Raw genomic sequence first — 135,654 nt, 5'->3', positions numbered from 1 at the left:
TGTTACTCTAAGAATGGTCCCCTATCCTTGACTGTATTGGTCTTATTAACTAAACTGTGTACTGATGGTATCCCCTGGCCCGTACTGTTTCTGACTGTGGAGATGACAACGCTATAACTTATGTAGAGGAAGTGTCGTCAGAAAGTCAAGCAAACCCCTCCTCCTCTGACTGGAAATATCTTTCTCTGTCAGTGACCTCATTACTCATCTCTTCTGCAAAATTCATTAGATCAAATTCATCAGTTCTTTGCAATGTTAATGTACAACAGATGTGAATAATCATATAATGGAGCTCTTCCTCAACGGAAGGGGAAATAATTTAATGTTTTTAATTTTCTCAATTGATTTTGTCAGATTTTTCTGAAAACTTCAGTCTTCTGCCGCTAGTGAGCACTGACAGGTAATCAGGTACATGAACAAGAGCAAGCGAGTGTTAGTGAAAGCACAGACAGTTCCGACACCAACCGGCTTGCTTTTTTTTTCAGAAGTGTATGTGCTTGTGATTATAATTTTTGATTGCATGACTTTTCTCCTGGAAAAGTTCATAGTTTGCAAGATGGGATTCCATTTAGCAATCACCTGGTATTCTTTAGAGAGAGCCAGGACTTTCAAGTGCTCTGCTTGCCAAAATTGGGAACTGAAATGGCAGAGGGCTTTACCAACAGGGTTGGAGACAACACAGGGGCCAGCTGAGGGGAGAACAGAATAGGCTTAAGGATGCAGATGTGGGCAGCATGCTGCCAGCAGGGCATCCCTCAGCTGAGGAATTTGTGAGCTGGACCCCTGATAAGAGGGATGTCCACATTTGATTTTACAAACTGTCAAGATGGACACTCTGTAGTCAATGCATTTTCTTCCATCATAAAAAAAAGAAAAAAAAAAGTAGAAAAAATATAGCAAGAATTGGGAAAAAAAGTCTTTATCTATGGAAGCTCTGCCATTTTCCTTCTTTCCAGTAAATATAAGAGCTAAAACATCCAGACCTTGGCATGAATGGATCTTACATGAAATTCTCAACTTTACATCCAGAGGGAAGAGGTATGTTAACTTCTGCACACATATTCATTAGAGCTGTAAGGGGCCTAGAAAAGTCTTGTCACTGTAATCATATACCCTATACATACATACATAGTCTCCCGTATTGGGATAAAAGGCAGTGTCTCACATAATGGCACTTTGCATACTACTTACTGTAACTGTGAAGTGGGATTAGAGCACCATCTCGTGGCCAAATCCTATATAAAAAGAGCTAATATGCTAATTAGACCTGATGGCAGATGGACCTTCCGACCAGTGGGCTGGCCCGTGGCAGCAGCAGGGGTTGCAAGGGCCAAGGCAGCCAGGGCTGCAAGGGCTGAGCTCCTTGCATGAATTTTGTGCATCGGCCTCTAGTATATATACAACATGCTGAACACAATAAACAGCCCCTATTTCATTCTTGGGAGTTTGTTTTTAGTAATATACTTAGTTCACTTTCTCATGATCACATAAATCATTTTGAAATAATATTCCCTATTTTATATATACAGATAATAAGAGCACATGTACTAAAAAGAATAAGGCTTATGTAAGTGAGTCTGTAGACATCAATCTTACATTTTTGGCTAAGTAACTTTTTTTTGGTTTTGGCGCCATTATGTTTTGGGCTTATGGAGTGGAGTGCAAAGAGGTGAGAAAGGGTGTCAGAATTTCAAAGTAAATAACTCTAATGTCTTTCTCCTATGTATCAGTACTTTTATATCCCCACCAATTTCCTATGGTCATAGCAATTATCTTCGCAACACGGATTAGATAATCAAAAACCTAGTCCTCCAAATGGTCACCGAATGCTCTGTTACACACCCATTTTGACATCCTTGTAACCCACACATTCCTCTTGCCCACACATCAAACTCATGCAGGATATATCCTGTTAGAGCAAATTATTGTCCAGATTGGTTCCAAGTTATTTCATATAGAACTGCAAGAGTATGTTAATAATTTGTTTTCTACTTTACAGCCCATCATATGTTCATGGGTGCTTTTAAAAAGTACTACTTAATTCAGGTTCAAAGGAGACTTAACTTAGAAATATATTGAACTCACAATCTCCATAAGGAATTTGGATCTCTTTGCTTGCAGAATAGTTTTTACGAACCAGAACTAGCTTTGCTCCGTATGTAAACTTAAAAGCATTCAAGGTTTCAAAGCTTGAAAGCCTAAGGGTGAGGATACTTCCCCTCCGGCCTTGTAGGTTAAGGTCCTGCTGCAAACTGCCCTGAACAGGAGAATTTTGGGATCCCATTATCAGCACTGCTAATGGAGCGGGGGGGGGGGGGGGGGGGGGGGGGGGGGGGGCGGGCGGGAGGGGGGGGGAATTACTGAGTTTGCAACTAAATTCTTTTAAAAACATTCACCTAATATAAAATTCGAACACTCAGCTAGAACCTGAAGTTTTGCATATGATGGATAAGTGGCTGGAGGACATTTATCACATTTTGCTTCCCAGAAACCTTCTGTAATCTCTCTTCACCTTTGGTGTCACTGAGCTGCTTGTCAAATCATGTTTGCTTATTGTGGGTGACACACTTAAGTGCAGCATTTTACTACTGAGTTTGGTCCTCTGTCCCTGTGTTCAATTATTAGGAGTTAACTCTCAAAAGAAAGGTGAAATAATTTACACCAATTCAACGAACTACGTAATTCTCAAACCTTCCATTCCAGTCTCTGTGTTAGCTGTGATATCTATAAACCCTCATACATGTGACATTAAGTTCCACTTTCCTAACCAGTTTCAGGAACGTGTCAGAAGTCCTTTATCTTCCCTTATAAAAAAGATTTCATGGCAACAGTCCTATCCGTTTAAACATTTTACCTTTTCTATTCCTGACTCCCCATTCCTACTTTTCTTGTTAACCTCTGGGAGTGACTACTGGCAAACTGAAACTGAAAATTATTACTGCTGCCAAAAAGTTAAAGAGAAATAAATCAAAGGGAGTTTGCAGGTGGATTACGGAACTGAACACAAAGGATTAAAGAGCCAGAGGACACTCTTAAGATTTGTCCCCTACCAAATTAAATGTTACAGTAAAATACAAAGAGAACAGTGCTTGGCATATAGTAAATATGATTATTATTATGAAATATTAAATTGATAAATACATACTTTATTTTTCCATTAGCATTGGCATCAATACTTTGAGCTGCTTTTTGATCTTCGTGTTTTCTTTTAAAAACATAAAATGTATCTTTTCTTCCATTTATATTATAGAAACGGAATAGCTATGAAATGCGTTACTATACAGATTTTTAAACCTAGATAGAATCTAGAGATCATGTAAACACCTAATTGCTGTAATATGCACCCTACATTTCTAAAGGTTAAGTAATAACATTACTATTTTAGCTAAAATTATATTAGAGAGGCAAAGTTCACTCACCTGGGTATATCAAATTAAACTACAATGAAACAATTAGAGAAAGAGTACCTTTTTTTATTGGTATTACAGCAAAGTTCACATAAAACAAAGACAAAAAATACATTCAAATTATACCTCAAAGCTAGAAGGGAATAAAATACACCTAATTGTACAAGTTATATACAATAATAAAACCAAGGACCTAGAAAAAATTTATTGGGAAAACATCAAAAATGATAATGAAACAAAAATTATTTAAAAAATCAAAAAACACAAAACCTGTCCCTGATGAATACTTGTTTACTTTTAGAAACTCGGTACAAGGAATAAAACATATTTCTTTACAATTTGAAAAATGTAAAGGTTTGGACATCTGACTCCTGTCTCAGTGTTTTGCTTACAACGTTCAGGTTCCCACATCTTTGGCTGGCTAGCTGGCCGTGATGGTCTTTACTGCTCTGAAATTCCTTTTGGGTTTGGAATAGTCCCAAGGCCGTCTGTTCTCAGTGAATCCGTAGAGTTTCCTCAGTGCCACTCTAGCAGCTTCTTCTTCTGCAACCAGGACTGTCTCCCCAGGTCCTTCTGCAAGCAACTTTTTATCGCTAGAGTAAAAACAACAGCAGTCCGAAATCATCTGGTGCATCACAAAGCACAGCCCACAAGTCAGTTTTGCCTTGTAAATCTTATTTTGGCAATATCATCCACCAGAAGGAATAGAAATATTGTACCATTTTTTCTTTCTACCAGCAATAGTATATGCACTGCTGATAAAGGATGTGTTCAAGGGTTGCCGATATGAGAAGTAAAGGAGTATCTTACATTTTGCTTTACACTTTAATTAAAACTAAAGGTGAAACTTTCTATCACCACCCATTTTCTCCTCTGTAATGCCCTCCGTTGCTTTTATAGCTAAAAAGCCCTACATCATATACGATTAGAAAAATATTTACCTAACTTCTTAGTAATCTTAATATTCACTGTTTACTTTTAATACTCAAATCCACCTGAAATCAATTTGGGGCAGGTCACTGTTCCCTAAGGAAACTAAAAAGTTCTGAACATGAGTCGATTTATACATTTTGATAGACAACTAAACATTTCTTATTTCAGTTCTTGGCTCAGCTAAAGCTGTTACAAGTGTGGTTTACTGTTAAATCTGCAAAACTTGAATCAAAACTTTTTTCTACAGAAATATTTATATTAACATATATTCCATGAAATGTTATAGTAATAGTTGGTTATCAAAAGCTACTATCAGCATGAAAAAGGTGAAGGGATTAAGAAGTGCCAACTGGAAGTTACAAAATAGTCATGGGATGTAAACACAGGATAGCCCAGGCAGTGTGGCTCAGCAGTTGAGCATCGGCCTATGAACCAGGAGGTCACAGCTGGGGCACATGCCTGGGTTGAGGGCTCAATCCCCAGTGTGAGGCATGCAGGAGGCAGCCAATCAATGATTCTCTGTCATCATTGATGTTTCTCTCTCTCTCTCCCCATCTCCCTTCCTCTCTGAAGTCAAAAACAATATATTAAAAATAATAATAATAAAGTACAGCATAGTGAATCCTTACTAATAAAAGCCTAAGTGGTCATCATGCCATGATACCCTCATGCCGTCACAAGATGACTGTGTGAACAGCAGGCACACACAGGTGGGTGGGGGCTGGGCTTGAGGATGCATGAGCACAGAGCCTGCCTGGGAGTCCCACCTCCTCCCAGCTCTGCATGCGGACCGGGGAGGAGGCGGGTCCCCCGGCTCCACACAGCGAGGACTGCCTGGGGGTCCTGGCTCCATGCGGCAAGGCCTGCCTGGGGGTCCCGCCTCCTCCCGGCTTCACGCGGTGAGGCCTGCCTGAGGGTCTGGCAAGGCCTGCCTGGGGGTCCCCCTGGCTCCACGGGGCGAGGCCTGCCTGGGGGACCTGGCTCCCCACAGCACGGAGGTGGGACCCCCGGCTCTGGCCTACCTCTTTGGGGCAATCCATCGAGGAGCCCGGGATGGGTGGGTGGGGCCTACCTCTTTGGGGCAATCGATCGGTGGGCTCCCGCACTGTGAGAGGACACAGGCCAGGCTGGAGGACCCCTCCACCCCCCAAGTGCACAAATTTCATGTACCGGGCCTCTAGTATAGTCAATAATATTGTAATGACTATGCATGGTGCCAAATGGGTACTGGAAATATAGGAAGATCACATTGTAAGTTATATAACTGTCGAACCACTATGCTGTACACCTGAAAATAGTATAAAATAATACTGAATGTCAACAGTAATTGAAAGATAAAATTAAAATTAAAAAAAGAGCCTGGCCTATGTGGCTCAGTGTTGAGCAGCAACCTATGAACCAGGAGGTCTAGGTTTGATCCCTGGTTGGGGCACATGCCTGGGTTGAGGGCTTGATCCCCAGTAGGAGGCATGCAGGAGGCAGCCAATGAATGATTCTCTCTCATCACTGATATTTTTCTCTCTCTCGCTCTCTCCCCCCCTTCCTCTCTGAAATTAGTAAAAATATATTTAAAAAAGAGAAAGAAAACCCAGGGTGGAAAGAATGATACTATTAGCAATCCACAGATGACTTACCTTTCCCTAAGTAGTACATAATCACAGGAATGAGATTTTAAATAATTTCTTAATACAATTAGAGGTTATACTAAGGAACTATGAAAGTCATTTTTTAAGGCTTTCAATCAATGTAATGAAATTAAGATTAAAATGTTACTAACCAGTATAAGCCAACAAAATACAGAGGCACAGCTGTGGTGCTTCCAGACTGCCTGGTAAGTCTCGGTTCAGGAGCTGAAATATTCCTTTTCTTCAATTCTTCCACCAGTAGCCCCATGGGATTGACGACCTTCCAAATCTCAAAGAGTTCTTTCCCAGTCAGTTGAGTAATTAAGAAGTCCTGCATATAAAAATAGAATTTATACATTTAAATTAGTGTAAAGAAAATAAGGACCATAATTCAAAGTACAATTTTAAAACCTGAATTAAAAACTGAATGGGAAATGGAAAAAAAAGTACTATTCCTTTACATTTGCATGTAGTTTTCTCATATAAATTTTATTACAAAATCATGGTTGAAGATAAAATCCTGTCTCATAATTTAGAAATATATTATCAGTAAGAAAAATAGTTTTACAAAGAGTTTAATTAATGAATAAACTAGTAACTTCTGACAGAAACTCTTATAAAAAGGCACTAGAGGTCTTCTGGATAGCAGCACTTCTTTGTCTAAGTTCATGATTTTAAAAAATCATTTAAATAATGATTTCAGGATTCCGGCAACTGTGAAGTTGGGAGATCATGGCCAGGCTGAGGACATGGGATCTCACTGTCCTCCCAGCCCTCGAACCTCCCCTGAACGCCCTCAGTAAAATGCTTTGATTTACCTCCCTCAACATATAATTTCACATTAACTGCCTTCTAAGTGTTTATGACTTACATACTTTCAGTTTATAAAACTAAAAAAAAAAAAAAATGAGGAATAAATTCTGATAATTCAAAGCACAAGAGAATTTTTTGGCAATAAATTATATTGTATGGAATTATAAAAATAAACATTTTCATAATACACTGCTATCAACTTGTGTGAACATTGCGTAATAGGAGGGATAAATGGGGACAAGTGGGAGAAAAAAAAGATTCCTCAGTTCACGAAATAGAGTCAATTTCATTACAACACTTCCCCAAGCTCTAGACCTCTATTTCAGCTTCATTGATAAAAAATATTTCTAAGTTCATTCTCAGTTGGGGATTTTGAATATCGTAATGTACAGAGATGCCTTATAAGACAAACATGGTTATTCACTATTTACCATCAGTAATTCTCTGTCATCATTGATGTTTCTCTTTCTCTCTCCTGTCCTCTCTAAAATTAATTATATATATTTTAAAGACATATTTTTAAAAAAAGGAAATTTTTCTTTCTGTCCACCTCAGTATGTCCCAGTATGTGCAATTAATAATGACCTACCCTGATGAAAAGTGCAGTCCTCCCAGGTCCGCTGCTCTGTAGCAGGGCTCCAATTACGGCAAAGAAAGTCTGCTGTAATACAGTCGGGGGCACTGGAAATTCTGCACTCAGCGTTAACTGCTCCACAGCCAAGTTTCTAGCCACATGACACACGACTTCCTCACCAGTGAGAAAGTCAACAAGACTCTGAACGCCTTCAATGGGCAAGTCTGGGAATTCGTTCTCAAGAAACTGTGTGAGGCAAGCTTTTGAAAAAGATGACCCCTGTTCAAATAGTTCTTGATTATCTTTAATATTCAGAAGAATAGCTTCTTTCTCTACTCCAAGTTTTTGGCGTTTGGCCTCCTCACTTTTAATATAGCAGCTATTAACAAATGCAGTTTTGAGAAGATCTAAGGAAAAGGTTTCCTGTAACCGATGTCCAAATGCCTGTATTTCAGCATGGTAATCCCAGTTGGGCTTCTCTGAACTGAAAATGTAAAACAGAAGACAGTAGTAACACATGGTAAAAAGAAGGACAAATCCCACTTCTAGGACTATATCCCAAGAAACTAGAAACACCAATCAGAAAGGATATATGCACCCCTATGTTCATAGCAGCACAATTCACCATAGCTAAGATTTGGAAACAGCCTAAGTGCCCATCAGCAGATGAGTGGATTAAAAAACTGTGGTACATCTACACAATGGAATACTATGCTGCAGTAAAAAAGAAAGCGTTCTTACCATTTGCAACAGCATGAGTGGCATTATGCTAAGTGAAATAAGCCAGTCCGAGAAAGATAAATATCACATGATCTCATTCATTTATGGAATATAATAAATAACATAAACTGATGAACAAAAACAGATCCAGAGACAGAGAAGCATCGATCAGACTGTCAAACCTCAGAGGGAAGGTAGGGGAGGGTGGGGATAAGGGGGAGAGATCAACCAAAGGACTTGTATGTATGCATATGAGCCTAACCAATGGGCACAGACAACAGGGGGGTGAGGGCATGAGTGGGGGAGTTGGGGGGGGGGGGTTAATGGAGAGATATAAGGACACATATGTAATACCTTAATCAATAAAGAAATTTAAAAAAAGAGAGAGGACAAGATGTTGCTATCGTGCAAAAATTTTTCATTGTGTTGCAATTTTGTTAATTATATAAAGGAAAATTTAAAAGATTTTCATTTTTAATGCCAGACTTTGATTTCCTAAAAGTTAAAATTCAAGTCAGATAATGACTTGTTCTTTGCTAGCTACACTGCTGGATTAATTTTCCCTTTGAGCCAATTGCTACATTAAAGTGCTCTAACCATAGAACTACACTTAATATCTGGGTGTGAAATACAAATTATAATTTCACAGATTCAAGCCATAAACAATAAGTACATTGTATTTGTCTTATATTTTATTGATTTAAGTTTTGAAAACATCCATTTAAATTAGCAATTAAGTAATTTAGTACCATTATAAGTAGGTTAAAAGTTCATACCCAAGAATGACAAAAAGCTATTTTTTTAAAGACAATGAACCCAACATAAAACTTTTAAATAAAAGAGGGCAGCAAAGTATAAAGATCTGGGTTGTAAATAATAAAATGTATATATAACCCTTAAGTTTCTTCCAACTATAAAAGCCTAAGATGACTAACTACATAATAACAAAGAAATGTGAATTAAAAATGCTATATATTTTTTTGCCTATTAGAAAAAGAACTTAATATTTGTGTTCAAAGAGTATAGGAATATGAACATGTATATTCCTACTGGTAGGTATATAGGCTGGATTAGGTATTTTTTTTTTGGGGGGGGGAGGGCAAATTAAAGTAGCTATCAAAATCCCATATTAAATCTTCACAGGAGTAATAGTTAAAAGCTATTCACTGTTACTTCGGTTGTAACAGCAATAACATGGAACTTAAATACACATAAATGGAGCCATAAAAGAGTGAAGAGCATCTATTTGTACTGGCACGACGACGTCAGGCACATTATTAAAGAGAAAAGGATGCAAAATCTGTGTGCAGTCGGATCCGATTTGGACCTGTAAAGATCTTCGTCCCTTTCCACGGACCTTCTATTACCGGAGCAAGAACCCAAAGCTAAAATGTTTCTCTTTTACGCTGGACAGTGGGTTGTGGTGGAATACACTTAATTTTTTTCTTCCTCTGAATCGCAACGCCCTGGAGTGTTTTCTCCCCTCTTGTCCGCACCCAGACACCGCAGACATTACAAAGCAGGGGCCCGGTCACCCAAGGCCACCGGAAGGTCGCCCTGCAGCCGGCTCACTTCCCACGACCCGCGGACCGGCGTCTAACGGGGAGTTCCCACGCGTCGGCCAGCCCCGCGCTGCACGCGCGGCCAAATCCCACTTCCTCTGGCTCAGTCCACGCGTCTCCATCGCAAACCTCCCAGGCTCGAACCAGGCGCGCAGGAGCGACCACCTACCCTCCTCGCCGCGAGGCCGAAGCCCTGCGGGAGGCCCCGGGTCCTCGACCGCCACCCTGACCCTTCCCTAGGCGGCTCCTACCGGCGCACGGGCGGCGGCGGGTTCCGGAGCAGGCGCCGCCGCTCCAGCTCCTTTTGGAAGCGGACGGCGGCACGGAAGGTCTTCAATCCCCGAACCGGCGGGGCGAGAGCGGGGGCGACCGGGGCCAGGAGGCAGCGAGGCCCCTGCAGCAGCAGCCTTCCCAGCCCGGAAGCCATGGCAGGGGAGAAGGCCACGGAGGGCGGAAGGAAAAGCGGCGGGTCAGTGTCGCGGTAACACGGTCCCCCCGGAATCCGAGCGCTGAGCCGAGCCGGGCCGGGCCGGGGCCAGCACGCGGTGGGAGGGGCGGCTGTGTTTTCTTCCACAAATAATTGCTGGGTGACAAAGAGGGAGGGAGGACCTATAGACAAACAGGGTCTTAGACACACCATATATGGACCTAGTTAGGACCCTGGTTGGAACAAATCAACTGAAAAAAATGAGATGTGCGTTATTTGAATACTGAGAAGTTTTTTAATAATATCAGATAATTATGTGTGTGTGTGGGGGGGGGGGGGGAGCCCTCAATGGTAGTATTTTAGTTTTTTCTTTAAATCTTTAAGTCTTACAGATTTACACTGAAATATTTACTTGTGGAAAAGAAGGTATCAGATTTTCAAAATAATCAGGGTGGCAGTAGGTGAGGTTATTCTTACAATAAGCATGGCCCTGAGTTGCTATCAGAAATAAAGTAAAGCCCTCACCAGGTAGCTCAGTTGGTTAGAGCATCGTCCTGATACACCAAGGTCCCAGGTTTGATCCCTGGTCACCGCACATACAAGAAGCAACCGATGAATGCATAAATAAATGGGGCAACATACGGATGTTTCTTTCTCTCTCTGCCCCCTTCCTCTCTCTGTCTCTCAAATTAGTAAATAAAAATTTAAAAATAAATAAGGCTGTTCCTTAAAAAAAAAAAGTAAAATAAAATAAAATTGAAGGCAGATTAAGCCAGTCGTCTGTTTAAACCCTCCAATGGTTTTCCATCTCACTTAAAGTCTAAGTCCTTACCATTCCCCAGGGCTCAATATGGTCTGTTTGGTGACCCTTCTGTCCTCATCTCCTTCTGCACTCCTCACTCACTCTGCTCCAGCCGCCTTGTGTCTCACCAATCCTAGAAAACCCTAGGCATGTTCGCACCTCAGGGCCTTTGCACTTGCTCTTCCCTTTCCCAGGACAGCACTTGTCCCTTATTTCCGCACAGCTACTCCCTTCTCTCCTTTTTTGCTCAAATGTCACCTTCTCCATGAAGCCTTCCCTGGCCATTGTCTCAGGTTGCATTCTCTGCAAGCAGATGCTGACACGGAGGTTGGCGCACAGAGTGTTTATTAGGATCCATAGCCGTGAAGGAAGGGAGGTGTAACAGGAGTAGGCAGATAAAGGTCAGCTGCAATGCAGGCCTGGCAAAGCCTCATCCAACCCAGAAGAGAGTTCTGGAGCCAGTGTTGCCCATCCGAGTGTCCTGGGTCTGGTTGAAATGGCCAGGCCTTTATCTTCATGTCTCATTTAGTTACCGAATTCAGGCTGCCTGTGGAGGGCATGGCTGAGCCACCGTGGCTCTCTGCAGCTCAGGCAGACTCCGAAAGAGAGGAAAGCTAGAGACTACCTGCTAACCACCCTCCTTCCAAGAAGTCCCACGTGTGGAGTGTATCTCCGGATCTACCACACGATCCTATGTAAAATTGCAACACCTCCTAGAGTCCCTATCCCCCTGCCAGTGTTATTTTCTCCACAGCTTTGGGCACCTGTTAATATACTGGATGATTTAGTTATTTATTTTATTATCTGGTTCTTTCACTGGAATGTAAGTTCTAATGATAGAGCGATTTTTGTCTCACTTAAGCACAGCTGTATTTAGAGCGGTGCCAGGCTCTCAGCCCACATTCAATAATAAATACCTATTTGTTGTTGGGGGGGGGGGAGTTGTTGATTAGCCTGTTTAGCCATTATACTGTACAAGCCTTACAAGAACCACATCTTATTCATCTCGTCAGTGCCTGGCACATAGTAGGTATACAATTCATTAAGATCTCTGAAATGAAGATGCCTTCCAAATAATGGCTTTTTAGAATGAATGCAATGTAGTAGTATCATTTTCTGGTTTGGGGGACAATTCCTCTTCCCTGCCAACTGCTCAATCCATTCTTGTATAAAGGACTTAACTGTTTGTGGACAAAACAAAGGGGCCACATAATAAACCTGACAAGCTCAGGGGAGGCCTGTATGTCAGGCCTTACAAACTCAGAGATCGAAAGTAACCACCTAGGATCGTTGAACATAAAAATTCCTAACTAAAAGTGACTCTTGGTGGGTAGTCCCACAAAGGTCAATCGTTACCTTCAGTGAGCTTGTCTATTGTCTTTTTGCATCTAAATAATAGACTTTTGAAATGTCAGAGTAAGCTCCTTTTCCAGATCCCACTGGGCACGAGACATTATCTTATTTGCCCCCAATACCATCTCTATGTGCTGTAAATGTTAACAATGCTGTACCCACCAATGTAAAAGACGTATGTATATGCCTCTCGGTTTTACTTTTTATCTTATCCTAGAGATTTCCCTACATTGCTTTCTTCTGCCGCCTTAATCTACCACCAATGGATTTCTTGTAACCCTCTTTGTGTTTCCTCCTTTTATTCTAATGTGTAAAATAAGATACAAAACTGCCATTCTTTGGAATGTTTTCTCAGTCTGTTGAGATTTTGCTTTCCGGAAACTGTCCTCAGTTGGGCTTAAATAAACCCCTATAATACTTTTCTTTAGGCTGGACTTTCTTTCCTCTACCTTTTCAACCTTTACAACTTTCCCTCCTTCCGGGCGGGCATTCCCCTGTGGCTCTCCCCGGCCTGGTACATGTGGCTGCGCTGCTTCCCCAGGCAATACGGCGCCATCGCGCAGCACTCGGGAGCTTACGGTAGCGCGGCGCCCACGCGGCCGGGAGCCCCAGCGAAACCGGCGGGTCTGGCCGCCCCGCCCGCCGCGGTCAGCTGATGGGCCGCCCTCCCCGAGCCCGCCGCCGCCGCCGCGCGAACATGGCGGCCGAGATCCACTCCAGGCCGCAGAGCAGCCGCCCGGTGCTGCTGAGCAAGATCGAGGGGCACCAGGACGCCGTCACCGCCGCGCTGCTCATCCCCAAGGAGGACGGCGTGATCACCGCCAGCGAGGACAGGTCTGGCGGCGCGGGGCCGAGGGGCGCCGGGGCGGCCCGTTCTCCCGCGGGCGACGGGGTGCTGGGGCGGTGGGGTCCGGGGGCCCGTCCCCTCTGCGCGCGGGGGCGGCCCCGTTCCCAGGACGCGCGGCCCGCTGCGCCCCTGTCCGCCGGGACTCCCGGTTCCCACCCGCACGCCCTCCAGTTCCCATCCCCGCCGCTCGGTCCCGGACCCAGGTCCCTGCCACGCCCCTCCACTCCGGGACCCTGACTCCCGGCGCCCCTCCCGCCCGGCACCCCCGTTTTCGGTCCCACTCCGCCCCTCCCGCCCGGCACCCCCCGTTCCTGGTCCCACTGCGCCCCTCCAGCCCGGGATCCCCATCCCATGCGCCCAAGACTCGCGTTCCCGCCGCGCCTCTCCAGTCTGGGACCCCCGCCGACCCTCTCCCCGTACCCCGCCCCTCCACCCCGGACCCCAGTTCCGCCTCTCCTTCATGGGAATTTGTCTGACCTGAGGGGGCTTTCTTTGCCCGCTCTGGTCAGCTCCAAGCCTCCTGCTGTGGGAGCCAACGGGAGGGGGGGTGGGTAGGGACAGGCGGCCGGTCCCGCGGGCCCTGGTGTCTGGGATTCCCTGAGGGCGAGGAGCCTCCAGGGCTTCCACTCTCTTCCTTCTGCTTCACTGGGCTTCGCGGGTCTCTTTCCGCGGCACCCAGGTCCCTAGAGCATTTATTTTTGCACAACTGCAAGAACCACCTGAACTCTTTTTTACTAAATAGTGTGTGTTTTTCCTAAAAGGGACTTCTTTTTATTAAGTCTTAGATGTTTTTATTTTCAAGGAAATTTTACATTCGCACCGTTCATGGAAAACCAGCATCACTTGTAAAGAATTAAACTAATAGCTAAAACATGTTAATCTGTGTGCACCTAAAGTCAGTTCTTTCTTGTATTAAGACGTCTTGCACTGAATGCCCACTGTTCTTTGGGAAACACTGATCCGATCAGATTTTCTCATTTTACCCAAGAAGAAACTGAGGCCCATGAAGAGACACCGAAATACTGAGATATTGGTGAAGCCAGAAATGCACCCCGGCACTCCCCACTCCATCCATCTCTCTGGTCTTCCCAGGGCTGTGTGATTGATTGGAGAAATATATGTTAGAACTTGAGCGTTTAGAAACCCTCAACATTTGAAGGGTTACTGCTTTACTGTGGGAATTTGGAGGAAATGACATGTTTATTGCGTTGAACTGTTTCCCTGGTACAATGAGTGATATTCCAAAAGTTAAAAGGCTTTCTTTGGAAGACAGAGGTACTGCTGTTCTCTGAGAGGCCGAAGGGCATAGTGTCCAGCCTTTTGTAATCATATGTTGGGAGTAACTAACATTGAGAGCTGTCCAGAACTGGAAGCTCCCAGCGCCTCTTTGACCTCTGTATTTTGCTTTTGAGTGAGTTTATTGTGAGCAGGTAGTGGCCTCTTCCTGCCAGCTTACAAGTCACTGACCTCAAACAAAGTGGGGAGTGATTGGTAGGACCCGGGTGTGGGAGAGAGAGGGGTGCATGAGTCCTAAGGAGAAAAAGGGAATGTAAAAAAAGGTAAAGGACCGAATATATTTGCATGATGTGAATGTAGGTGGATGCACTCCATAAAAGTTAGCTGTTTTTATTCAGTAAAATATTTATGACTCATGCAAGTTGGGTAAATTGCTGAAAGTTGAGATTATTGGGCAGGAACAGTGCTGATAAATGTTTTATGGGAAGTGATTACATAGCTGCCCTGGGACAGCAATGTTCTGGGGGATCCTTAGGTCAGCTCACTTTTCCACTCAGGCTCTGTGGGGCCCTGGTAGATGACTGGACCAGGTGAGGGTTGACGCTTTGAGATTCTGATTTGTGTTTCAGGCCCATGGAACTTCCCTGGAGGTAGGGCAGCCTTTTTAGCCAGTGCCACATTTTATGAGATTTAATGAAAACACATGCTATGGGTTTGTGTTTTGTTGTTGTTGGTCATTTGTTTTAACATTGTCATAAATATGTATCACACTCTTCAATCATTCACCCATTCACTCATTCATATATTTAGAAAAGCTGTGCTTATTGAGTACCAGGCCCCCGGGACACAACAGCGATCAAAAACCTTCCCTCGCCCTAACTGGTTTAGCTCAGTGGATAGAGCGTCGATCCTGCAGACTGAAGGGTCCCAGGTTCGATTCCAGTCAAGGGCATGTACCTTGGTTGCGGGCACATCCCCAGGAGTGGTGTGCAGGAGGCAGCTGATCGATGTTTCTCTCTCATCGATGTTTCTAACTCTCTATCCCTCTCTCTTCCTCTCCGTAAAAAATCAATAAAATATATTTAAAAAAAAAAAAACAAAAAACCTGCCCTCATGTAACCTCTGATTGATTGATTTTTATGGCCCCTTGACCTTATGGAACCAACATATTGAGGAAACGGACTGCTGACCATCCTTATTCATTGAACAAGCATTTATTGAACACTTACTGTGTACGGACCTTTGGGATAAAAGATATCTGCCTCCAAAATTGCTGTTTCCAAAGGGCTGGACAGTGCTCTCAGTTTCTAGCGTGCTGGGAAGACAGAGGGAGGAGTGTCATTAGGCGAGGGCCAAGGTTCACGGAGAGCCTCCTAGGGGAGATGTCATTGGATAGAGGAGAGGTCGGTGTGAAGGAAGGAGGTTGGATATCTACCTTCCAGGCCGAGGGAAAGAACAGGAGGGAATAAAGAACCAGTTATTTCTACGTGACCAAAGCAAAAGGTGTATTGGTGGCCATGGCAGGAGAGAGTAATGACAGTCGGAACGTCCCGTGTCCAGTTTTGGAAAGGACTTCGTTGTGGGCCACTCCTCGGAATTTGGACTTTATTTTGTAGGTAGTGAGGAACCACCAGAATTCAAAGCAAGCAGGTGACATGGTCAGAACTTGCAGTTTCGCAGTAACAATAGCTAGCTAACCTTTTAAAAGTCCCTTCTCTGTGTCAGTACAGAATTGGACCTTATGTATGTTACCACGTCCAATCCTCACATCTCCCCAGGGAGTGGGAGCAGTCACCTGCCCTTACCAGCAGTTCCAAGACCCAGTACATTCTCAAAAGGTAAAAGTGTGGGGTTTTTTGGTTTTTTTTTTTTTTTTTTTAAATTGGGCCTGAAAACTCATTGGTGCTAAAACTTGACCTGAATAGGTGAGTCTATTTGTAATCTTTATCCCATGCAACATGAACATATGTTTTACTGCAGAAAAAGCAATGCATTTAATTGCAGGGTCTGTCCCAGGCCCCATGGGAGTGGATACGCATCCTATTGCAATGGACCTTTGACAGTTTAGAAACTTAGGTACAAAAGACATTGAAATAACTGCCTAAGGTCACATGGCTAGTAAATAATAGGACTGAGATTTGAAACTAGGTCTGACTTTGAGGCTCTAGTTCTTTCTGCTATGCATCCAGTTTTTCTACACATTTGGAGAAACAGAGTCCAGGCAATATCAGTCAGTAAGTGACTACTCTGGCAGGAAGTGTAAAATATTAGGATTGTACCTTTTGCTATGAATCAATTATCCTTTCTTTATAGTAGTTTTCAGGGTTTAAAAACATTGGCTCACACCTTTTCTCTACAACTTCTGCTTTAATGCTCAGAAAAGTAACATAACTTTTAACCATTGAAGTAGGGCCAGCTGAAGTTAATTCATTTATAAAGTTAAAAGCAGTGAGGCCCAGCTGGCATGGCTCAGTGGTTGAGTGTCGACCTATGAACCAGGAGGTCACAGTTTGATACCTGGCCAGGGCACATGCTCCGGTTGTGGTATAGGGCATGCAGGAGGTAGCCGATCAATGGTTCTTTCTCTTCATTGATGTTTCTATCTCTCCCTCCCTCTCCCTTCCTCTCTGAAATCAATTATATATATATAATGTATATAGAAAAGCAGTGAGAATGGCTGATAGCATTTGGAGAGGAAAAGTGGAAGATGTAAGGGTTATCTTTCTAGTCAGGAAACTGTAAAATAAAATAACCACAGCATTAAGTTGAAGAATTTCAACTGTAGCTGTCATTTTCATGGTGGGGAAACAGAAAGAGACTTTGCTTTCAGAACTGAACCGAATATGGTGAGGCGGCAGGAACCGACTCCCTCGACAGAGACTCGTTTGCCTTTTGAACTTCTTTCCTGCGGAATGCACCAAAAATTTAAACGTCAGTTGGTTGAAGGATAGAATTTTTTAAAGGTAAAGCTTTATTATAAAGCAGCATAAATAAGGCTGTAGACTGGTTGTCTTCATGTTTGAAAATAGAGTTTTGATATGAGTGTCCTTCGGGGACAAGACTGATTTGCAGAAATCTTGCGGAAGAAACTCAGTTTTTCCTGCCCTAAGTCAAACATAGACAGACCTCGTGTTTGTTAAAATATTTTAGGATATTACACTTAGACTGATAAGATTACAGAAAAACAATTTTTAAAGCTATCCAGGTAGCATCTTTTCTCTTGTTATACCAGCGATTTAACTTCAAGCGATTTACCCCTTAGACATTGCTAATGATTTGGAGACAGCTTGAGGGAAAAGTTTTATATTTACTAACTGTTCACATGGAAACAATCTTAAATAAACAATTTGATTGTTAAGTGTTATGCTCAGAAGGAAACTGGGAGTTGCTAGTTTGTACAAAAGAAACCAGGCTGCTAAGTGCTGTATTTATGTCATCTCCAGTGCGGAAAAGTAGACCCCTAAATTTGTGTTATAAAGTAAAGGAAAAAAGTGAGAAGTCAGGCAGCCTGGGTGGGAATGCCCTTATTCCTCTGTTGTGAGAGGGGCCCCATATTGTTCATTCATTTTATTTTTATTGCATGGTTAAAAAAAATATATTCTGGATCCAGGATGCCCGAGTTTGAATCCCATGAGACACTGGGCTGGTAACTTATAGTTTTCTCATTTGCAAAATGGAGATAATAATAGGACCTACTCATAGGGATTTGATATACTATGTAAAGCACATAGAACAGTGCCTAGCACAGAGAAAGCACTGATGTTTTGACTATTATTATTTTCATTCCCACCTATTTTACATTTAATTACTGGTGTTTCATCACAAATAAAAATTTTCCTTCTGATGAATAGGACAGTACCATTTTGGGGGTCACTTACAGACCTGAGTTATAACTGAGTCATGCCTTTTCATCATTTCCATATTTGTTCGCTTACAAGTCACATCAGTCATGTTTTCCCTTGTGGAACCTTTGCCCTGATGCGCTAGGGCCGTGGTTGGCAAACTGCGGCTCGCGAGCCACATGCGGCTCTTTGGCCCTTGAGTGTGGCTCTTCCACAAAATACCACGGCCTGAGCGAGTCTATTTTGAAGAAGTGGCGTTAGAAGTTTAAGTTTAAAAAATGTGGCTCTCAAAAGAAATTTCAATCGTTGTACTGTTGATATATGGCTCTGTTGACTAATGAGTTTGCCGACCACTGGGCTACGGGAAGGTATGGGTGAAGTCCAGAGGAAACCAGGCGGGAGCTTCCAGGAGTCCTCACCCCATGCAGTCACACGGCAGGGGCTTCTTTCCTCCAGGATGGAGTTCTGACCACATGGGTGAGAAACTCTCCCAGGAAGCTCATGAGATTGTCAGGATCCAGGGTGTAGTCGGGGCTGGTCACATAGACACCCTCCGCTAGCACCGGCGGAACTCCAGACTTTCCTAGGACAGCGGTGTTCAGCGGTCTCTCAGATGTTAACTCTGAACCAGCCAGCATACCTGTAGGAGTAAGGAAGCATGGAAGGTGGGAGTTTAAAACAGGCTCCTCTTCCTTTCTGCCTCAAGCGGTCTCTTTTGGCTGGTTTAACCTTGTGTTTCAAGACTTCTAGCTAGACTAGGGATAGAGTTGGAACTTTGTTTTTTTGTTTTGTTTTGTTTTGATTGCTAGTTAAGAAACCTTGTTTCCTGGACCGCACACTGACTCGGTCCTATCTGGATGGCTCCTGCTTTTCAGAGACGGAGATGGTTTTTAGCCTTCCTGGTGGCACAGAGCTCACAGGAAATCACTTTGTTGCTAAGTGAAAAGGTAACAGCAGGATTTGTTTCTCCAGTGAAAAAGAACAAATCTGTCTCCAGGTAATAACCAGCCATCTGGCTTTAGGAGAGGAGTTACTAGTTTAGGTTCTGGTGCAGATGACACAAAAGTGGTCCCCACCACCTTCACCCCCATAAACATCTGAGAGCCAGGAAGTCCACGGAGTGTCATCATTGCCAGGGGCCCTCCAAGCTGCCCGGGATTCCTTCCCCAGACTGTGGAAGGAATGGGAATTCTAATTTTTCATCGCCAATCTAATTCTCTATAAAAGGAGGCTAGTTTCCCTCTGCCTTTCCATTTAGATAATTGATTCAATAAAAATGTTGTGCTTCCCCTATTTGTTGCCAAAGGAGAAAGCCTTCTTTCTGCGTCAGGAATGCAGAGGGCAGAGTTCGGGAGACTTGGCTGAAGGAAATTGCTGTTTATTTGATAAAAGCAGACTGTGCCGATGACCCTGTCTGTTCCTCTCCCTTTCAGGCCAACATCCTGATGTTATAGGATCCGCCCAGGCTGCCAGAATTACACCTCTTTGTCAGACTAGGAAAAAATGTCCTTTTCAGTAGGTAACAGAAGGGTTTGGAGATTTACCAAGATACGAAATAGTAGCAGCAGCCCTAAGAGTGACTGGAAAATACATTTTCCTCAAACTTACTATTTTTGTTCAGAGTTTAAAGAAATCAGGCCTTGGGCTCAATTTGTAACATATATTCTACTCTGTATTCTCTTTTTAATTAAATAATCCCTCTATCAGTTTATAATTTAAATATGGTTAAATTGCTTTAATTTAGCTGTTTGGAGGTGATTAGGATTTTTTTTGAGGAATTTTTAAAATATCTGATTTTAGAAATGCTGATTCCTCAGGCGTGGTACAACTTGGCCTTGTAATTTTACAGACAAACTTGTGTACTTATTGGAGTCTGTCTACTCAGGTGTAGGCACGATTTTCACCGTAATCATACTGGAAAGTAACACGTACTGAACCCAAATGTATGTTCTTATGGAGTTATAGGTTTAAACATGATATTGAGCATGACACCCACAGATGCCTCCTGGCTTGAGAGACAGTGCTTTTCAGAAGAAAATTCATCCTTTAAATCTGTCATTGCTCCCACTGTGTTTAGCTTAAGTAGATGAAGCTTTTTAGATGTGGTGATTCCCTAAAGTACTGTATTTTTAACTTCCTTTTAGTCAGCTCTTTGAGGGAGTGAAACAACGGGGCTGGAAGAAATTTAAAGGAGCCTCTGTACCTAGTCTGACCCTCAGGCATATCTCTGAGCAGATCAAAGATTAATCTTCCTGGAATAAATACTTTATTCTTAATCAGAACTGGGGGTTTTAGTCTACTTTTTATATATCTACTGCAGTGAGGTAAAAGAACATACAGAATTATTACCCTTGGTAGAGAGGGTGAAAAATATTGAACAACATTTGAGTGATTAACTTCATTTATGCTTTTACAGAAATTTCTTCAGTTTCTTAGGGTTCAAGTTAGTATCTGTGCAAAGTGAGGATCCTGTATTTCAATTAAAAGTGAAAGTGGAGTTGTTTGTTTATTAAGTACTTTGGAATCCTTAGCACTCAGTTAATAGCAAAGGCTATTTTTCATTTCAATATCAGATTCCCAAGTATTCTTAAAGGGATACTATTTGGAACAGATGACATTGTATCAGTTAGCTATTGCTATGTAACAAACCACCTCTCAATTCGGTGACTTAAAACAGCAATTATGATCAATGTTCATGAGCTGGTGGGTCACCTGGATAGCCCTTCTGGTCACACAGCCAGGCTCACTCACGTGTGTGTCTGCCCTGCGGGTCTCAGCGGGTCCTTTCCCCTCTGAGGGGTTAGCTACTGTGAGCTGGTGGAGGATGGCTTCAGCTGGCTCCTCCGCAGGTGTTGAATTGTCTTGTAGTGCTTCCTGAGGGGGGGCTGGGGACCTGCTCTTTCCCCCCTTTTCAGCTCAGCTTCAAGTCTTTCCTCTGGGGGTCCCCACAAGGAGCCAAAGTCATTGTCTGCCTCTCAGGTATGTTACCTTCTGTCCTACCTGCCCCTACTCAGCCTGCTCACCTGCCCTGTACAGCCTGACTCATTGTAGGTATGGAATTTAGTTATATCATTTTATAGTATGCTTTTTTTAAAAAATAATGTTTCATAAACTTTTTTCATGGTCTTCATAACTAATTTTAATGACTTTATAAGCTACTGAATTAATATGTCATTGACCTATCATTATTTAACATTTTTCCCAATTTTTATTCCTTCAATGATGCTTATCCCTACACAATAATACATTTTTAAAACATTTAAGCCTAAAATATTTAAAATAAAGAACTGCAATCTAACTTTGGGATTTCATTTATCTAGAAAATAAGTGGTTATCTCCCATGCTGAACATCAGTAGAAAAGTAAGGGATGGTAGTGGTGTGTGTACATTGTAGTTATCCTATGTAATAAAAGGCTAATATGCAAATCTACCGAACACTGTACTGACCACCAGGGGGCAGACGCTCAATGCAGGAGCTGCCCCCTGGTGGTCAGTGTGCTCTCACAGGGGGAGCACTGCTCAGCCAGAAGCCGGACTCATGGCTGGTGAGCAGAGCGGCAGTGGCGGGATGTCCCCTGAGGGGTCGCCGACTGTGAGGGCATAGGCTGGGCTGAGGGGCACCCCTCTCCCGCCCCCCAGTGCACGAATTTTCGTGCAGCGGGCCTCTAGTGTATACATAACATTACATAGAGATGCCTTTCCTTGTCTACCCATGGAAGATACTGCAGCTACATGTGAGTCTGTCCTTCTCTGACTAGAGGGCAAGGAGGTTGGTGGTAGAGTTCTTTACAGGAATATTAACAGCATGGGGAAGTTGGGAAAACATTTATGTAGGCCCTGAAAGAAATGACACATTTCCTTTCTAAGTGCCTTTTGGAAACATATCAGACTATTGTTTTAAAATAACTTAAAAATAGAGCTGGGCACAGAATGACCATGTTCCTCAGGTTTTGGTTTAAGAGAAGACTTTTTTTTTCAGAGAGACACGGTCTTGGAATATCAAAGAAAATCTATCCACTAGAAATATGGATAGAATAAGCAGCAAGAAAAACATAAAATGAGTTTAGGTGAGTGGGTGTAAAGTTGTCAGAATATTAAAGGAAAAGTTAAGCTGTTTTATCTTAGTAGAGAGAGTGGCTTAGATATCCATCAAGGTGGAATATATTGTGTGGTTTTTTTTTTTTTTTAAACGAAGCCATCTGATCTTAACCCTTTAGTGATTATATAGTTTATTAATATCATCCTAGAGTTTTTAATAGTTTGCTCCTGTAAAATGTTACTAGACTGTATTATTGTGTTGCTTTCAATTTTTTAAATAGATTTTGCTTCCAATTTACTGAATAGTAATTTTTTTTGTGTCTGTGAAATTTGTTAACTTTTTAATAAGCAGCCAAACTTAAGCCTGTTTTTACAACCATTTATTAAACCAGTGAAACATAGTGTGAAGAAAACACAAAACAAATTTCTATATTACTTAGTAGTAATTACACAACTTCATTAGGTTCTTGGGAGTGCTAGAGTGTTAGGGGTCAAATTTAACATTGTTTTTACTTAATCTTGGAAGTGGGAGATTTTAATGCATTGTCTAAGGAAGGGAAAGATTATGGCTTGAAAAACTGAAGGAAGGGAATTCCAGGTAGAAGGTGTGAATACAGAGGTAGAGCTGACTGTCAAGGTCGAGTGCCCAATTTGGAACCTGATTCCTAAGCAAGGTTGGTCTTCTCTCAGCCTGGATGTGATTAACAGTTTTTAAATGAAACACCCCAAGAAATAATTTAAGTCTTGCTAATTTCCTAGTGTATTAGCTGGATACAGACTAAGTTGTAGTACTGATGCTTGTCCCAAGGGATATAATAATATTTCAGAAATGCTGGGGTCTAGGCAGGTTCCACTTTGACTTTGGGCTAGTTTAAATATTCTAATGCTGCATGAAATTAAAATTTGACTTTTCTAAGTTAGATGATTGGTTGGAGCAGACAACCTTTAAGGCTTCCAGCTCACAGCAGACTCCTTTATTGTCTGAATCAGCTCTTCTCTCAAGGGGACACAGGGAAGAGCATGTGACCTCTATTGAGTCCTCTATCTCTATTGAGTCCTCTGTTGAGCTCCCTGCGAATTCATGATCCACACTTTGGGGTTGATTTGAAGGATGTTACAATGCGCCAGCATTCTGTTCTTTACACACTTAAATAAACCTAACAGATAGGTAACTAACAGGCTGAACCCCTTTGTGATCCTGTGTGAGTGAAGGCCAGTGAACTTGATGAGGCGCTGCGTGACGCCCTGACCTTCAAGTGCCTTGGTTGGCCTTTCCGTCTCTGGAAATGGAGCAGAGTTCTTGATCAAAGTTAATGTTTCAAGGGAAATTGGCCTTTCATTTACTGCAACTCCCTTGGCTGCATCCCCTATGTTGAACGTAAGTAATAAAATGTATCCATAAGCGTTCTATGTGAAGTGACATAGAATATAGTCAACAAAGTGTGATATAGTGTTGGTAGTTCAGGCCTAGGGATCATCCTTGTGAGCTTCTACTGCATTATTTTTGATGAGGGAGTCGTCCTGCAGTGGTACCCAACCTGCGCTGTGCCCAGATACAGGAGAGGAAAGTTCTTGGTGGGCAAGGACGGCTTAGAAATATAACCTGAGCTCCTCCTATTGGGCCACTTGAGGATCACATCTCCCTGGGATGCAGGGTCTGGGTCGGTTGGACCCCTGATTTGAGACGGCCAACCCCTGGTGGGCTCTGAGCACAGGGCAGTGGGATGCACAGCTCCTTGGGAGATGCAGCTGCTAGTTGTCATGTCCAAGGTGGACCAGGCAACCCGAGAGGAAGCTGCACTGTGTTGGGCATGCTGAGAACAAGGGCCAGCGTCTTATTTAGGAATTACTGCTTCTTAAAAAACAAACAAGCACAAATCGGCAACACCTTATCACACCTAAAGCACAGTACCTTTTAAAAAATGAAACACATAGTCAGTGTTTATATTTTCATTTGTTTCATAATGACATATGTGTACCTAACAGTTTGATTGACTCAGAATCCAAATAAGCCTGTGCGTTGTGGTTGCTTGATATGCCTCTTAAACCTCTTTAATCACAGGCTGGTCTTCCATCTCTTTTTTTTCCTCCCTGGCAAATTATTTGCAGAAAAAAACTGGGTCATTTATCCATAGACTTTCCTGCAATCTCGATTTTTGCTAAATGCACCCCTGTGTTAGTGTTTATTATGTTTCTCTGTATTTCCTATAAAGTGGTAGTTGGATCTAGGTTTGGTCAGATTGCATTTTAAAATAAAGTTGTTATACTGCATTTATCAGTTTTCTTTCACTTAACATCGTGTTGTGAATATTTTCCCATGCCATTAAAAATATTTCGTAACTTGGTTTAAATGATTCCGAACTGGAAAGAGGCATATTATGAAAAAGTTATAATCTTTTAGATTTGTGAAACAAGAAAGCCAAGTAGTCATGAACAGTAACCAAGAACTGACAAGTAACAAGAGTGGTTTAAACGTTACCTCAAAGAGGGATACATTTTGAATGAAGATGCTGAATTACAAACTGTAAAAATCAAAGGTCTGTTCATACATGCTTTAGTCTGATTGCCCTCTCTCTGTCTTTTAATTTTGGATGCGAACGTGGACTTTCTAGAACATCCTGTTACAATATAGGTACCTCAGAAAAAGCCTGCCTGACTATCTTACCTTGTTAAATGGTATTTGAATGAAGAGGCTGTATTTGGGATTTTTCTTGGTGTCTCATGCAAAGTATATTAGTACGTGCAAACAACAGAAATAATGCAGGCTGGGTTAAGCCACTGGGGGTGTTTATGGTAAGGATGTTGGGGGTCATAGCTTGGCCTCAGGAGCAGTCGGCGTGATGGATTTTCCACCTCAACTCTCTTCAGCTCTTTCCTGCTTCTCTCTATAGGTCAGCTTCGTTCTTTCTCCTTTCTTGATATACACAATCCTCCAGTCCCAGTTGCAAAACATATGACCACAAACAGCCATTTCAAGTACTGGAGACACGCTGATCTTTTCTCTCCTGGTTTTCAATTTCCCAGGGAAGGAACCGATTTATCCACCTGGGATTAGACGTCCATTTCTGGTCTAACCTGTTGTGATTAGGGTTGGGATATAAAGAAAAATTCTGAGCCATTCAGCTTGTCAAAGGTCCTGTTGTGACCAAGGCGTGCTGTGCAAATGCCTGCTCCTACAGGAAGTCCGTATGCACTTCACATACAAAACAGCGTCATGCCCACCGTGCTGCTGGGTCATCTGATTTATCATCTGATTTATTTTGATGACTGAAGGTCAACATCTAGTCTTTGTTTTCTTTTATTACAGCCTAATCCTATGCAGTAATCTATATAGCTCCTCAGTGTGATTGGACCAGTTCTGACTAATGCAGGCACCCATGTACCCATCTCCCCACAGCTTGCCATTCATCATCCTAGCAAGTTCCCTCATACTTCTTTGCATTCTGTCCTCCCCCGGGAGCAAACATTGTATCCTCCTGGACCAGTTTTACTTGTCTTAAACTTCAATCAGAACAGACACACACAGTGTCAACTTTAGTCTTAATGTATTTTAGTTCAAGGTTTTGAACAGTGATCCAGTGCTGGCTGGGTGCCGGGATCTGTGTTGCTGTTAGGGATGCAGGGATGATGGTGGCAGCGCTGACAGCAAGGGACATAAGACAGGAGTCATGCAGAGACAGAGCATGGCTGCGCTGGGGGGCAGCGGGAGGCCTCGGGTTCAGGAGAGGAAGAGGCCCAGAGCTGTGAGGCGGTTCTGCGGAGGGTCGAGCCAGGGTGCCAGGGTCACAGTATTCCCTGTTGTTCTTGAGGCGATAAGCCGAAATATTTAACTTGGGCGATTTGTCATTTTCCTGCCTTATGCACCGGATTTCCTGGTCTTCCTGTGTGTTCTCTGATGAAAGCGGGGCCCCGAGGCCTGGGGTGGAATGGCTTCCTCCCAGGGATGGAGACTGGGAGTTCCGCTGAGCCAGCCCGGCCTGGGCTCTGCTTTGTCCGCACATCTGCTTCTCTAGGAACTTCCCCTTCCACGCAGATCTACGGCTCCCCTCACTGGCTCAGGTGTCAGGCGACCAAGTTCACCCTCAGTTTTACTAAGAAAAGCAAGTTAATGCTCAGTTTTCTTTATATGTTGATCATTATATCATGAGTATTTTTCATACGTTGAAGTTATTTCAAACCTGAGTCCCAACTACTACATAACTTACTACATATGGTCATACTATATGTAACCATATTTACTATGTATGTATATATACACGTATATATGTAGTTATGTACTATATGTAGAAACGTACTATATACTGGGTGAATGTGTGTGTGTACAGGAGTGGACAAAAGTAGGTTTACAGTTGGTATGGAAAAAGACATGCAGGTTCTGATTAATATAATAACTATTAACTCTGACTTGCATACTCAAAACTGTAAACCTACCTTTACCCACCCCTGTATGTGTTTAAGGTCAGCTGGGACATAGTATTAAAAATAAGAACAGGAGCATAAAGAAGATAAAATTACTGTGTGCTTTTTCTTTCCTCCACAGAACCATCCGAGTATGGCTGAAGAGAGACAGCGGCCAGTACTGGCCCAGCATTTACCACACAATGGCCTGTAAGTAGGGGACTGTTTTACTCGATGAACATGCCTGTAATGTCTTTGGTGATTTAAATTTCAAAATGTCTATTAAAAAGTGCTGCTAGATTTCAGAATGAGCTTCTCAGTTGTCTAATCCCTCCCACTGGCGGTGCCTAACTGCAGGAAAACTGCTTTTTTTTTTTGCAAAGGAAGTTGGGTCTACTGGCTTAACTGAAGCAACCTTGAGCAAAACTGGGAGCGGTGGAGCGGGCCGGGGGGGGGGGGGGGGGGGGAGGGGAGGAGAGAGGACATACCCCTCCCAACCCCAGTTTTCCTTAATTTTTGCCAACTTAAACTAGTAGTAACTTAGTAATAGCTGATACTGACATTCTGTGCCCTCATAACCAGCCTTGTGCCCAACCTTTTCACAAACCTCTGGGTTCCAGTGCGAGATTTGGTCCAAAGTACTGCGCATTCTAAAAAGAGAATTTTCTCAGTAGCTAAATGTGTTCTAAAAATAAATCTAGATCAGTCTTTTGCATTGAGGTTTTTAAGACAGCCCTGAGCTAAAGTGCCATAAAATTACATTTAAGTTCCAGCCCGTCATGCAGATCTCAGCGGCATCACCCTCCTCTCCCACTTCCTTTCTCCATCCTTTCTGCAAAAGAGAGCCCTGTGGAGGACGCCTGGACCCACCAGGCCCAGCTGGGGTTGAGCCCTGCTGTCCCAAATGGCCACACAGAAGCATCCAGAGCTGCTCATTTCCTTGTGGTTTGGTCCTGAATAAGGGATTTTCCTCAGTTAAGTGTTCCAATGTTTAGAGGGCCCCCTGGGAAAAGAAGAAAAAAAGAAAGGCTGTGGGGCATGCTTGATGGTTTTACTTCTGAAGACCATTATGAAGTTCTCCTAAAAAGACCTCTTGCCAGTTGTTCCAGACACTGGTGACAACTTTCTTGAGAGTTGTCGCAGAGGCAGTGGAGTTGTTGTACACACAGAGTAGCCAGTTATTCAGCACATTCCCACGGTCAGCGTGCGCCACCCTCCCAGGCACCTGCACTTTTATTCCCGTGAACATGCATTGTCCAGGCCCTGTGGTCGGTTACTACAAAACACGAGTGGTTTGTCAGGATTTTCATTTGTTCTGTCTTCCCCTTGCAGCTTGGGCAGCCTCCTTAGCTTCTCTGTCTTGGTAATCATTCAGTGAAAATGAAGTAGACTTTTTGGACTATTGCTATAGAGATAACTATTATGAAAGGCACCATAAAGCTTTATAATATGGAATGCACTAGAAGAAAACCCAATCACATTGATGGGAGCAAGCAGTAGTATCTCCTGTTTCCGTATGCTGTGGCTGCATAACCTTGGTCACTCCTCTGAAATACGAAGGACCAATGTCTTAATAAAGGTGCTCATGGACCCATTTGATAAATTCACTTTGGGATTTTGTTGGGAGCAGGGATCAGAGGTGGGTGGGACATCTTGGGCCTCTGAGCCCACCTTCTACCCATCCAAAAAAGGGGTTTCTTTTAGACTTCCGGTGGCAGTAGAAGTGAGTACTCTTCCGTGTCTCTGAGGTCTTGGGCATGTGGCTTTGGCCATCCCTTGCCAACTTGGCTTAATGGTACCTTCTGGAAGTAGCTCCCAGAACATTGTGGCTGCAGAGACCAGTAAAAACTGGAACAAACAGGCCCAGCATCTCTGCTGTTGGTGGCCGACCCCCGCATGTTTATGTCTACAGATATTTGGCTTGTTGCTTCTGGAAGCTTCTTTATTGCATCCATCTGGAGATGTATCTGCTGATAAAACTGCAGAACATTGCCAGAAGAAAACAATGAATGAATTATGAGAAATAATTGCTTGTCTATTTTAGGATGACTTTCATTTTAAAAATAAATTCAAAATATGAGAAGCAAAGTGCCATGTTGGCTCTTAAAACTCTCTGTAGATTACCCAATTTAGGACATTTTAGTGGTCAGCCACCAATTTAGACTTTTTCCTGTGACCTGACTGTGATCAACGAGCTGGACCTTAGCATATTGCTCTGTGTGGTCCGATTATGTTTCAGAAAGTTTCCTCCCATAACAGATAACTTTCAGAATCTGCTTTAGCTGAAGAGAAATGGTAACTCTTAGTTCCTGTATCTACTGTGTGCCTCATGGCTTTATAAAAAATAACATCACTTTATGAATAATCACAGCAACTTGGGAAGGTAGATGATATTTTCACCATCAGTAGATGAGGAAACTGAGGCCAGAGGGGTTACATTGGTTGCTTGTGGTTGGAATTCCAATCCATGCCTGTCTGACTCCAAAACTATGCTCCCCACCACAGGTATGGGGTGTATCCATGAGCTTTTCCTGAAAGGGCCAGACAGTAAATATTTAGACTTTATAGGCCAAACAGTCTCCGTGGCAACTCTTCAACCTTCTGCCCTTGGAACATGAAAGTGGCCATAAACAATGCTAAAAGGAGGAGCCTGGCTGTGTTGCAGAAAAACAAAGAAACAAAAACTTTATTTACAAAACTAGACTTAAAGCATACTATTTGGGACGGCAGTGATGCCTTTTTAAAAGGCCACAGATTTGTATTTTGTTTATAAAACTATGTGAGTATCCAAACTTTAAAAAAAAAATCGTATTGCTTATCTCACTAGAAGCTTGTCTTCTAGGGAAAAGAGCCAGGACATCTTTATATACAAAACAAATAAACTAGGAAAGCTTTCTGTTTAAACTTCAGAATTCTATAGCCTCATAAAATAACTCAGCCCTTGTAATTTTTGCATTCCTACATATTTATGGGCAGTTTGTTAGAGGGTTAGGCATAAAAAGAATTGAAAAGTTTTAAAGCATTAAGATTTAGTACCAACTGAAAAGTAAAAATGATGACAATGAATCTTTGTAATGATCAAAGTATGATTTGATTTGTCAGTGATAATTTTATGCATGGTTATTAAAGAGCACTGTGTATGAAGATACATATATCTTTGTGGTTATAATTCTTAAACATGATCATTCTTTGCAGTTTCAACAGCAATATGGGGCTAAGGGGGTACAGGCTTCTTGCCACTTCTCATTGTTCTGTTTACAGGCAAAGGCAGTACCTGCCTTTCCGCTAGATGGTTCTTTGCCGCTCAAACAGTTTCTTTCCATCAGCTGGTCACGCAAGTAGCTGTGTTCTTGCCTTTGAGTGCAATCCAGTACTGTATTATAGTTTATTCTCTACCTTTGGAGGAGAATACCAGCCCATTGTAGATAGAGAACTTCAAATTAAATTAAACAATTTTCAAATGGTGACTCCACGTATAAGTTTTTTTTTTCCTTACTTTTTCATAAGAAGTTTTATTTCAAAGCAAACTCAAGTTTGTTGTTTTTTTTCCTGGCACACATTTATTTCCTTGTTATGGTTCCTTCCTGGGCAATTACAATTCTTAGGATGAAATGAACCCACACATTGTTTTTACAAATGCTCCCTCTTCTAAATCACATTAATTCTGATTTGTAGCAGAAGGAGACAAGGTGGAGTTACTCCTTTCTGAAACTCATTCTCTGGCCCTTGCTGTCTAGAAGGGTAGCCAGAACCTGGAGGGAAGCAGGTGCTACCCAGTCATATGATACTGCTGTGGACAAAGAAAAGTATGCACACAACTTCATGGACTACACACTGGGGTTGGATGTCATTGCACAAGGGAACATTGTTTGGCCATTGAGGGGAAAAAAGTAATTCCAAAGTGGCTTTTTCAGCCTTCTCACATATGCCTTGGAATGGGAATTCTTGTGCCGGGAACCCCTCTCCACAGATCGAAGCTACTTTTACCTGTGATAGGGAAGGGGGGCGGGGGCAGGATGACTCGTTGAGTTTGGAGTACAGATCACCCACTGTAAGCACTGGTCCCCAAACCTTTCCAGAAACAGGTAGGAGTTTCAGTCAGATGAAACTTCAGGCTGGATCGCTTGACCCAAAGTTTTAAAAATAATCTTGTGTAAGAATTTTAAACTAAAATAACAGAACTTTATTAGCATTTTCAATTTACATCATTATTTTTTATAAAACCTTTTTACCCTCTTTTTTTTTTTTAACCTCAGTCATATAGCTCTTTTTTAATAATGAATTTTGCACAATGACACAATGCTTAGCTTTGCTGTAATGTGGTCTTTGTCTTTCTGGTAGCACCTTGCTCAGCTATGACTTACCATCATGATAGCAGGCGGATATTTGTGGGCCAGGATAACGGAGCCGTCATGGTAGGTACTTTCCAGAATGTATGTATTATATCAACCTCCCCATGTTCATGTCTGTTGGACAGTTTAAATAAAGTTAGCAATAAATGCCTGATTGGCATAAAAGTTTTTGAATTCAGTATAGGTGTTAGACCTAAAAATGGATTAATTTTATTATTTTTTTAAAATATATTTTTATTGATTTCAGAGAGGGAGAGAGAGATAGAAACATCAATGATGAGAGAGAATCATTGATTGGCTGCCTCCTGCACACCCCCAACTGGGGATCGAGCCCGCAACCCGGGCATGTGCCCTTGACCGGAATCAAACCCAGGACCCTTCACAGGCTGATGCTCTATCTACTGAGCCAAACCAGCCAGGGCAGAATGGATTAATTTTAACGAGTGCTTAATTTTAAACCAGTTTTGTGGAACTCAGAATGCTGTCATGATGGATGGTTGGGTGCACAGGCTAGCCACAAGGCACAGTCTCCATGCAGCCCCTATCCCTGAACCACAGAGAAGGCCAGGACAAGGAGGGTGCGATGGAGAGCCTGTGTGTGTGTGTGTGTGTGTGTGTGTGTGTGTGTGTGTGTGTGTGTGTGAGTGTGCGCGCGCACGCGCGCGCACACATGCATGCGTGTACTACCTATAACAGAGGAAGGGGAAGGAGAACCAAGTTAGGGACTAGCCATTCAACCAACAACTTGTATAGCTCTTTAGGGCAGTGTTTCATAAGGTATCTTTGGTGAAGGATCACGTATTTACATTTTTAATTTATTGTAGGTATTTTTGTAGGTCAGATTGTGTGTGTGTATATGTATATACACATTTTTTCTTAGAGACATAATTCATATACCATAGAGTTCACCATTTTAAAGTGTGCAATTCTGTGGTTTTGTGGTATGTTCATAAGATTATGCAACCATTAACACTCTCTAATTTCAGAACATTTTCATCACACCCCCTCCCCCAAGGAAACCCCAGCCCATTAGCAGTCATTCCCCACTCTCCCCCACCAGGGTCCCCCCTCCCCCAGCTCCTGGCAATCACTAACCTACTTTCTGAGTCCAGAGATTTGTCTGTTCTGACATTTTATGTGAGTAGAATCATATAATACATGTTGCCTTTTATGTCTGGCTTCTTTGACCTAGAGTAATATATTAAGGTTCATTGCATTGTAGTTTGAATTAGTACTTTTTTTTTGTTTATTATGTAGATAGACCACACTTTGTTTATCCACTCATCAGTTGATGGACATTTGGTTGTTGCCACTTTTTTTTATTGTGAATAATGCTGCTATGAACATTCGTGTGCAAGTTTGTGTGTGAACCTAAGTTTTTCATTCCATTGGGTCTATATACCTAGGAGTGGAATTGCTGGGTCATATGGTAAATCTATTTTTAACTCGTTGAGGAACCCCCAAGCTGTTTTTCAAAGTGGCTGTACCATTATACACTCCCACCACCAACGTGTAAGGTTCTAGTTTGTCTACATCATTGCCAGCACTTGTTATTTTCTGTTTTTTTTTTTGTTTTGTTTTTACTATGGCCATCCTAGAAGGTGTGAAATGGTATCTCATTATGATTTTTGTTGGCATTTGCCTAATGACTAATGATGTCAAGTATTTCAGTTGCTTGTTGATGATTTGTATATCTTCTTTGGAAAAATACCTATTCAAGTCCTTTGCCCGTTCGTGTGTGTGTGTGTGTGTGTGTGTGTGTGTGTTTAATTGTTGAGGAGTAAGAGACTCAGACTTGCAGCTTGGAAGAAGTTACCAGAGAAACCACCTGATGTCCTGGGTTTTTCATTGTGGCAAGTTTTTGGGACTATTAATTTAATCTCTTCACTTGTTACAGATTTTCTATTTCTTCCTCAGTTCATGTTTATTGTTTATGGTCTTTCTGGGCCGAGAAGGGAAGAGCCAGTACAAAGATAGGTTCTCTGCCTAAACAGTCCATCCAGCAGGAGGCAGGTGGTAAGGACTTGGGGGCTACAGAGTTAAGGTTTGATGAGTTCTATGCCCTATGAAGTTGGGGCTGCTGTAAATACATTATGTAGTAGTTAAAGCCAACATTCTCACTCTTCTTTTTCTGAAAATATTATAGGAATATAATGGTGATGTGCATATACAAATATAACAGGGAGCCATGAACTGCAAGCCTCAAATAGTTTCTCCAGTGGTGGCAATGGTTGAGCATTTCTTTTTTTAGGGACCCTTCTTGTGGCTCCTGGTTCAAGGACATCAGTAATAGGATAGCCTACAGAAACCTTTATAGCTCTTCAGTGGAAAGGGGCAATGTAAATCCAACTTATCATTCGTTAGCTATTGATCTATTGATCTCCCACCCAATACAGATTAGTATCCTTAAGACGCTAAGACATATTTGTAGTTTGCAAAACCAGGATGGAGAACAAGGAATTTATATATATATATTTTCAGTCTGAGTAGTCAACAATTTATAAAGTCCATGTTACCTAGAGCCTTAAAAACTTATCAATTTAGCATTGGTCAATAGAATTTTTTATTAGGGCTTTTTTTTTTTTAAAAGAGGTTCATCTTCTTGGTTTTGTGTTGAAGCTCATTTTTTTCATTAAGCGTATACTTTTAACTATTTCCTAGTTATAAACTATTACACAGTCTGTAACAATTTAGAAAATGCAAGAGTATAAGAAGAAACCCACCTACAACCTCTTAATGTCCTTTTTTTGTGTATTTGTATATTAAATATGTATAATTTTCCCCTTACATTACTTGGAATACCCTATGTTTTATTTTCACTATAGTTGAGAGCTCTGATAGTAATGGGTTTTTATACTTTCACTTTATATATATCATCTGAGGAATTTTTGATGTAGCCCAGAGAGAAAAAATGAGCAAGTTGCCTCCTTTGCAGTTAGAAGCATAGGGACTTCAAAGCTTTCACTGCGGAAGAACTGGATAGAAATGCTGTGCTGGTCAGCGGCTCTGTTCCATCTGGTCCCCAAAACAAAGGGTGGCCTGAGGACAGGTCCGCATTATTGTTCTGTAGCTGATCTCAGTCCCAGGTCTGGTGATAGCTATTTTTGGATTTCACTTAGTTTTGAAAGTTAAATTCCTGTTGTTTTTAAAACCATGACTATTTTCTTATTGCATGTGTTTGCTTTTAGGAATTTCATGTTTCTGAAGATTTTAATAAAATGAACTTTATCAAGACTTACCCAGGTAATTATAATACACACACACATACACACATTTGCTTACATAATACATGTAGATCTGCATACACAAAACTAGGACACCATCTCATATGATCAAAAGTAGGTTTGGTGAAGTCCTGGGGAGGGGGGCAGGGACGGGCTAAAAGGGGTCAATGCGGGAAACAGAGGGACATATGTACCGTATTTTCCGGCGTATAAGACGACTGGGTGTATAGAAGATTTTCCTGGGTTAAAAAGTCGTCTTATACGCTGGAAAATACGGTAATACTTTCAGCAATAAAGATTTTAAAAATAAATAAAGTTATAAAATAAAATAAAAATGTAGGTGTTCATATTAACTTTTTAGTTTTGTTACCTCAATTAAATAAGAGACTATTAGTTCTTTGAAGTTACTTACCATTCTTTTCCTGCTTATTAATATTTAAATTTTTGTATACGATTCCATTTGGGTGAAAGTATCAGATTAAATTTAACTATTGCCCTATTTTTGAACATGAGTACTGCTGCTTTTTGATATCGCCCACTCACTAACATACATGATAGTGTATGTGGATGTACTAGTATGTGTATATATATCTGTGAATGTATGTATTTCATATCTATGTATATACGTGTGTGTGTGTGTCCTTTACTGTTACTATGACTCTAATTACTTCTATTTAAGACAAATTCATAAAAGTAGAGTAACTGGGGCAGACATTAAAATGTTTTTTAATGCTCTAGATTTATTTGCAAACCTCTTCCAGCAATTGTGCAAATTTTGCAATCCTGTGAATGGTGGTTGAGAGCGCCTGCTCTTTAAATGTTTACAGCATTACTCTTTATAAATGCTTTTTGCCAGTTTGATAGTCAAAATAGTTCTCAAGTTAAAAATTATTTAAGCTGTATTTAATGTTAACCCTTTTCATCTTTTATGCATGTCTGTTTCATGCTTTGCCCATATTCCCAGAGTCATTTTCTAATTAATTTATAAGAAAGAGAGTTCCTCAGTGCTCCTGAAGCAGCCTGTACAGCTGAGAGCAAGTTAGAAGTTTCTCTGTCTAGCCTCAGACTTCATTCATCTGCCTGGGCATTTACTAAGCCCCTGCTACATGCAAGGTGCTGTATCAGATGAAGTAGACAGGTCACTGCCCTAGTGGCTTACAGTTAATCTGCAAACACAGATATTTCACAAGTTAGGTCACAGACAGAACACTTTCCTCATTCTCTGCTCTTACTTTGGTATTTTGGAATATAGAACTTCACAATATTTTGTCTTTATAAATAGTAAAAAGTTACACACAAATTGCTTACACTACTTTTTAATTACAGAAAACTATAGTTGCTCTTGTTTACAAAGTCTTTTCTAAAGGGTCAAAACACTGAAATTATGGACAATAAAAAAAATTTCTCTTTTAAGAAGACTCTTGCTTTCCATATGGAACTCAATGGTAGGTAGGGTTTTTTAGAGCAAAGTACAAGTCTGTTCTCTAATCTATTATTGGAATCCCTCTTGAGCATTACTCTTTAACGATTGGTAGCTTCTGACTGTCTGCCATGTAGGCAGGCAGAGAGCTGGGCCCTGGGAAGCCGGTGATAGGGAGTCAGGGAAGGGCAGATTATCTGACATCCGCTCACAGTCGGGCATTCCCATGATGGGATGTTGTGCCTCCCCAGGCCAGCCAGGTTGAGACCGTCAGCCTCAGTTCTCACCCCATGAGATTAAATTCTGAAGGTCACATTTCTTCCTGAAGGGCGCAGACTTTCCGTTTCTGTTCCTACAGCTCATCAGAACCGGGTGTCTGCGATTATCTTCAGCTTGGCCACGGAGTGGGTGGTCAGTACCGGTCACGACAAGTGTGTCAGCTGGATGTGCACCCGGACCGGGGACATGCTCGGGAGGCACCTCTTCCCCTCCTGGGCTTCGTGTTTGCAGTATCCTTTGAAGGGCTAGGCCTTCGCCTCCTTGTCTCAATGATTAATTTCTATTCTGATCATAAATTGTTGATTGACAAAAACATCCAAAAAGTAGAATAAAAAATATGAAAAACAAAACAAAGAAAAAAATGTGAAAAAGAAAGAAAAAAAATAAGATAAAAAAGGAATAAATTGTTAATTGAGATCCAAAGACTGAATGATCCCTGATATTTTACACAAGATCTAAAATTTGCTGTATTTACCTTTATCAGTATAAAATTGGTTTATTAAAAATAATTGTGTGACTTACCATTCCCTGCTGGGAAGTGCTGTACGTTTAATACAAAATCTTGGAAAACCCAACCCTCATTAATGCAAAGTCCCCTCATTCCTTTACATTTCAAAGTGAAAGAAAAGACTTTTTGTATAAAGATAAAAAAGGAATTGATCTTCTAGTAATTGGTTATTTACAGACCCTGCAATCCTATATAATAAAAGGGTAATATGTAAGTTGACCGAACAGTGGAATGACCGGAACGCCTGCAGCCCCTCCCCTGCAGCTGGATCCCACCAGTGCATGAATTTGTGCACTGGGCCTCTAGTAGAATATAAATGCAGTAAGGCTTATGACTCGAGTTTATAAATGGGCTATAAGTTTTATAGTTGTTGTTTTTTTGTGTATAGAGAGGGTTCATAATTCTTATAATACTCTCAAAGGTGCCTCAGCATCCCTAGAATTCCTGCTTTAAAATGTTTTCACTGGTAAATGGAACCTTTCACGTGGAGTTAGCCCTTGCTTAAGGCTAGCAGTGGTAGCTGTGTATTGTAGTACCGGCAAGATCAAGACTGTCAGCATCAGTAGTTCTCTTGCAGAGTTGGACATCTGGCCTACTAAAATTCCTTTTTTCAATTGAAAGCCTTCATAGAAAATGTTTGCTACAAATGAATGTACATAGAACATGAGATATTTAAAATAAGCATATAAATTAGTACCATACACTTTAGAATCAAACCAAGGAAAATATTCAGACACGTTATGTGCTAATTAAGTGTTTCTGTTCCGAGTTAGGCTTTTCATATGGATTGGAAGAAATTGGCACAGAACCACAGTCATGACCTAGCCCACAGTTGTCCTTCTGACCTTCAAATAGTAGTATCCTACTGTGTGTCTAGCTACCAATTTGCCACAAATTTACATGACCATAATGTCACTGAGAAAGTGATAAGTTAATATAGTTTTAAAATTTAAATTTACTATTGCCCAAAATAACTGCCTTTTGGTTGAATGAACTCTCCACAGCAATTTAAAGTGAACCACCCTCTTCACTTAAAGCTAAATCTTCTAGGCCAAAGGAAAGATGGGTCATGTCCATATTGGCTGTCAGTTTTACATTATTTCCAGAGATATTTCACAAATAGCCATTTTCTTCCAGTTCTTTCTTGCTTTTTTCATTACTGAGTAGTTCACCTTTTTTTGCGTTTTATTATCATTTGATTATAACTACTTGCTCTCATGTCTGTCTTCTCTGTTAGCTGTTACCTTTTTTATTGCCAAGTTCCAAATATTGCTTAGAGTAATGACAGATATTCAATGAATTCTTGTTGAATGATTAAATATTAATTTTCTCCATGAGTCCAGCTTAAAACTATTTTCTTCTTGCATGATTTTCAGTCGGCGATTTCCTTTCTCAGAGTTTTGGGCTTGTGCTTATTCTCTTTAAAGAGAACATTTTCTGCTTTACAACTTTGAGATAGATTGTGTTGGAGATCTTTGACTGTTTCCCCACAGATACGATTTTGATACCCAGTATGCTTTTGTTGGCGATTATTCTGGACAGATCACCCTGCTGAAGCTGGAACAGGACACCTGCTCAGTTATCACAACCCTCAAAGGACATGAAGGTAGTCTGCGTCCTCACCCACAGCTTTCCCACCTAATTTGGGCATACGAATTTAGTTCTCAGCCCTGTGGTTTCATGAATGATCACCTCCCTATGATCTGTCAGATTTCAATTTGATTGGCCAGACAGGGGATTCAGATCTCAAAAGAGTGAAGGCTAAGTGAAGGTAGCCTTTGTTTACCGTTTTCAATGAAATTATTTTCAGAAGACCTTTTAAAATTTTTTTAAATGGTAAAACCTTTCCAAGAATGTTATTATTTTTAAATTTCCAGTTTCTAGGACACTGAACAGGACTAGTGGATCAATACAATGAAAAGAAATGTATGGGCTGGGTCAGCCTCTACTTGGGAAACCTCCCCTGGGTAGGGACTGAGGAAAAAGGTCAGGTGGAATTTCATTATTTCTACAGTGCAGTGAGTTGGCAAGACTCCAAGAAAGTGTTTTAAAACGCACTTGGCTGTATTGGGTAACAAATTAGAAGCTTTGAGGCCATATGGTTTAGATTGAAGAATTGGGGATTGTTAAAAAGAATTAATGATGGACTTTTGTGAAAATAGTGTCTTAAGTCTAACAAATTAAATGTTCTCCACGCTGCCTAAGTAATCTGTTTAGGTGAAATCAAGTCTGTCAGACAGGGACCTTGAAGAGGAAAAAGGAGAAAGAACAGTAGGTTAGAGTAGACGTGGGCAGGAAAGCACAGCCCCTGAGGACACCTCTTTCCGTTTATGACTAAGAGTCTCATGACTCCAGCCTCATAAGTGTTCTCCAGGTTGCTAGGTTAGAGTGGGTTCTGGAAACTGCTTAGTCGTGTCTGTATAGAAAGATCCTGTTTGTCTGCTATTAGGCCTCTAGCTAAAATGTGTGGGGCATCGGTTTAAACAGGGTAAGGGTTTATACAAAATTATGCCTGAAGCCAGTTTTGCAGAATAATTCCCCCCCACACACACTTTTGTTAAGTTTCTGTGGGAAACCACTTGTGTTGTTTGCTTTGAATATGGCGTCATTCATTTTCTATATACCCACAAAAAATATTATGAGCTTTATGACTGGTTCAGTTTTATTAAGTTTATTAATCATTTTCTTCTAGGTAAGCAGCAGTCACTGGAATAATGATGAATTCTGTTGAAAGAGAAATCTGTAGAAAGAAAGATTTTCTCAAGAGTTACATAATTTGATAAGTTTAGCCAATTTGAATTTTTTACCTAAATTTCTGAAATACCTGCAAACCTTTCCTTCGAGACACTTAATTTTTTCAAACATCAGCATCTCGGGCTGTAAACCGCTTGCCAGGTCCCAGAGATCTGCAGTAGTCTAGCTTTCTAGCTTCTATAAGATGACCACAGTAACCCTAACGGCCTGTTCTCAATAAATGTCAATGGCTATATTTTTCAAAAGTTTTTTTTTTTTAATGTATTTCTTTATTGATTTCAGAGAGTAAGGGAGAAGGAGAGAGAGATAGAAACATCAATGATGAGAGGGAATCATTGACTGGCTGCCTCCTGCATGCCCCCCACTGGGGATGGAGCCCGCAACCCAGGCATGTGCCCTTGGCCGGAATCGAACCTGGGACCCTTCAGTCCGCAGGCTGACACTCTATCCACTGAGCCAAGCCGGCTAGGGCCAAAAGTTTTTTATAATCTTTTCAACAGCTGTTTTGTAATTTTGTGGTACGGAACAAGGAAATGTTTATTGGAACATCTTTGCCCTTTTGTACATCTTTTATGTACAACTGAAGGTTTTAGTCTTATGACCAGGAGAGTGGATGTACTGTGTCTTCTCATGACTCGTGATGAAGTGTTGAATGGCCCTTTGTACAGTGAAGATACACGTTTCCTGAAAGACTCAGCTGTGCTGGTTGGGTCTTCAGCTGTCAAATGTGTGTGCCCTGACATGGAGTTATATTTAACCAATCCTCTCTCTCTCCCTGCCCCTCCTACTCTCTCCCCCCCTCCCTCCTCTTCTCCCTCCCTCCCTTGCCCCCAGGTAGTATCGCCTGCCTCTGGTGGGACCCCATCCAGCGGTTACTCTTCTCTGGAGCCTCTGACAACAGCATCATCATGTGGGACATCGGAGGAAGGAAGGGCCGCACGCTCCTGCTCCAGGGCCACCAGTGCGTGACTGTTCTTGGGGTGGGAGAGAACCAGAGTTTAGGGAAAGCAGGGGAAACATTAGTGTTTAAAAAACGACCATTTGATAGGGCTGACGGGGTCCACTTTTAACTGCTTTTCTGATAGTCCTGAGTGTCTGGTGTTCTGTAGCCAAAAGGGAAATAAAGAGCACAGGATTTTTTTTCCTCCTTGGCCCAAAGGGCACTCCCCACATGTCTCTCCCAGTGAGTCACCCTATTGAAATAAGCTGCTGAGGCCTGGAGCTCAGGCACGGACTTTGACCATGGAAGAGTGTGTGTAATGTGATACTAAGCTAAGCTATTCTCCAATCGGATGCCTAACTCATTTTCTTAAATTATAAAATGTATTTAATTAAGAAGGAACATGTGGTTTGATGTAGTCGTATGGCCATTGCTATGACAGTGTAATACTCAGGCTCTTGCCGTCTAGTCTTGAAAGGAAAAGGAACCCTTTTCCCTTTGTTGGCTAGTTTGTCGCCGTTTACCATAACCAGAGTCAAGCCGAAAAGTAGCCAAGGAAACATTCTTCATACAAGCCTACAGGCCAGGAGATTGTTTCCCAGAGCCTCCACGGTATCTGCTTGTGCACATGTGTGTGTGCACATGTGTGTGTGTGCACGTATGGGCATGTGTGAGCAAATGTGTGTGGGGGCACTGTGAGCATGTGCGAATATGTATATGAACTGTGAGCTTGTGTGTGTGTGCACATGTGAGCATGTATGTACCAGTAATCTCTGTGGTGTGTGACCACTTGTTATGGTTGGGTTCAGGCAAGGCAGTTACACCTCCTTTGTTCTTTGTGTCTGAACAAGGAGGTAAATCTTGTGCACCTGACAAGGGAATCATGGTGATTGGTCCAGAAAACTGTAGTCATCATCTCATCTCTGACCTGCAGTTCTTAATGACTAACTTGAAAGTAGTGTTTGTTTTGTAGAAACTTATTATTCTTATAGTAAGTTACAGAATGCCAGGTAGTTTACACCAGAATCCATGTTCCCATACCAGAGTCAGTGATAAATGCCAAGGGCTGATTCTAACAGGGGAGGGAGTTGCGCCTCCATGAAGACTGTTTCCCACACTGAGACCAGTGCTGGTGTGTATCATCTACAGTGACCGGGTGCAGTCGCTGTGTTACCTTCAGCTCACGAGGCAGCTCGTCTCCTGTTCCTCGGATGGTGGGATTGCTGTGTGGAACATGGATGTTAGCAGAGAAGAGGTAAGAGGAGGAGCAGGCAAGGCTGGGGGACGGGGGATGGAAAATCTGTCTGACCTGGTGCCTAGCCAGAGGGACTCCCCTGTTAGGCACCTTGTGGTCCCACCATGTGCCTCAAGTGGTTGTTTGCCAGATTCTGTAAAAAGGGGTTTTTGCTCAACTGGTTGAATAATTTCAAACAAATTTGGCATTACAAAAGAAATACACAAAGACAACTCTAAGAGTTCAAATGAGAATTGAATAACTTCCTCTTATCTATAGGTTGAAAATTGAGCAATCCTGTAAACATTACTAAAATGATAATGATTACTCAGAACACAGACATAGCAGTGGATATGGCAATAGCTATAAAATACTGAGGAATTTTTTAAAATGCGAACTCAATTATGTTTAGAACTGTCGTATGGATTTCTGAAAAGTCAGTGTGAACATGCGGCCGCGCTGACGTTGGCTCTTTCTCTCTCCGCCCAGGCTCCTCAGTGGTTAGAAAGTGATTCATGCCAGAAATGTGAACAGCCCTTTTTCTGGAACATAAAGCAGATGTGGGACACAAAGACACTGGGGTTGAGGCAGGTACGTAGCCAACTTTGAGTCACCACCGGGTTAATCATGCATTCTGTCATTTGTGTAATTCTACCTTGTTTGGAATCACACTTCTCCAGAAGTGCTGTTAATTCATACTTTTTTTGATATGACCATCACTATTAACCTTTTGCACTTGGATGTCGAGTGTGACTCGACACGGTTAGCATTAGAATAAAGGAATCGAGAAGAAAGCAAGCGAGTGCCAAGGGTTAATAATGAACAAGACCTTTCCTGGGCCAGTGATACTGTCCCCTAACTGTCCATGGCTGGTCCTGCACTGGAGACTGTCCCCTAACTGTCCCAGGGCTGGTCCTGCACTGGAGACTGTCCCCTAACTGTCCATGGCTGGTCCTGCACTGGACACTGTCCCCTAACTGTCCATGGCTGGTCCTGCACTAGACACTGTCCCCTAACTGTCCATGGCTGGTCCTGCACTGGACACTATTCCCTAACTGTCCATGGCTGGTCCTGCACTGAAGACTGTTCCCTACCAGTCCCATGGCTGGTGCTGCACTGGAAGAGTAGGATGCATAGAAAACCCAAGCCTGCTGGTAAATAGATACAGATCTTTCACTTTGGGACTGTTGTTAAGGTCACTGTTTCATACTAGCCGAGCACCAAATTAGAATGAATTAGAGCATACAAGCCTCATGTTTTCACAAACTGATAAAAAGTAACAATTTAGTCCTCACTGGAATACTGTGGCTCTAATAATTTTAGATTATTCCTAAATTGTTCCACATAAATTTACCTGGAATATTTTTAGTAAGCATGTGTAATATTTTTAAGCATGTTTCAAATACAATTTTTGTTTTTTAAATTAAAAATAGCCTATAGATTTCAAAGATGTTCTTCTCACTAGGTATGCACATATACTAAAGTTCTACAAATATATATATACTAGAGGCCCAGTGCACGAAATTCATGCACGGAGCGGGAGTGTCCCTCAGCCCAGCCTGCACCCTCTCCAATCTGGGACCCCTCAAGGAATGTCCGACTGCCCCTTTCGGCCCTATCCCACCAGGATTGGGCCAAAATGGGCAGTCGGACATCCCTCTCACAATCCAGGACTGCTGGCTCCCAAATGCTCGCCTGCCTGCCTTCCTGATTGCCCCTAACCGTTTCTGCCTGCCAGCCTGATCACCCCCTAACCACTCCCCTGCCAGCCTGTTTGCCCCTAACTGCCATCCCCTGCAGGCCTGGTCCCCCCCAACTGCTCTCCCCTGTAGGCCTGGGTCCCCCCCGCAACTGCCCTTCCCTGCAGGCCCAGTCACCCCCAACTTCCCTCCTCTGCTGGCCTCGTCACCCCTAACTGCCCTCCCCTGCAGGCTTGATCACCCCCAACTGCCCTCCCTTGCAGGCCTGGGTCCCCCCCCCCCAACTGCCCTTCCCTGTAGGCCCAGTCACCCCCAACTTCCCTCCTCTGCTGGCCTCGTCACCCCTAACTGCCCTCCCCTGCAGGCTTGATCACCCCCAACTGCCCTCCCTTGCAGGCCTGGTCCCTCCAAACTGCCCTCCCCTGCTGGCCATCTTGTGGTGGCCATCTTGTGTCCACATGGGGGCAGCCATCTTTGACCACATGGGGGCAGCCATCTTGTGTGTTTGGAGTAACGGTCAATCTGCATATTACTCTTTTATTAGATAGGATATATACCAGAGGCCTGGCACATGAAATTCGTGCGCGGGTATGGTCCCTAGGCCTGGCCTGTGATCAAGGCCATCTTCCCCAGCTGCCGGCAGCCAGTCCCGCCCCCCGCCACCCCTCGCTTCCCCATCAGAGCCTGCCAGCCAGGGGGAGGGACCAAGAGGTCGGCCATTCCCACCCACTTGCCAGCCCCGCCCCTGCCACGGGTCTCCCACTGTGTGTGGAGCGACCAGCAGGGCAGGGGCCTTGGCCTGGCACTGCCCACATCCCCTGCCACCCACCCTCGGTTCTCCATTTGCCATTGGGTGATGGGAGCTTGCCGGACAGGGGAAGGGACCAAGAAGTGGTCAGTGTGCCTCATAGTGACTGGCTGAGCGGTCGTTCTGGTTGTTCCGTCATTAGGGTCAATTTGCATATTACCCTTTTATTATATAGGATTTTTATAGCAGACTTGAAGGTAACCAGTCACTCAGATTTAATAAGAATTTGTGCAAGTAAGTAAAAAGGAATGCTGATTTTATTCATTTTACTACTGGTTACACCTCTATGAAGGATTGGCCTAAAGTTTGTGTGTGGTAATAAACTTTGATTTTACTTATAAAATTGTTATCCTGCAAGGTTTAATATGAGACTGTCAGGCAATGCAGGAATTATTTTAGCACTTAAAACTTTCTAATGCTCTGAAAATGGCACCTGAATTGTTTCGTTAGCTAGTTCTAACAATGTGTGTCTGGTGGAAACTAGTGCAATGTAATTGATGGGTGAAGAAGTCCTTACTTCTAAAGGAAACACGAAAAGATTAATTTTACTTTTATGATTAACAGCTAATAGCAGAGGAAATGTATAGTTCTTTCAGTATAAAAGAGTATGTCCAAATCAGTAATAATAACTGGGCTATTTTGGAATGTTCTTGAAGCTTATTTCCAGAGTCACAATTGAAAGACTAAAAGAGATAGTAAAACATCTGATTATGGGTGTTGGTTTCTTAATGAGGGCATATTACATTTAAAACTTTATTTCTTCACTTTCCTTTGACATAGGAATAGATTTTTCCTTCCTGAACTCTCTAGTCAGTTGGGCTCTTAAGTGAACTTGAACTTTGTTTTTATATTTTTTCACATCGAGACACAAGATGAATGAACAAAAAGCAGTATCTGACCAATATAGTAAGGTCAGAAATCCTTGTCAAATACTGCAATTGCCCACTTTTGTGCATTAAAGCAAAAGTGAAACTCCTCCTTTTCCCCCGGAAGCACCACTGCAGGAAGTGCGGGCAGGCCGTCTGCGGGAAGTGCAGCAGCAAGCGCTCCAGCTACCCCGTCATGGGCTTTGAGTTCCAGGTCCGCATGTGTGACTCCTGCTACGACTCCATCAAGGATGAGGAGTGAGTGTTTGCGTGTCTCAGTCTTACTATGCGCCTGAAATAGGAAGTGACATGGATATACTTCTGCCCACGTGTTTGTGTCTCCCAGTTTCGTAGACGATGTCTAAAGAGAGGATCCTATTCTAGCTTTACAACATAAGACAGATTTCTCCCCAAAACTGCGAGGAATGATGTTGGTAGGACCAGCCCAGACTTGAGCCCCCAGCACTCAGGGTGCTGTGCGGGGTCAAGGCCATGTGCACACTGACACAGTGGCTAGCTGGTTCTCTCCAAAAGCATTGAATGCTCTCATCTTTGCTCACCTGTGCGTGGAAATTTAATTACTGGGAAAATTCTAGACACCAATGGTTTTTTCCCCCACCAAGATCTGACCTAGCAATCAGTTCTTAACTATTTGTGTTCAGACATTTCTGTCTGTTCCCCATTCTGTCCTGACTCAGGCAGTTCCACTAGGGCAGAACCATCATTTTCGTTCCCTTCCCATTGAGTCATCTTTGAAAGTAGTAGACGGGCAAACCTTGGCAGAGGCCCAAGTTGGAAAGCCAGTGGGCACCATTGGTGTTGGTCGGTGAGTGCTGCTCCCTGGGCACCAGAGAGGTCTGGGAGCCTGCAGCCGTCTCGTGCCCACACTGTGTGATCTCAAGCAGGCAGTTTCTCTTCTAAATGAAAGGCTCTATAAGTACAGTTGACCCTTGAACAATGTGGGGATTTGAGGTGCTGAACCCCTGGCAATTAAAAACCCACAAATAACTTTTGACTCCCTCAAAAACCTAACTACTAGTAGCTTACTGCTGACCAGAAGCCTTACTAATAACATAAAGAGTTGTTTAACACATATTTGTAAGTTATATGTATTATATACTGTATTCTTAAAACAAAGTAAGCTAGAGAAAAGAAAATGCTATTAAGAAAATTATAGGGAAGAAAAAATACATTATAGTACTGTACGTATTTATTGAAAAAAATTTGCATATTAGTGGGCCTGTGCATCATACCCATGTTGTTCAAGAGCAGCTGTATTTCCTTTCTGTTGCTAAGAAAATGTCCCTCAGCTCTAGGTACAGTCAGGTGACTTCTAAATGGTCCCTCTTCTCTTTGTTAGTCGGACTTCTCTAGCAACCTTTCATGAAGGAAAACATAACATCTCCCATATGTCCATGGATGTTGCCAGGGGACTGATGGTGACCTGTGGGACCGATCGCGTTGTAAAGGTAACCTGCATAATTGTCCCAATTAGATCTCAGCGTAGATTGCTCCCTCATCATGCTACGAGTGAGCATGACATTTCTAGTCCAGCCTCACTTTCTGATTGGCAACCTCATCTTCCCTTTTCATAAGCAACCGATAGCCATTTGAAGATCCGCAGTAACAAACTGCATGCCTGTGAGTTTCCACGCCCTTGGCCTTGGCGCTTCCCAAGGCATTTCCCTTTGCCTGGCACCCCCGTCGCCATCTGGCTGAGTGAGCCCAGGGTTTCCCCTCCCCAGCTGATCCCATGGCTGACCCTTTGCTGGAGCCATTCCTTCCCGTGCTAGTTTCCTTCCATCCTGGGCAGAAGGCTTCTAGTTGTAAGAAACAACCATACTTTTTTTTTTTTTTCATGAATTCCCACTAACACAGAAACTGAAAGTAAGTGTTTTATACTTAGTACCACTCTTGAGTTGTGAAACTCTGACATATATTATTTCATAATAAGGTATAGTAGAACATCATGATGATGTAATTTTCAGGTGTCTAGATACTACTGAAAAGCTTCCATCACGTTTAGTGTTTTATCACTGTTGGGGTCAGGAGGCGGTTTTGCACTGAAAGAGGAGAATGAGCTCCTCTGGCCCTTTCCCAGTTCCACGCCTGTTTGTCAGCGTTGGCTCTCACGGGCAGACCAGGTGACCAGTGCCGCCTCCCGGCACCTTCTCTCTTGCAGATATGGGACATGACGCCCGTGGTGGGCTGCAGCCTGGCGACCGGCTTCTCTCCACACTGACCCGGGTCTGCACCTTCCCAGCGGCAGCCTGTACAAGCACCACCCTTCCCTGTGGTGCCACAGTCACCGTCACGTGGACGGACAGTAGCCTCTTAAACACAGATCAACACTTTTCAAAGGAAAAAAATGTAAAGATGTGTTTTGGGGCATTTGTGGACCTATCTGTGGTTCCCGAGGAACGGAATCCCTCCAGCCAAACTTCCTCACGAACAGTGAGCTGATGTGTACAAGATTAATCTAAAAAATAGAGTTTTAGAGAAAAAAATATTGACCTAAAGAGTTGATGCCTAGAACGTTCTTACAACAGCTTCAAAGACACACACACTCCCCTTGACCTGCTGGGCCTCCGGGCCCGGTGGCTGCTGTGGGAGCAGGAGTGGGGCAGGGAGGGCGCTCTCTTGAGGGGACACAGGAGGAGCTTAAGATCCCAGAGACTCCTCGTGTGCTGGCAGGATGTGCACCTGCTTTACACTTAGTTATTGACAAACGCATTAGAGACATCTGTTCTCTTCAGTGCCACCTGCACCTAGTATTTGGCTCACTTCACTTGTTTGTCCTGCGGGACAATAAGCCAGGGGCGAACCTCACGGTTGTTGTGAGTGGCTTGTGAAATTCCTCTATTAACCAAGGCAGTCCAAGTTCTTCCCTCCCCTCACACATGCTCTGAGGACAAAATGTTTTGGTGTTGCCATTACCATGGGAGTCTCACAACCGCCCGACTGTTTGTCATTGCAGTTAGTCACGACTGCTGGAAAACCCGGCTACCAGCCTGTGTGCGGTGGGAATGATCATTCTGTTCCATGGAACAGCCCAGTCCTCCTAACAGACACTTTCTATTTCTAGTTCTAGAGCCCCATGATATTGTGGCAATTAATATACACCTCAGACAAGAACTGCAAAACTTTTTAAACAATGATGACTTGTAGTCATTGTAACTTATATGAAATATTCCATAGAAGGAAGCTGGGAACCCAGAGCAGTAATTGTTAACCAGGTCCTTTGCAGCAATTCCCACCTTGTAAATTGCTTTCGCAACAACTTGCAAAATCTGTTGTATCAAATGGTGTTTGAAAGGGTTTTGGCCACTTAGTACCAGAAGGGGGAAGAGGTGGGAGAAGGGGCACCTACTTTTAAAATTCAGATATTTATTGTTTATTTTTAGCAATAACACATGTATCTATTACTTTACGGCTATGAAAGTGAATGGAGAGAGTCCTACTTTTTTTAAGGATAAATTTAAAAATAGCACAATATTTTTGTTAGTCTGACTGATGGATATTGATAAAGGCTTACTACTGTGTAACTCTGTTGGGTTCGTATGAAGACCACATGTTATTCTACATGATACAAGTAAGAGACTCACCCTGTTTCTAACAGCAGCTAAGAGGAACTATAACATTTGACAGGCAGTTAAACTGAAATGTCAAATGGTGAAGGGACACAAATGCTAAGGGAAAGGGATGGGGTCAGGCACATCCTGTTTTAGAATAATCTGCAATGAAAGTTGACTTGGCTTCAGAAATAAGACTGAAGAGTGTGTTGCTCCTTGTAATTTTTGTATTATATCACCTTAAAAAGATGTTTTCTCTAAAAAATTTCCCTAGGCTTTCTGCAAAATGTACATTACTAATATAATCTGGAAGGAAAATCGAGTGATGCTAACTTCTAAATGGCATCATTGACTGTTGACTTGTGTTCAGTTAGGGTTCAGCCCCACAAAGGTGCTATCCTGGGGATTTTCTGAAGTCCTAAAAGGAAAATAGAATGTGATCAATTCTTTTCCACAATGAAGAGCACTGAACTGTGGTTCTGTTTTTCTTTATTCTGTAAAATGTGACTTTAAATGTCTATGGTAGACTGAGGAGAACATCACAGTTGCTGAGAATATGCCATAGCTTTCAAACTTCTTTTTATTTTATAAAAAATTTTTAATGAAGAACCCCAATGCTCCATGGAGACTAAGATTGTGATAGTGCCTCCTAAGGGGTTAAGCTAATAATATAAATCCAGGAGGAAATGCATATTTAAGGAAGAATAAGAGTGTGGTATCGGGAAAGGGAAGGAGATGTTTCCATATTGTTTTCTCTCTACCTGAGCCTGTTACCTTTTTTCTGTATGAAAACACACATGGTAGCCTTGTCTTGTCTCTGTCACAAACTAGCAAATGAGGGCATATTTTCTATAGAGGTGGGCAAAAATTATTTTCCCAATTTTACTGACTGGGCACATAAGGATAGCTAGGCTTATAGTTATTGCCTTACTTTGACTGTGTTCATCTTAAACGGGTCACTTAAGATAGTTCTTCAAGTAATGTTTACTGGTTTTTCCATTCCTGGATACTCACGCTCATTTATACAAACAGGGGTTAAGAAGTACAGAATGTTAGAGAAGATCCTTATGCTTAGCCCTAGTATGTAGAGGACATGAAAATGCCAATTCTTCATTTTAAACATGTTTTTAAATTGCCCTTTATTAGTGCAGGTGATGGAATATCCCTATAGCAGTAGGTGGAAACATTATTCATTTCATTGTAAATCTCTGTTTGCCATGTCCTAGTCCTGTCCTGCTCCTGGTGGATATAAACAAACATATTGCTCTAGAAGGTGTCACTTTGTCCTCTCTGTACAGAATTCAGTTTGTTCGTGTCCACATTTTTAAGTTGAAACTGGCCCAAGGTATGTAATAAACTCAATAGTGGCTCACACCCAAGGAGCTATTTTCTAAGATCAGTTTTTTAAAATTAGTTTCTACTTCCATTACTGGATTTGGTGTTCCTTAAAATGTAAGAAACCAGTTACTATTAATGATAAACCATCTGCTCATTATAAATGTGAGGCTTAACAAATAAGTAAGACATGCTATATTTATTCATTGTGAGCAGATTACTGAATGCCTACTCTATTTTCTGCAGTTTATTATACAGTAACTCCTTGAGTAAGTTGAAGTTTAATTGTGCGACAAATTTGCATTAGAATATACCATTTAAAGTGTTTTTCTCTATAGCCTTTTTGACTGGGGAGGCAGGGCAATGTTGATTAGTACATTTTGTCCCCGTACTAGCTATGTTTCTACAAGATACGGTGCCCTACGGATCCCAGAGAGCTAGAAAACTTTGTCCTTTGCTCCTATTTGTGGGTTCTGTTTTTGTGGGTTTTTTTGAGAAAATGTGTACAATAAAATATTCCTTGCTTGTTACTCTCTTGCTTAATTTAGCTTTTGTTGTTTGATCTGGACACAGGGCAATAATAGTAGCTGCCACGTGGTTAGCACCCTCAGTGTGCTGCGTGCTCCGCTGACTTTATGTTATTCAATCCTGGCAACACTTCAGCCAGTCATTATTGTCCCCATTCACAGATAAGAAAACCAAGAAGGTCCTGTCTGTCTGTCTGTTTGTCTGTGTGACTTGAAGCACTCACCTTCTTCTTACCACCTGCCTTACTGTGCTAGTGTGTATGTGTTACGTAAGGGAGGCAGGCGGCGGTGTCTCTTTTGGAGTTAGTGAAGCCCTGGGGTCAGGTGGCTCAGCAGCCCAGGCTCTCAGCCTGCACGGAGCTATGAAGAGATGCCAGATCTGTGCCCCTGTCTCCCCCTCACAGCTGTTTTGTCAATAAACACGGTGATTCTGACCTAGAAGAAGTGATTCTTGGCTTACCTGATAACAGGTTGATTTGGAAACCAGAATGGCCGTTTACTATGCTATTAAAGAGATAAGCTTTATTTTTTCTCATCCTCAAAATAATATGTTTACTATAATCAAAAGAAACTGAAAATAAATAAAAAATACAAAAAAAATATGAAAAAGATTTTTTTAAAACCTGGTGGCACTGATAGGTGGCTTTTGTGATGACATAACTCCAATCATTTTGTTTCCCATGCATTCTAAAGAGCAGTGAGCCTTAATCTGTATTTTACGACACTATTTTAAGTCACTTTATAACTGTTACAAAATTTCTTTTAGAAAGTAAATTTTTTATCTGAATTAGATTAACATTAATGCGCAGAAAAGAATGTAGAGTCATCCCAAAATCAAGCTAATTATTTGAAATAACTTAAGAAATCACTCTTCTAAAGTATGCCTATTAAACTTGTAACATTCTAACTGGTAAGAAACTATTACCTAAATCTAACTTCATAACAGGGATTGTCATCTATTCCTATAATATTAAAGAATAGCCAATAAATAGCCTGTAGACTCTACCATGAAAATCAAATCCAACTAATAAAGTGACAAAACAGTCACATGATTTTAATATTTCAGAATTACAGATATCATTCCCTTATTAAATAAATGTGATATTAAGTTTTGGTAAGAGAATGAAAAACAATCAGATATTTCCATAGCTGTGAATTATCTTAGTTAATTCTGTTATGACAAGATTTGCCTGATTGCAGTTTGTTGAATTCAAGATAAGCCATAGACAGAAAAATTGAATTTGAACAATTGCAAGTTTATGTAAACCATTCTTCTGAACCCACTACTGTGATTTGACTCATCATGAGACATGACAGGTGCATGGTAACGACCTGCTAACCATCTCTGGTTCCAGCCTGAAGCTCTGTAAGGCAGGGACCAACCTCTATGTCTATATCCTCAATGCCTTCACACAAGACCTGCTCAATCCTTAGCCCTTTGATTCTCTAAATCTTTTCTGTGTTTCATTTATTGATTCAACAGATTGGAGAGCACACCTAGGTATGTTCTTCCCATCCTTTGACAATTCACATAAGGCTGAATATGCAAAAATGTGTTATGTGCACTTCATTGAGCTGTTACCTGGAGTTAGAGGAACTCATTGGGGAGCAACTTCTATAAATAAGTAGGAACATCTGTACTAAAAAGAGGAAGAATAGGAGAGGTAAAAGCATATGGCCAAACCGAAATTTGTTCACTTCTGGATTTACTTGTATAAAAATAATTCTTTACACAAGTAATGTGGGGCTTTATTTCCAAGTTATTAATGTACTTTTGCATTTCTTGTATTTTAAGGTCAGATATGCCCTCTTACATCTCTTGCCTCAGTAGTCACATCTGTTAATCTATCAAATGAATCCCAAGTTGCAAGCTGAAAACATGAGCAAACTTGCAGGCACAAGCCTTGGCACAAGCCTACCTTCAAATGTATTCCAGAACACTTGTCACCATTCGACTAATGTTAACCGAGGCCCAGTCCTTCCACCGTCAACCGGATCGTTCTAGTAGCCTCCTAACCAGTCTTCCTGAGCCTGCCTCTGCCCTACCAGCTGGATCTCAACACACAACTCAGATCATGCCATTTCTGTACACAACCCTCACGGTTCCCATCCCAGTGGAAGCCCAAGTTTTAGAATGGTGCCTTACCTCCCTGACATCTATGATGCTCTCCTTGCTTGCTCCTGTCTAACCACACTTCTTGTTTTCCTCCCATCGTTGGCACTAAACAAATAATGATGCTTGTATGTGTATAGTTTGGCTGCTATGTGCCTAAATGAAAAGGAACTCCTGTGAACTTTCTTAGGGAATGAAACAGTTTGTCGTGGCTGTTCCCTTCCCCTGTCATTTCTACCCATCTTATTCCACCTGACTAACTACCACTACAGTTTCCAGAGACACTTTATAGAGGATAAATACACGAGGGACATGATGAGAGGTTTCTTGCTTTTCTAAAACATCAACTGCTAGTTCTGAGTGTCCAATCACCGTAAGACTTAACTTTAAGACGACTCCACTTGAGTGGGTATGTTGGTTTTGAAGTGTTTCTGCAAATTCTTATACTGTGTTATTGAGTGTTTTCTTCCCTTGAGTCTGGGCCAATCTTGGTGACTCACTAATAGAATGTGGCAGGATGAGAAGTGGCACTGTGCGACCTTGGAGGTTAGATCAGAAAGAAAATGCTGTGCAGCTTCCACCCGCTTGTCCACGGGGAACCAGCTCCCTCTGAGACCACAGGAGTCCTGCTGAAGCGGAGATGGGACCTGCTTCGGAGAAGTGGATGGAGAAGATGAGAGTGCTGTGTGGACATGCTGCTTGAGGCAAAGCTCACTTTTGGGTGGAGAGTTGAGGTATGTTGTCTAGCCCATCATGAGTTCCTGGTTCACGGGCTAAGAAGAACATAGAGGTTTTCACAAAAGGTCGATACTGGACAGTACCACACAAGGTCCACTGGCCCAGACCCTAGGGCACTTGTTACCAGTTAAAGAAGGAGCTGGTGAAGTCTGAATGAGCAGGGTTGAGGCTGTGGGTGAGACTCACTCTTCAAGAGTGGCCAATAGTGCTCTGTAGACACGGAGGGGAAAAACCCCCAGGGCCTGGCCGAGAATCACTTAGGATTCAGAAAAAAAAGGGAAGGTGCTAGAGGAGTCTGGAGCCCAGGGCTGTTCCTCAGTGGGGTCTGAAGTGAGTTTTATTTTTACTCATTAAAACATTTATACAACATTGATTCATTCAACATGTATGCACTGAGCACATACTCTGCAGCAGCTGTGGTGTGGGGGGCATTGGAGGGCGGCCAAGAGCCCAGGCTGCAGAGCTGGCCACCTGGACTGGAATCCCTTTTAGGAGCTGTGTGGTCTCAGACCAGCTATTACTCTCCCTACCTTACAGACACTAATTATAAGGAAATCCAATGCCAGATTTCTTTAAGTGCAAGGTAGGGAGAATAATTGCCTCCAGGGAGTGTTGTAATGAAGATTAAAGGAGTTAATGCATATAAAGTGTTTTAAACACTGCCTGCCATATACTCAATACCCAGTAAATGTGAGATATTTTGATGTGCCAGAGTGGGCCAGGAGATCAGAAATTCAAAGACTAATAAGTCTCAAGGACTTCAAGGTACTCAGAGGCCCCTCATCCCCACAGGTAAAGCCTGTGTATCCTCATCAAGGCAAAGATAGTGTCAGACCTGGTTCCCAGTCCTGCTGGATGAGGTGGTGTCTGAAAGCCCAAGTTGCACCCGTGATTTCATGTCTGAATCTTTCTTCTCTGGTTTCTGATTGGCCCTTGTCACTCATGCCCTATCTTTTGGGGACAGAACCCACCGTGCAATGAAAGCTGCACCTGCCTAAGAGTCACGCGTGGGGCTCCAGCGACTTAGATAAGTTGCAATGGTGACTCTGTCGAGCCTGTGAAGTTGGGTGAAAATTTCGAAAGTTACATGTTTAAAGTACCTAAAAAGTGACTAAGAGAACACTGAATCCAATCCTTCACCTCTTCCATGACCTTGAGACCTAGTGAAGGTCAGTGACTGGATCACCAAAGTCAAAGGCGAGACTAGAACCCAGATCCCCAATTCTCATCACAGGCTCCTGGGATTTTAGAATTGAAAAGAAACCGGGCAGTACACAGTCCAAACTTCTATTTTTACCAATGAGAGCACCAAGGCTCGGTGGTTGAAAGACAGTTCATTGCTGGTGCTACTTCTCAGGTCCACTGAATTGAACTGACATTCTTTTTTATTAAGTCGTACTTGGGAAGGTGGAGCCCAATTATAGGAAAAATAAAGTTCCTCAGAATGGACCGAGTGCATAAAGGATGTTTTCCCACTTATCTTTAATTTTCTTTATAGGGAGAAAAAAGGTTCATACTGGTAGCTGTTACTGCAAATGAACACAGGGTGTCACCATGGTCATGCCTTATTCTGAAATTAGTTCAGTCTTCTGGTCTTTGAAAGCCTTACTACAGACTCTCAAGACTGTTAGCATCTAGTCCTTCAGTCCGGCAAGGAGAGACAAGGCCATTTACTGCTCCGAGAGCTTCATTTTACCAGAAATCAAACTCTAAACTAACATGCAGGCTCTCATTTTGCCTGGAGATGTAGATTTGATGCAAGAGGACTAGCCAAGCAAATGTCCAATGGTTACAAAATGGGAAATGAAATGAGAAATGGGGAACATTTCCAATAACCACATCCAAGAAAAATAATTTTCTGTGTTGCATAGAGGGGCTCAGGTAAGCGAATACCTCACCTCCACTGCCAAGGCCCGAGATAGGTGATGTCATTTAAAAAGGGATTCAGAGAGGGGAGAGGGGGTTGTGGAATAAGCATTCTGTTCATGATTCTTTAATCGTGGGGCCAGTAAGATGTGGGTGCCATTTTGCACAGAAGGCTAAAAGCAGTTCTTTTTTAAAAAAAATTTAATAAATCTTTATTGTTCAGATTATTAGAGTTGTTCCTCTTTTTTCCCCCCATAGCTCCCCTCCACCCGGTTCCCACCCCACCCTCTGCCCTTACCTCCCCCACATTGTCCTCATCCATAGGTGTATGATTTTTGTCCAGTCTCTTCCCACACTCCCTACACCCCTTTCCCCTGAGAATTGTCAGTCCACTCCCTTTCTATGCCCCTGTTTCTATTATATTCACCAGTTTATTCTGTTCATTAGATTTTTAATTCACTTGATTTTTAGATTCACTTGTTGATAGATATGTATTTGTTGTTCATAATTTTTATCTTTACCTTTTTCTTTAAAAGCAGTTCTTTAAAAAAAAAAATCCCAGGTTTTTAGCAGAGCCCACAAAGCCTGCCTCACTTGGGACGAGATCTTGGATTGTTCTGCTCCCTCCTGTGCTCCAGCCCCACCTGCCTTCCTTAGTGCCTCCAAGCACTCACCCGTCCTCTCCCATCCCCTTCACCTGGCTGCTTTCCTTTCAGCCTTCGGGTTAGGTGTCCCTTCTTCAGAGTTTTGCCCTTTATTCCCCTTTGGTATAAGCTTCCCATTGTTCTCTATCACTGATCCCTGGTTCAGCCGTCATAGAACTCATCACAATTTCCAAGTATACTGTTTTTGTTGATGTACTGATCTACTGTACACTAAGTTACCGTATTTTCTGGCGTATAAGACGACTTTGCGTATAGAAGATTTTCCTGGGTTAAAAAGTCATCTTATACGCCGGAAAATACGGTATACACTCACGTAGGGCAGGGTACTATGCACCCAGAACAGTGCCCAGCACATAGTAGGTACTTAATACAGAATTGCCAAATATGTGGTACTTGTGAATAAGAAAGTGTCTCTGGAGTCTTCATAAACTGTGGGTTCTCCAGTCATTTATGTTAAAAACCGGGGGATAGGTGCCCTGGCTTTGGGGTTCTCTAGCTAAGTAGCCCTGAGGGGGAGCTTCTTAGTAGGCAGCTTTGGGACTGAACCAAATTGAAAATTAACTGACTGGGGCCTGTGGAGAGTGCGTGGTTGCCAGGGGCAGAGAGGGAGAACTCAGAATTTGAACTCTTCTACTTTTCTTGAGGAGGACGCTGTCCGAACAAGAGCTTTGATTTGTAGCAGTATAGGAAATATTCGCTCACCCATCTGAGAACGAGGCTCACAAACTGTAGTATCAAAGGATGGTTGACCTCTATTAAGAGCATACTATGTACCAGGAACCATGTGAAACACTTTGCAGGTATTACAATTGTGGTTAATTCTCACACAGAAAAACTACGAATTGCATAGTAATATTATCTCCACTTAAAAATGAGGAAACTGAGGCACAGAGTCATTACACAATCAGTCCCAGGTTGCAGAGCTAAGCAGTGGCGAGGCCAGGACTAAAATTGAAGCCTTGTGGGAGAATCTGAGCACACAGCTACCTCGCTATCAGCATTTCTCTGGGCAGGGCTGGGCTCAGTATCTTGAGCCTGTTCCCTCCGTGATTCTGTGCACACCAAAGTCTGAAGTCCACTGGCTCCAGTGAGAGGGGCCAGAGTTCTCATGGCCTCCTATGGCCTCAGCAGGACTCTCCTCACGGATGTTTGAGTTCTCCCATCAATCAATGGGGCCCTGACTGTGTCCAGGGTAGTGACTCATCATGCTAGAGCTGGAAGTATGAATGCTGAGTGCAAGACAAGGAACCTGTCAGACTCTTGCTCACAATGCTGAAAGGCTTGGCTAGAATAATACAGCCAAGTGCTTGGGGAATGAAGAGGACAAGAATAAAGGAAAGTTCAAAGTCTGGGTAAAGCATGCTGGTGGCTGAAAGATAACTGTAGTGAAAAGATAATGGACTTCGGAGCCAAGGTCTGAATCCCAGCTCTGCATTTTACTGACAAGTTGTTTAACTATTCTGAGTCTCGGTTTCCTCATCTACAACAGAGGGATGATAACTTACAAGAACATCTGGAGCAATCTCAGTGCTTTCTCAAAGGTGGGAGTGGGGAGAAAACAAGTGTGAAGCAAGTGTGGCAGGAGAGGAAACAAGTGACTAGAAAGGAAAAGACGGTGGTTTAAGAAAATAGTCAATTGTAATCACTATGCGTGGTGTTAGATATGTACTAGACTTATTGGGGCGATCACTTCGGAAGGTATATAAATATGTAATCACTACGTTATTTGTACACCTGAAACTAATATAATATTGTATGTCAACTGTAACTGAAGATTTAAAAATTACAAATATATATACTAAGCCACGTAATTATAGGGGGAAAAAGAGAAAAAAAAGAAAGTAGACAAGAGAAAGGAGGATGAGCCTGCACAGAAAACCTCTACTGCTACATGAATTCCTGGCAATTTATGCCCTCACCCAACTCTTAAAATACTAGATCAAAATATCAGAATGTGTGTTTTAAAGTTAAGATTAGCAGCCAGTATTTATTACCTTAACACTTTTTAGAATACTGATCCATTCTAGGAAAAAAGCCAGCATGTAACAGGGTATTTATGATGGTATAATGTCACAAGGTCAGAAAGTATAAGGCAAAGGACCTGTTCTCCTTCAACAGAAGAAGGGGAAATATTTGCTCACATAAATCTCTCTGTGTAGGGGACTGCTTGCTGATATTTCCTCAGGTGACAATAAATCTCTGTGTGCAGATTACTATGCTGCTTGTTTCTTTTTATATACACTGAGTGGCCAGATTATTATGCTCTCTGAACGCATAATAATCTGGCCACTCAGTTTATATCCTATATAATAAAAGGCTAATATGCAAATTGTCCCCTCGACCAGGAGTTCGACCAGCATGCAGGCCGGCCAACGCCGATGTCCCCTCCCCCTGGCCAGGCTGGCCAGACCCCACCCATGCATGAATTCATGCACCGGGCCTCTAGTGTGTGTGGGGATCCAGCTGAAACCGGCAGTGACATCCCTGAGGGGTCCCGGAGTGGGAGAGGGCACTCTGCAAAGTTGCTGTCACTCGGCAGCTCCTGCATTGAGCATCTGCCTCCTGGTGGTCAGTGCGTGTCATACCTACTGGCCAGTCGGCTAGTTGGTTGGTTGGCCTGTTGCTTAGCCTTATATATATATAGATATATTTTTATTGATTTCAGAGAGGAAGGAAGAGGGAGAAGGAGAGAGAGAAACATCAATGACGAGAGAGAATCATTGATTGGCTACCTCCTGCACATCCAGATCAAGCCCGCAACCCAGGCATGTGCCCTGACTGGGAATTGAACCAGGTTCACAAGTTGATGCCCAACCGCTGAGCCATGCCAGCCAGGCAATCTCCTTGTTTCTTGAGCTTCGTGTGCAGCTTGCACTGCTGGAGAATAGCTTGCTGGAGCCATGAAGCTACCATGCCAACCTGCTCAGCTCTCCCCATTGCTTTGAAACAATGCAGGACTTTTAAGAGGCACATTTTAACATGTTTTGGAAAAGGTATTTTGGTCAGTGCGTATACAAGTTATTTAACTATTCTGAGTCTCGGGCTCCTCATCTACAACAGATGAGGAAATAGCTTTTTTAATAGCTTTTTAAAAATTATTATTCATTCCAATATTTATTGAGCAGCTAAGGAGATACAAAGGTGATTAAAACATGGTCCAAGAAATGAGGCAAACACACGGGAAAGCAGAAAACAAAGTATCGGTTCCCTGAGTCACAGCGTCAAAAGAAAATGCTGTAAGCTTTTTTAAAAAGTTAATACAAATTAAAATTTATTACTAGTAGTAATAACAGCAACAATTATTAGTTGACCTTTTAATCCCGCCAGTGTCTTTAGGACGTGTGGATGAAAAAGAGGTTCTATGGAGAGCAGCCTGACAGGATGAGCTGATCATAAATTCCTAACTGGGCACGTCAGGGTGGGTAGTCACTCCCCAGGCCTATAACTTTTTAGTGGAAGGTTTATATTTGCCTTAAGTAAGCCCTGTCCATTGTTTCTGTGCATCTAGGTTAGCAAACTTCTGAAACGCCTCTTTTTCAGACCCCTCCTCTAAAGCATGACCACCCTTAAGAGAACACAGAATCTTAATCCTATCTCTGCCTTGCTCTCTCCCACCTTCACATAATCATTTTTAGGTTCCTCCCTCATTCCAAATGCTTAAAGAAGCTGTAAACTGTCACATTAATCTACTGAGATAAACACCTCTCCTTCTGTAAGACAATCCCAGCACTCAGCACGGGTCCATGGAGCCACATTACCAGGGCAGGGGTTAGCTCTCAACCCTTCCCCTGCCTCAACTCACTGGAGGGCTAGATGGTTCTGATTGTTCTCTATCGCCCTCCCCACTCCCTGCCCAGATTTTTTATCACTGGTCTTGAGGTTCAGTCCCTTCCCCAACACATACATTTATCAATTGACTCTATACTTATACTCAGCCTATACATGGCCATGGGATTACATGAGGAGTGCAGTGGAGAACTACAAAACTAAAGGTGGATGCTTATCAGGAGCACCAAGGCTAATGATTCTCTAGCTGATGTTGAAATTTAAAAACCAACCAAGGTGTTTCATAGAGAACTAACAGTGTTTGATACCAACGTGGCATCCAGCTTCGGACCAAACTGAAGGCCTCTCATGTAGGAAGTTGTCTCTTTCTCCCCAGCTAGAAGTCTGGCCCCCAAACATCACATCTACGTCTTGGGAGATTCATCCGCATCCCCACTGACCATGTTGAGCAGCCACAAGACCTTCCTGGAGGGTGGCGATAGTCTGAGCACTCAGCATTCCAAAGTTCAGTGGACGTAAGGAGTGAGGAAGTGGTAGCAAAAGTCAGACAAAAGTGGATGCAGTTTTGTTTTTTTATTTTATGCTAGGACCATGCTGTTTTGATTACTGTGGCCTGTAATGTAGTTTGATATCAGTGGGATGCACTTTTAAAAGGAATGATGCCAATCCTTGTAAACCAAGACCCAGAGTGGGGAAGGCAAGTCTCCAAACACTGACTGGAGGATCAAGTGAAGGGCCGGTCCTCATATGTGAAAATGTTTTGATTGTTTCAAAGTCTCTCAATCTTTATTTAAAATGGAAAAATTATTAAATTTATTATTTTTGGTTTAAGTATAGTTTCTGTAAAATATAATATTAGTTATATTAGTTTCAGGTGTACAATATAGTGATTGGACTTTTGTATACCTTACAATACGATCAGCCCACTAATTCCAGTAATCACCTGTTATTGTATAAACTTATTACAGTAGGGCAACCATCCCTCTGGTCTCTGTTTCTGAGTCTGTTTTTATTTTGTTTTGTTTGTTTGATTACACAGCAGTAAAAAAAAAAATGAAATCTTGCCATTTGCAACAATATAGATGGACCCAGCGGGTATTATGCTGAGACATAAGTCATACAGAGAAAGACAAATACTGTGTGGTTTCACTTATACGTGGAATCTAAAAACCAAAGACTTTCAGTTTTACTCGACACCCATTACACTGACATCTACTGCATTTTTAGTGGTGATTGTAGCTGCCAGACCAACAAGGTGTATCTGCATTCTATTTTCTTTATTTCTTATTGGTATAGCAGTGATAGCCATCAGCCCACTTTGCTGACGTGTCTTGTATTTAACAAGACTAACAAAATGAGAAACCCAGGAGTTCCTCCTCCCCGTTCCATTTATCTTCAGTTTAGTTAACATTTAACCAGATTACCATTATGATTGGAAAGAAAGACTTCCTGACAAACCTTCTTTTCTTCCTTTATTGTTTTAAACTCACAGCTTGATCTCTCTTAATTTCTAGAAAATTAACATTTTCTAGAATGGCATCATTTTACTGTTATCATGTGCCTAATTTCTTCTTCTCCCAGTGGACTCCAGGGTGGCCTTTACTGCATGCTCTATAGCTTCTGTTACCATGCGACTACGGAGTGATTTGAGAGGTGAAACTCATAAATCAAGATGACCTGTACTACCAGGGCATTGTGTTGTGAGTCAGTACACACACACAAGAATTGCGTGCACCGGCTCAGGGATGACCTAATCTGAAACACGCAACACACTGTGCACCCTGGCTTCTGCCAGTTGTGAGAAATAACATAAATGGAGCCACTTTAAAATCAAAGCTGCATCCCCCAGGAGCTGCCTTGCACATCTTACTCCTCAAACCTTTGGAATATTAAAACTGGGCAAAGCCACCTTGGGACTGGGCCTAAGCCGCACTGTATCCCAAACAACTGTTAGTTATAACGAGAACTGAAAATTAAAGACATTCTTTAGAACGAGCGTCACAATTTAGCTTATCTGCACCTTCTATTTCTTCCTCCTATTCATGTCATTGTTCCCCTTCCCTTTCTCATAACTATCCCCTGCATTCACTTCCTTAATGGGGACACTATTTGGCTTTCTACCTGAATCAGTGCTTCCTGCAAAGCTATTCTTTTGGATCGCAAATAAATGCTTATTGCCTTTCACTTTGGTCCTGTAGTTTTAGGCTGACGCGAAGACAGCAGATTTTGAATCTAAAGGCCCTGTCAGGCTTAGGCCAGGGAAGCCCTCTTCACAGTGAGACATCTTGAGTTATAGGGCCTCTGGGGCCTCGATGGGGTTGGCCTCCTTGCTGACCTCATGTAGAGCCTGGAGTTTGAAAGGGAGCAAAGATGAGATAGGGAAGTCAAGACTCAAAAATTCAAGTTATCCCACAGAGACAGTGAATGTTCCGAAGAAACATTGCTGACACCACTGCTGCATCCTGAGCGGGTCTGCCAGGAGTGAGGCTCCGGAGGGAATTGGCTTGAGCCTGGGTCCCTCAATGCCAGGCTCAGCCCTGCCTCTGGTTGCTGTCTGTGCCTGCTTTGGCCTCACTGCCTCTGAGTCTCAGGCTCTGAGCTGTACAATGTTGAAAACATTAACAAAATAAAAAGGCAACCTATAAAATGGGAGAACGTATCTGCAAAACCATGTATTGAATTACAGGTTGTCTTGAAGGCCAGGTAAGATAACCTATGTGAAGTGTCCCGCCCTGAGAGCGATTTGGGGTGTGATTTGAGAATCTGGAGGTAAGAACATTTGGGGGAGAAGCCCAGGATAGCACCCATGGCCTATCTCAGCAAGGTCATGAGGGAAGGCAAGGGATGGCAATAGTTTTTAAATTAAATTCCCCTCATTCTCTAATCAAACTTTCCCTAACATGAACCACACAGGGAACTCTGTCCTGCTTTAATCTTTTACTCAATGATCAGAGATTTTACCAGCTTTAAGACTCACCTTTAGTCTTCCCATCTCTTTCCACTAGCAAGAAACCCTTAAATCGAAGACTGTAGGTGTTTTCCATAGATCAGTCAGCAAGGTGTGTGCGATAGGGCTGAGCCCTGCTTTGAAATCAGATAGAAAGAGAAGATCCAGGTACCAGGAGGCAACAGGTCCAAGATAGAGAGAAAACGGACCCTGGCCTGAGAATTAGAAGTTTGGAAAGCAGCTCTCCTGAATTCACAGTAACTCTGGACCATCTGTCTGGAGGCAAACTCGCTGCATCACCTGGGGTTTAATTGTTAAATAATCCTCTTTCAGAGCCCTCTGGCAGATGCAGGACTGGAAGCCCTCAGGCATGTAGCAACAGAAAGCCGGGATATGGAGGCACTGAGATTTTTGTGAACTTTGAGGTTGGAGGCTGTTGCTGTCTTGCGGGCTTTTCGTGTATATGATGCCCTAATGTAGGAAATTTTGCCTTCTGGCTCCTGCTCACCTCTTGAACCTCCTCTCTCTTAGCTCCAACCACAGAGGCCTTGTTTGGGGTCTATTGAAAAGGACAGCTAACTCTTTTTTTTCTGCCCGGCTGCATAGGAGGCGCGCAGGTGAATTGTCACCTGAGGCCGCCAGCGCGGCGCTGGGCGGGGCGAGGGGCGGGGGAGGAGGAAGAGGAGGGGAGGAGGGGTGACTGGGGGAGCGGCAGGGGAGCCGGCGGGGAGGAGGAGTCTGCAAACTTTCAGTTCGAGGGCATTGTGGGAAGCAGCCATGGTCTGAGGCAGATGCCTCACCTGTCAGCCGCGCGGGCTCCTGCACTTGGCTCTCGCCACTCGGCAGTCGTCCGGCTGGGGCGGAGGCGGCCGGGTCACCATGGTGAGTGCCCGAGATCGGGGCGGCGCTGACCCGCGAGGGAGCGCTCTGGCTCTCGGGAGGCACCTGCGGAGCCTGTCCGTGAGGGCGGCTGCCGGGTCCCGCCGGCGTCCCCCGGCCCGTCGGTGCCTGTGGCCCAGCCGCCGGGGCGCCCGGGACACCAGCCCGGGACTCTCGCGGCCACCTGGCGCCGCTGCTTCATTCATTCAACCAACGTTTGCTGAGCACGTAGGCTCTGCCAGGCGTGGTGCCAGGCGCTGGGGATATCGCGGAGGATCGGTGGAGACCTGGCTATCTGGGGCTCAAGTTCTAGGAGGGAGGTGTGGCTGGAGGGAGACTTGTAACACATGAGTAACATAGAGAGAGTAAGTGCTCTGTCTTCTCAAACACAGGGAGACGGAGGGGTGGAGAGGCAAGTCTGCAGGGAGGGCGTGCGGGAAGGGCCCCTTGGAGGAGGCGGTGACGTCCGAGGTCCTGGAGGAGCCCTGCGGTGGTGGGAGCAGGCGGAGGAAAGGCCATGGAGAAGAAGCCTGGCCACAGGAGGCCCGGCCTTAAAGCCAAGTTAAGGAGTTTGGTTTTTACTCCATCTGAGTGGGGGATCCTTGGGAGCATGTTAGCCGGAAAACTGACCTTATCTCTTCTATATATTTATTTTATTGATTGATTAAGGTATTCCATATGTGTCCTTATCTCCCCATGCCCCACTCCCCAACCCGGCTCATGCCCTCACCCCCCTGGTGTCTGTGTCCATTGGTTAGGCTTATATACATGCATACAAGTCCTTTGGTTGATCTCTCCCCGGTACCCCCACCCTCCCCTACTTTCCCTCTGAGGAGGTTTGACAGTCTGATCGGTGCTTCTCTGTCTCTGGATCTGTTTTTGTTCATCAGTTTATGTTGTTCATCATATTCATATTTCTAAAAGATCTTTTTGGCGGCTGGTGGAGGTTAGACGTGTGTGTGTGTGTGTGTGTGTGTGTGTGTGTGTGTGTATGTGTGTGTGTGTGTGTGTGTGTGTAGGAGTATCACAGTGAAAACAGGGAGACCAGTTGCAGTGCTGCAGGGGACAGGTCGGTGGATGCACTTGGGTGGAAGCGACAGCTTCAGGCACCTCTTGCTCTTGCCTTCTGTCCACGTAGCATTTTGAGAGCGCTGTGGCCTGAGCTGCACCAGACCCACTTCATCAGGTGACCTCACTCCCCAAACCCCGGGAAAAGTGACCTGCTAGCCCCTGGTGCTCTCTGTCAGGTGGCCCACTGCAGGCAGGTCAGGAGGACATGTGGGTTCAGACAGTTGGTGGACAAGGAGAGCAGCGGAGAGCAGAGCTCCTGGACAGGAAGGCCCAGGTGCCAGTTCCTAGGAGGGCTTTGGCTGCACAGACTAGAGCAGTGGTCGGCAAACTCATTTGTCAACAGAGCCAAATATCAACAGTACAACGATTGAAATTTCTTTATTTTATTTTATTTTATTTTATTTTAAAAAAAATATATTTTATTGATTTTTTACAGAGAGGAAGGGAGAGGGATAGAGAGTTAGAAACATCGATGAGAGAGAAACATCGATCAGCTGCCTCTTGCACACCCCCTACTGGGAATGTGCCCGCAACCAAGGTACATGCCCTTGACCGGAATCGAACCTGGGACCCTTGAGTCTGCAGGCCGACGCTCTATCCACTGAGCGAAACCGGTTTCGGCTTGAAATTTCTTTTGAGAGCCAAATTTTTTAAACATCTTCTAACGCCACTTCTTCAAAATAGACTCGCCCAGGCCATGGTATTTTGTGGAAGAGCCACACCCAAGGGGCCAAAGAGCCGCATGTGGCTCGCGAGCCGCGGTTTGCCGACCACGGGACTAGAGGCATGTAGAGGCACCGTTGCTTGTTTGCTGAGGGTTCCTGGTAAATATAGTGTGCTGCAAAAAGGAGGCTGTAAATAATGGAGCAGCTCTCTTGGCTTGCTCAGGTTTCCCAAGGAACAAGGTGACCGTGAGCAGCGCAGCCCGCCTGCATCATTCGCCTGATGGAGGGTGGAATGAGGCTGTGGAGTTCCTGAGTAGCTGAAGACAGCTTCCAGCCCAGGGGCTGCGGCAGGGTCCATGCTCTAGCACCTGCTGTGGAGATTTAATTTTCTTGCTGGTGAAATTTGTGGTCAGTTGATCAGAAATGTGCAAAGTTTCCCTGGTTTTCCACTAGATCTTGCCCAACAGGAAATATTAATGTCTTGGGCACTTGTGACAGGACAAGTGGCATGCACAACCCTTGCATGTATGATCTCGATCCTTGCAACAACCAGATGAAAGGAACTGCTATGCTCTTTGCCTTTTCCCTGTTCTAGCAGCGCGTCCTTGGATAAGCATTTGACCTCTCTATGCTAGTTTGCTCATGGAAATAATATTTGTTCTAAATTTGTAAGGCAGGGGTCCTGAGGAGTCCCTAAGACTTTTCAGAGGGCCACAAGGCCAAACTGTTTTCATGATAACACATGATATTATCTGCCCTGTTCATGTTCATTCCCATGTGACTGCACATGGAATTCTATTGAGGCGAATATAACAGTACTAGAGGCCCAGTGCATGACTGAATCATGCACGTGTAGGGTCCCCTACACGCTTTCCCTTTCGATCACGGGGAGCTGGGTGCCTGTCCACTGGTGCCGGAGGCTTCTGAAAAGCCTGGTGCCTGAGCGGAAAGGCATCCAGCTCCAACGCTTTTGCTTTCGATCCTGGTGCCTGAGTGGACAGGCACCCAGCTCCCATGCTTTCCTTTCGATCGCTGGTGCACCAGGCCTTTCAGAAGCCTCTGGCGTGGCGGAGGCTTCTGAAAGGCCTGCTGCCTGAGTGGACAGGCACCCAGCTCCCACGCTTTTGCTTTTGATCGTGGGGAGCTGGGTCCCTGTCCGCTGGTGCACCAGGCCTTTCAGAAGCCTCCGGCGCAGTGGAGGCTTCTGAAAGGCCTGGTGCCTGAGTGGACAGGCACCCAGCTCCCACGCTTTCCTTTCGATCGCTGGTGCACCAGGCCTTTCAGAAGCCTCCAGCGTGGCGGAGGCTTCTGAAAGGCCTGCTGCCTGAGCAGACAGGCACTCAGCTCCCCCGCTTTTGATGGTCCGCGCGCGGCGGGACGTCAGCTCGCTGCCCCAGAGGCCCCTTCTGTGCCGCAGCACAGCCATGGCGCAGACGCTGAGCTCGTGCCGCTGCTGGCGATGCAGCTCAGCGTCCTGCCGGCCCAATCAGCTACCCCGGCCACCCCGAGTCCCGCCCCCCCGCGCCTCCTGGCAAATCATGGGCATAGCGAAGGTACGGTCAATTTGCATATTTGTCTATTATTAGGTAGGATGACCTGGGATAGTGCAAAAATTGAATGCAGAAGCAGGAGAGTCCAACTGCCTTCTATTGAGCCAGAAATTATGGAGACTTGCTGAAATGTAACAGTGCCACCCTTCTCACTTTTTTTTTGCTTTGGAAAATATTGTTATTCTTCATAAAAAAGTTATCTCTGTTAGTGTGTAATAGCTTTATTATATTTTTTAAATGAGCCTGGCAGGGCTGCGGTGGCTCAGTGGTTGAGTATTGACCTATGAACCAGGAGGTCACAGTTTGATTCCTGGTCAAGGCATATGCCGGAATTGCAGGCTCGATCCATGATTGTGCAGGAGGCAGTTGATCAATGATTCTCTCTCATCTTTGATGTTTCTATCTCTCCCTCTCCCTCTCCCTTCCTCTCTGAAATCAACAAAAATATATTTAAAAAAATAAATGAATCAGTGAATTTCTAAACGTTTTCTCCATTTAAATGTATAATATATGGCTACAATCTACATAAACAACAATTTGGGCCCTAGCTGGTTTGGCTCAGTGGATAGAGCCTTGGCCTGCGGACCAAAGGGTCCTGGGGTTGATTCCAGTCAAGGGCACATACCTTGGTTGTAGGCTCCTCTCCGGCCCAGGCCCTGGTCAGAGAGATGTGTTTCTCTTACATTGATGTTCCTCTCTGTCTTTCCCTCTCTCTTCCACTCTCCCTAAAAATCAATGGAAAAATATCCTCGGTTTAGAATTAACAAAACAAAACAACAAAACAAATAAACAAACAAAAAAAACACAACAATTTGGGGGCTGTCTATTTTTAAGAGTGTAAAGGCATCAGAGACAGATTGTGTGGGTTAATGCAGATGAAAATGCATAGAGCAGCTTTGCCTACTATAAGTGCACAGTGACCATGATGTCTCATCTATTTTTTTCTGTCAAATGGTAGGAAATAATCACTGGTCCTCTCTATTGCCCTGCAACACTAGGTGTTTTTTGCGAGGGCCGTTTTGTAACTCCAGTCTTTATCCCGCTCCGTTCCTGACTCTTGCTAACTCTTACTCTAGGAAACTGGCCAGTGCTTAGAGCATCCCACCTGGAATGTGCACACAGGAAAAGGTTCTGGATTCCACTGTGCGGGTGACCCAGGTATCCAGCACAGAGATTTCACACCTCACGCATCCTGGAGCCGTGTTTGTACTTGAATCATACTGTTATGAATCAGCTTTGTACTTCTGCACCCTGCCTTTGTTTTAGAAATCTCTGCCTTGGAAAACAATGCTAGGGTTATTGTATTTCAGGGGCCGGGAGCCCAGTGCACGTAAACATCTTACTGGGAAGAATTTGCTACTGAATGGTTAAAATGTTGATGGAAGGATTTTATCTTTAAATATATTTTTATTGATTTCAGAGAGGAAGGGAGTGGGAGAGAGAGATAGAAACATCAATGATGAGAGAGAATCATTGATCAGCTGCCTTCTGCACGTCCCACACTGGGAACTGAGCCTGCAACTTGGGCATGTGCCCTGACCAGGAATCGAACCGTGACCTCTTGTGGTGATCACATCATAAGGTATATAAATGCTCCACCACTGAGCCACACCGGCGGGATGATGGAAGGATTTTTTAATTTGTTTGTTTATTTTTCTCCCCCGTATGAAGATAGCAGTGAAGATTTATAGGGTGAATTTTAAAAGGCTTTGGGGACACCGTAAATAAAAATGCAAGCAGACTTTGCTTTATGCAGGCCACGTGCTTCTGAAGAGTTGAAGTGACTTTTAAAACCATGTTGTGAACAAAACAGGGGAATTGCCCATTGAAAGAAACTCAAATGGAAAGCCCTTTTGAAATATGAGTAATCATCTGCTTGTGTTGCAGATTCAGTTCTCATAATGTATGTTACTTATGAAAACTGTGATAGACGGATGTTGAAACGTCAAAAATTACTTGCTGTGATTTTGTCTTCTTTAGAGAGACCTTCCCAAGCTGAACTGTGACGCCATTTCTTTCCCAGAATTCATGTTAGTTTGAAGCAGTTTGAGTGCACCCTTCTTCTAAATCAGATAATTCCCTTTTCCGTGTTCATTGCAGTCTCTTTACATTACATAGACATAGGAAAGGTGAAAAGGAATTGGGGTGGGTGAGGGAGGAGAACCCCAACTATGAGCCTGTAAATCCTGTCATGTGCCCCCTCCCCACCCAGTATATTAATTTGATTGTCTGTGGCATAAGTGAATTGTAATCAGGATGTAGTCATTTGGGCAGTTTAAATTCCAGTCTGAGGGTGAAGCAGTCTATTGCTGTAATGAGCACTTTCCTCCCCTTGAGGCCCGGTCTGGGCTGCTGGCCAGCAGTTGGTGTGGGGAACGGGGGCTTTGGAATAGGGAGGGAAATGACCCTTTGTGGTGTTCAGTTGTCCCAAGAGGGTTCACCCACTTCCCTTCCCACAGATCTCCCAACAGCACCAGGGAAACTTGTATTTGCCTCTCGCCAGGACTGTTACTTCTGGGTTCCTATTACTCGTTTTTATGACAAATACTGACAAGAGCTTATGATTTTTATGTGGCGTTTTACTAGCAGCGGCTGGAAGGGAACGGTCAGCAGACTGCGTGTTTGCCACACTGTATCGCCAATGCTTGTCCCGTTGGGTCCCATGAATTATTTCATTATGGACAGACAGAGGATAATAAAGTTGTCCTTTCCCTTCTCACACACAAAAAAAGTCCCTTTAAGAGTCATGCCTTGCTTGACATCTCTGTGAATCCTTCATTTAAAAGCATCATTATAGTTCATTATAGTTGGCATACAATATTATACTAGTTTGAGATGCACAACATAGAGACTTGACATTTATATACCTTATGATGTGATCACCACAGTAGGTCTAGTAACCAGGGGTCCCCATACAAAGTTACGATGTTATTGGCTATATTTCCTATGCTGTACATTGCATCCCCATGGCTTATTTATTTTATAACTGGAAGTTTGTACCTCTTATTCCCCTTCACCTTTTTCACCCACTCCCCACCCTCCTCTTCTCTGGCAAGCACCTAATTTTTCTCTGTGTCTATGAGTTTCAAACAAAACAGAACAGAAACAAACTCCTTCCCCTTTTTTGTTGTTACTACATCCAGAGATCTTCCCAGAGATCTGAGACCTCTCTGAGGTTACTCCTTCCCTGGGGCCTCTCCTTTGCCCTCACAGAGTCTCTCTTCCTGGTATATCTCAGTCTTCTCTGATGGAATTCTTTGTTTCCCCTCAAGTGTCCTAGTCCTGTATTTACCCAGGAGAAACTCCCTAATCACCATTCGAAGCCCCCAGATCCCAGATGTGATAGAATGTAAGCAGAAATCAGAGGCAAATGCCCCTCAAATGCTCTGTGTTGTACTAACCTGTCTTGCCAGCATCCTGACTGGGAAAATACTTGTTGCATGGCTGCCAATAGCAGAATACAGTAATTTATACGGCACGTTGTTTATTTAAGTTAGCGATGAAATGCCATTGACCCTTATGAGGAAGGTGGGCTTCAAAAAAATCTCCCATAAAGCCCCAAGCCTGAAAACTTTCCCACAGATAGATCTGGTTGTGAGATAGCTCTCTCTAAATCGTTTTTTAAAACTGCCTGGGGAGGAATAATACGATCACTCGCTAGTTTCTCAGTGCGATGGGGCATAGACCTAAAGTACATTCAGTGAAGAATAAGGGCATTCAGGATTCTATTTTGAATGCCCTTTTTGCAGCTTGTCCAGCAGGACTTTGGGGTGGTAAGAATTTATGGGTATGTGGTGAGGTCCACTGGACACTAAAATACTCCGGGAGCCTTCCTTTCATCTGGGTCTATGAGGAGGAGGAACTGAGGTCATAGTTTGCAAACTGAGGTGCTCATGCCCTTTTTATACTCATCCTTGCAGAGGGGGGGACCTCAGAGGATGAACACTACTCATCCAGATGATTTTTAGATGAAAAAATATTATTTTTTTGCATTAAAACGTGAATATATTTGGGTCCAAGCTGTAAAATTCACTTAAGCATTAAAGATAAAAGCCTAACAAATAGCATGCTTATGGCTAGTTGCTCAAGGCTAACCCTCTACATCTCCCAAGGCTACTTGCCTTTGCTGCTGTTACGACTATTTGGGTAGAAAAATTTAAGAGAGCGTTCTAAGGCAGAGTCAGAAAACTTTTTCTGTGGAGGGCTGGATTGTAAATGTTTTAGGTTTTGTGGGCTCTGTAGTTTCTGTCACCGTTAACTCTTCTACTGTAGAGTGAAAGAAACCAGGGACAAGGTGTGAATGAGTGTGGGTACATTTTAATCAAACTTTATTTACCAAAACAAGGGAGGGCCAGAATTGGCCTATAGGCTGTCGTTTGTTGCCCCATGTTCTAAGGCAACGTCCATGTATTCACTCGTAAGTATATTAGACAAATGCATCAGACACACTGGCAGTGTTCCAGGCACGATTGGCTGCGTGACTGGTGGGACCCAGTGCAAAATGAAAATGTAGGGGCCCTTGTTTGGAGTTTACTGAGCATTTTCAGATGATGACAGCAGTAATCTGGAAAAAAAAATCATTATAGTTCATTATAGCTGGCATGCAGTATTATACTAGTTTGAGGTACACAACAAGTGTGGTGCCCTTCGAACCCAGGCATCCGGTGTCCACAGAAACCAGCCCTGCGTCTGGGCCCCAGAGATGGTGCTGGGTAAGCCAGAAGTTTCCTACTCTCCTGGAACCCCCATTCTTGGTGGGAAGTTCTGTAAACTTTCTAAATAATTTTGCATCAAGCACACAGCAAAGGATTATACTAAACAGCTTGGCTAAGTCCTCATCTTTCGGGAAATTGCTGCCATTTCTGAGATGGGCGGTGTGGGGACCTAGTTGAGGCATGTGGATCGGGGAGCAATGCTGGCCTTGTGGGCTAACTCAGGTCCTGACACCTCCAACCCTTCTTGGCCTGAGGAGGGGGTGCCATTGCTCAGCTGGAGCCTTTGCAGGGTCATTTCCTGGACCAGTTCCGATTGAACACAGCGTTCAGGAGCATCTGCCGCATTTAGTTTCAGATGATTGCTTCTGCCACAGGCATGCCTTTCTCCATCTCCCCACACAGCCCCGGGCGCAGGACACCAGGCTTCCCAGCCCCTCTCATGTCTGCTCTGTTCATCCAGGTATGGCGTAACGTGTCAGCTTAGATCCTGCACATTCTTCCCCCATTTGTGTAAAATAAACATACAGATACCCCTATATATAAACTGAAAGCTTCCAGAAGGAATATGCAAGAGACCGCGATTGTCTCTGGAAAGGGCTCTAAGCATCCGGTGTGGCAAGATTTTTATTGTCTGTTCTATTATTAGATGCTTCAGTGTTTTCTATTTTAATGTAATACCTTTTTTAAAACTTATTTTTTATTGTTAACAGTATTAAAGATGTCCCCCAATACCCGCCCCCCGTTTTGACCCTCTCCACCCAGCCCCCCACCATGCCTCACCCCAGGCCTTCACCATCCTGTTTGAGTCCATGGGCTATGCATAGATGCATATAAATTCTTTGATGAATCTCTTCCCACCCACGCCACTTCCCTTCCCCTGAGATCTGTCAGTCTGTTCCATGAATCCATGTCTCTGGACTTATTTTGTTCCTCAGTTTATTTTACCTTTTAAATGATATAAAAATGACTTCATAAATATGTTGTTTTTATTGCTTCTCCAGCAAAACTCTGTTTTGTTTTTCTCTGTTTTATAACTTCTTAAGCTTGGATGTGTTTGGAATTGGGATGGTAGCAGAAGGAGTCCCCTTAAAATACACACACACACACACACACACACACACACACACACACACTTCTCTTTCTTTCTCACTAACTTGGGCTTGGGCTCTTGGCTAGAGTTCAGAACTTCTGATTGTATTTTACTTTCATATGAGAACTGAGAATAGCTGGGGGGAAAAATGTGAGCCAACTTCTCACTTCAGTGACTCTGAAACTTTTGGTCACAGGTAAAATAATATTTCTAGTTGCTTCACAGGACTGAACCATTCAAGTACAGATGTGTTTGTCAGGTCATCCGGGGTAGGCCTCTCTACATTTAGTGGACAGCTGAACATTCCAGCAAAATGGAGAAGTCACATACTAAAAAAGTCAGGAAGGACTCGTCAAATCTGGTATCAGATCCAGATTATCACTAAATTGTTCTGCCCCCAATTTCAGTGTCTGCTGCTTTTCCTCGTTTTTCTTGAAAAAAGAAAAAAATCCGGTTTCATCCTGCAGCTGAAGCTATAAGAGGACTGAAAAAAAAATAAGGTTTCTTCAACGAGAAGTGTGAGAATTTCATCAGGTGACAGAACATTCTGTCAGAAGAGGCCTCTCTGTCGTGTGACACACGGAGCATTTCACACAGGTTTTCACGAAGCCTTTGCTTGCTCGCATCTAGAAGAAGGTGTGGGACCAGGTGTGATGTGGCAGGGAGTGGGGAGGTGGCGAGGTGGACACCCTGGCCCTGCGTGTAAGCTGCGCGACTTGGACACGTGGCTCCTTCTCCTAGTCAGGTCCACTTCCTTGGGTTACCTGAGGATTGAATGAGAGAATCCAGTTCAAGCCTTTTGCACGGGGGCCCTGGAATTCATTCCATAATGTTAGCTAGGCTATATTTTATAGAAATAGGAAAAAGCTAATAAACCACTTAAAAATTGGTTCATAAGACTTACCGTATTTTTCCCCCCTGAGGAATTCATTTGAACAAATAAAATAAAAAAACAAAATGTCATAGTCTGCAAATATTGGGGAGGTGGGAGAAGGTAAGGGTTATCCTAAGATCCCATTTTTTCTGAATGTGATTCAAAAAACTCCATGTATGCATAGAACGTTTTTCTTTTATTTCTTAAACAAGCACGTGCCCTCGGTTTCTTTACTAAGAAGTCAATTCCTCAATTCTAAGTGTGCTGTGTATGAATTCTACCTTTCAGAGTCCATTTGGCCTCATGGTTTTAAAACCTTAAGAATTCAGATGATGTAGTCTACATCAGCAAGCTTTGTGAGGCTTGACTCTATACCAAGGCAGGTCAGATTGAACCTGAACTTAGAAAGAGTACATGGGTGTGCCACCTCCCACCTCTTAATATAGTTTGCTCATAGCTGTAGGTATCGTTATCAAGGCATGAAGGCCCTGGCATCTGATTTTCCATGAGTGCTGGATTGGCTGCAGTCTGAAGAAAATGAAAGTTCTTAATAAACATTTCAGTGGTCATTACCATGCAGGGTGCTGAGTTCAGCAAATTTAAGCATATTTAGCCTACTTAAGCACAGCCTCTTGAACAATTTTTCCTGATCACACACACAAAAAAATTCACGTTGAGATCAAATAAGCATCACTGTGAAATATGAATAGGGTCCCAAGTTATTAATGTTTTATTCAACTTCAAAGTCATATTAAAAATTGCCTGGAACTTTTGCCTCCTTTTCCGGTATCTTTAATTTCCTTGAAAGATTTGAAACAGAACCAAAGGCCAGTCTGCCTCTCAAAAGACTCCAGGAGAAAGATCTAATTAGAGGCATATTTTCTATTAGGCAAAATTAACCAACTAAGAAGTATCCTTGATGTAATCTAAGTTGATTATTCTGTCCAGAGGAAATGATAAATGGAGGAATAGTATGTGAATCACTTTTCAGGTTGTTGTTGTTTTTCCCCACTTGTGAATCCTTATGTTCTTAACTGTGGAGGTTATCAGAAAAGAAAACCCCACAAGCCTGAGGTCTGTTTGCTGATTACAAGACATGGTGCTGTTGGGAAGGAATTTCTCACATGCATAGCAAACCTAGCCAGGTGCGGGGGTGGGTAATTAAACTCTGAAGCATGTTGTTTGGATTATAGAATTGCTGCAGGGACTCTGTGGAGGAGGCCATGGGAGGGCTCTGGAGGAACAGGAGTGAGGCTGAGCTCAGAAGGGCAGGCCGCCCTGCCTTCAGCTTTTCAGAAAAGCGTGTGGGTGTGCATGTATGGATATGTGTCTGAGGGGGAAGGATTGATGCGTAGACTATAAAGAAAGGTGATTTTAAGGAAATGTAGGTCCCGGAGAAGAGAGCCTGCTGAGTCTACCACGAGGAGCAGGTCACCCTCTCCTCTTACCCTGCCTTCCTGTCAATCCCATTGAGGGATGATTTCTCCAGACTATTCGGGCAATGGCATTTCTCACAGGTGGACTCGAGGAACTAAAAAGAAAAACTTTTCAAAATTTTAGAGTTACAAAATAAATATTAGTACCATCCTTAAGCATTTGGGGAAATGAGTCAAAAGTAGTTGGAGCATTGTCCAAAGTCAGGAGGAGCCTCCCTCCCCTCCACCACAGGGTTTCAGAGATGACTTGTTTCCTTAGCAGCCACGGTGCAGTTTTGCCGAAGCTGCCGGTGTACGTGTGTGTGTGTGTGTGTGTGTGTGTGTGTGTGTGTGTGTGTGTGTATACGTGTGTGTGTGTGTGTACGTGTGTGTGCGTGTATGTTTATGTGTGTATTTTGTCTCTGAGTGGGTTAGTTCCCTTGTGCTTTTCTAAAAAACCATCTGCTACCCTGTATGTCTGTTTGCCCCCGAGCTTTCTTCCTCCAACACTAACGTCTGTTCTGAGAGGGGAAGCTTCTTTGAATAGCAGCATAAGGCAGACGTCACTAGGAAGACAGTGCTTGGAAGGACTGCTGGACTGAAAGGTGAGGGGATCCAGGTCCTTCACCCAGTGATGCTCATAGCTGTGACCTTCACAAGGTCACCCAACATCCTAGGACATGCTCTCAGCTGTCACACTAGGAGAGCTTGGGCCTAAGATATAATCTTAAAAATTCTTTCTGGCTCTCATACCCTGTTATCAGCAATAAGAAAATCATATACCTCTTCGATCCTAATATACATTAGTAGCAAAATGAGAAGCAGGGCTGGCCTGGGGCTAAATGGTTGATCTGTGTGTCCTCGTGTTACTGTTGATCAGGAGCTGGGCTCGTCCTAGATGTAGCTTGCAGGTGGGACTCTTGTGTCCGAAGCTGGCATGAAGGGACAACGGCCACACCAGCAGAGAACGCATGTAACTATGTATGGAGCCTGGCATTGCTCACCCACCTATTTGTGTGTCTAGGCACTGACTGGATTGAGTGAAGTTTTGGCTTCAATCAGGTTCAGTGCCGAAGCAGCACAGCATTATAATTTTGCTGTGGGTACACATTTACTAAATGCCTACTGTGCTCTGCGCCTGGAACTGGAGATTATTAAGAGACGCAGAGGAAATAGAAATGCTTATGCTTCTGATCCCACAGGGAGGAAAACATATAAATGGAGCAGCTGGTATTCTACCCTCCCCTGTGGGTTTCTTTCACGAATGTTGAAAACAAAAATGTGGTCAAGAAGGGTTAGGGTACATGGGGAGTGTGAATTTTGAGAGAGGTTCTCAAAATGTTACTGACTTGGTTTGGTGAGGAGCCTGTTTCACACATGGGGGAGGAAGAAGGGGCTGGGTGGCGAGATGGGTCTGCAAGTGGATTACGTGTCTGCATATGGGACCGAATTTGGAAAACTCTCTCTCTCTCTCTCTCTCTCTCTCTCTCTCTCTCTCTCTCTCTCTCCTCTCTCTCTTTAACACACACACACAACGTGTACACACACACACAATCCCCATCAATTTAGTTCCTAGAAAAAGGAGTCGTTTTGGTGGAGAATGTTGAATGACAGAGAGGATTGTCTCCCTGCCATTTGTGGGGAGGACAGGCCAGGAAAGCCTGGTATTTTTGTTTTCTGTTCAGAATCATCATTTCATAGATACGGACTATGAGCATTGTGACAGACCTACTGGGGCAAACATCTAAAATAAACCTCTATTTTGTTGCTCCCCCCCCCCCCCCCAGATAATAGGAGCACATGCATATGTATAGATTGGATTGACTTGAAGTTTCAAAGTGAAATGTACAGTTTTATGTTAATTTTTTATTATATCAGATAAGTTGAACAAGCACATCCATATCTCAGAAAAACTTGAACCTATCATTTTTTTACGCCTTTCAAATTTTTAATTGAGATGAGCCTACTGATCCTGAGCTTAGAAGCTGGGCCAATATCAAATTGCTGTAAAATGTTCTTTTTTTTTTTTTGGAGATGTAATTGACATATAACAATATATTAGTTTCAGGTATACAGCATAATGATTCAATATATGTGTATATTTAGTGACATGAGCACCACAGTAAGTCTAGTTAACATTCATGGTCATTTTCTAAGAAAAGTCAGACAATAAATATTTTTTTGTTAAGCAGCTTAATATCATTGCCTATGTTAACGCAAAAAAAAAAAAAATTCAAACCTGTAAAGATTTTTTTGGAATTTATATAAGCCAAACTGTCCACAATTATCTCAACATATTGGGATAATGCTCCAGAGAATGGCAGTTTTTTACCTTGTTTTATACATTACAATCAAAAGAGGAGACATAAGTGGGTTACATGAAATCTACTGGTGATAGATTAGGAAGGTGGGAGAAATCAAAGTGGGGAATCCTCTGGGATTGGATAAAAAGTAAAATGATTGATACATATTTCTTTTACTTAGGTGGGTACAGGGGAGTTAGCAGTCAACAATTAAACATAATAATAACAATGGTCTCCATAGAGTGGTGCCTCTTTGAGGGGTCCAGAAAAAGGGAAATTAGACATTTTAATGATATGTTATCGTAGATGCAAAAAGACAATAGACTCAGGTAAGGTAAAGACTGACCTTTGTCAGGGAAGATGCCTGCTTAGGAGTGACTACTCACCATAAACTGCTTTTAGTTAAATTTAATTTAATTTCAGACCATCTTTTGTGGTTACTTTAGGTCTCTGAGTTTGCAAAACTGCGATGCAGGCCTTCCCTGAGCTATTCAGGTTAAGATATGGTCTTTTTTTCTGTCCACAGCTATTAAAATTCAAACCATTAAACGTATTTAAGAATCAAACATTTTAAAACTTAATGGACCGAATGCAAAAACTTCAACCAAGACTTCTATGTAAAGCATTAGGGAAAAGGCATTTATCCTGTCTCAATTGCAAGACAAGTAATTTTCAATATGAGAAAAAACAACAACCACCTTTCTAAAAGTGACTTTCTTTGAAATCATGGGCTTGTCTGATTAACTGATGTTTATCCATATTTATTAGCAAAGTCAATATCAAAAGTGCCTCAAATCATAATTGAAAGTAAATTTTGGAGCAACTAGCTTAGCAAACATTGTGCTGATAAAATTTGCATTGTTGCAATCTCTGCTCCCCATAAGCCAGCAGCAGGGCCAACACATCAATACTTTAAAGACCACACTAAATCTTTCTAACAAGAGTTACGTTAAGACTATTTAAAAACCCCAACACCTTCTAAACCCCATTTTCCTGAGTTCCTTTTTAGAAGTAGTGAATATAATTGTATTTTATCAGTAAGAGTTCAAAGGACAGAATATTTAAGATAACTACCTTTGCATAATAATTATATTTTTAGCAAGTATTTACAACATGAGTGCTCTATAATATACTTCTAATTTACAGTTACATTCTGTACTAGAATCTTGACTATGGAAGCTAAAAAGTTTGGACTTTGATCAAAGTGATAAAAAAAAAAGACACAACATTCTTTTGTTGTTGTTGTTAACTGTGAAATAAGATAATCACAAACAGAGTAGGACTTCCTTTTCTTTACAAAGCATCTTTTTTTATTTCCTAGTTTTGTTGAGAAATCATTAACCAGAACATCTTGGGGTGGTATTTTTTTTTTTTTGTAGCATCCTCGAAAGATGTATAATTAAATATCAGCATTACTGCCAACTGTCATAAGTGTTTATGGGTGCCAATGACTGTAGTTTATTCTGTAGCTACACATTGCTACAATTAGGTTAGATTTCTGAATTTTTAAAATAACAATTTAAAATGTTGGTCATGAGAAAGAGGTGAGAAAATAGAGTGTGCTTTTCTTACATTGCCTGTTTCTCTGTGGGGTGATGTAAAGAATGGTTATTTCCAGCAAAAGTGACCCCAAACTGTCTGTTCCATTCTCCCTTAAAAAAATTCATACTATTTTCCAGATCTAATGAAAGAAGAAACAAATGTTCAAAATTGAAGACAGTAAGTTCATCTTCAGCCCTGTCTGCACATGGCTGATTGCTCTGTACTGGGCGTGGTTTGGGACTGGCTCCCTGTGTGACTTCTGTATAGGGATCGGGGGGGCCACCAGGCAGAGAACAGATGCCCTCTTGCCAATGCATGTTTATTTCACTGCCCACCCTTAATCCCATCACATTTTTACAGTAGAAAAAGGCCCTTAAAGGAATCACATAATGAGATTTGCAGGAGGCCAGGTTCCCTATCAAGTATTTAGCCCTGGAGTTACTTTAATGGCAATTAGATTAATATTAAACTATTTTTCCATAACTGAAGTTTAAATCCATGACAGTTAAATAATGTCACCACCTCCAAAAAAGCTGATGATTCTTACAGTTTTCTGGGATATAAAACTCCTTTGGGAATCTGCTAAATTTTCTGGATCTTCTCCTTAAAGCAAGGCACATGAATCCAAATTTTGGCATATACTTTCTGGAAGTCTACTGATATCCCCTTCCCCTACAAGATTATCCTAGACTTGAGCATTTCTTGTAAAGCTGTAGAATCCTACCTGAATTCAATACCTATCCCTGCCACCTATAGTTTGCTAACACTGGGAAAGTCTTCTAAATGCCAACAACATAATTTTTTTTTGTCTTCAGTATTGGTACATCACCTAGGTATGCGGAGTAAACAATAAAATGCATGTAAATGTGCTCAGCATTGTGCCTGCCATGCAGAAGGTCATTTTTATTGATAGATATAATTGTCATGTGGAATACCATGTTCAGATTAGTTGAGCAGCAGATTTGAGTCTTCCTGGAGGAAAGTCTCCGTGAGATGTTAGGTGATGATAAGAAGATTTCTTGGGAGAGCTTAGGACCAGAGTTAGAGTTAGTGGGCCAACGATAGTGCCTTTACAGTTTGCTAACTCATTGCTGTTGCATCTACCTCTATGTCAGGTAAACAGTTAACAGTACATACTCTTAGAAGGCAGATAAGACACCTTTTTCCCCTAGAGATGTGCTCACAAATTCTTTCAAATTATCTTTTATTTTCAAGGACCCTACACAACCATTTTTGTTAATAGCAATTTCCTCAGACAGGCCACTGTGGGGTAGATCCTGGAGCCATTTTCTGGTTGTCATTGTAGCCATATCATACTGTGACCATGCCCTGGTTATGTTGATTGGACCATGTCTTCTACAGAGGGCTAATGTCACTGCCTATGGGCTTTTTAAATTTCCAATTTTTAAATTACCTGCAGTTTTTTTTATGAACAATCTATAATATTTTTGACTCTATGTGTCTATTTATCACATATTTAAAAGGCTCAAGTAGTGTAACCAGCAGTCCTGTCTACACTGTATGCATATGAAGACTGCCTTTGATTGGTGGGAAGGACTGATACATGGATGTTGGGAAGACCTCAGGCTGTAGAGTCAGACAGATCTGTGTTGGAATCCCTCTCGGCCATTTCCTGGCCTTTGAACTCAGTCACTGTCATGGGTGTTCTGGGACATCTTCATGGCCTCATATGAACATCCACTATCTCTTCCTTGCCGGTGGTTATTATGATCATGATGCTTCTCTTAGCAATATTGTGTCTTCATGACCTGGAACACTGGCTTTGCTCAAAAAGGGCCCTCTGATCTATGGATTTGTTTTTGACAAGTGACCAGTTGAAGCAGTTTTGTTTTTTTTTTCAAATGTGTGGGAATGGAAGGAAATATCACCCGCTATTTTTCATAGATGTTTATCATTGAATATATTACATTGCATTCCTAATTTAACCAGTGAACCTAACTGATGACAAAATTCATTCTGGTAGTTCTGTGTGTTCTATGGAATGTGGAGTAATGTATACAGAAGAATGATTTATGTGCTTGGATTATGCTGTGGAATTTAAAGAATTAGTTTTCTTAGGAAACTAGGACCCACTGCCTTAGTTCTTCTTACAAGGTTCACATGTTAGGTTGGTTTTAAACATTACGCATTGTGCATTTTAGGTTGGTTAGTACCACAGTCCACAGGCATCTAAGGTTGGTTTATACACTTAGGAGGGACAATGATTATTATCTGAGAGTTGGGTCAGACCCTAAGCAATCATTACTTGGGTCTGTAAAGAATTAATTAACACAATCTCTCTGCTTTCCTTGGATTGCATCCAAAATCAACCCTGGATGGTAACTCTCAGAATTGGCTCCTCCAAACTCTTCCTCCCAAAGGAAATGTGTCACAAACACTGAGCCCATGACTAAAACTTACCAAGCAAGAAGAACCAATGGCAGTCCTTAGTTTCATAGTTAAAGATACTCTAATGTTTTCCAGTGAGGTTTATAGAACATTGATATTTACTTTTAGAAGCAATAGTATTGTCTTACTAACTCTATCCACCCTAAAACTAAAGTAAAAAACTAAATCTCATTTATTTAAAGTAAAGATTGGGTTTTTGTTATTATCGTCAGCCTGAGACCTCCTGTACAGTCTTGGAATGCTTGCATTTACTTTGGTCAAAAGACAATCATATTTGAGATCCAGATCTCCTCTTGACTCAGCAGCCTACCAGCCATGCATCTGTGGGCAGTGCCTTTTCCTCTAGAACTGAATTTTCATTAAATCATATCATATCCACAATTCTCTTCAGCTTTAGCATTCTGCAAAGTGTCTTGTCTATTATATTGGTAACTAGAGGCCCAGTGCAGAAAATTTGTGCACAGGGGTGTGTGTCCCTCAGCCCAGCCTGCACCCTCTCCAATCTGGGACCCCTCAAGGGCAGTCGGACATCCCTCTCACAATCCAGGACTGCTGGATCCCAACTGCTTATCTGCCTGCCTTCCTGATTGCCCCTAACCTCTTCTGCCTGCCAGCCTGATCACCCCGAACCACTCCCCTGCCAGCTTGATTGATGCCTAACTGCTCCCCTGCCAGCCTGTTTGCCCCCTAACTGCCCTCCCCTGCAGGCTTGGTCACCCCTAACTGCCCTCCCCTGCAGGCTTGGTCACCCCTAACTGCTCTCCCCTGCAGGCCTGGGCTCCCCCCAACTGCCCTTCCCTGCAGGCCCAGTCACCCCCAACTTCCCTCCTCTGCCAACCTGGTCGCCCCTAACTGCCCTCCCCTGCAGGCCTGGTCACCCCTAACTGCCCTTCCCTGCAGGCCCGGTCACCCCCAACTTCCCTCCTCTGCCAGCCTGGTCACCCATAACTGCCCTCCCCTGCAGGCTTAATCGCCCCCAACTGCCCTCCCTTGCAGACCTGGTCCCTCCCAACTGCCCTCCCCTGCTGGCCATCTTGTGGTGGCCATCTTGTGTCCACATGGGGGCAGCCATCTTTGACCACATGGGGGAAGACATCTTGTGAGTTGGAGTGATGGTCAATTTGCATATTACTCTTTTATTAGATAGGATTTCAATGTGCACAAATATTTAAAACATCGCTCTCCACTTTAGATCCATATAGCTCTTTTCTAAACCAAAAAACACCCCATGACTGATTTTCAGAGATAGACAGGAAACCCAGGGGACTAGTTAATAGCCCAGACTTGGGAAGAGTCCTGGTCAAAGATGTAAAGGCATCTTGATGTTAGAAGGTGTTCTATTACATCATTCTCAGTATTGTTTAGGGAAGCATTAATGTGAAAAGTTCTGTTAAGCCCTCGGCGCTGATGGGATCAGTTATTAACTCATTTTGGAGTTTTGCAGCTGGTGGACACTGCCGCTGTCCTGCCACTTGAATGGCACCTGGAAAAATCATAAAGACAACATCAAGAGATGGATGATGATAAAGGCTTGGGTTCTCCTTCTGAACCTATTGGTTTAAAAATGAAAACAAGTTTTTCCAGGGAAAAAATAGTGACATGGCTAACCCTAATGGATGGCATTAAGAAAACTCTTAAATTTTGTACTTACCTAAAGTTTCAGGTGTCCTTAGAAACTTGTTTTCTGCTTATTATGCCATAGTAATTCTCCTCATTTAGCTGCATGCTAGACCTACAGCCCAGTCTTCTTGGTTGTCAAAATTATTCCCTTAGATTGTTATATTATTTATTGTCTCTATCTCATTTTCTGGGAGGGGGTAATGTTGAATGCATTGGAAAAACAGATATTTGGGAGTCAGTTGAAAAGTTAAATGTTTAGTACTTGTGGCAATTACGTCATGATTGTTAGTCTTATCAGTAAATGGCTCAGGGAGATTTTCATTGACTATGCTATGATGATGGATCATTGCATTTCTTTTACTATAACATTTATAGAAAAAAAAATTCATTGTGCTCTCATGTTGCTTTTAGTGTGTTGTTTTAGACTTATCCATCAAAAATTGACACCAAATATACTTGTATGCTGAGAGTATATCAACAATTCTCAGAAGAGATTAATTTATCTTCTCTTCTGCAAGCTAAGTTCTGCCATTAAAATGTGAGGCAATGATGGATTTAGACATAATTTGACACCATAACATTATTCTAAACATTAATCTTCTCGATTCTCACAGTTCTATTGTAAGTTAACTAAATAATTACATTTTACACATTACATTTTCTTTTTTTGTATTATGAAACTGCCATGGAGTAAATGACTGCTTCATCTTCTTCACACAAGAGATGATTTGCCATAGTAATTCATTCACTCATTTGCCATGAATTGAGTGAGGGCCTACTATATGTCAGGCAGTGTTCTGGAAGCTTGGGATACGTCAATGAACAGAAGGGAAAATCATTGCCCTAGGAAGCATACATTGTAGAATGTGGAATAATGACAATAAAATAAAAAAAATCATAAAACAGTAAGTCATAAATACTGTGAAAAATAATAGAGTGGGTCAGAGGATGAGGAGTGGTGGGGAAGGGTGGTAAAGGCGGTACATGTTATATATGGTGGTCAGGGTAGGCTTTACTGGGAAGTAGATTTGTGAACAGACTTGATGGAGGTGAGGGAGTAAACCATGCAGATATCTGGGGAAGAAAGTGTTGAGTGGAGGGCACAGCTGGTGCAAAGGCCCTGGGGTAGGGTGCGCCAGTGGGGCTGGGATAGGGTGAGTGAGGGGAAGGATAGATGATGATGTCAGATTTAGGGAGGAGTACTTTGAGTGGGGCCTTGTAGGTCATGGTAAGGACTTGACTCTTCCTTGGGGAGAAGGTTTTGAGCAGGGAATGACCTGCTCTGACATACGGTAAATCTGATTGTCTTATTAAGAACAATGCTAACAGAGCAATGGATGAAGTAATTGTTATGGTCTTCCTAATGAGTTCTCCTAAAACTTCACCAACTTGTCAAAAAATTTAAAAAAATATATTTTTATTGATTTCAGAGAGGAAGCGAGAGGGAGAGAGAGATAGAAACATCAATGATGAGATAGAATTATTGATCAGCTGCTTCCTCCATGCCCCCTATTAGTAATGGGGCATGTGCCCTTGACCGAAATCAAACCCGGGACCCTTAAGTCTGCAGGCTGATGATCTATCCACTGGACCAAACCAGCTAGGGCCAACCTGTCAAAATGTAAGGAAAATGAAATGAAATTACATTTCTAAGGAGATTTATTTGCATTGTTTTCTAGTGCACTAGTCTAGTATGTTCAGGTTGATTTGCCATCATAGTATCAGAATGTAGGAGTCTGTTTAGGTTTAATGAAAAGATGAATCATTTAAAATTAGAAATTCTACCTCTTTCAGCTTTTTGATGTAAAAGGACTGAAAAGAGCCCTTCCTTCTTTGGTGTTTATAGTGGCCCATGGGTTGACTAATAATAATAATAATAATAATAATAATAATAATAATAATCCTACCTAATAATAGAGTAATATGCAAATTGACCGTACCTTCACTATACCCACCAGCCACGCCCACCAAGAAACCGTCACAGGGACGCTGGGGTGTGACCAAGCCCAAGGCCGGGAAAGCCTCAGGCGGAGGCTTTCCTGGCCTTGGGCACCAGCGAGGAGCCTGCACAGATCACAGGCAACCACTGGGGGTCGGCTCCTGCGATCCGTAGCAGGGAGGCTGGGGTGCAGCCGAGCCCAAGGCCACCACCCGGGGCCAAGCCCCGACCCTGAAAGAAGGCAGAAGGCGGTGGCCACAGCCAAGGCCTGGGTCCCCGGTGCCGGCAGAAAACTAGTGCAGGCAGCCAGGAGAATGAAGTTCTATTGCACGAATCTTCGTGCAAACGGGCTGCTAGTAATAATAATAATAATAATCCCCCCTTCTGTGTAGCATTAGATTAAATTCCTATTACTTAGGAGGGGGCTACACAGGGCAGAGCAGATGCAGTACTTCCAGCCAGGCTCCCGGACCCTCAGGGGTAGTGCTGGCTCCCAGCTGCCAGTGACACCATCAGAGCAAGCTGGGTTCTCAGAATCCTTCCTGTTCAGTCCAGCTGTGTCTCCTCCTGTGTTCTGGGGTCTCACTTTGCCATTGGGAAGAATTTATGTTAACTATCTTTCACTTCTGATTAAGAAAATGCTTACAAATACTGGGCTATTTCTTGAACTAATCCCAATATCAATAAAGCTGCATTTTCTTGGGCAGGGTGCATTGGGCTATGGGGAGGGGATGTTTGCCAGAGTCCCTGTTCCAGTGTCCTTAGTACTGGCTCTGCCTCCAGCTGTCCAGCAAAAGTTCTGAAAAACATTATAATTCAATCATGTATATTAGCTGGGTAGCCAGAAAGCCCAGCTTTTCCCTTCCTGTATTCTCTATTTCCTTAGCAATCTTTACAATTTATAAAATTAGGATAATACATAATTATTATAGAAAATTTGGGGGGGAAAAGCAGAAATGTAAATAAAGAGAAAAATAAAAGTCTCCTGAAACCATGCCTTGAGAGAACCATTGCAGTGCTGTTTGTACTATTACTTTTTTCTTCTAATATTATAAAAAGTGAACATGAGCAATATCTCAAATGATTGGGGCTCAAAAAAGAATGTTTACAATCTTAATCACATACATATAAAGAATTTGCATATATTCCTGCTTTGGCTGGTGTGTTCAGTGGTTAGAGCATAGGCCCAAGCACTGAAGGTCATAGGTACATATCTGGGTTTCTGTTTGCTCCCCACAACCAGGATTAACACACAAAAAGAATTTACATATATTCTAAATATAAATTCTTAAAGTATAAAGTTACCTTCTAAAAGTAAGAAGAATAAAAGGGAGAATCTAAAATTATATAAAATAGTATATAGCAAAAATGATATAAAGCAGAGCTAAATGACATAAAATAATTTCAAAATAATATAAAAATATAACTAAAATTATATAAAAATAATATTTTCTTTATATCAAACACTGAGATGTGATCATGAATTTCACAAGGCCTGCATTTCACATTTACTGGCGTGACTACCAGAAGGGGTTTGGCAGTATCAATAATGAAAGCCTGTGGTCATTTGCTCAGTTGGAACCTGTCTGGTTTCTTTTTAACTTGGCAGGCATGCTGCTACAGAGTTATGCAGTTTTTCTAATGTTTGTGTTTAAGTCTGTCCTTATTTTTATTTTTCTAGAAGTTGAAAACTTCACATTCTCTCTCTCTCTCTCTCTCTCTCTCTCTCTCTCTCTCTCTCTCTCTCTCTGCCTCTCTCTCTCTCTCTTTGTAATTTGGGAAACCTTTACTTAGTACAGTCCCAACTTTTCTGTAACATTTGTGATTCTCTGTCCTTGAGCAATAAATGTTAGAAATAGAGGTTCCTGGTATACTTAGACTAGTTAAGGCCCAGAAAGTATTCAAGTTTAACCCCAGAAACATTATTTGCAAAAGCCCTGAAAAAAAATTATAACTAAATTTTACTACTTGGGTAAAATGAATAAAACAGAAGGGAGAGTGTGGGGTGTGAAACCTCAACTCACTGAAACCTCAAAGCAAAACAGTTGCAGATCAGCCTGTGGGAAACCAAAATACATTTCTGCAGAAGTCTAAGAAGTTAGATATAGCTCTGAACCACAATGAGTGGTATTGGATACACATCTGAAGTATCTGATTAATCATTTACCTTGCAGAATACATTCTGAGACTAAATTATTTTGTTTTGGCATCAGAAGTTTAGCACGGTAAAGACTTTCTGCTACAATCCTCAGAAATATCTCTGAAAGTTGCCCATAAATACATATTAAAGAAGTAGCAGTCGCTATTTCCTTCCTAAACCCACGGACACATTTCCAAGGCCCCCATTCCACGCTGGCCTTTCTTTGTTGAGCCATACAGGGGCAGGTTCTTTCTGAAGTTGTTTCTCTCTGAATGTTTTCTCACTGGTTCTTTCCACTTGACTAAAAGTATTTACATACGAGTTTCAAGCACATACAATTTCAGCAGATTGTTTAAGGTGGATTTCAACTAATTAGAACCGGGCTGCTCATTTCATACAGCACTGTTGCCAAGTTAAATCTTTTCTCAAGATTTCGTATTCAAGGTGGGCACACCAAGACAATATGCAGATTCACCATTAATATCCTTACTTGCAAAACTCCCCTTCCTCTCATTTGACTCAGGAGATCTTGTTCTTTTTTACTCTCTCATAATCAGTGACCTGGAAAACTGGAAGACAGAAAATGATGGCCTTGGCAGAGCAGGCATGGCCCCTTGAGTGTGCATCGTGAGGTTAATTAGCTGTTGCACCGCCGCCTTGGCAGCGTGGCTCTGCAGGAGGGTCTGTGATGTGTTTCCAGCCACTGCTGATGGCTGACCTGTCACATCGGAGCCATAGGAGGGACCTAAATTTAAGAGTGTGAACCCAGGCATCAATAGGGAGGTTCTCCATGTTTAGCTCTACCTGGCTGTGATCACAACTTATTATTATTATTATTATTATTATTATTATTATTATTAAAGGACCATTGTTCATCCTCTGGGAAAGAGACGCAGTGTAGGGTGGATCACAATTCAATGTTGTACTGAAGTTCGAATAAAGACATCCTTGCATCCCCCATTTGTGCTCTTCATTCCACCTTTCCCAGGTCAGGGAAATTGTCATTCTCTTTTGGAGCCGATGCGTCCATCTTCCTGGTTCTTCTCTCTTGTAGTTACCTCAGATTTCCCACATGTTCTTCTAGAGTCAGACATGCAGAGGGAGCAAGTGACCTGCCATCCTGGGACTTTTAAAAACACTTCTCTTTGAGAACACACTGTGGCCCTACCCTGGTGCTGGGTGCCATGCTATTAGGGTAAGACCACTTGTTGCAGGAAGTGAAAAGCACTTACATATGGAATCCTGAGCACTAACATTGACAAACACTGAAATTGTGCAGTTGGGGCATTATAAACCTTGTTCACTGCATCCAGTTTTCTCTTTCCATTTTGGCTCCTTTTGGATATAAATTTAAAAGGTAACTGGCTGCATTTGATTTTCAGTAAAGCTTTAACTTTTAGAAAGAGGAAGACCTGTAAATGAACTTAACCCCAATGTGAGGATATATCTTGGAGTTCGGGTGAATTGTCTTCACTGAGTACTGATGATTTACAAGAAGAAAAATAAATATTTGCACTTGATTGATAAATGTGTTTGCTCACAGTTGATAACACTGCAGTTTAAAGTGCTTTAAACAGGGTTCACGCAGTCAAGAAAAGGGTTGGTCTCAACCAGTACAGAAATTCTGATTGATGGACATGTTCATATTTAACACAGTTACATAGATGGTAGTAATGAAAAACCATCCTACTGTGGCTCTAGCACATTCTGGTTTATATGCCCAAGCATTTACATGCTTATTTACTGCACTTTCTCTCTCTCTCTCTCTCTCTCTCTCTCTCTCTCTCTCTCTCTCTCTTTTTTTTTTTTATCCTCACCCGAGGATACTTTTCCATTGATTTTAAAGAGAGAGAGAAACACATCAATTCGTTTCCTCTTGCATGTACCCTGACTAGGACCCGGGCTGGGGAGGAGCCTACAACTGAGGTATGTGCCCTTGACCGGAATCGAACCCAGGACCTGTTGGTCCGCAGGCCAACACTCTATCCACTGAGTCAAGCCTGCTAGGGTTTTACTGCACTTTCATCACATATTGGTTGTTCAAGAATATTCCTGAACTATAGGTTTAAAGAAAGATAATTTTTTGAGGGGAGCGGGAGAAATGGGGATAGTGGAGTGGAATCAAAACTTCAGGAAAAATGGTCCTTATTGAAACCATTGATGAAACTCTTAATAATTTACTTCCCACTGAGGTTGAACACATCTCAAAGTTAATGCAGGAAAAATGCCCCATTAAAATGGTTTGCCTTTGCTCATTTGGGATTTGTGAGATTATTTGTTAAAGTTGCTTAAGAACTACTATGTCTTAAATACAATCCACATATTGCCCAAGAATATAATTTCTAATTATGGCAATTATTTTTTAAAGATAGGATTCATTACTAGGAATAAAAAAGGCAACAGACTATTAATAATTTTACATTACGTTCTATGAGAAAGTAGTTTTAGATATCCTTATGTTGAAAAACTGTCAAGTGTTTAAAACAACCTAGCAAATAATCACTATTAATTTTTTTACACTCTTAAAATAACATTAACTGGGACCTTTTATATAAGCATTGCTGATTACAAGGGTCAGCATTGGAAAATGGTTCATTATTGGAAAATATTGAGATTCCCCCCAATCTACACAGTATTATATATTTTTCCTGGGATATTTTCAAATGCTCTCTTTTAATTAATTCAGAACTTAAAAAGAATTGACAAGAAACTAGGATGTAACTAACCTTTCTCACCAAGTTGGACAAGTTTGCTTTAGGGAGGTAATGGGGAGGGGTAAAATGTTTGACTCTTCTTCATGAGAAGCACTATAGGACCTGGATTCTACACCCAATTTTACTCACTTTCTTTGTGGTCATAATGAGTCTTTTCTTTTCTTGGTGCCTCAGTGTTCCCATTTAAGAATATGGGATTGGAACCAACAATTTAAGAGTGTTCCTCCAGCTTCACTCTATTCTAAGCCTCTCTTGGAGGACACACTCTACATTTCAGAGGACTCTAAACTTGACCTGATAAATTATTCAAGCCTGTTGCCACCACCATGACTGCTCCCTTTCCTTTCATTTATCTCCTAGTCCTCCTGGGTTCCTTGGCTCAGAAAATTTGCCACCACACTTGGGCTTTATTCTTGACTCTTCTTTCCTTCTCACACCCACAGCTTACCAAGTCCTATTGGTTCTACTGGAATAGCTTAGAATCCCTCCACTTCTCTCTGTCCTCACTGCTACATGCTGATGAAAGCCCCCTGTGGCCATCACTTACAGGTATCACCCCCTTCTTATGCTTCTTCATTCCCATCACCCTTAGCTGAAAGTCCAAACTCCTTGCTATAGCTTATAAGACCATCCTTATATTTGCGCCTGCCATTTCTCCTCACTCTTCCTCTCCAGTCAACCAGCCATATGTACTATTCTCATTTCTTTGAAGACACCGTATCCTTTCTCTCCTGACTTTCTTACCTACAGTTTCCTTGGCCTGATCATTCTTTTTTCTTTAAATACCAATTTTTATTTATTTTTAATTATTATTATTTTATGTTTTTATTGATTTCATAGGGGAAGGGAGAGGGAAAGAGAGATAGAAACATCAATGATGAGAGAGAATCATTGGTCAGCTTCCTCCTGCATGCCCCCACTGGGGATTGTGCCCTTGACCGGAATTGAACCCAGGACCTTTCAGTTCGCAGGCCTATGCTCCATTCACTGAGCCAAACTGGCCAGAGCTGGCCTGATCATTCTTATTTAATCCTACCCTCTCTTTTCTCTACTCATTTCCATTTGGCTAATCCTCTTGATCTTTCAGGTCTTATCTTGAAAGTTACTTCCTTGATATGTTTAGACAAGGTTATTTAATTTTCCCATAGCTGCTTGTGCTACTTCTGCTTTAACACATCATACTTGGATGTAATTCTACGTTTAATTGTCCTTCTCCCCTCTGCTAGGATGTGTGTTCCATGAGGATAGGAACTTGTCTGTCCTGTTCTTGGTGGTATTCTCATCTCTTGGCACAGTGCCTGGTACATGGTAGACATTCAAATACTGGCTAAATGAATACATGAAATAAATAAGGAAAGAAAGGTAAAACTGAATACATTTTCAATAAGAAAGAAAGCCTAGCAGGCAACAATATATCTTCATCCGCTCCTTTCCTGCCATACTTCTCTTTACCTCCCACCCCAGGGACTCTCCTACCAATACAGGGCCTGTTGAAGTTATTTTATAATTTCAAAGGAAGTAATGGCTCTTCCTCTCTATAGCATTATACACCCTTGGTAGAGATATCCAATCCATTCCCTCCCTCTCCTAAGTTCAAGTTCCTCATTGCACTTATTTGTACAAGAAGAAACAAGGGCCCACGTTTGATCTAATTCAACTGTATAGGTGACTTCAGATTATTTTTTTACTGCTTAGCAAAAAATTGCCAGTGCAATAAACTTTGTTTAAAGCTTTTTTCATCCGTCTTGTTGTCACTGCTGTGATATATTTAATAGTAGTGACCCAGACTGATTCAGTGCTAATGTCATCATTACCTTTAGTTGAATATTTCTTCTATCTTAATCTCTATAAGCACAGGCCTTTTGTTCCTTTTTGCTCATTTAAAAATTTGGCACAGAAAATCTTAGTATTGGATAGGGTGGGGAGATCTTCAAGAAATACTCTTTAGCCACTATGGAAAACAGTATGGTGGCTTCTCACAAAATTAAGAATAGAGTCATCATATGATCCAGCAACCCCTCTTCTGGATATCTAGCCGAATAATTTGAAAACATGTATTCACAAAGATGTATGCACCCCTTTGTTCATTGCAGCATTATTCACAGTGGGCAAAACTTGGAGACAACCAAAGCATCCTTTGCTAGATGATTGGATAAAGAAGATGTCACACACACACACACACACACACACACACACACACACACACAATGGAATACTACTCAGCCATAAGAAAAGATGAAATACTGCCATTTGCGACAACATGGATGGATCCACTGAGTAAATCTCATACTAATAAGTCAGATGGAAAAAGTCAAGAACCATATGATTTCACTCACATGTGGGATATAAGATTGAAAGCAATAAATGAAAAAACAAAAAAAACCCCTAAAACTCAGGCACAGACAGCAGAATGGTGATTACTAGAGGGAAGAGGGGTGGAGGGTTAGTAAAGGATAAAGGGCATCAAATACATGGTGACAGAAGATTTGATTTCAGGCAGTGGACCCACAATGCAATACACAGATGATGTATCAGAGAAGTGTGCACTTGAAATTTATATAATCTTAACCAATGTCACTCCAATGAATTTAACCAGTTAACTGCCATGATATTTTTAATTTAATTAAAAAAGGTCCGCCACTTGCGTCTATAGACGCTTACGGCAGTTAACTGGTTAAATAAAAAATAATACCTTCTAGTTGTAAAGATGGTTCAATATCATATTGACTCTAAAGGTGGGTGAAGCCAGCCTAGTTGGTGCCCAAGTCTGTCTTTGCTCCTCCTTAAGGAGACAAAGTAGCATAGTCAGTTAAAGAGCGGGCTCTAGAACCAAAGCCCGTATCTGGAACCTTCTAGCTGATTGACCGACCCGGAGCAAGGTACTTAACTGTCTTTGGCTCCAGTTTTCTTATCAATCAAATGGGGGGTAATAGTATTACCTACCTCTTACCCATTTTAATGAAGATTAAATGGGGTGCCTGTAAAGTGGAACACTCTCAACACATGTCAACCATTATATAAGTAGGTCTCTGATGTTAGCATAAGACTTGCCTGGTTATAATTATTTGCATACATGGGGAAAAAGTGGCTTAAGGTGCCAAGTACAAAGAGCCTTGGGCTGGGAGCCAGGAGATCATGTTAAGTCTGCTGCTTGCTCACTACACGACCAAGGGTCCAGCCACCAGCTCTCTGAGTCTGCATGTCCTTATCTTAAGAGGAGGCAGTTTGCACCCAATCACCTCTGTTGTCCTTTCTAATGTTAGCATTTTATGAGTCCAGGTATGAGGGATTATTTCATTTCATTTTCATTTTTAAATATATTTTTTATTGATTTCAGAGAGGAAGGGAGAGGGAGAGAGAGATAGAAACATCAATGATGAGAGAGAATCATTGATCAGATGCCTCTTGCACAACTGCCACTGGGAGTCAAGCCAGCAACCCAGGCATGTGCCTTGACTGGGAATCGAATTGTGACCTCCTGGTTCATAGATAGATGCTCAACCACTGAGCAACACAGGCCGGTGGATTATTTCATTTTAAATACCTCCCTGTGCTAGACACTGAATAAATATTTGCTAACTTGAGTGGAATCTACTGACTTTATCTCTGGAATGTGGAGGACTTGGTTTTATGATTTTGAATTGTAAACATAGAAAACAATGATGACGATGTTTGCAATTAAAAAAAAATGACATAAAATTCAGTGCTAGAGACCAGTTGTGCATTAGGGCTGCTGTAATAAAATGCCAGGAACTGAGTGACTTAAACAACAGAAGTTAATCCTTTCACAGGCTGGAAGTCCAACATCAAGGTTTCAGCAGAGCTGAGTCCTTCCCGGGCCTCTGAGAATCTGCCCTGTGCTTTTCTCCCAGCTTCTGGGGCATTCCTTGGCTGTGCCCTCATCTTCACAGGGTGTTGTCGATGTGAGCCTATCTGTGTTCAAATTCCCCCTTTTTTATGATACCTGCCATATTGGATTAGGGGCCTAGCCTACTCTAGTTTGACTTCATATTAACCTGTAATGACCAAGGTCACAGTCTGAGATAGGGGGGTGGGGCAGGGGTTGGTTAGGACTTCAACACATAAATTTTAGATGATGCAGTTCACCCCACAATAAGCTGCTGATCCATTTTATCAGTATAACTACCCATCTATCCATCCTTCCTTCCAGTAACCCTGTAGTGCATACAGGTGGAAGGATAACAGACGATCTTATGCAGAATTTTCTTTACAGGAGGCTCTTGAATGTTTTACATAAATGGCCACTAGCTAACTCTCACCAGTTAACCTTTTGATTTGTGAATTGTTCATAACTTCCGCTTCCACCTTATTCCTCTTTTTCACCTTACTGTCCCTCTTTTTCTACTCTTCCCAACGCTTCCCTCATCACCCAATTCACCTGATTTTCCTTCTTCACTGAGCATTTCGCTTGTTATAAGCAGATAGTTCTGCCACCAGATGGTGTGCAAGGATTAGCAAAAGAATTGAAATACGGTGGCCAATGTGTCTGCTTTTCAACATTTTATTTCAGGAAAAAGCTTGATATAACAAGCCAGACAGGAGAGTCTGGGATTGTCTAGATTTTAATTATCCCTACAAATGTCCTCTCCCTTTATTGTGAAAGCAGAAACCTGAGCTGGAAATTTTGAGGAAAAAAGAAACCTATAAAGGTTGATGAATAAGAGTTACTAGGAGATTCTGATCTCAACATTAGACTGAGAGGTGGGAGCAATATTCTTGAGCCAGAGGGCCACTTCCTCAAACAGAAACAACAGAAAGGGGAAAGCCATGGAGTGCAATAAAGCTGTAGAATGACGTTCGTGAAATAGGGACTTTGGCTGTCATCTGACTCAGGAGTTTCCAATGAGACCTGAGCCCAAAAACAGCACGCAGACCACCACCACTTACAATTGGCTTTGTTAGCTTGAACATTGTTGTGTTATTATTACTGTTACTAGAGGCTCGGTGCATGAATTTGTGCACGGGTGGGGTCCCTCAGCCTGGCAGGCGATCGGGGCCAATCGGGCCATCTCACCCAGTCCCGATTGGGGTCTATGGGGGCTGGCCAGCCAGGGAGGGGCTACAGGAGGGCTCCAGGGCGTGTGTGGCCCTCTCACCCAGATCCGATCACCAGACCCCAGCAGCAAGCTAACCTACCAGTCAGAGAGTCTGCCCCCTGGTGGTCAGTGAGTCATAGCAACTGGTGGAGCAGTCAACCGATCAATCCGACACTTACCATATTACACTTTTATTATATAGGATTATTGATTCCCAGCATTTAAACAATCCCAATGTTTTACATAACCATCCACATTTCAGGCTTCTTTTTGGGAATAAAAAATTGGAAGACCTGGCCACACTGGCTGATATTTTTCTCTTGGCAACAGCGTATTATGGCTGAACTGTGGCTGTTTCTTTAGTTGGAACTTGTGATTTACAGTTTGACTCTGTCTCTTCCAACCCTATTGTATTACATCGAACCTTGACCCTCATTTAAAATGTTACCTGTCTCTGCCTCACCCATGAAAAGTATTTGATATGTGACCTTGCTGTCTCATTTCACAGATACAAAACCCAGAGAGGGAAGCAGACAGCAGGTTCAGTGCCACACCCACCCTGTAACTCCCACTGGGCAACCTGCTCATGAATAGAACCCGGTGGGGGAAGAGAGAGAAAGATCCCCATGGAGGAGTGATGCAGTTCAAGCAGAGTCCAGAGGGAAGGTGAACAGTAAAAATGGAAACAGTAACTGCTGCCACCCAATTATAGATAAACTAGAGGCCAGGTGCACAAAATTCATGCATGGAGGGTGTGTGTCCCTCAGCCCAGCCTGCACCCTCTCCAATCTGGGACCCCTCGAGGGATGTCTGACTGCCCGTTTAGGCCCGATCCCGGTGGCATTGGGCCTAAACGGGCAGTCGGACATCCCTCTCACAATCCAGGACTGCTGGCTCCCAACTGCTCACCTGCCTGCCTGCCTAATTGCCCCTAATCGCTTCTGCCTGCCAGCCTGATCACCCCCGAACCACTCCCCTGCCAGCCTGTTTGCCCCTAACTTCCCTCCCCTGCAGGCCTGGTCACCTCTAACTGCCCTCCCCTGCAGGCCTGGTCACCCCTAACTGCCTTCCCCTGCAGGCCTGGTCACCCCTAACTGTCCTCCCCTGAAGGCCTGGTTCCCCCCCCCCCCCCCAACTGTTCTTCCCTGCAGGCCTGGGTCCCTGCAGACCCGGTCGCCCCCAACTTCCCTCCTCTGCCAGCCTGGTCACCCCTAACTGCCCTCCCCTGCAGGCTTGATCGTTCCCAAATGCCCTCCCTTGCAGGCCTGGTCCCTCCCAACTGCCCTTTCCTGCTGGCCATCTTGTGGTGGCCATCTTGTGTCCACATGGGGGCAGCCATCTTTGACCACATGGGGGCAGCCATCTTGTGTGTTGGAGTGATGGTCAATTTGCATATTACTCTTTTATTAGATAGGATAGAGGCCTGGTGCATGGGTGGCGGCCAGCTGGTTTGCCCTGAATGGTGTCCTGGATCAGGGTGAGGGTTCCCTTGGGGCATGGGGTGGCCTGGCCGAGGGGCCTGTGGTGGTTTGCAGGCCGGCCATGCCCTGCGGCAACCCAAGTGGAGGCCCTGGTATCTGGGATTTATTTATCTTCTATAATTGAAACCTGGTAGCCTTGAGCGGAGGCCAGAGCAGGCCAGGAACTTGGCTTCCTCCATTGCCGGGGAAACCCAAGCCTCCTGCTCACTCTGTGGCCGCAGCCATTTTTGTTGGGATTTATTTATCTTCTATAATTGAAACTTTGTAGTCTTGAGCAGAGGCCTGGGCTGGCCAGGGTGTGCAGGAAGCTTGGCTTCCTTCATGCCAGGGAATCCCAAGCCTCCTGCTCGCTCCGCGGCTGCAGCCATCTTGGTTGTGGGTGTAGCGGAGGTACGGTCAATTTGCATATTACTCTTTTATTAGATAGGATTAGAACCATGCATGCCCATGAATGAAAAATGAGGAACCCTAAAGTAAAAACCTTACAGGGAACTTAGAGAGAATGAATAAATACTTGATTAGAAGACCATTGGTTAGCAGTCAAATAAACAAGGGAACTTCTTCCATGCATGACTTAAGCAAGTTTGGGTTGTCTGTAAACTCATTCTTTAAGCATTGGAAAGGTGATTGATGAAGCCAGGTTTTTAAGGAGACAAGGTAGCAAGTCAGCTAGAAATTGAATGGTTTATTACCCAAAGAAATCAACAAAATGCCTTTCTGGGTACGTATGAAATGGCTGTGAGGGACTCTTCCTATCAGAACATGGAACCATTTGGTGAAAGGTGATGGAGGAGGAGTGGAGTGATTCACATGGAGGAAGCAACGTTTTTTTCTTATCCCAATGAAGATAAATGGGAGTATAAATGGGTGGGACAGTCTTCTGGATGATTTATTAATGATAGCAAGCATTTATTTTGAGCTCACTCTGTGCTGGATACTGCACTAAGAAGTTGAATGCACATTACATCCTTCAGCATTACTGACATCATTACTATTGTCATCCCCATTTTACAGGTGAGGAGACTGAGGTCCAGAAAGATCAGGTAATTTTCCAGGTTTATTTAGCTCATAAACAACAGAGCCAGGATTCAAATGCAAGCTCTCAAACTGCCTGTTAGCACAGTCTTCCCACTTAACCACCAAGTTGCTCCACTGCCCTCCACCCCCAGACCCAGATGTGGCTTGGCCTCATGATGGATGCCTGGCATGCCTTGGGCTTAATCTGAAACAGGGATTCAGATACACCATTTTGGCTGGATGGCATGTAAGACATTTGAAATAGCTGAAATTTTAATTTCTGGTAGGTAACAAGCTTGTTTCAGAGAGTCACTAAACTTGAGGACTGGCAGATTGTCAATGAACCTTCATGCTAAGAGCATATATAAATGACTTCAGGGATACTTGTCGTCTGGCAAATCAGATTTCCACTATGGGAATGCTGGTAAAGTCTGTAATAGGATAGGTCCTTGAAGGCTTAAGCAAATGACCTTCTCCTCTTCTCCCTCACCCTCTTCCTCCTCTCCTCCTCCTCTTTCTGTTCCTCTTCTGCCTCCTCCTCCTTTTTTTTCTTCTCCTCCTCCTCCTTTTAGCCACAACAACTCACAAAAAAATGCATTTTACACCACTACCCAGTAGAAGTACATGCAATTGAAACAAAAGTTTCTTGAAACACATACCCTTAATATACATGATTGTTCTGAAATTAGAGATTGCTTGGAAATTAGAGAAAAATGATTACTAGGGCTCCCCCATCTGAACAGCGCAACCATGATTATTTTTATCATTCCTTACCTGCTCTCTATGCTTCTGCCCACCTCCATCCTCCATAGTCGTGTGGCCAGGAGATTGGCTGTGAACCAGTCTGCCTGGTTACAGAACCACAGGATCTCCTGAGTAGAGAGCAGTTTCCTTGAGGTATAAATTTATTTGTTCAAAGCACTTTGACATTTACGTAGTACTTGGCCTTCAGACAGGATGTTGACTGATTTTTATTGAACTTGCTAATATTTTCATTAAGCATTTTTCCTCATTAAAGAATCACACATGTGAATTTTGGAAAATCCAGACAAGTACGAAGAAGAAAATAACATTTATAATTCAACTATTCCAAGATAAACATAATGAACATTATTTCCTTTATATAATTTCTATGCAAGTATAGTTTTACAATGTTGCTATAATATTCTGTGTGCTATTTTATTTATTTATTTTAATGTATGTATTTATGAAGGAAGAGGGAGAGATAGAAACATCCAATGATGAAAGAGAATCATTGCTTGGCTACCTCCTGCACGCCCCCCACTGGGGATGGAGCCCTCAACTCAGGCATGTGCCCTGACCGGGAATCAAACTGTGACCTCCTGGTTCATAGGTCGACGCTCAACCACTGAGCCACACTGGCCAGGCCTGTGTACTATTTTATATTGTTTTTTATTTAAAGTTAACATTATACCATAAGCATTATCACTTATTAAAATCGTTTAACAAATACCATTTAAATTTCTTTTGTTATTGGCAATTTAGGCAGTTTCAGTTTTATATATTTATTTTGGTGTGTGTTACTATAAAGACCTGCAGTAAACATCTAATGCTCGAATATGTACCTACATATTAAGGCACATCCTTAAGAAATATTTTAAAAGTAGACTTACTGGGTTTACAGGCATGGGCACATTTGGACACGTGACACTGACCGCTTAGTCGCCTTTGGGGAAGGTTGGAATTCTAGAGAAGGCCATTGATTTCAAGATGAGAGGGGGTTAGTTATGCAACATCTACATGTGAGGAGTCTCCAAAGAGAGGGGCCGAGACTGGCAGTGTCAGACTGAGAACCTATGTTCCCGAAGAGGTAGGTGAGAGTTGAAAGCCAGGGCAGGAGATGATATGTTTCCTAACAGAGGAAGAAAATAAACCAGCTGAGGGTGGGTGTGACCCAGTTGGTGCATATAGGTGTCCAGGTGTGGGAGGAGCTGGGAAATCCCACAGAATGGTGTTTGTCTTCTTGGCTTTTTTTTTTTCCTGAGAGTTAGGGAGTGAGGATGGAAATGGGGACGATGAGGGATTTTGGTGGTGACCTGCAATAACCTGTGTAGGAAATAAAAGGGGGTTTTGCTTAGTGAAGAGGTATCGTTTACATGAAGAGGTATCTGGAAAGTTTCTAAGTAACACCGGTGATTCATCTGAGCTGGACCAGCATAGATTTATGGCTGAACCAATCTGCAAAGTGCCTGCTGTCTCAGTAGAGAAGCAAAGACAAGAGTGGAGGGGCTTGTCTGGGCTGGGAATTTGCAGTGGTGGCAGAAGTTGGAAAAGGGGCAAAGTTGGTAAAGACCCTAGCAATAGGATTGTTTAAGTGAAGTATCATGAGATCCGACCACAAGAGGAAGGGCCTGTCAGGTTGATGGAATTGGAGGAAAGGGACATAATCTGTGTATTTATATTTGCAGCTCGGATCCTGAAATATAAGCCATTTCTGAAAGGGGGTATTCATGGTGTGACAGTATTGGGACAGGAAAAAGTCCTGGATACCCCTCTTCTTGGAAGCTGGTTGTGGGTCCACTACATGGGTTTAGGTCAGGATCAAGGAGATTTTCAAACATTAAGAACCAAAGCTGCTATTGGAAGTGTTTGTTGTTTATCTTCAACTGGAAGGAAGATGCTAGTTGGTGGGAATGCAGATTGGTGCAGCCACTACGAAAAACAGCATAGAGTTTACTCACAAAATTAAAAATGGATCTGCCTTATGACCCAGTGATTTCACTTTTGGGGATTTATCCAAAGATATCCAAAATACTAATTTGAAAAGATATAGGCCTCCCTATGTTCATTGCAGTGTTATTTACAATAGCCAAAATACAGAAGCAACCTAAGTGCCCATCAACAGATGAGTGGATAAAAATGCTGTGGTACATTTACACAATGGAATGTTACTCGGCCATAAAAAAGAATGAAATCTTACCATTTGTGACAGCATGAATAGACCTAGAGGGTATTATGCTCAGTCAAATAAGTGAGTCAGAGAAAGATGAATACCATGATTTTATTTATATATGGAATCCAAAGAACAAAATAAATGAACAAACAGAATGGCAACAGACTCATAGATACAGAGAGCAAACTGGTGGTTGCCAGAGGGAAAGGGGTTAAGGGGTGTGTGAAAGAGGTGAAGGGATTAAGAAGTATTAATTGATAATTACAGAGTAGTCACAGGGTTGTAAAGTATAGAGAATATGGTCAATAATATTGTAATAACTATGTATGGTGCCAGGTGGGGTACTGGAAATATCTAGGGAACACTATGTAAAATTTATGATTGTCTAACCACAAGGTGTACACCTGAAACCAATACAAAATAAAATGGAGAGAAAAAATAAATTTAAAAAATAGAAGGAAAATGCTAATACTGGCTCAGAGCAGCAGCCCAAATAAATACATTGGTACTGGTCTGCTTTGTGCTCCCTTCAAAGGCTTAATGGCACCTCTCTAGACATGCTTCAGAAATATATGATGAAGAAAACAGCCAGTTTCTGCTCTAGATCAAGGTGATAATTTTGGGCTGTGCTCACTAAGGTCAACCATTGTTGTAGGGAATACTCTGAGGACAAGGAGCGCTTGGATTAACTTTACATGTTTGGATTTGAGGGATCATGTGGGGGCAGAACCAGACCCCTCCAAAGGGCTGCTGACATATGTGTTTCCTTCTGGGACAGGGATGGGAGCTGTTGGTGCAACAGGGTGCCCACTTGAGGCCAGAGCATTTTGGTCAAATGTAGGCAGTCAAGCTGGCTCAGTCAACTTCACTGGATTTTCTGGTTATTTCTGGAGTTGGTGTTTGCAGGTATTACCAGTCTCTCCATTACCCCTTTGTTCTCAGCAACATTATTGAAAGGAAATGTCCGGTGGTTGTTTTCTGAAGTCAGATGAAGTTTGTTGAGGATGTCAACTCGAATTTAACTTGGCTCTTTGTAATTATTGAAGAAAACCACCCAATTGCCTTTTTTCCTGCTCTCAAGCTAATGCTAATCAAAAATGGTATTTGATTAACCTCTTGAAACATCTGCCTTGAAGGACTAAATTGATAAATTGGATGAAATCAATTGCTGGAGATGATGACTCTTGTGAATCACTGGGATTCATTCTGCCGAGTCTCTCGAGCTGTTAAATCTGGGCGAGATGTAACAGACACCAGGCACCAGTGCAGGACCTGAGAGACCCAACTCTTTCAGCACTGTCTTATGCAGTGCAATTACTGGATAAACTTGGACCTATTTGTTGCTTCTTTTGAATTTGGAATGCATTTTTATATTTTGTATGGGCTCATGGATATGTGTATTATGTCCCTGATTATCCTTTCCCTTTGAATTTGTTGTTAGAATGAAAAAAATGCTCCTTGTTTATTGTTCTCCATTGTTGATCCATGTGTAAAAAGATAGGCACCTGTTCTTGAGTGAAAGTTGCAACATAGAGGAACTAGAAAGTGTTCTACAATTAAACTCAGCAATAGTTATAGCCTCTCGCTGGGACTTGGGCATTGATCTGAGTGCCCCAAATTAAAAGAACGTAGAGCCTATGGAGAAATATGGAAAAATTGCAACCATGACGACTTTGGCATCTGAAAACAGGACCAAGAAGGAAAAGACGTGAAACCAGGGTTATTTCTTCTGGAAGGAAAAGATTCAGGCACAACTTAAAGGCTGTCTTCAAATTTGTGAAGTTAGCTGTTATTCCGAGGATAGTGATGTCTTTTTATGCACTCTGTGGATAAAATCAGGGAAAATCCATTTAATTTGAACTGATTTAGATTAAACTGATTTTGAAGAGATTAGATTAAATGGGGAGAAGAAAACTTTCTGTCAGGAAATGCAAAGTGAACATTAAGAAAAAATGTGTGGGTTTCATTTCTCTAACAAAAATCTGCTTATTCACGAAATATCAGACGGAATACTCTTATCCATTGGTGATCATCCAAAAAAAGGGCTTGTTCTCAAGATTCTAAGGTTTTATTCTATCACCATTCAACTTTGTACTTTTAGAATGCCACTTTTATGATTATTCTAGAGGCCTGGTGCACGTATTGGCTGGCGATCAGGGCTGATCGGGGCCATCTAGCCCAGTCCTGATCGGGCCAGCCTGCAGGGGGGGGGGGGGGGGGGGGGACCACAGGATTTGGCTGGCAGAGGAAGGTTGGCTGTGGGAGCACACTGACCAGCAGGGGGCAGCTCCTGCATTGAGCGTCTTCCCCCTGGTGGTCAGTGCATGTCATAGCGACTGGCCAGTTGTCCAGGTGTCCAGTCGTAATGGTCACTTAGGTTTTTATATATATAGATAGCCTTAGAAGCAAAAACACCTTTCTTGATATGATTCTTAGAAAATAGTAACTGTGTTGCATTATTGGGTTACCTATACTTGCTCTGATAGTGAAATGGGTATTTAAGAAAATGCTGTGTCTTAAAATTCCAGACTGAGGGTAATTTTTCTTAAAGATAGTAGGCATGTAGGGCTCTGTAACTTGCTTTCTCTTTATTTACCATGTCTTGGTCTTCAAGACCTTGTTTAAACATATGTTTCCTTTCTAAGGAAGAGATAGTTTATTAAGAAGACCTCAAATTCTATAGGTTGGGGGTAGGGAAAGTGCTGAGGAAAGCCTGGTTTCTTTTGGCCCTCAGACATTGCCACCAATTGAGTTTGTATGACTTAGACCATGATGTTCAGAGCCAAACCTTTTCAATAAAAGGAGTTAAATATTGTATTTGTAAAAAGTTTAAAAAATTAATTATTTTAGTTCTCAGTATACAGGGTGTCCCCCCAAAAATGTATACACTATTAAAATCTGATAGCTCAGTTGATATTTCTTTCTTTTCAGATTTAACCTATTGGAATTAATAATTATTCAAAGTGTATATACATTTTTTGGGACACCCTGTATTGAATACTGGAAATTTGCTAAGAGAGTACATTTCAGTGCTTTCATCACACACGCAAAAATGGTAACTATGTGAGTTGATACCTTAATTAGCTTGACTGTAGTAATCACTTTGCTATGCACATGTATTAATCATGATGTACACCTTAAGTATGTACAACTTTTATTAAAAATGACAGTGTATGGCCCAGTCAGTGTAGCTCAGCGGTTGAACATCAACTCAGGAATCAAGAGGCCACCAGTTCGATTCCTGGTCAGGGCATATGCCTGGGTTGTGGGCTTGATCCCCTTGTGGGGGTCATGCAGGAGGCAGCCAATCAATGATGTTTTTCTCTCATTAATGTTTCTATATCTCTCTATCCCTCTCCCTTCCTCTCTGTCAAAAAATCAATTAAAAAACATTTTTAATGACAAAATATGGTCCCCTTCTCACTTTCCCCTCTTCTTCATCCTCATTTCTTTCCCTTACTTCTCTCCTTTATTTCTCTATTATTGTGTGTCTATAGTAGTGATATGGAACTAGGATATAACTTTTGAAGTAAACTCTTCCACTGTTCTTAACATTTTCTTTTTGCTTGTGAAGGACGAATTTAATGTGTTCTTAAAAGAATTATGTACTTCCTTGACATATATTTCTCCCTATCCTGCATTTGTGACTCATAAGAGGAATTTTAAAAAGAACTTATCTTTCCCCTATAATATAAATAAACTTTGTGGTGTCCACATTTCTTTGATTCTCTGAGGGGCTAAAGATAATTTCAGAGAGGGGATTGTTTTCAGGCTGGGAAGTCTTTTTTCATCGGTTCAGAATTATAATCCTTTGTACACCTGGCCACTGAACATTAGTGTCTACATAGAATGATTTGGTTGACCAGGTTCTGTTTTCTTCTCTGTCCCCCCTTTGTTATAGATACATTTCATATTGCTCTTCAGTCGACAAGGGAAATTACGGCTGCAGAAATGGTACACAACTCTCCCCGACAAGGAAAGGAAGAAGATCACCCGGGAGATTGTTCAGATTGTGCTCTCTCGTGGTCAGAGGATGAGCAGTTTTATTGACTGGAAGGAGCTAAAACTTGTTTATAAAAGGTGTGAGTAACTTTATGAGAACTGAATTTATTTCTTGTTACTGATTTGGTTTGTTTAATCTGGAGCATTTTAGGTTGCAACACCAATTTCATCATTTACTGAAATCTTTAAAGACTGGAGCCCAAATAACTATACCCATAGACTAACTAGGAAAGAACTCTCATTTATTGAAAGGCCTTTGATGTGCCAGGATGGAGTCTAGATACTTAATCTACAGGTTGATAATGCACTCTGGCATCCTTATGAGCACCTACTGTATTCCCACTGTCCTAGTGGCTGTGGATACACTAGTGAACAGGACACAGGACATTCCTGCTCTCATGGCACTTACTCATTTGTTAAGTAAACAAAATTTTTTTCATTTAGTAATAAGTACTATGGGGAAAATGCAGATTAGTGTGCTGCAGAAATGAAAAACTCTCTTTATTGTTATTATTACTCATATTTGCAGATGAAGAAACTAATGCCACAGAGAGTTTATATAATTAGTCCCCACTCACAGTAACTGAGTGGTAATTGGCAGAACCAGAATTCAAATTCAGATCTTTCTGGCTTTAAATCCTATCTATTCTCTCTTTATTGTACCTGCTTGCATGGGAAGACCATACTGGGAAGAAACCTAAATTTATAGATGAGAAAACTGAGACCCCAAGAGATAGAGTCATTTTGCCCATTAAGACCTAGATAACTGGTACCCAAGCCAGGATCAGAACACAGAAAACATGACCCTGCATCCAGCATCTTCATGCAACTTCCAGAAGGAAAACACGTTAGAAAAACTCTTGCAAGGAGTGTTTATAAGGAGTGTTTGAAGGAGAAAGACAGAGTAACCTCTACAGACTACATTTAATGTATTAAATGACTAGAAAGTGGGATCCAAGGTCAACATTTTTAGTATTTGCTGACAAGAAGTTTGCCTGTATTCTCCACCTGCTAGTTTTCTAAAACATTGGGTTCAATTGTATTTTAAATCATTATATAAAGAACTAGAGGCCTGGTGCATGGATTCATGCACTGGTGGGGAGCATGGCCTGTGGGGATTGGCCCGCTGTGGGAGCGCCGCTCATCCCGGTCAGCCAACCAGCTGTGGACCCGCCCTCTGAGCGGCTGCTCCCACTGTGGGAGCACACGGACCACCAAGGGGCAGCTCCTGTGTTGAGTGTCTGCCCCATGGTGGTCAGTGGGTGTCATAGCGACTGGCCGACCGGTCATTCTGGTCATTCTGCCATTTGGCTGCTGAGCTTTTATATATATAGATAGGCTTCAGTGGTTCTCTTGACTGATATTACAGGTACTGGGTGTACAACAGTGAATAAGGCAGACTCTGTGCCTGCCTTTGGGAAACCACTGATATGGTGGGGGAGAAAGGCCATGAAATGGACAATGAAGAAACCTGATGCTCTGAAGGTGGAGGCACAGGGATGCATAACAGGGGTGTCCAATCCAGTCAGAGAGGATAGACATTTCTTGGCAGAAATGACATCCAAGCTCAGAGCAACAGGACAAGTAAGAGCCACACGAATGGGGTAGGGAAGTATTTTGGGTAGAAGATACACACAGAAGAAATCCATAGAAGAAACACACAGGACTATGATTTTGAGATATGGAATGTGATGAATAATGATTTCATTCTTGGATGGGAAGCAGGAGGTAACTGCATCTTTATTGGGGAAAATCTACCTTCAGGTCGTTTTTTTTTTTGTTTTTTGTGTTTTTTTTCAGGTCGTTTAATGGGTCATCATATTTACTTTTTTTTCTTTTCAAGGTATGCTAGCTTATACTTTTGCTGTGCAGTAGAAAGTCAGGACAATGAGCTCTTGACACTAGAGATTGTGCATCGTTATGTGGAGTTGCTGGACAAGTACTTTGGAAATGTAAGTTGTTCTGGTCTAGTAGAATCAGTAGGTCTCCATCTCAGCTCTTATTTCAGTCTGTCTTCCATCACATTCCTTCTCTCTCTCAAGTGTAAAATATGAATTGCATTTGTACCAAGGATCAGAGAACAAGGCTTTCCCCACTTTCTATAATTCCTAAATGACAGATTTCAAGGCAAATGATGTCCCTGTCTTCAGACCACAACGCTTGAGACCTTTTTTAATGCACTAGAGTGCAATTGTGAAAAATTCCTTCTTTGTCATGGACTGTCATCTCTCTTCTAGTTTATTCTTTTAGTCCCTCTCTGGCTTCTTCTACTAAGTTACACGTTCTTTAATATTATTTATGCATGAGAATAAAAACAACAAAAATAATACCCTTTCCTTTCACGTTGCTGTTTTCTCTCCTTGCCCCCCAGTAATGTCTCATAGGAGGTGGCCCAACCCACTGAACTCATTCACTCTGCAGCAGCTCACAGCTTGGGTTCCAACTCTGCGGCTCCAAGGAAGTCAGTTACCACCCGCCTCTCCCTAGTGGCCGACACCAGTGACTCTTCTTAAATCTTTACTTGCTTAATCTCCTGCAGCACTGGACCCTGGCTCACCACAATTCTTTCTTTAAATTTGCTCCTTTTTATTTTGCCAGGACACTGAATTCTGCTAATGGCCCCTCCTGGCTTCTTCCCCTGAGCTCCCTCCCTCCTCCTGCTCCCTAAATGCCCTGCTGCTCTTCCTACTCTGGTGTGTCTACCTGATTTTCTCTCCTGGAAACCTGTTACCAGGCGACTGTTTCTCACTTTGCTGAAGATGCTCTTCGCTGGGCTTCTCAATCATCTCAGTCTTCAGTGCAACAAGAACCAAACTCACCTTCTGTTTTGTCTTGTGATTGAATTTATTGTGTCTCAGGATCCTTTCAGCTTTCTCCAACCTTTGCTACAATCTGCCTCTGTCTATTAAAACTAGGCTAAAATTCCTCTCCTTCGTTCCTGTCACTAGTCTAGGTTTTTTTTGTGATCATACTTTTGCTTCTCTTTGAAGTCTCATCTCTGGCCCTCACCTGGCCTATTGGTTACCATCTTCCTTACAAACCATAGATCCAGGGTGACATTCCTCCTCAGTCACGCTCCATCAAAAATTCAAACTTCTTAGCCTGCTATTAAAGCTTTCTAAACCTTGGTCCCAGGCCACTTCTCCCACTCTCTCACTTTTCTCTCTTTACATCCCTGACACACCCAGTGCTCCAGCCACATGGGCCAGCGCGGTACTATCCTTCACTCGCACGGGATTTGCTTGGCCATTGAACTGCTAGTCTTTCATGATCGTGACCTAGGACTGACTTTGTTTTTTCAACACTTGTAACCAGCTCTGGACCATATTTTAGCAACCGTTCCAGAAACAATGAAAGTAGTTCACACTCCAAGTAAATAAACATTGGATTTGGAAAAAGATTTGGTAAATGATTTCTTGCTCACTGAAGATTTTTATTTTGTGTTATTAGGAGCACTTACTTCCACAAGAGTTTTCTGTATTCCATTTAATGGAATGGGCGGCATTTACAGTATTGGTTGGGTTTTTATCAGATTTGTTGCAACTTTTTTTATAGGCTGAGTACTTGAAAGGTTTCTGAAAGAATTTTCCTGCTGTCTCTCCTTCCCTCCCTATTCTTCCCCCCTTTTTCCTTTGTGAATTATGATAAGACCGAAGTGTTGCTTCAGGGACATGAGGTTGTTGGTCTGTATAGCGGTAATGAGACAGCTAGATCACTCTTCTTTCTCTTTCTCCTGGTCCCCTAAGATTTTTTTTTTTTCATTTTTGAAAGAGAGATTTGCAAAAACATAATAGCATATTTTTATATTTGAGATTATTTGATGTTATGCTTTCTGTCATTCAGATGAATTCTGACATTTTGGTACTTCCTTTTCAAATAACCTCCAGGCTCGGCCTTTTGCAAAGGCCTGTAGGAGTTCCACAGGATTCGCCTTGTCCCCCTCATTTCTGCACTCTGGTCTGACCTGTTGTGTTTTTCTGGATTAATCCAGCTATGACAATGTGAACTGGGGCTGAATGTTGATCTGGATCTTACCTGACCAAATTGAGGGTACTTCACAACACGTGGCTTTCTCAAGAAAATTAGATTCCCCTTCACTAACCCGAGGCTCATTTAAAGTACAGGGAGAGTCAGAATGAATTCCTGTTTCACTAACATCAATCTTTCATCCTGTTTGGGCAGACCTTTAGGAGGATCCAAAATTTAATTCACTAAAAAATTCAATGAATCTTTCATTAAGCTAAGAGCAGCTAAGAGCAGTTCAAGGCTATTTGCCCAGTAGGTGTTCAATCCTTATTAATTAACAGTGGTGAGCAAAGCATACTGATTCTCATTGACATCTCTCAGGAACATTGCCTTTGGTTCACTTTCTCTCTTGTGTTATTACTGAAGGTTTCCTTGAATTCTGTCCTTCTGTTATCTAAGAGAAAACTTTGTACTGAGCTTCTCTTATATATAGCACTGGAAAAATATTACCTTCTGATGACAGATAAATCAAAATCTCTGGCTACTGATTTAAGTTATGTATTTTTTTAGCACTTTTCAATTCCAAGGAGATTTACAAGGATTAACCAGTTAATCTTTCGATTTGCAGTAAGTAGCATTAACCCCAGTTTATAGAGGCTATAAATGCTCCAGGTCTCACGGTAGATAAGGGTCTGCTCCGGGATTTCCAGACCTGCCTATTTCCCCATCTTAGACTCTTGGCCAGTTTTCTCTGATGTCCTCAGAAGGTGTGGCTATTGCTGTCTTGGAGCGCTTGGATCTCCATGGAGGGGATTTTCTTATAGGAAGAGGTTAATAGAAATATTTACTTTGCTAACCCCATAGGGCTATTGTGAGGATCAAAGGAACAGTGCAGTTAACAATACTTTCTAAATTGTCCATTGCTATTTAGCTATACCTTGCATTAGGGTTATTTTATATATAGTTTTATACATTTATTATATATTACTTGCTATTTTTTGTATTTACTTTAGAAGATAGTTCAGTAAGGGAAGGTCCTTCTTAGATTTTATCCAAAAGGATTTAGTTATTGAAATACCAGAAATATTCTTGCTACATCACATATTCTAAGAGAAGACCCTTACTCCAAATTATAGTAAAGCATAAGGCTTGAAGATCAAATATAAAGTGTACTGGGGCAGGGTGGTTAAGGTGGAATTAGAAGTATCTGAAAGAAAGAAAAAAAGGAAGTATTTGAGTAATCAGGCAGTAGCTGAAGAACCTGCATTTAGACTAAGGTTCCCCTGAAATGTTTTCTCTTCTTATTCTGTGATACATAGCCCTTGGGGTTAGACTCAAGAAATAGCCACAAAGTAGAATTTTGGAGTTGCTGTATATGAAATAGCTGCTCATGGGTAATGTTCTCTATCATTCCAATAGAACTTGTGCATCCATTTCCCTTATGACCTAGAGATAGTAACTGTATATCCAAGTTGTGTGTGCATGTGCATGCCTAGTGTGCCTGTGTTTTGTGTGTATTTGGCTTTGCACACCACTTCACGTTACCCCTATCCCTTGAACTGAGGTGCAGTCAATTAATTGCCCCATGGCTGCTGGGGAGCTCTACAGGCATGGGAGGGGCAGCTGCTCTGAGAGTGGGGTGTGAGAAGTTCTCAGAGAGCTTGCATTAGTTTCAGGTTCACTTTGCAGAGTTATGGCTCCTGGTTTCTCCTAATGAAGTCCCTGCCTGTCTTGGATTCCTGGTCTACGCCTGCCTTGAACTCTGAGGTTCCTCAGCTCTTGTTACTGTAACTCCCGATTTCCTGCTTCTTCCAACTTCTGGTAACTGCTTACTTCTCCTATTTTCTTTCATGTGCCTGGTGTCTGATCTGCTATGCTTTCTCTTTATCTAGATTGCTTAATATTAAAAAGTGCTGCATATTTTTACATATCCTTCTAGACATAAACTTTTAAAAATAAAATGGAATTACATTATGCACATTATTTTGCAACTTTCTTTTTCCTCTTACAACGTTCTTTTTCCTCTTGCCTGATATGTCCCAAGCACTCTATACTTCTTTTTAAAAAAATTAATTTATTTTCCAGTTACAGTTGACATACACTATGATAGTAGTTTCAGGTGTACAACATAGTGATTAGGCATTTATATCCCTTATGAGGTCATCCCCCCGATAAGTCTAGTACCTATGTGAAATACTTCTTAAACAAATGTAGGTGGATGGGGGCAGGGGAGATAAACCATTCAAGGAGCTTGAAAAGGAATCATCAGAGATGGAGGAAGAGGACAGGCCTTGAATGGGATTGCTACAGTCAGGGAGCAGGAGAGAGGACATTTTCAGGGACGAGATTGGTAAAGAGTTTCCAAAGCTCCAGTCTGCTGAGAGGTAGGGGTCAGGGAGGACTGAAATCTTGCCATTCGCAGACCTTCAGGAGGCTGTGGGAATGGAGAGTTAGGTGTCAGTGAGTTGAAGGAAATAGCAAGGAGAGTGCCTGAGTGGCTGTTGGGTTAAATAATTAGAAATGAGCTTTATTTGGATTATGGGGAGTAGTCTTACCACTGCTTCACTTGACCAAATCTATGGCAGTGTCATTGGTTTGCCACATGTCCAGCATCATTAGCATCACCTGGGACCCTGTAAGAAGTTCAAACTCTCGGGCTTAGCCAGGCACACTGAACTAGAAACTCCAGGCCTACAATTCACTAGTTCGATTTTTCTGTCCTTCACATGCTATCTGATATTTTTATCTTTGGTATGCCACATGGGTGTTACTTGAAAAGCTCGAGACACTGGTATATGTTTCCCTTGATATCACTGCAGGTTTATAAAAACATTTGTTGATGTTTTAACGTGGCTTCTGGGTGATTTAGACATATTCTGAAGGTTGAGAGCCACTGGCCTGTGACATAATTTTGAGAAAAATTAGCACAATTGAGGTCTGAAGTGTGACCCTCTGAGGGTCCTAAAGCTAGGAGCCCAGACTCACGAGCAGAGAGCAGGAGAATGGAAGCACTGCCCCCGAGCCTGAAATGTAGTGGGGCTCAGCTTTCATCTGTGCAGATCGAAATATGAGCCGGGCGGCCTCATTCCTCCACTGAGTCTCAAATCTTTTGTTGTGACATTAAACATTACCTAAGTACAGGCTCTGCTTTAATGGAATGTGATTTTACTACTTTTATTAAAGGCCTACAATTCACTAGTTTGATTTTTCTGTCCTTCACATGCTATCTGATATTTTTATCTTTGGTATGCCACATGGGTGTTACTTGAAAAGCTCGAGACACTGGTATATGTTTCCCTTGATATCACTGCAGGTTTATAAAAACATTTGTTGTTGTTTTTTCTCCTACCAGGTCTGTGAACTGGATATTATCTTTAATTTTGAAAAGGCTTATTTTATCCTGGATGAATTTATAATAGGTGGAGAAATTCAGGAAACGTCCAAGAAATCTGCTGTCAAAGCCATTGAAGATTCTGATATGTTACAGGAGGTCAGTACTCAGTTTCTCATGCAATGGGAAAAGATGATGATGATGATTATAATGGTGGTGGTGGTGGTGGTGATGGTGATGATGGCAGTGATGTTGATGGTGGTGGTAGTGGCAGTGGTGGTGATGGTGGTAGTGGTGGTGGTGGTAGTTATGGTGGTAGTTATGATGGTGATGGTGGTTGTGGTGGTGGTAGTGGTTGTGGTGGTGGTAGTGGTAGTGGTTGTGGTGGTGGTGGTAATTAAATATTAGCCAACACTTATTAAGTGCTTACTCTGTGTTGAGTACAGTTTCCAAGCAACTTACATGTATTAATTTATTTAATTATCACAGCAACTCTAAGAGGTAGGTAGTATTGTTACCCTCATTTGAAAGATGAGTAAACTGGGGCACAGAGAGGTTAAGTGATCTGCTGAACGTCACACAGCTACTAAGTGTGGAATAGACATTTGAATCTAGGCACTTGGGCTCCAGAGTCTTCGCTTTTCATGTTGGAGCTTTTCAGTGAGGATACCTCCCTATCAAAAAGCTATCAAACACTTGGTGATATTCCTTACAAGAATAATTTTATGAGGGGTATAAAAACTTTCATTAAAGTATCTGTGCTGCCCCAGAAAGGAGAATAGAAGCACATCGTTATTTCACTTGCCAGGGCTATTAGAGCTTTATTCTTGAAGAGGGCATTTATCATTTTAATTAAAATTTCTTACACCTCCTCAGGAGGCTGTGTGTGGGCTCTGATTTGCATAAATTAATTGGGAATACTGAGGCTTGCTTGCCAAGGTATAAAAGGGCCCTGAAGCATCCATTTGTTTGTGCTCCTGACTCTGTGATGCTCATGTAAAGTAGTGTGGGGCTTTGCTTTTAGATGTAGTCCAGATTGGGATAAAGGAACTTACCTCCATGAGTCCCGTCAGTTTTCCCAGGAACACTGTGAAAAATAGCACATCACCCCACTGGCCTTTGACCTCCTAAATGAGATAATCCAACCCAGCTCTGCCGCCTCTGGGTACTTCTTCCCACAGCATCCATGGGTCTTGCCCTCTTTCTATTTTCATAACAGCAGGTCAAGAGATTCCAGGGTGTTACAAAGTACTAGTATCTTTGAAAAATTGGCATTAAAGCCATTCTTCCTACTGTTTTAAAGGAATAAACTGATTAAGTTAATAAAACAACGTGAGGAATGATTTCCCAGCAACTGTGTTTGCACGTCTTTGAGCTGATTACTTGTTCCTGCCCATCTAGGGCACCAGTCCTTGAATACTGAGAAAGACGTCTGTTTGAGTTTGCCTGTGCCAGGTAGGAGGCCGATGTATTTATTGCTAGAGGTGTTCTCACCTCAAAAAATGCACATAAACTTTCTGCTGTTTACTTGACTCTCTCCAAATGCTATAGAAAGGGAGTTTTGCAAGATACTTGAGAAATCAGTGGCTTGGAAATTCCACAGAACAACCATCCTTTCACTATGCCAGGAGGTTGTTTATAATTCTATCCGAGGGCTCTTACTGTGGAGTCTCCCTGTAGGAGAAATAGACTTGCCTGGCCAGTGTGGCTCAGTGGAGGTCAGGGTTTGATTCCATCAGGGCTCATGCCTGGGTTGTGGGCTCGATCTCCAGTAGGGGGTGTGCAGGAGGAGGCTGATCAGTGATTCTCTCTCATCATGGATATTTCTCTCTCCTCCTCTCCCTTCCTTTCTCTGAAATCAATAAAAATATATATATTTTTAAATATAGGAGAAACAGACTTTAAACAGGGTCTTTGGGCACTTAGGTAATTAAAATTTCTTGAATTGGTGCCAAGACACACCTAGGGTGTTTTGAACACCCCTGTTCCCCCACCCCCTAGGAAAATGTTTTAAAGAGATTGCAGTGTATCTAGTATTTCTAGTTCCATTTAAATCTGGAAGCAAGTATTTCAAGAGAGAGCCCTTTCACAATTTTAAACACGAATTGGTAGTTCATGTCCCCTGTGATTGAGTGGAAGGTCCTGATGAGTAGGTCTCGGGGGGCCCTGTGTCCCCATAGTGAGCTGGCAGTGCCACGACTGCCCTATAAATCTCGTTGGTTTAACAGCACCTGCCAAATCGAAACAGCATTATCGGTATTCTGATTCAGGCTAAGTCAATGAACATTTGGGGAGCTGGTTAAAAAATTGACTTTGTATATCTGGTTTGCTTTGTAAGTTCAGGGAAGTTTAAATGAATTCGCACAAGTAATATAATCACATAAAGAAAAAAAAAATACTGCTTTCTTTTTTTTTCTCCTGTCCTTGGGACCTAAACACACATATTTGTAGTTACTAAAGGTTAAGGGAATAACCTTAAGATTAAAGTAATAACAATGCTTTCACTTTAACCCAATTGAAAACCTGCATGTAGCCCCTGGGACTTTCTCTGGACCCCTTAAGAAAAGGCTGTCTTCCCATATATACAGTCTTAAATCTCCAAATGCTGAAAGCTTATTCTGAGTATGCTAGGGCAAGATGTTGATAATGTGCAAGTGAATGAACAGTTGAATTGGTCGGGGATGGCTTTAGGCATTATCTTATTTTGAAGGTAACAACTACGAATTGCGGATGACAGGTGCAAAGTGATTAGAAGGAAAAAGAAACCCTGAAAGAAGATAGTGATCTTGAATCATAGAGGTTGCAGTTCCTGAGATTACCAATGCGTGACAAACAGATGTTTTGACCACAGAATAAGAAAGCAAGTTTAGAAGGGAGTCTGTTCCTACAAGCTCAAGACAATACCAACCTCATGCATTATTGGTTCATGTAACTTGAGTAGCAGCATGGCTCAGGAAGGGCAGCCACGCAGTCTTAGCAGACTGAATTCACCAGTGCCTGTAAGTAGGGGCCAATGAATTGTGGCGTCAGCAAGGTGACAACTCCAGGGTATCTTAACTGCACAGAAGAAGTAGCCAGACAATGAATACATTATAGAAGGTGTCAGGCACTTAATGACTGGAAACCATATGCTCTTGCTCTGGATTTTGCGATAGTTGTCATCTTTTAAAAATAAGCCAGTCAGTGAAAGAAAAATACCACATGATCTCACTCATTTGTGGAATATAAAGAACATTATAACCTGATGAACAAAAATAAATACAGAGGCAAAGAAGCATCAAACAGACTGTCAAACTACAGGGGGGAGGCTGGGGAGGGTTAGTGGGGGGAGGTAAGAGATCAACCAAAGGACTTGTATGCATGCATATAAGCATAACTAATGAATGCAAGACATTGGGGGGGGTGAGGGCATGTGCGGGGGGGGGGGGGGGCGAGGGGGAGGGAAGGCTGGGGGAAGGTCAATGGGGAAAAATAGGAAACGTACTACTATTTGTAATACTTTAAACAATAAAATAAAATTTAAAAAAATTTGCAATCTTCTGTCATTATTCCCCCCGCCCCCCATTTTCAAAAACTTTATGCTCAATTTTGTATTTGTAGTAGCTTTGCATTCCTTTTTAAGTGGTGCCACAAAACAAGCATGGGCCCCTGGCCAATGCGACACCCTTGCTAACTGTGAAGACATGGGCAGCATCTGTAAAAGGAGGTAGAGGGCAGAGGTCTTGGGGTGTCAGCTCTTATTGGTCAATGTTCATCTTTAATGTGTAACAGCCTGAGACCACAGAGTTTTCAGCAGAGGAACACTGGCGTTCTAAATAGAGCTGGTGAAAACCAGTTAGAACACACCTAATTTGTAACCCTAGTATCCTCTGAAAAATCTGGCCTGGCCTTGGCCTTCATCTGTTTGGCCCATGCTGGTTGATTGTCTTCCTGGCAGGGGCAAGTGAACCACGTGTCCTGGGTTCAGGCTTAAGAATGCGTTGAGCGTCACAGATTGAGCTGTCAAAGGCAGGGTGTTACCTAAGTCTCCCCTCTTGACCTATCTTGTTGATTTAACCCAGACCCCACTGTATTGCACACACAGATATTATAGGAAAGAGTGCAAGAGAAAAGTCCATCCATCGTGCATGGTAAGGGCTTGCATCATCACTGTAATTTGGAACTCTGCCTGTCATTGTGAAGCCACTCAAACATTTAAAAAGTCTGGACAAAAATCATGGCCTTGTGGCATGTCACAAACCTGGTAACTGTTGAGGAAGATGAAGAAACATAATTGTATACTTTGGAGGAAAGCCTCCTCAAGATACAAGGCAGGAAATCTTAAGACTTATGGTTGTTTATTCATTATATCTTGGCAATAAGTGTAAGGAAGATGTTCTGTACAATATCTGTAACGCTAAATATGTTCCACAAATAGAATTCGATTTCTCTCATACATGTGCCTGGCATAGTCCTCATGATCATTTTAGCAGGCGCACTCGTCTGAAGTCAGCAGTGATACCTTGCAGCTGTTGCTTTAGCGTTGCTCTTGCCGGACATTCATTCTGTGATCCAGCTTAGTTTCTCCTCAGTTGATCTTTAGTTAGTTCAAGCCCTCTGGGTGCATATACAAATAGTACTCCAACTTCGAACCATCCTTCTTGATCAGAATGCAGAGATTTAAGTCCACACGAACTTTTCAATACTACCTTTCAGTAATGGCAAAGGAATACGGAAAAGATTTCAGGGAGGGGTGGGGGATGGGAATGGGGGGATGAGGACAAATATGTGACACCTTACTCGATAAAGAAATTAAAAAAAGAAAAAAAAAAAGAAAAGATTTCACAGTCTGCTAAAGGATGTGGCTTAAGGGAAGCTGTTCTAACTCGCTGTTCTCTTGCAGACCCTGGAAGAGTACATGAACAAGCCGACGTTTTGACTGTGCACCTTCATGAAGTGCTGCATTCTCTGGCCTTGCAAAGAAGCAACGCCCGCCTCCAGTCATTGGACAGAGCCTCCAGCACCATGCCAAAAATAACTTGAAAGGGATTTTTTGTTAACTAGCGAAATTTAAAGTTGTTTAACATATTTATCATTATTACACTGCCTGTATTATACTGTATATGACTACTTATTGTAGCTCTGGATGTTCACACAACAGCCTCATGATTCAGTAGACTGAACATTTGTTTGCAATGTGTTAACTCCATGTAATTTTTCTAAGCTAATTTAAATACATTTATTGTAGTACCTTTTTTGCTACATTTGGTCCTCTACTGACAGGCTGAGAACTGTATTGTAATAATCCGTGCTTTAGCATGTAAAGTAGCAATACTTTTTCTAAAGATTTAGCTTTTAAAACTGTCTGGTTGGTAATTCAAAATTATGTTAATAGTCCAGAGTTCATATGTAATGCTAGACATTTTAAAAATATATTTATGATTTTATTGATTTTAGAGAGAGAAGAAGGGAGAGGAGAGAGAGAGTGAGAAACATTGATTGACTGCCTCCTGCATGGCCCCCACAGGGGATCAAGTCCCCAACAGGGACATTGAGCCTCCAACTGGGGCAGGTGATGTGACTGGGAATAAAAATGGCAACCTTTTGGAGCATGGGACAATGCCCAACAAACAGAGCCATTTAAAATGCTGGACATTTTAAATACACTTGATAATAATGAAATTTCAGCCCAGATACAATGTATCTGCTTTTAATGTCCTGAATTTATTTATTTTTCAGGGTTGGAATGAAGGAAAAGAACCAAAGATAGTATAAGAACCAAAGAACCAAAGATAGTTGTGTTTTTGAGGCCTTGGAAGCTGCTCTCTTGGCTGAGGTTTTAGTTTTACCTTTTAATTTAATATAAGGGCTAGTATAATGAGGTCATGTTTTCTACAAACTCTCTATGTTGATTAAGGTTTTTAGACATCTGGAGATATAGTGTCTATGACTTATTTCCCTTATTATAAAAATAGTATAATAGAGGAAAATAACAATAGTAATGATTGTTATTATTATTACTATTTTATTGATCTTTATGTTACAAAGCACTCTTAGTTGCTGGAGAGATTTTGTTTTAACTATGTTGTAAGGTATTTTTAAGATATTTGAAGACTTGCTGTTTATTAGGCTTACTTAAAGCATTTGATACAGGGTGGGAAAAGTAGGTTTACCGTTGTTCATATGGAAAGTGATATAATTATCTATAATAATAAAAGCATAATATGTTAATTAGACCTGACGGCCAAACAGCAGGACGACCTTCCAGACGAAGCCGGGGCTACCAGAGCCGAGGCAGCCGCCTGGGTGGCAAGGGCCAAGCCCCTCTAGTTAATAAATGATAATAAAGTAATAAACTCTGTTTCTCATATTCACAACTGTAACTCCTACTTTTGCCCCACCCTGTATTGTTGCTGTATGGTAGATGCCTCTTCTCCTCTTTTCTTTCCTCACTCCCGAAGAAAATATTTGCTGCTGACCATTATTATTGTGAATATGTCACATTCATGCTTCCTGGAATGAAAGTTCTATATAATCAGGTAGTGAATGTGATCAGACCTTCTATGGAAATAGCTTGCAATGCTTTTATCCTAGTGCCCACTTCTGATGTCTTACCTGTGCATTTTCAATGTTAGTGCTGAGGTCTGATATTATTCACACTGCAGTGGGTAGGGAGTGCTTTTTCTAAGAGTGTGCCTGCTATTGGATCATCTAGATCCCATAGGGTAGACCTTTAGAGACCATGAGGGAAAAATGTTCTCATTGAGTAATCTTGGCAGAGATGTTTAGGAAAGAATGGCAAGACAGCAGTACAGAAGGAAAAATGGACCAGTTCCTCAATATAACTATCATTAAATGGAAATAACTCAGATTAGCGTATGAAGTAATTATTGGGCTTTCAATATCTAACATTTCCTCAGTTAATCATGTAATTACAATGATGGCATCAGATTGAAGTTTATAATTTCTGATCACTTTGTTTACCTAAGTTCTTCAGTTTGTGATTTAGCTTTCATTGTTATTATATGGTGGAATCCTATTTTTTTAAAAAAGTTTTGTAAAGATGGACTTTGAACCTCATTTTTAAATACATGGACAAAGTAGGGCCACTGCCCAGAATTTCTGTTTCATATTAAAATACAGATTAGAGACTACCTAGCTATAGATGGGGCTCCTCAGGCTTTATGTCAGCATCACACATAGAAAATGAACATAACAATATGGCACGCTGGGGTAAATTTGAGGGATTTTGGAGACATCTTACATGAGCCTTGGTGAAAATAATCGTTATGTTTTCTTTGTAATGTATAATTATAATAAAACTACCAAGTGAAAAAATATATAATAAATATTAAATTTTATAAAACTTCCAAATAAAATGTGTTTTTTTATTTTTTTATTTTAAGTGAGGAACATGAATGTGCTTTCAGGAATAAATTTTAAAAAAATCAGATTTCATGCTTGATATGAAAATTCCTGGTCAAGTCCCTTTAATAGGACCTCTTCATTTTCTTGGTGCTTATCATCAAGGAGAAACTCCACAAGTAGGTGACAGCAAATGAGGGAAGAGTATTTACTGCTTTGTTCCTGTTGACTTCTTTCTTACCATTACCTACATTTTGATAATCTAATCTCTTTACCCATAGTTAATGAAGCAGATCATTCTTTAAAACTAGTAACCTCTTTTATTTCATTAACTTATGTAAGGTTAAAATTTATTGTGATAAAGCAAATTAACTTTTATTCAAACTATTGTTTTTACTATACCAAATTTCCTAAAATAATGCTAAAGATTTTCTTCAAACATACATAGATGTTCTTCTGACCCTATAATTCTTCTTTAGAATTCATATGATAATTCCCATGAAACATCACTGGTGAACTGTGTGTAACTTTACTTTTTGGGAAATGTTAATACATTTTTTTCACATAGTTCCCACAATTTTGGATTAAATTCAATCAGATGCTCTGAAATGTAAGTAAAGCAAGCCAATGACTATCAATAACTTGCAAAAAGAGGGTCATTAAAATTTTTTTCAATTTTTATTGAAATCTTAACCAACTTGAAAAACTCTATCCATAGACAATGTACTTTGGTATTAAACAATGATAATCTATTTTGTCAAGTAAAGCAAAAAACAGGACTGTAACAGTAGGGCTGTATTAGATTCACCTTTTGGTAGTACTACTGTTATCAGTGCAAGTGGAATTCTTGGGGTGCCGTGAGGGAAAGAATTTCCTGAGGCCCCCACAGAAGAATGGGGTTTTGTGGAAAGCTTTATTGATGGTGTAATATTAAGGGGACTTCCAAGGTCCCATCTCTGTCCATCTCGCCATGGACAAAGTCCAAACTTGTGTTCAGTAGGGCCAGAATGAAGGCCATTGCCCAGAATTTCTGTTCCATATGAGAATACAGTCCAGTCCAGTCCAGCATCCTGTGTGTGGAGTCAGCATGGCCATGGGCCCTGTGGCTAATAAGGCCACATGGCCATGGAGAGAGAACTGGCGCGTACATGGGTGAGTATGGGTCATGGAGCAAGAGAGAGCAAGAGCAAACAAGAGGAACGAGAGCATGAAAACTCATTTGTCTGGGGATTTTAACCAGGAAATTTCTTCAAACTAACCAATTAACTCAAGATTTTGCATACTTTTGATGGGGTCCACCCCCTAGCCAACCCATTGTTCCCTAGGCTAAACAGAGAGGCAAGCACCTTCCCTGTGTCACCCGGACTTCACCCATCTCCCCCTTTGTTCAATCCCTCCCCGCAGTGGTCTGCAGGGAATGGACCCATGGTTCCTTAAGGAGTGTGCAGCTGTGCTTCCTGGTGAAGCTGCCCAGATGACCATGCTTATAATGTCTGGCCTCTCCTTTGCTCTCTTTCCTTTATTAATATTAACTAGCTAATTTCAAGGAAACATTATTTTATGTAGAATTTAGGTCTACAGATGAATTTTTTATTTTTGTTAAATTCTTTGTGAGTAAACTCAGATATTCACTAAATCTCAAGGTTTCCACCTTGCATTTGTGCTATCAGTACTAACTTATGTAGTGTTTCCATCATAACTTAATCATTTCAAAGTGTTAATTTACTATTTTGTCAACTAGCTTGTTTTGCTACTTTACAGAATAGATAAGGTTTTAAACATATCTCCTTAGGCTAGTTCCTAACCAGAGTAGATTAATCAGAAATGATACATTTATGATTTAATTGTTCCCTAGATTAGAATTATCTTCATGTTGTTGACATGACCCCTATCTGTTTACTAATAATATTATTCAAAAGTGGCGCCTTTTCTCTTTCCTTTGGAAATGTTGAGAGTGTCCATGGAGGCTGGTAAAATGAGCAACTGCAATTGTGTGACTTATGGGGCCTTTGCTTTGTTAGCAGGACCTCAGAAGCTACATCTACGAGGTTTATGAGCTATACCCGACCTTGTTGTATAATTTATAAGAGAATTTTGATTCATATTTTATACTTGCAGTTGTTTGAAATGATCATTAATCCTGTGCGTAAAATGGATGTTTAGTAAAAAGATGTCAGCATAATTTACAGGATAATATTTTGAAGTAAATAAAACATTTAGGCTGGAGAAAAGAAAGAATTATGAGAACACTTTGTTCCAAATATGAGATAACCCTCATACTGTTTCAATGGTGACTTAAAGTTTAAGAAAAATATTTTTTGGAGGGGAAGAAATCTTTTAAATTTTTGAAGCCTCCAGTTTTAATAAAATGTTTCTATTATGGTGGTAAAATATCTGTAAAATTTAAGATTACATAAATGTGAAGAATAAAGAACTAATGTGGTTGTAGAAAGGGGTTTGTGGTTAGAAATTGTTTCAAAAATAATTTGGGTCATTTGAAATTTTTAGGATGTTACAAAAATAAATTTAAAAATTAAGTATAGTGAAGAATAACTTTGAAAATAATGCAGTCAAAATTTGAAAGTATTAAAATACATATTTTATTACAAAAATAAACTTTTAAAAAGTCAAACTATAAGTATTAATTTCACTTATGTAGAATTAAATAACTTTGGGGAATCTAATGAACTGGTTAAATTATATTTTTCTGTTTTTATAAATAAGTATCTTTTAAATTCTAGAAACAAATTTTTATAATATTTTATCAAGAGTTTGACTTAAGCTAATTGTAACATTAAAGGCTAAACTGAAATGGTGGGTGGATGAATAAATAAATCAATGCACATAAATTTTTAAAAAGTGAATAAAATTAATTATGTTCTACTTGCAATACCTAACCTCATCCTATCTAATAAAAGAGTAATATGCAAATTGACCATCACTCCAAGACACAAGATGGCCACCTCCTTGTGGTCAAAGATGGCTGCACCCATGTGGACACAAGATGGCTACCACAAAATGGCCTGCAGGGGAGGGCAGTTGTGGCCAGTTAGGGGTGATCAGGCCAGCAGAGGAGGGCAATTGGGGGTGACCAGGCCAGCAAAGGAGGGCAGTTGGGGATGACCAGGCCAGCAGAGGAGGACAGTTGAGGGAGACCAGGCCAGCAAGGGAGGGCAGGTGGGGGGGAGACCCAGGCCTGCAGGGGAGGGCAGTTGCGGGGGGGAACCAATCCTGCAGGGGAGGGCAGTTGTGGGTGATCAGGCAAGCAGGGAGGGAATGACTGGGCCGGCAGAGGAGGGCAGTTGGGGGAGACCAGGTCAGAAGGGTTGTGGCAGTTGGGGGAGGGACCAGGACTGCAGGGGAGGGAAGTTTGGGGCAACCAAACTAGTAGGGGAGGGCAGTTATGGGTGACCAGGCCAGCAGGGGAGGGCAGTTAGGGGCAATTGGGTCGGCCAGGGAGCAGTTAGACGTCAATCAGGCTGGCAGGGGAGGGGGTGATCAGGCTGGCAGGCAGAAGCGGTTAGGAACAATCAGGCAGAGGCAGGTGAGCGGCTGGGAGCCAGCAGTCCTGGATTGTGGGAGGGATGTCCAAATGCCCGGTGGGATTGGGCCTAAACGGACGGTCGGACATTCCTCAAGGGGTCCCAGATTGGAGAGGCTGCAGGCTAGGCTGAGGGACACACACCCCTGGTGCATGAATTTCGTGCACCAGGCCTCTAGTGTGATATAATAGTAATAGTTGTAAAGAAAATTATTTGTACATACTTTCTTTATTAGTTGAAAACTTTATTTAAGATATAAGAGAATAGAGCAAGTTAATATGAAAGAAAATTTAAATCTTATGCATACTATAAAGAATGTCAAGAATGATGAATCATAAAACAAAAATCAGAATAACTCATTATTTTAGGAAGTGTTACATTTGCAGATATTTTTATTACAAGTCCTCTTTGCTCTGTGCATTCTATATTCAAAATATTATGAGATAAAATAATCAATACATTTAGGTACTTTTCTAAGGCAGCCATCCAAATACTATTCAAATATAAATTGAACTCATGAACTTTTGAGTCGATGGGAAATAGTGGCTTAATTTTCTTTTTCTAAATATATATGATTTTTAGCCATTAGTCTCTCAGAGCAAGCAAGTGGGCCATAACTCGCTGTTTGGGATATTCTGAGCCAAAAGACTAAATATCATATTTATATTTATATTTAGAGCATCAAAGTGAACTAGGAATTGGGGGCCTTCATGCTGGTCCTGGATGTCCCACCAACAAGGCTCATGAACTTGCTCTTTGGAATGAATGGAATGTCAAAGTCAGATGGGAACATGGAAGTGAGCTAGTCTGAACCACTCCTTAAACACGAGAGGGAAGAATAATCAGCACATTAACATTTATGCTTTGATCGGGTCCCAGTGCTAACCATTTGTTTAATTAAACCTTGTCTTGATCAAAGTGTTCCCTCATGAAAGTATTTGATGAGCCTGTATACTGGTATAAAATACAAGCCGAATGACATTCAAGCCTGTTTTTCACCCTTTTAAATGATCAAGTGAAGTACATTGAGTGCACTTTAAATGAAGGGTACCATTTAGGAGGAGAAAGAAATGCTACTCCTGGAATGTAGATAAAGGGTGAATTACCAAGTCTGTGTTTAATTTTGGAGGTGGAATTTCTTACATGTTTCATATTTTCCAGTGTTGAATAAAAGGGACTGATAATCTTGGGGGGAAAAAATCATTGATTCTGTGACTATTTTCTGCATTTGGCTAAGGCTTACCATTTCGACCTTGTTTGAATCTACCTATGAACTAGCACCTTCACATTTGAGTCAGGGAGCCAGTGCTGAATGAAAAATGAGGCAAATACCAGCTGTTTATTTATCCAATCATTTGCTGTTTCCTCCAGGGCATAGAGCTAGACTTCATTTCCCAGACTCGTTTGAAGTTTGGTTTCTCTATGGTGGAATTATGGCCAGTGGAGTGTGGGTTGAAATAACATATGCCCATCAGCAGGCCTGACTCAGACATCCTCCCACATATCACCCTCCATTCTTTCTCTTTTCCTGTTTGCAGCTGAAGGAAAATACTCCAGGATCCAGAAAAGGCAGAGCCATGAGATGGCAGAAACCTAAAAAAAGTCATCAAGAAAGCCAACCAAGTAGGAATAGCCACAGTGGATTTAAATGTGTGTCAGAAATAAGCTTATGTTGTGTTAAGCCACTGAATTCCTGGGGTTGTTTGTTACAGCAGTGAGCCTGCCCTAATACATGAAACAATTATGGGCTACTATCAACAGGATCCAGATACATGTAATGAAGTTTATTTTCAGAGAATGAAAAAAATATAGCATCTTCTAGAGTTAATACAAGCAACTAATATCAGTGTCAGACACACAGTAAAATATCAATAGATATTTGCTGAATGTAAGCTGGATAATGAAAGACTAAATTCAACATGGTAATTAATTGGCTGCAGGTGCTCCTATGACATCAGTAATGTGATCAAAATTAAAACTGAGTACCATAAAGATATGTGTTGTTTCTTGTGAAAAAAGAAACTAGAAAACAAGTGAGTTGGGACATTTCCAGGCCAGCCTGAATTTAATATGTTTATGTGAGTGACACTAAGATTTTATGTCAAAGCCATTCATCTGGGTGGCAACTAATATTGTTGGTAGAGACATTTGAGGAGATATGTCATTTTCTCTGATTAAAATGTGTACAGGAAAGTGTTAACTCATCAGGTCTGGTTGCTCAAACCCTGCATATTCCAAATAAAACCTGCCTCCAGTGCTGACTGCCTCTAGGGAGATAAACTCTAAGCCCTTGGAATGATTTGCCAGATAAGAGTGTTTCTGCATGCCTGAGGGCTTGGGCCAGGCTGTACAATTATTATCCTAACAATGTGATTTATGGTTTTTGCTCTGGGTCCGGGGCTGGAGACTGAGTAGCTGAGGTCAGTCACATGAACCCCACATGCCTACATGACTAACCCCCTGCCCCCCAAAATCCCCTGGATACCAAGGCTTGACGAGCTTCCCTGACTGGCAGCACTTTGTATGCATTGCACTTGGCTGCTGAGAGAATTCAGCATATCCCTGTGCTTCCTGGACCTGTCCCATGTGCCTTCTGCCTTTGCTGATTCTGTTCCATATCCTTTTACTGAAATAAACAATACTTATAACTATAGCAGCTCCTGTGAATCCTAATGAGTCGTCAAGCCTGAAGGTGGTCTTAGGGACCCCCTCCCTCCATTCAGATGCTATGATCAGTTGTATGGTATGTGAAAAACAATAATTACGGAGATTAGGAAAGGGAGAATCTGGGAAGGTGTTTTGGGGGTGAAGTGCAATGGGTTCTTTGAGAAAGTTGGGTCTTTCCACTTTATTAAGATTGTGTGGTTAGAGCCAGAACTGACATGGCTGGGGATAGAAAGCCTTGCTTCTTCTGATACAAAAGGGAAGGGGGTGAAGTAAACAAAGAGTAAATATATATAATTGGCAACTTTGCAGATTTGGGGCTCTAACTTTGCTCAGGGCAGCTTGCTCATCAGCCTTGCTAGGTTGTTCCCTCTGGGCAGCAGGAAAGGTAGACCTGCATGGAAGCAAGTGAAGAGGTGGCCTTTGTTAACCTTGCTGGATGTCCCCCCTCTAAGACCAGGAGAATCTCTTTACATATCCCATTTGATGAAACTCTTGCAGTCGGCACTTAGAATCTCTGAGTTGATGAATAAGGTGGGTTTTGGACCTGGAATTTCAGGGTTCATATCCTGAGGCTGCTACTTGCCTGAGGTGACTTTGGGCAGGTAACTTCTGCCTGCCTCAGTTTCCTCATCTGTATCTGTTCAGGGTCTGGAACTTAGTACGTGCTCAATAAATGCCAGCTGCTGGTGTTGCTTTCTATTCCGGGTCCATCGATAAGCAGCAGAAGAGCTATCCTAACTGTATTGTTGGGAAGAAGAGTTATGTTGCCAAAAATAGCTTCATGGAGCTAAAACAAAGAAAAAGGATGGAACTGGGTCAGCATTTTATAAGTGGACGACAGAAATTGCACTTAAATACCATTTCTTACCTTTCTATTCAAGGAAGAGGATTTCTTTATAGCTAATAGGTTGGGGTGTGTCCCTTGGAGATTTTTCCTCTCCCCCCTCCTAACTCCCCTTGCACTCCTCTCCTGACTCCTGCCAGGGCTGGGATGAGCTGGCTAGGACGAATTTCTTGCTTCACTTGGCAAAGCAAGCATGAGGCTAATATCTCCCCTGAGGCCAAGAGGGTAAATCTGACAAAATAGAAACTTTAATCGTGGGCAAACGCTAGTTTTAAAATAGTTTCTTCCTTTGACATATTCAGGATAATCCCCAAATAATAAAGCTTATTGTCACACAGATTTGAAAGGCCATGGGCAGGTCATGTTCCCCAGAAACTTAATGTCTTCAGTGCGCTGAGGGGCCTTATATGACACAATGATGTTGCCCCTCCACAGTGCAAAAAAAAAAGCATAATGAGGCATTGCATTTTTCAGGGATAATGGGCTCTATTTCTAACGTCAACCATTTTAGTAAGATTGATATGTTTTTAAAAAATGAATAAGGATTCCTAGCAAAATTTCTTTGTAACAAAAATTCAAATTATATTTAACAAAAAATGAAAGCTAAAAAATAACACCCAATATTGGATGACACAGGTAAACAGCATACCTTTTGTTAGTGGGTATAAATGACATTACAGTGCTCATAGCCTTTGACCCAGGAATTCTGAGACTGGCCCATGGGCCGAGTCCAATCTGTGGTTTGTTTTTGTATGGCCCTCAAGGTAACGAAGGTCTGTACAGTTTTAAAGGGTTTGTTACAAGAGGAAAAGGAAGAGGAGGAGGAGGTGAGGAGGGCAGAGGAAGAGCACAGGAAGGAGGGGGAGGAACGAAAGGAAGAGACACACTGCTCTCTCTACAAAGCCTAAACTTTTACTATTTGACCCCTTCCACAAGTTTGCCTACTCTTGATCTTATCTAAGAATAATCCAAAACATGAAAAGTCTACTTGAATAAGGACGATCTTCACAGTAGTTTTCTAGTAGTTCAAAAGATTGGGAACAATCTAAGTGCCCAGGATAGAAGAGTGGTTAGGTAACTATTCAGTAACTCATAGAAAAGGTTATTTTACCACCAGTCAAAGGATGGCTATTGAGGGTCATGGGTCTATGACCATGAGTTTTGCCCACCTTATGGACACTTTACTGACTACCATGGCTCACAGACATTTTCTTACTTTTTAGTGTTCAATGCAGCTGCTGGATAAGGTGCACATTTAAAAATTTGATGATATTCTGCCTTAAACATGAAGATACAGTAAGGCACGTTACATATATCTCCCTACATGGGACTTTTGTCATCCTATATAATAAAAGGCTAATATGCAAATAGACCGAACGGCGGAACAACTGGTCTCTATGACGTGCACTGACCGCCAGGGGGCAGACGCTCAATGCAGGAACTGCCACCTGGAGGTAAGTGCATTCCCACAGGGGAAGCACCACTCAGCCAGAAGCCAGGCTCACAGCTAAGCTGGTGAGCACAGCGGCACTGGTAGGAGCCTCTCCCACCTCCACGGCTGTGCTAAGGATGTCCGACTGCCCATGGGGAGTGGGCCTAAGCCATCATTCAGACATCCCCCAAGGGCTCCCGGACTGTGAAAGGGTGCAGGCCAGGCTGAGGAACCCCCTCGAGTGCATGAATTTTGTGCACCGGGCCTCTAGTAATTTCTATAAAAGTCAGGCTTCAGAACCATGACCAGGAATATAAACTGGGTCACATTTTGTTTTATTGAAGAACATCAGATATAGTTTACACTGTTTGCCCTTTTCAGAGAAAGATACAAGGTCTATTGGTTCAGTCTTTCCAGTAAACAATTTGAGAAAAATCTCCCAACCCAGACTTTGTGCAGTGATTTCTCAGTGACTGAGCAAAGCACAGTGAGTCCAGATCAGATCTCTCCCCTGTTACTATAAACCCTGTCGTCATCTCAAGGTGCTCATATGATAATATCTAAGCTCCTTGGTGTGGAACCAGGTCTCGTCATGGTCTCTCCAGCCTCACTGATCACAGGACCCTTCATTCAACTGTGCCGCCAACACATGACCCACTCTTGCTTTCTTCTGCATGTTCAGAACTTACAACTTATATGTCACCTTCTCAGAGAGCCCTTTGATGATAGTTCCAGAGAAGCAGAATGTCAAGTTCATTCCCATAATCCTGTTTTATTTTCTTTATAACACATTATTTGAAATTATCCTATTGGTTTGTTTGGTTGTTAGCCTCTTTATTCACCTGTGTGTGCATGTCTTTATGTATTTTCCCTCCCCTTTTTCTTCCTCACTAGGATGAATGATTTTTGAGGGCAGGGACCCAAATCTCCTTTTTCCATCATGTGACAAAGACACCTTCTCTTCTTCAGGACCCAAAGGTCACCCTCCCAGACCTCCTCAGGTAGAGGAGCACATCTCCTCCTCTGTTCTGACAACACAGCTTTTATGTAGCTTCAATGGTCAAGACATGTATCAAATCCCCCACTAGCTTGCGAAGAGCCTGGGGAGGCAAGGACTGGTCTCTATGAATCCACAGCTCACAGTCTGGCTTTTAGTAAGGGCAGATTTTTGTTGCCTGAGTGAACAAATGAATAACTCCAAAGTAGTTTCTCAATGAATACTCCTTATGTTGAGTTGACTCAAGTCTATAATTTCTCAATTCCTTTTCCTTAAAGAGAAAGAAACAAAAACACACACATTGCTATATCTATTACCTGAAAATTATGCTATATTTATTAACTTAATATTAATTGTACTCAAGTTTAAAAATATGTGAGTTTATGGAGAGGAGTAGTTTGACTCATATTTGGTTTAGCCTTTTTCTTTCTTATTTCTCTGTCTTAACTTGATACACAAACAAAAACTCTAGAAATCGTGAATGCATAGTACTTCTGGCTGTTATTTTGCTGCTATTCACCCCTTTCCCTCATTAAAGTTATTTACAGTGCCATGGAAAATGGAGTTCTTGAAATCGCTTCAAAAAGTTCATTTCATGTTTCCATTGGATGAGTTTGTATTCAGTCAAGACACCTCACGTACAAAGAAACAGAAGTTAATCAGAGTCAGCTGCACAATGGTTGTCATAAGATAAGGTTAAGGTAGACGTTGTTCACAGGCTCAGGGTTTAAGATACAGGGAAGATGGGAAGATGGCTCACTCATTCATTACTTTGTTCATTCATTCATGTGCCCATTCATACATCCTTATTTAATAATACCTCCATTGAATAAAAAAAAGAACTTGGAGTGAATTATGCTCATGGACAAGCATCAATGAGTTTTAAATAGAGCAACTAGCTTGAGATGGGTGAGGTTCACAGGGGGCTCAATTTCAGATGGGAGCTGATCTCGAAGAAACAACCACATTTAAGGCTGTGGAGTTGGACCCAGGTTTAGATCACAGGTCTACCATTTATTCTCTGTGGGACCTTGGGTTTTGCCCAACATCTCAATTTTCATCGGTAAAATTGGGTGGTGGTCGGGGGGGAATCCCCCTTTTTTTTGTTGTGGGAATTAAGTAAAGTAAAACTTGTAAGAGGTTGGTTCAATGCCTGGCAATTAGAAAATGTTTAATAAATGTCAGCTAAACCCAGTTATAAGTACTTGAATGAGTAGAATTGAGCTATTGGGGTGACAGTCAGCCATTCTTCTGAAACATCCATACCACAGTCAGAAAATAAGTTGATTTGGAACTCACTAAATAGTAGCTCTAATAATAACAAGAAAATAATAGCAACTAGCATCTATTGAGCACTCACTGTGCACTATGCTAACCATTTCAATAGATTATGTCATCTATGTTCCCCAGCCAGTAGTAACTAATGAGGACGAAATTTTAATTTCAACTACTCTAGTTATCCATTCTCATAGTCTTACATTAGAAAAGTGGCAAGTGTGCACAGGTATGAATAATTCATTAGTCCATTAGTTACTCATGTCTACAATTCTTTCGGGTTCTTCTACTTAGAAAACAATGGCATAGATGACATTTTCACATCATGATCTTGGACCTTTTCCAGAAACTGGACTTTAGACTCCAAGGCAGCACAGCCTCATTTTTACCATTTGCCCTTTGGAATAGGAACTGACTTCAGCATTGCCCTCAGATAGCAATCTCACTGTCAAGTGATCTAATTACTGATTAGGTCTTATTTCCACTCATTGAATGAGGCTTCAGTCAAAGAAAGAGATGGAGGAAGAGGAAGAGGAGAAACAAGAGGAGGAGGGAAGGAAGGAAGGAAGGAAGGAAGGAAGGAAGGAAGGAAGGAAGGAAGGAAGGAAGGAAGGAAGGAAGAGAAGGAAGGAAAGTAACAAACACCAAAAGCCCCAAACACTGCTTTGAATATGTTCTGCCCTGTAAGTCACAGGTGGGGGTGCTTTTCAACCTTAAATAAGGATATAGTTAATAAAATGTCCCTTCCTCCTTTCTGGTTTATCCAGATAAAACGATATAAGCCAATACAAGAGGGTCAGTTTCAAATGGGAGCTTGATGGAAAACATGAGATAAACTTTTGGCTATGGCTCTTATAAATTGCCTGGAGCTCTTGATGCTATATTTAGTCTTCTGAATTCAAGTCCACATCATAAATACAATAACCTAAAGGAGCCTGATGTAACTGATATACAAGCTACTGAATGTCCTTGAGGGGTATAAGTCACATATCAACAACAGCTATTCTTGTTTTTCTGCGTCATTCCCTCTTCAGGGAAAATTTTAAATCATCTGTGGGTAGGGAGTTCAGCCCACTAAAAGTAAAATCTGTAATTTTCATAAAATAGATTCTGTGCAACTAAAGTAAAAGAGCATAGGAATCTCATTCTTCTTTTTGAGTATTTTTCTCTCTATTTTTTCCCCTTAATATAATAACCAAAGTCATTCATCCCAGAATAGACTCACTGTATACTTAATATATACTCATATCTTCAGAAAATATTCAGCAATCATTTCCATGTACCACATCTTTATGCTAAATGCTAGGGATAAAACAATGACCAACACAGAGCTCCTGGTCTCCAGGAACTTATAGTCTAGAGAGGAAAAATGATAAGTAGGCAAGCAGTATGAAAGTGCTAAGACAGGGAAGTACTAGAGAGACCGGAAGTACCAAGCCTGAGTATATCTCTATTGAGTGGGGGTAAGCAGGTATCAGAGAAGGATTCCTAAGGTTGACATAAGAATAATTTACTATGAATCATTTATTTAAAAAAATATTTATTGAGCCCCTTATCTGTAAAAGAATTCTCATAGACCCTGGAAATATAGTAACGAGTAAGACAAAAATCCCTGCCTCCCGGTAATTTATTGAGAGAGACTGACAATAAATAAGTAAGTAGAAAATAAGTATTCACTATCATTTTAAGTAGTGATAACTGTGAAAAGAAACCAATGAAAAGTAAAGAAATTGAAATAAACTATTCCTAAAGAAATAGAAGTAGATCTTCCTATTACACCTTAATCAAATTCAAATGTTTTACCGTCATCTACTTGAATCTGGCTCCTGCCAATGTCCTTATCTTCAGGTTGCTCTCCCAGTTGTCTATTTTACTGTGGCCAAGTTGGCATTCACTCCTGGTTTGTGAGTGAGCCAAGCCAACATCAGCAGAACCACCTAACTAAGCCCCTAGACACAAGGGCAGCACAAGCTCAGAGTTGTATTCACAGAGGTTTTGTGATTGTTTACTATAGGCATCAATTGGCAATGAAGAGCCTATTGGCTGGCTTCCTTTACTCATTTATTTTTGTATGCCTCCTATTCAAAAGGGTGGTTTCTGACTGTTTCATCTCTTTCTATTTATTTATTTATTTTTATGGTTTACTAGAGGCCCAGTGCATGATTGAATCATGCACGTGTAGGGTCCCCTACACGCTTTCGCTTTCGATCACAGTGGAGCCTGGTGCTGGAGCAGACAGGCACCCAGCTCCCCCGGTTTTGATGGTCCGCAGCGGGATGTGAGCTCGCTGCCCCAGAGGCCCCTTCTGTTCCGCAGCACAGCCATGGCGCAGACGCTGAGCTCGCGCCACCACTGGCAACGCGAGCTCAGTGTCCTGCCGGCCCAATCGGCTATCCCAGCCACCCCAAGTCCCACCCCCTGCGCCTCCCTCTGGCCCAATCATGGGCGTAGCAGAGTGATGGTAATTTACATATTACCATTTTATTAGGTAGGATAATTTTTCTAGTATCAATTACTGTGTCAGTTAAGGCCCAGCCACAAAACAGCTCTTAGCCATTTGAGCAGAGAGCACTTATTATAAAGAATTGTGTAGACAGTATGGCGGGTTGAAAAAGTTGAAAGGGAATCCTGATGTATCACAGAGGTGGTGACTGCAGTTACCACTTTAGGGAGCAAAGAAAAGAGATTAAAGTAATTAGAACCTAGAATCTCAGAGGGGGAATCCCCCAGAGCCGGGCCTGGGACTCTGAGGAGTTTCAGAACTTGGAGGAGGACCCTGCAGTTATTGACATTCAGACCTCTGCTGAGGAAGAACGAGAGAAAGAACAGTAGGAACTATGTTGGACAAATTGTGGGGCTAGGAACCGAAGGTTCATTCAAGGCTGTAGGCACATCACTTTATACTTACTGTGTTGGGAAATTTATTTGACTTGGTTTATTTCAGTAATGGGGTAAGGAAGTAACGTAGAAGATAACACTCAAGAAAATTTAGGATAAATTTCATGCAGGTATCTCTCACTTTTATTATTTCACTTTAAAACCAGTGTTAACACAGATGAAATGCCTACCAAACACAAATAGAAATTCAATGGAAATACAATGGCTGATTCCTGGAGCTGAGACCCCACAACCCTTGAGCCCAGCACATGATGAGAAGTGCAGAGAATGTCTGAACCAGACAGAACTTAATTCAAATCTCAGCTTTGTCACAAGTTGTGACATTACTCAAGTTATTTAATTTCTCTATACTTCAGCTTTTTCATAATTAGGATTATTACCATCTCAGGCATGGAATATTATAGAGTTAAAATCAAAGTGCCATCATGCCTCCTACACCTATCAATGTTTCATTTTAGCCTTTCTCCTCCCCTAAAGCTCTGTATTATGATAATTGAGCATCGCCTGACTATTTATAATTTCTACCGATTATTTATGATGCTTCCCTTTTCCTCCAACAGATGCATATAGTTTGGATCAGTTTGGGGTGAACTCATGGGATGGTCTCATTTTCTGACATACACCCATTTTGGGGAAATTCCAGATTGAATATTAGAAGGGTTAGAGGCTGTCAGACAGATGTCTTCCACGAGGACAATAGAGTCTCAACGAGAGTGATAATAAAACCATCCAGCACAGAAATAACCCCCTAATGACAAGGGGGAAGGTGGGGAGCTTTACAAATAAGATGAACATACACAATTCAGAAGATGCACATTTACATAAACTTTAGAAAAGGGAGTTGGAGAATAAGTGTTTGTCATGGTGATTTTTGGCATTTCCCAAAGAATTGGGATTCCAACTCCATATGACAAAAATTGTACTTTTCTGCAAAAATGAAGGGCCTTTCACCAGATTTCCAAAGCCTATTGAAAATATCTCTATTTTTACTCTTATCCAATATTTATCAGGCATCTACTTCTCATTCTAGTGTATTTTCCTTAGCAGACTTGCATGTTAGGGAGGACATGCCCTCTGCTAGTATCATGGTTCATAGGCCAGGTCCTTCTCTCATTATAATTTACAAATTAATAATTGGTTTTCTGTTATCAGCTGGTCCTGTGTAAATTTGGGTGAAATGTTATACTGAGGCCTACCCTGGGGCATCAAACTAATGAGGGCTAGTTTTCTATATCAACAGCACATATGTGAATATTCAGAAAGTCCTTCTAATCCAAAATTATCTTTCCCAGCTATCTGCTATAATATCTGAAATGCTACTATTTGGTTTATGCCATTGGACTGTGGTTCCTGAAGTCACCATCATGTAAATTCAATTCAACCTCACAAACTCTTATTGGGTTGATCTTTAAAAGCATTGTGATAGGTGCTCTGAGTAAAAGAACAAAAAAATTAAGATGATGATAAAGTAATTTTACTCCTCTTAAGAGCCACAAAACAAATGGTAAGATACAATGAAAACTTAATATATCAAAAAATACTCAAAGGAATAATAAAAGTCTCTTATATAATAAAAATTCCAAGAGCTAAGTGATCAATGGGTGCTAAAGTGACCAGATATATGACTTAAATTGGGATTTCTGAGGAAGACCAAGTAACCCATTCATAGTCATCAATGATTTAGGATTAATCTGCTAATTAGATATCTAGTTTCCTTGGGAAGAAGAGAAGGAGTTAGAATGGAACTGATGCATTGCCCAGGGCACTAAACAAAAAGAGAAGTAGCCGGCAGGAGGCCCCAGGACAAATACCTTGGAGGCTGAACTCTGACATAACCCAGGAGTTTTCAAGGGCACATTTGTTTCACTATTTGCACAGAGATGTCCGAATTTTGTTGAATTGTGACATTGAGTTACTTGGTGCACTTGAACCTCTGAATAAGTATGAGAGTGAGTGGGGGAATGGCTGGTGCATAACCTGATAAAGTCCTTAGAAATTATGAAGTAAAAGGCAAACTGGAAACAGTCACTATTAAGATGTTGTAAACCAATTGTTATGTATGGCATGTTTTTGTCCCCTGCCCCCCCCTCCCCCCCCCGCAAATTCATATGTTGATACCCTAACCCTATGTGATGATATTTGTAGGTGGAGGGTTTGGAAGGTAATTAGTGTTAAATTAAGTTATGATGGTAGAGTCACACTCAAGATAGATTTCTGGACTCTTATTTAATCATTTAATTAATGAAATTAGTTTCATTATAAGAAGACAAAGAAACCAGAGCCCCCTCTTTCTCTGCACCTTGTTGCGGACGCAGCAAGAAGTCCGCCATCTGCAAACCCAGAAGAGGGCCCTTAACAGACACCAAATCTGTCGGCACCTTGATCTTGGACTTCCCAGCCTCCAGAACTGGGAGAAATAAATGTTTGTTGTTTAAGCCATCCAGTCTATGGTATTTGTTACAGCAGCCAGAACTGAGACACAAATCAATACAAAACACACTGTGAAAGGAATTTCATTCCTTCAGCATTTTCCAAAGGAGAATTCACAACAGAGATCTGGTATTGCTTGACAGGAAGAGAGAAACTCGTTTCTAGTTTTCTAGTCAACTTGACTATGAAATTTTAGTTTTCACAGTTTAAACTTTCTTTGGGTTGAAATCATCATTACCAGTCAGGGGAGGAGGAAGCTGTTATGACCCACGAGGGACTCAGGAGGGCATCTGGGTCATTCTACCCAGGCATTGCCATTCTCTTCCTGCTGCTCTGAGAGGAAGGAGGCTTTGACGTCAGGTGTGGATGAGTCATCTTTCCTCTCAGGGCCTCTGGCTGAAATTTGCAAGCTACCTTTGCAGTTGCTATTCTGTTACTCATTCATTTAAAAAAAAAAAAAAAGCATATTGCAAAAGCTAAAGGGAAATGTTTGGATGAACAAGTGATTACATTTCTATTTTTGTAGCAGAGAACTTGCTTGCTTGCTCACAAAAGCAGCCTCATCCGGTACCAGGGACCCTAAGGGCTCTCAGTAAACTCTTGTTGATTGACAAAAGGATCTGCTGGATCCTTGTAAATCTTGGTGTGGAAGCTGAACGTGCAGGTATGGTTATGTGGTTGGTATACAGAAGTTTGTGCTTACTTGTTCCTCTGTGGTGTGGGATGTCAACTCAGATTCTTTGGATTTACATAATAAAGAAGTTAGGAACATCGCTGGCCCCACTACCATGAACATTCTGAAAGGAAAATAAATAAGGCCCTTTGTGGAGCTTTATCTGCTTGGGCACAAGTGGGATTCAATGGAAGGAAAGTTGAATAAGGATCTAAGAATTGTTCTTTGTTTTGCTCCAGGAAGCCATAACCAAGCTTTCAACCCATTTGATAATCTTCTAGGAAAAAACAAATCCTTACTTGCCAGAAATGTAGAGGAACCATCAAGAATGAAGGGAAAGAGGGTGTTAGGTCTAGATTCCTCCAGCCTGAGGCAGGATATATCATTGTTTTTCTTACATTTAACTGATAGGGAATCCAAGACCCAGAGAGGGATGGTGATGTCTAGAAACTATGGCCTAAACCTCTTTTCTTTCCCCTTTTAGTGAACTCCATGACTTTATATACCATCTATGACGCTTATATTTTACCTCTGCAAATTGGAACTCAAGACTTTTCCTCAAAACTTGCTCCTCCTTTGTCTCCCTTAAGAGGGACCAGTATTTGTAGTTATCTAAGACAAAACGTCTAGGAGTCATCCTTGATTCC

The 135,654-nt window shown here is 42.0% G+C and overlaps 3 protein-coding genes across 3 annotated transcripts; 2 read left to right on the top strand and 1 right to left on the bottom strand.

Annotated features, from left to right (window-relative positions):
* Positions 1-3,457: 3,457 nt before the first annotated feature.
* Positions 3,458-10,096, bottom strand: MRPL44 (mitochondrial ribosomal protein L44). The gene is made up of 4 exons (XM_079782023.1): positions 9,886-10,096; positions 7,368-7,836; positions 6,118-6,296; positions 3,458-4,000 (listed from the first exon to the last, which is right to left on the bottom strand). Exons 1-4 carry the CDS (start codon positions 10,059-10,061, stop codon positions 3,829-3,831), a joined length of 996 nt encoding a protein of 331 aa, XP_079638149.1. The 5' UTR covers positions 10,062-10,096; the 3' UTR covers positions 3,458-3,828.
* A 2,741-nt stretch (positions 10,097-12,837) lies between these two features.
* Positions 12,838-50,100, top strand: WDFY1 (WD repeat and FYVE domain containing 1). The gene is made up of 12 exons (XM_079781743.1): positions 12,838-13,050; positions 26,720-26,787; positions 30,919-30,992; positions 34,118-34,172; positions 35,932-36,082; positions 37,854-37,966; positions 39,949-40,075; positions 41,204-41,309; positions 41,778-41,879; positions 44,790-44,920; positions 46,023-46,131; positions 46,845-50,100. The coding sequence occupies exons 1-12, from the start codon at positions 12,872-12,874 to the stop codon at positions 46,902-46,904; spliced, it is 1,275 nt and encodes a 424-aa protein (XP_079637869.1). The 5' UTR covers positions 12,838-12,871; the 3' UTR covers positions 46,905-50,100.
* Positions 50,101-62,959: 12,859 nt separating this feature from the next.
* On the top strand, positions 62,960-118,246 carry AP1S3 (adaptor related protein complex 1 subunit sigma 3). The gene is made up of 5 exons (XM_079783017.1): positions 62,960-63,093; positions 103,508-103,686; positions 105,452-105,560; positions 110,927-111,064; positions 115,788-118,246. The coding sequence occupies exons 1-5, from the start codon at positions 63,091-63,093 to the stop codon at positions 115,821-115,823; spliced, it is 465 nt and encodes a 154-aa protein (XP_079639143.1). The 5' UTR covers positions 62,960-63,090; the 3' UTR covers positions 115,824-118,246.
* Positions 118,247-135,654: the final 17,408 nt, after the last annotated feature.

The sequence above is a fragment of the Cnephaeus nilssonii genome (genome assembly GCF_951640355.1).
Source record: "Cnephaeus nilssonii genome assembly, chromosome: 10".
Taxonomy (NCBI): domain Eukaryota; kingdom Metazoa; phylum Chordata; class Mammalia; order Chiroptera; family Vespertilionidae; genus Cnephaeus; species Cnephaeus nilssonii.
This window is presented reverse-complemented; position numbering and strand designations above follow the sequence as displayed.

Excerpts from the sequence above, each read along its gene's own strand:
- MRPL44 (XM_079782023.1), bottom strand. The coding sequence starts at position 10,061 with ATGGCTTCCGGGCTGGGAAGGCTGCTGCTGCAGGGGCCTCGCTGCCTC. Across the intron at positions 7,837-9,885 it reads CCGCCGCCGCCCGTGCGCCG|TTCAGAGAAGCCCAACTGGG; the intron begins GTAGGAGCCGCC and ends TTACATTTTCAG. Across the intron at positions 6,297-7,367 it reads GGACTGCACTTTTCATCAGG|GACTTCTTAATTACTCAACT; the intron begins GTAGGTCATTAT and ends TTTTATATGCAG.
- WDFY1 (XM_079781743.1), top strand. The coding sequence starts at position 12,872 with ATGGGCCGCCCTCCCCGAGCCCGCCGCCGCCGCCGCGCGAACATGGCG. Across the intron at positions 36,083-37,853 it reads TCCTGGGCTTCGTGTTTGCA|ATACGATTTTGATACCCAGT; the intron begins GTATCCTTTGAA and ends GTTTCCCCACAG. Across the intron at positions 40,076-41,203 it reads CTCCTGCTCCAGGGCCACCA|TGACCGGGTGCAGTCGCTGT; the intron begins GTGCGTGACTGT and ends TATCATCTACAG.
- AP1S3 (XM_079783017.1), top strand. Across the intron at positions 103,687-105,451 it reads CTAAAACTTGTTTATAAAAG|GTATGCTAGCTTATACTTTT; the intron begins GTGTGAGTAACT and ends TTTCTTTTCAAG. Across the intron at positions 105,561-110,926 it reads TGGACAAGTACTTTGGAAAT|GTCTGTGAACTGGATATTAT; the intron begins GTAAGTTGTTCT and ends TTCTCCTACCAG.